Raw genomic sequence first — 144,179 nt, forward strand, 5'->3', positions numbered from 1 at the left:
TGCTTAATCTAAGTGTCGATTACACCGCCTTGCACTCATTTCCCCATTAACAACTGTCACAAATTAATATCTAACGCTGGTATTTAACATTCTTTCCTATGTGTCAACTTGTTGTGGTTGTTTACGACTAACTGTCCGTATTACGTCACAATGCCCCAAAAGTGGCGTGAAGTTTACTGCGTTAAAGCAGAGCGTTCGATATAAAAAGTGACAAGGTTAAAAATAAGACAAAATAAGGCCGCAAGTCGAAAATAAGGACAAATCTTATAAATAAGGAAGGTATGGCAACAGGGGCTCCCGCAGAAAATTTTCCAGGGGGGGGCAATCAGGAGCGTAACCAGAAAATCAAAAAGGGGTGGTCCTGAATTTTCAACTTCGGGAATTTCCCTATTTTCCGTCGGACGTTATTGAATAATGACGTCATAAAACAGTGACAGTATGACGTCATAGAATGGCGATTGCAAGACGTGATAAAAAAACTAATCAGAAACAGCCAAATACGTCCAGCAAAAGCGACCGAGTGCGTCGTCGACGATCCTGTCAGGCGCCAGCTGCGAAATCACGGTGTACATTCGTTAACTTCAGGCAAAAAAACACCCAAGACCGTGAAATATGTGTGATTAATTGTGGTAGAATCACACATAATTCGACTATCAGCAGCGCAGGTTTCAAGTTCCATGAACGGAACGAGCGCTAAATCACAAGCACGTCTTTCACCACCTGCAATACTAAACGAAGATCGTTTTTTTTTTCGGGTGTTATTATGTCACGATTAGCGCAACATCTGCGCCAAGCTGTGTGCCAAGTCAGCTAAATTACAAGCTGCGGTTGAGGTGAAATAAGTTGTGTACATTGCACACTTAGCAGGTGGTCTTAGAGTATGCTTAAAGAGCATAATTTTGCTTTAACCATCATTGCTTAGAAATGGAGACTTTGAAACGCGCACGACAGTCACCATTATAACTCATTTTAAGAATCTGCTTCAGTTAAACAATGTCGATGTTACACGAACATCGGATATTAGCTCAGAGACCGAACAGCGAGGAACGTACTGCGTATAACTCGTTTTTAGCGAGAAAAAAAGAAAAAAGGTTTGACTTAGCGTAGTCAGTTGTCGAATACACACTTGCTAATCAGTCAACCTAAACAAATAACGAAAGAGAAAAACTTCCAGCGTTTACGGTCGACCAAACAAAAGACGAAAAACGGCGTTTTGCGCTCGATTTTGGTTTCGTATTAGATTAAGACGCGTGACCTAATTACTTAAAAAAAAAGCTTTTAGCAGTTTGTTAAACCATGACAAAAACGATCAAAAAACGATAATATCACTTACAAAAGGGGATAAGAACTCCCGCCCACCTGGATACTCCACAGGGGGCGATGGATAATTAATGTATAATATTTCTTTATAAGTAATACATATCACACTTATAAATAATACTAATAATCGCATTTTAAAATTCCAGGGGGGGGGCAAGTGCCCCCCCTTGACCCCCCGTGCGGGCGCCCATGTATGGCAACCCTTCTTATAATTATAATGGTGTATCAGTGGCCCAACATCTGCCACGATTCAATTGAAGATAAATCTTTAACTTAATACAGATGAGCCTGTCATTTCAATTCCACAATTTCCTATAGTAAAAGCCAAAAGGTTGTAACGCCAGCAGCATCTTGTGACTACATTGAAGTGTTAAATTAGTACATTAACTATTGTACCGGGAGAATTAATCCAAAAATGTTAACAGAAGTTACCTATAAGTAAATATAGATACAAATGAACAAAAAGTTTTGAAATTATTGTGTTTACATATTTAGATAGATACAAACGTTGTTTTTTAAAACCTTTTTCTATTGGACTAATCATAAATTAAATTCATGCGGTTCAGCTTGAAAATTGTTTCGTTATAAGTTTACCATTTAAAGGCAGCTAACGATTTCACAAAAAAAAGCGTCAGACGTTTCTGCAGCAAATCCGAATCCATCGTCTCCTTTCTTGTGATTTTGTCTAATTCTCTCGCATGCACAGTTAAATGGTGTCTGCGAGATTCTCGGTCGATAATTCCTCGCTAAAACGAACTCGTTAACTTAGCGAGCGAGGAACTGCTCATAATGCAGTCCCAGGTTTCTTGATAGCGCGGTGAGACGCCATCTCCGGGCTTTTATAGTCCTCCTACAATTATCCTGCTCGTCAGGGATAGTGCGTTATCAAAATGAAAACCTAAGGTTAGGTAAAAAAACACCTAATTTTTGCTATAAATTTTTCTAGGCGTTGAGGTCTAATTCTGCTGGGTTTAGTTTTTATCAGATTTAGACCTCCTCAATCTATTATGTAATGTACGATATAGTTCTACTTTGGTCTTAATGCGCACTGTGTTTCATTTCGAAAATACTTCTATTCTAATTTCGGTTTTATGTCTGGAGTACGTTATTCGTTTTTATGTGTTTCGGCTGGAATACACAATCTTTATTTATTATTTTGACTGCACGTACAGGTTAATGGAGAGCAAACACTTGTGGAAAACATTGCTGATAATGCAGGAGTCCGACAATCGTTTCAAGTAATGTATATATCCTTTGAAACGAAGTATAATTATTGTAGGCTTATTGTGATTTAAGGTTTTTTGAAGAATTCTGTCATGGTAATCCTGTACAGGGGCGTTTCAGGATTTTTGTTTTTCGGGGCCATGGAAAATTTTAGGGATGGCGTCTCAAAGTTACGTCATAAAACAATAAATCTTTAAATCACTTGTTTTCTCGAGCGAACTCGTGCGCAAGTGCACCTAAAACAAGTCTAATCGCGCTAAGCGCAATTGCGTTTGTTAGGTTTAAATTAGCAAAATGTTTACATATTAAGACGCATTTTTTTTTTTTTTTTTTTGCTTTATGTCCGAAAGGTAGCTTTGACCTTGAAGCAAGGCCCCAGCTCTTCTGACATTTTAATGCTTGTCATAATACTTTGCTGTAATGCTTTTAAATTATTTTAGGCCTATCGGACATTAATCGGAGACGCGGCATTATCCAAGCCACTGCCTGGAATAAATTTAACCAATGATCAATTGTTTTTTATTGGCTTTGCAAATGTAAGTAGCGGATGTTTTTCGTCTTGTTTTACAATGGAAAAATGTTTACTTTCTATTCAAGATGAGATGCGGAAAACCTACATCACAAATTGCGATAAACTCAATTAATAAAGAAACGCACAGTCCAGGAAAGTTCAGGTAAGTGTTTCTTTAACAATAAAAAGACAAAAGTTGTCACGGGCTACAAAAATACACCTAAATTATTTCTATAGAAAATATTAGTTAACATGATTTAAAATGCTAAAAATCCCACTATTTAAGCCATATATTGACATGTGGAAAATATACAAAAGAAAAGTGCACTTGTCGCCAGCGATGTTAATTGTTGGTAAATATTTCATCATATTGCCAGGTGATATACCCGCTCTTGACTTTTACAAAAGCATGTAATTAGGTGACAGCGATTCTTTAGTGTAGGTTAGTTGTGGTGGAATAGGGTAGGTGTAAAGAGTGTTTTCGCTCAAATGTAATACTTCATGCAATATTGCCTTATTTTTTTTCTGGAGAAAAATACAATCTTTTACATATTTCTGCACTTAAGTCACGGTTTTTAAATGACTTGACTTGACTTAAGTCATTGGACAAAATTAATTGACCTGACTTGAGTCTTTTAGGTAAATTACTTGATCTGGCTTAGATCTTTTGGATAAATGCTTTTGGTTGCAATTAAGTGTTCTCGTTAGACATTTTTATTATAAAATTTGGGAATTGATTTTAAGTTTTCCACATAAAACAAATTGCTTGCAATATGTTGCGTTTTGTGTTATTTTTTGGTTGAGTTACTGCGCATATTTAGACTAGTTCACCAATTTCAAAAGTTTAACGTTTAAGTTTTATGACAAAGAGTTGACTTGCAATTGACTTGCTTTAATTAAAACTTGACCGGGACTTGACTTGGACTGGGACTTGACTTGTTATTTATTCAAAATAACTTGACTTGCACTATAAGTTTTTCACAACTTACTTGACTGGGACTTTACAAAATGACTTGTTCACAACACAGGATGGGAACCGAACTTTAAGTTGCAGAAGTAACCTACACGTATGACAATCATGAAAGCATCAATTTTGACCTGTACAATGGAAAACCTCAGATTAACTTGTTTGCAATTGTAGCAACTTATACCCTTTTATTTGTTTGGTAAAATAGGATCAAATCAACTTACGTTCTGCAAAACGGCAACAGAATAGGCGTATCACTTATTTGGTTTGTATTCTGTTACGCGTAATAAATGGGAAAATTGGCCGCGCGGTTGTCTTTGAAACTAAAAAAATATCGTTGAATCCCCACGCCCCCCCCCCCCCCCAAAAAAAAAAAAATAATGATAATAATTTAAAAAAACAAAAGTAAAGGGTCATACCAGGCTTAACAATTTTCTTTTTGTAATTTGGATTCTTGTATTTTTCACCATATTTCTACCTAGTATAGTTTAACTATATGTGTTCTCAAGTTCAGACTTTATTAACAGTCTCCATAGTTGGACTTATAGTCTTAACCTCTTGTTACACCACTATATCCACTATAGAAACTGTCATATTTCAGAGACACCTAAAAAAGTATCGTTTGGAACTCTGTAAATAGTTTGTTACCACATTCTACGAATTTACATTTAAAATGAACCTTAGAAATTCCACAGGTGGTTCTTGGGTTTTTTGTGGATTGGTGAAGGAATTTTAGAAAGTTGATGTCAATGTTTTAATTGCTAAAAAACGGTGCTTTCGTTATTCGTACCATTGACCATCTAAGGCGCACGAAAACAAAAAAGTACTGCCAATTAGCCCAAAAATATCGTTTCTAGTTTTTTAAAGGGATTTTAATAAATGACATAATTGAGCGGCAACAAAAAGTTTAAATAAAAACTCCGGTGGGAAGCGATACATACAATAAACCACACAACCGTAGGTTAATGTCGAAGGGCTGTATAAATATTTATTGAACTTTGCCCAATCTTCACAGTTTTCTTTCGCTTTTCAACAGAGTGAATGGACCGTTGTCAAACTTTGATGAATTTACAACGGCGTTTTTATGCTCAAAAGTTGCACCAATGAACAGAGGAAACCAAAGTTGCCACGTATGGTAGAAAGAAATGTGTGTTTAAATTTGATTTCGTAAATAAACAATAAAACAGAAAGGTTGTCATTTTTGTAATCGGTACACAAATCAGTGAAGTAGGGCAAAGGCAAAATATGTGACGAATTTTGACCTTTTTTGTCGTATTAAGCATAAAAACTTATACCGGTAACTTACATCCTGGAAGGTTTCGGATGGCTATCTGCTTTATAAAGCTTTAGTCTACATTCTTCGAACACGACTTCTATTAGGTACACTATCGAGTCTGGAATTATGACCACTGGGCTCATCAAAATCGGTTAATCTTTCTCGCAAGTGTTTTTCCGCATTTTCACTATCCTTTGAGTTGTGAAGTTTTAAGATTGTCAAACGAGTTCTTTACAAACTGATAGGAATATAGACTAGGAAGGGTATCGGGCCCAGCGATGTAAACTTGTTGTTATCAATATCGGTTATGATTTAACCATCGCTATTGTTATCTGGGAATCCCTATTGGAATCAACTGCAGGCTTTAGTTTATATAGTTTCGTAAATAGCAAACACTTGGAATTTTTTAACTGTGAAATCTGCCATAAAAAAATTAAAAAGAACATATATTCCTACCAGATGCGTTACTATTATATCGTTCAGTTGGCAGGCTTTCATTAGGTGGTTGCTAGTTGGTCAGTTCAGGTGGCAGGGAATTGTTTTTAAACCTTATTTTGCGGCCACCCAAATTCTAAGCGTTAAGTATAACAGCTATAAGGTTTGGCGACCTATTTTTCTTATCTGAACTTTTTGTAAGTGAACACAATAAAAGACAAATAACATACATAAATTAGAACTAAACAATATGAGTCCTGCTGTCTACATATTTTTACCGCAGCTTTTCCTCTGGTAAAAAATACGCCAAACAAGTAAGTTTACGTTAAATTTTCATTTTAAAATAATAACATTAAATAAAAGATAAGATACGAGCAGAACTTAAGCAATTCCTCTGGTAAAAAATACGCCATAAAACTACTTTTAAACATCTAGTGAAGATGCAGCCGAGTGCATGTCGAAACGATTGCAAAAAAATTAAAAGTAAGTCGATTTTTTTAAAAGTTAGTTACCAAGTTTTTTGTGCCATTTTTGTTGTTATTAATACAACAGTAGGTCTAAATGCAAAAAGCGCCTACATATTAAAATTACATTTAATTTACATTTGTTTGGTGCAATTTATTTTTTTGCTTCTCTCGGCATAAAGGCTTATCACACGGGTCCGCAGATCCTATTGGCACAACCCAAAATTACTTGTACCGATGAGGTCTCGCGACCCAAATACTTCAAGTTGTTTTTAATAAAATAGCTTTGCTAAAAAAAAACTGTAACTTATTGCGTTTCTATTTATTAAGACAAATATATACGTTATGCATTTTGTTATTTTAAAACAGAAAGGGTTCTGTAACACAACTGAAAAAAGGGCCTTGAGTTTTTCTACTTGCGATGTCTCAATCGGATGAAAAATATGATTTAGCAACCAAGATGTGTTCCTAGGGTTGCAGCTGGAGTTCCCCTGTAACTCCCCACCATAACCCATTAATCCCCGTCCGCTACCTAGCTTAGTACAATAATTACTGACAGGGTGTGTAGTGATTTTTGGGCGCAACTCACTAAAAATGACCGACGTCCAGTGTTCCCTCTAAGGTGCGCAATTGCGCAGCAAAGTCAGACAAATTGCGCAGTAAAATTTGCTTTTGCGCACTTACATCATTTTTAAATTAAAACTAATACATCTTTAATTGTTTGCCACAACAGTTTGAGCATTTCGCATTTGGCCATTTTTTCTTTTTTTGTAGCTAAAAGCAAATACGAATCAAATCCGCATTAACAATTGTGACGTAATAAAATACTTTGTCCGGTTTTCATCCTCCATGGTGTGTATGTTTTTGTTATCTCGCGTAGAATTAAATGTCTACTCAGGAAAATCAAGCTTAATGAAAAAAATGAGTTTAGAACAACACAGCAGTGGAGTGTTTGACGATAATTCCGGATCATGAAACCGAAATGCATTTTTATGAACGTAAATTTTTAACACAATTCCAGTTTTTACACGATTTCTGTGCAGATACAGCTATGGGGTCAATAATGGCCCTCACAAATTGACAAAATCATCTTGATAAATACAAATGAATAGTTCGTGTTTCTTGATTGTACGCTAAAGGCATCACGCATCCTATTTCCATGCCAACGCAGCCTTCAAATATTCTTGCGCAGTACAAAAGTATGGTTGCGCACTACAAAAAATATTTGCGCAGTAGGAAATTTTCTTAGAGGGAACACTGCCGACGTCTCGCAATCGTTTTACGAAAATCAACATATAAGCTTAAAATTATAAGGCGCGGATCTAAGGATTTGGGCAATACACATTTTAAGACGCAGGTCGCCAACTTTACCAAGTCGCGGGCCAAACCAAACTTAGCAAGTTCTCGGTGGGCCGTATTAAATTTCCACTTACAATTTTGTTATAAAAACGTGTGGCCTTTAGGCACTGTAATAAAATAACTCTTAATCAGGGACGGACCTAAATGTTTGATCCAGTTAAAATGAGTCAAGTTATACTACAAAAGAAAGTAACGCGCACAGCGCGAAAAAAATGCGTTTGTTTGGTTTAAATTGGCAAACTATTTAATTTACAAGAAAAGACGTGACGCATTTGGCACACAAAAATAAAATATGAACATATTTCTTATACTTTTTTTGTTAATGTTTATCATATACGAATACATCAGTGATTAATTTAGAGAAAAATGAATTTCATACAGTTTCATGCTACGAAAAATGTCCCACTTATAGTTGTCATGCGCACGTCACCTTTGGTCTAAGAAGACTCCATAAAAACGAAGATATAATTCAAAGTCAAATTTATAGTTTTATAGTCTGGTCTTAAGGAACGTAGGAAGGAGGTTGTTTTCACATTATACACCAATATTTAAATTAGGCCTCAATAGGCTCGCTAAAAGTTATCTACATACCCTTTAGGGGTCCACGGATCCCAGTTACAGTACACTGCTCAAAATATATTTTTTGTGTAAGATAAGCGCGTCCCTTGGGCCGCTTAAAATTTGGGTTCGGCAACTTGATAAACAAAGAGGACGAATTTGAACTTATTACTTGTTCCTAAAACATATACTGGTGTAGTGATTGAACATTTAAAACACGTCCCGTTGAACTAAAACGAAACCAAATTTCAGGATTATTAGACAAACGCCAATTGTTATAAACAATGAGAATTTAAATAGATAAAAATCGCTCTTTTGGTGTAAAGGGGGTTTACACTGTAAACCAGTGATTCTCAAACTTTTTTTCTCGCGTACCATTTTGAGCTTTTGTACAGTGTTCATGTACCACCTAAGTTTTACATCTGACTGGAATATCTCAAACTATAACTATTTTAGCATAAGGTAAGAAAATGAGCATGTAGCTGTATTAAAGTTCAACAAATGTCATTCAAGGGAGGACATAAAAGCCATAAATTATACAAAACACAGCAAATAGTTTTAATGCGATGGATGTAGTTGTTTTTCTTCCACCAGCTGCTAACAATTAACGTTTTATTATCTTGAACAAGATAATTTTGTTTTTATCTTGCGGGCCAATGTTTTTAAATAGCGATTCTTAGGCTTATTGCTGGCAAATCATACTTAGCGTATGGTATACTCTAACTTACACCCACGTTTCGCTACGGTAGGTATGAAATAATTTCAACACCAAAATTTTGCAAATTTGCCACATAATTTATAGATCAATGGGACGTCTGAGGTCGATGTTCTATTTTTGGTTCTATTGTTATGCATCGCAAAGCATCATTCACAAATTTTGTTGTCATTTAAAGTAAGAAAGAAACAAAAATTAAAGTGAAATTGCTAGATTAAAGCAAAGCTGACTATCTGCCCCTCACAGAGAAACTAAAAATGCCGTTGAACAAAGTAGCATTTTTGGTAAAATCCGAATTAGTTTGTTGAAGCAATTCACACACCAATTGAGATTAACCGCATTTTGCATCAATTCAGGGGTTGGCAACCTACGGTCCGCGGGTCAAATCCGGCCCGCCAATAAATACCATCCGGCCCGCCACATCCTTTACGAAATGGGTAGGAGACGTCATTCCTTATATTTTGTGTCTATTTCAGGTTAAATGCGAAAAAATTTAAGCCTAAAGGTGCAATGCTTAGCCTGGATTGGATTTGTCAACGATGGAAGTTTCCCCGATATCTGAATTCATATTTGTCGCTTAAATTTTATTACGGCCCGCATATACCTTTTTAGGTTGGTTTTGGTCCGCGACTAGGAAATAGTTGCCCAACCCTGCTCTAATTCATTGAAGAATAATTTAGTTGTCCAAATCTGTTTGGAAGCTATCGATGAACATATGTGGAAAGACCACTTCCTATGTTACGTTTTATCGCGATTTTATGTTCTGTAGCCTACGTACCGAACGATATTCGAGTTTAAAAATAGAAATAATTTCAAAACATAACAGTATAGATGGTCTTCGCTGTTGATAATTTACCCAGGCCTATTATAATAGGCAGTGTTTTTGCGCCATTTTATACACAAAATAAAATAAGTATGGGTTTCAACCAGGGAGTCGAACCGTTTCACTTTTCCGGTTCGGTTCGGGTTTACTAATTTTTTCGGAATACGGTTTCGGTTTCGAGCAAATTGAAAGTTTCGGTTCAGCTCCGGTTCGACCATTGTTATTTTATAACCGGTTCATAAAGTTCCGGTTCGGATACAATATAAGTTGCGTTAAATCCAAAAATGTGGGTTAATAAATGTATAGAGAATAATCTTTAAATTGTAAGTGATTCAAGCGAAGTTACGTGACGTATTAAAAATCAGAAACCCATTATTGAAATATCTAAAAAAATCAATGTTTTATTAATCAATATTTATATTTTTTTCATAAAATTTCGAACATTGCGTAAATTAATTCTGTAAAATACAAGTTGTGACGTCATGCTGGAGGTGAACCGCTTTTGTTTACAGGTTAGGGTTCGATTAAGGTTCATGTTCTTTCAATTTTTTTGGTTCAGTTCCGGTTTGGGTCCTTAAGATCTTACAAAAAACGGTCCAGGTTCGGTTTGAAAAAAATTGACCCAAAACCGGTTCATAAAGTTCCGGTTCGGTTACGGTTCGACTCCCTGGTTTCAACAGCCCTGTTGACTTGCAGCGAACGTCATTCATTTTATTATCCTTTGTGGACGAAACAATGTTCTTATCCTGTAACACGATATAGCCCTATCTTCGTAGCGAAATCTAACGGGTGCATTTACGAACTATATTCCAAATATAAATTTCTTCTGTTTTTTACTTTAAACTTTCATGTTCAGACTCCTTAAACAGAGTTCTTTCCAACTGGATTTAGTCTTAACTTCTAGCGACACCGCTACAATCGGTACGTTTTAATATCGTTGGTAGTCTTCGGAAAATAGCAATGCATTTTTCACCAAATTCTACTGTTTGGCATTAAAGAAAGCCTTGGGATCCAAAGGTGATGCTCACGTTCGTTGGGCATTGTTGGAGCATTTTTAGATAACCATTTACCGCCTAAGGGGTCGAAACAAAACATTGTCCGTAATGGTTCATGCCGAGAGTAGGCGTCTCCTAGAATCGGACATTATCGAGCAGGTTCGAGGATTTCCGAATCCAATAGTTTCAGCATAAATCATTACATTGCCAATATATTCAAAAAAATTCGTGTCTTGTTTTTACTTTGCCAAAGGAATTTTTTGAATTCTGATAAATTAGCCTATATCAAAGAAGCGGAAACTAAAAGTTTAAAAACTTCGGTGGTAAGGGATACATACAATAAACCACGCAAACGTAGATTCGTGTCAAAGAACTGTATTAATATTTATCGAACTTGAGTTCACTACTTTGTTGCAGTGAGCATGATCCTAATCTTGACAGTTTTCTTTCGCTTTTTAACAGGATGATTGGGCTATTGTAAAACTTTGATGACTTTTTAACAACGTTTTTATGCTCCAAAGTTGCACCACTGAAAAATAAAGTTGCCGCGTTTGGTAGGTAACAATGTGTTTTTAGATTTTATTTCGTAAATAAACAATAAAACAGACAGTTTGACATTCTTGTAAACGATGCATAAAAAAATGGGGTGGCGGCGAAAATATAACTTGTAATTCTTTATCTCAAATATTACACGAATATTGGCCTTGTCGCCTTAATCTTACAAACTAAAATACATATAATCAAGTTTGGATGGCTCTGCTTTCTAAAGCTTTAGTCGACATTCTTCGAACACGACCCCTACTAGATACACTGTCGTGTCTGGAATGTCGGCCACTGGACTCGTCAGAGTCGGTTTCACTTTTCCCAGAGTGTATTTCCGCATAACAGATTTTTCGCTTTCTTTTGCGACGTGAAAGTTTTAAAATTGACGAGCGAGTTCTTCGCAAATTATTAGGGATACCGACTGGGGAGGATACCGGCAATGTAAACTTGTTGTCGTCATTATCGGTTATCACTTCACAATCGCTATTGTTATCTGGAGAATCCCTCTTCGAATTAAATGTAGGCCTTCGCTTGAAGTTGCGTAAATTGGAACCACTTTCTTGGTTATTAACTTTTTGATTAGCTTGAAATTCTTTAATAGTGATATCTGCAAAATAAGAATTTCGACAAATTCATATTCATACCAGATGCTTTAAGGTTATTTTTAATCTATTCGGCGATGGACCATTTAGTCAGCAGACTCTCATTATGCCAGGGGTTGTGAAGGTACGGGGCGGCCCCTCCTTTGCGGCGTGAACCTTCGCAAATACGCGGAAGTCCCACTAAAATATATTTTTAAAATTAATTTAATATTAAGTCTTCTCAACCTCCTTTTTGTGACTGACACTACTTTGTGTCAATCTCCTAATTCTAATTCACCTCAGTGATCACGGTGCGCTAGGCAATGTTATTGTTCGTTTTAAGGAAATATTTTCAGCCGAAACGCACCCTTCACATTATTATAATTAAATGGGATTGCCGGTATAGCTAGTTAATATGCGAGACTCCATTATGTGTCAAACGAGTTGCGTCTTTTTTAATTAAAGCCTACTCAAATCAAATTAATGATTTTTGCGCGCATGGCGTCATTGGACCTGACTTGCACATTTAAGCGGGATTCATTTGGGAACGGCTATTTTTTTAAGATCTGACTTTAGGTTATGACTCAACATTGTGACATTATCTCTCAATCATTTAACAGCAAGGCCTAGCAGCGGCCAACTCGACATATTGGACTTTAATATATTTTCACCTAATAGTTTTATTTTGCATAATTATTGGTCTGCAACTACTCTTAACACAATCGGCATTTGAGACTCATAACACAACAAATTTAATGTGTTTTAGAATGATGATTTTCATACTTACATTGCCAAATAACGTTTTGCTAAGAATACTAGAGATATCAAAAGAATTATAATTCCACAGTTCAACATTTTTTAGCGCCACTTTTCAGTAAGCCAGCGTTTCTTAACCAGGGGTGCTCGGTAGGGATGTTCAAAGTAGAATACCAAGGTATTCTAGAATAATAGGTTTCGAATCTAGAATAACGAATCCAGAATATCGAATCCTAGTATAATTTTATTAAATTATTTAACCTCGAATTTGTTTGGGGAAGGGATTTTGTGCTAACATGTGTACATTATAATAAAAAAAATCTCCCATATGTTTAACATTCTTAACAACTGTCATTTGAAGCAGTTGTGTAAACTGTAATATGTCCACTGTCCAGGTTGTTGCCAAAACTTATATTTTTGCCAATAGTGAGTACAATGCAACAACGAACACAGAACTCTTTAGCAATTCGGCCCTGTTTTTAAAGCATTGTTGGGTTTTTGTGCTTCTTTTTTTGACTAAAATGATCTGTTATGCAGTCAAATAATGTACTGCAAAGAATAAGTTACTATTGACATAACGAATACTTGACAATTACGCTGTGCATTACTGTATAACGTCGCTGAATATTGGCCTAAAGTTGACCTTAAGTAACCCTATAGCGCATTTGGTTACATCCAGCACCTCTTACAACGTAATGTTACGTTTGCAACTTAACGCATTTAGAGAAATTGGGAACTCCCCACCTGAAATTGCACGTTAGTCGCTCGCCCAATAATGCTTGATTGACACCTAATTATTAGACGAACGTTATCGCGAGACGTGGTAATTGGTCGCCCGAAACAACGCTGACGCTACACTAACTGGTTACATTTAGCAATCACTATAAATTGGTCGCCCTTACCACACGCGTTTGTACAATTAGGCGCGACGGTCGGCGGTAAAACGTTAAATTATATCGGTTCCAATTACCCGAAATATTGAATCTCATCTGGATTCGAATCCAAGGATTCGATATTCTACTTTGAACATCCCTAGTGCTCGGACACCCAAGGGGCGCGATAACTGTTCCACGGGGGTGCGGGGATACTGAATCAAACACAGAAAATGTATTGCTGTAATTTCTTTGTTTAGTTAAATGTAAATCTAACTCACATTTTGGTTTTGTGTTACTGTGTTAGTTACTGTATAAAAGTAAAAATAAAATTACAATGGTTTTGTTATTTAAGCAATTCTAGAAGGGGGTGCGAGAATTGGTTGGTGATTTAGAAGGGTGTAGCAAGGAAAAAGGTTAAGAACCACTGCACTGAAACGGTGTGTATATTGATATGAAAACACCTGTGGAATGCAGACTGTAAGCACGTGGGCTTTGTGGCTAAAAACAAATTATTCCGGGAAAGGGACACGAGTTTAAAAAAACGCAGCTGATGTGGCCTTCATATCACTGATGATGGTATGAGCATTTGCCGAAACGTTTAGCAATAAAGCATGTCGCTTTTTACGTCTATTTGGGCCGTTATTTTCACCATTAAACTTATGAACAGATCCGTATATAGTGTTCCGAATGAAATGGGTTCCGCTATTTATCGTTTAGTCTAGAGATTCTACAGATAAAAATGGGTCAATGAAGTACAAGTTTATTACTACATGGCCTTATAGGGAAAAAATACCACATACCATTCACAATACGAATGGGTAACTACAAATAATAGATGCTATTCACAAGCTGTTAGTGGCCCGCAGAAAGTTTATCCAATTAACAACCCAAATAATAAATTAACCAACAGCTTAAAACATAAAAGACACCGAACTTTACATCAGGTGGTGTTACGTGTTTATCAACACTTAAACACCCAAATTAATTAATTGCCATAATCCAAATCTTAGAGGTCATTAAGTTATCTTACGAATTTTTAAATAGGGCTTTAGATTACGCGTTTCAGCTTTCGTTTGCCAAATATGTTCTTCAGTTACATAATATCATATTTGATGTTGCAAAGTTTTCCGTATTGTTGTGTGTAAAATTCCTGTGTTTTCCTGCTTCAGTTCGCCTCGTTTCAAACTTGACATGTAACCTTTAATCTCGTAATCTATAACTGTCAGTCTTGCAGGCGGTGTTCTCACGTTCTGCAACACAAGCCACTTGTTTTGCTGGCGTCTGACTCCCGCTGCAAATTGGCCTTAGAATGGCCGCTGTAATGCCTAAGCCATGTTTTAGAGTGCCGGTCAGTCTTATTGGCCAAATATGACGTAACTTTCGTGTTCTTTTTTTTTCTACGTATTGGCTATATACATGTCGTTTCTTAGCGGCTTTAAGCTTTTCTCTCGAGAAGTCTTTTGCGAAGTTTTAGCCGACAGTCGCTGCAATAGGCGGTGGCTGTCTGTCTCACATTAACTTGAAAATAACGTTCACTAATGCTATTTGATAACGTTTTAATTCGTTGTAACAATATACTTTTGATTGGAATTTTAGTTGTGGTTATGACAGGTAGCATATCTGACCAGAAACCTTTGCAAACAACAATAAATCGCGCGGTTGCGACCCGCCGGGCAACTGTATGGGGTCAGGGGCCAGGCCCCAGTGCGCAGGTCGCTGCGGGGGCGTAACAGGTGGGTAATACTAATTACCGAATAATAAATGGTCGGAACGCTAATTAATTTAAGTGTTACCCCGTTAAAACAATTATTAAACCAACGCACAATATTTGAGTTAGGCTGGGGGTTAGCGTTTGGGTGAAGGTGGGTCAAGTGTTGTTATATTTAATAATAATACTGTGAGCGTTCCGACCATTCCGACCATTCATCATTCCGTAAATTAGTGTTACCCCATCAGGTCAGTTTTGTGAAACAAAAATTTGGCCTATTTGCCCTATTAAAATCTTACTATGTAAATATAAGTAACACACACCGGTGAACGAGGTAATTTCATGTGGCGGCATTTGCTTTTGGAATGATTTCACTTTATGTTAATCTTTTACGGGGTTTTTAGATTTGCGGTGATGTTAATTTCTTTGCAATAGTGTCGTATTGCAGTGTTGTTGTGTATAGCTAAAGTGACTGTAAAAATATAACATTTGGTAATAGACCAATTCACAATTCTCATTTCAAATAAAATAGTTAAATAAATATTTGCACGAAGAGGATTAATCTGTGATGAAATTTTTGCCACGCCAAAAAATGCGGAGTTTCTGTTGTGAGGACTAGAATCTAGAATACAGTGAGTTTGTCCCAGCCCTCAACTATATTATTTGCTAACTTTTACTTTGCAACTATTTCTTTTTTACTTCTATCTGTTATCATTATATTTTGTCCGTTTCAAAGGAATCCATACAGCCAAACAGCGCTATGCATACCGAGTCATATTGCACTGTGTGACTCATAAACTCTACAAAGCGCAATTTCTGTTAAATCGTCTACATCTGCGAGTAATACGCGAATCTCTTTTAGGCGTCTAATGCGTCACGCGTCCATTAGATTCAATTGTTTTGCTAATTTAACCCAAATAAAAGCACTTTTTTCATATAAAGGCACTTTTAGCTGCGAATTTGAGCACGAGTTCCCTCGAAAACTCTATATATGCACGTTTCAATGGTTATTTTATTATATTACGTCTCGGTATGCGGCATTTGCTTGTTGCCGCCCTTGTACCATTTTGAGTCGTGCGGGCCTGCTGTAATTTTTTTCGCGGAAAATGAAATGTCTTATAACTCTACTATTTTAGCTAATTGTGGTAGTTAAATGAAAAAAAATAGTGTTTTATAATAAATTTAAACTTACCATTTGGGGATCCATTAGATGGTGACTTCGTGGTTATGGTTGAAGAAAAATCAGGATCATATTCGTAGGTGTATTTCGAACTGCTTTTCATTAATGTCTTTATTTGTTCTTCGTCAACACAACCATCTCTTTTTTGTTTATCTAACAATTCATTGTCATCACTAGTTTCGTCGATTATTGCTGCATTACGTTTGCGTTTCCTACTGATTCTTGGTTGTCCTTCAAACTCTTCGTCAGAAGTTATATATGAACGACTTTTTATACGGGAAGAAAATTGGTTAGGGTTTGCAATAGAAGTACAGGGTTTATCGCCTTCCACGTGATTTCCAGCTGGTGTAATAATAACTCTTCTTCTTGTTCTTCTGACAACATTTCTATTAATTTTGTAAATATATTTTGTGTTGGTTTATGAAAGTATAACAGGTACATGGTAGAAAAACGCCAAAAAAGTTACGTTAATTAATTAAACAATATGAAATATTAATTTACCTTGAATCAGATCGTAGATCACGCATCTTACTTGTGATCTGTAAAGTGTTTTGCCAGTTTTCAACTATTGGTTTCATTCGGTCACACACTAAGGCCTGTAGTCTGACAGTCATGCTGTATATCTGTAAGCACATGGTAAAATCAATACTCATATTACTAATAAAAAGTTCTACATTTCTTTTAACTGTAAGTCGCCCAATTTGGAACTTTTAAATAAATTATATAAATCACAATTAAAACTTTTTAAACTAATTGGTTTTCAGAGTCTAAAATCTGCAGAAACTCTTTTCCTTTACGCAAATATTTTTGTCAGAATGCAAATATTCCCAAGTTTTTGAAACACAAATAACAATTCTTTAAAAGCAATCAATAAATTAACAAAAAATACATTGCTCTAAGCAGTGTTTTTTTAAGGTGTTTTGGGGGACCGTTCTCCAGCGGTTTCCCAAATTTTGGACTTGCAACTTTTTGGTATTTAAATGAAACACTTGCGGTCTCTTACTACTTAGCGGTCACCCAAACCAAACCTTAAAAAAAAACCTGGCTCTATGCATCAGGGTTTTGTAACTTGTAAGCAGCCATTGGCAAGCAAAAAACAACCAATTGAAATTGTTCCTTAAGTGTAACTTTTAACGAGTTCTATTTTCATACTAGACAAAATACCCAGCGTTGCTTACGTAAATTGAGTATTGACACGTTTATTTCCAACTCGTTAAGGACTAGTGGCAATGTAAATCTACTTGAGTTTTGCGTATAGTTGAACAAAATGTAAGAATTCATGGTGCTATTTAAAAAAACAAAAAATCAGGTTGTACTATGTCCGTGTAAATTTGCTAGCCACAAGCAATAGCTAATAGTTATAAAAAAACGAACATAGTAAATATCCTGTAATCGAGAAGTAATGCTACGGATAGCGTAACATCATCATCGTTATGCCAAAACGATGACTACGTGGTGCTACATGTTCGGTGAGAATAACATGTAATGTGTGTTTTTTTGCGTTTTGCGATGTTTGAAGACTTGTTGGCTATTCTTAAACAGCACAGGCGCAGGTCGTCCCTTGACTGATGCCGCTGATTCTCAAACGGGTCAACTAAGTGCTTCCCCGCAATAAGACTATCACGTTATCAGGATACGGCCTATGTCATAGCGAAATTGAATCGACTGGCGTGGTAGAAATTATTGCAATCCTCTGTGTCAGTCAATCATTTAATTCAATTCTTCGTCTTCGTGAGCAAAATGTATAAACAACGTCTTAGCGTAAGAGCGTAAAACTTTTTCAATTATCTCTATAATCTGTTTGTAGCTCAAACTTGTATAACGGACTTTTTGACGCGTTTTTTTTAAGTCCAACAAATGAGACGTTACGAAGTAAATACTTTTCAGGCTTACATTTTACACATTGTTTTTTACAATACAAAAGTAAAATATAATCTAAATGCAATGTTGTGTGTTGTGTAAAAACAAAAAGCCGTGAAATTAATCGATCGGTACTCGCTTCGGCCCGTGTGGAATCATAATGTCTAAGGTAAGCGATTCGCCAACTAAAAGCAAATAGAAGCAATTTTTTTCAGTTGCATAGTACCACACAGGTCGGTTCAAGAACACCACGTTTCTTAAATTACTTGAACTACGACGTTGCGCAGTGGTTCTATGTAGTGGGCCTTGCTCAAAAACAGTACTTCGGGCCGCGACGAAAAAAGTTTGCCGACCACTGATATAGCCGATGATCACGAGATAGCAGATCTATTCAATAAACATTTCTCCTCTACTTCTATGCTCACCAAGATTGTATTATTGCTTCTTTTACCAACTTTTCTTAGCAATACATATATATATAAATTAACCAAACTACCCCGATGTTTTTAACGCGTTACGTCACTTAGACCATAATAAATCATCTGATTTATTCATTCCAACAGATTACCTTAAAAGCTTTGTGCGAAGTACTTATTTACCCGTTAATTTTAGTCCATTGTAAGCATCAGTGATCACAGTATATTAAAAACGACTCTATCATCGTACAATCACGTTTAAAGGTTCAATATCGCCCGAAGCCCAGTATTATATTAACTCCTTCCCTTACCTGGCATAAACATATCTTATAAACTTGTCATAAAGGCACGTACTCGACTAGACATTGTGCATAAGATCTTCAAAACTGTTATGCGGCACATTACTCCTTGTTTTCTACAAAGCTCACACTCTCACAATTCTTCAATATGCCGATCTCATTTATGACAATTGTACTAAGCTAGTTGTAGGATGCATCCTACGAGAACCACATCCCACAGTGAAATTTTATTTGATGTTGGTCTTCCTTCATGTTGAGACTCTGTCATAATTCTTTGATCATATCTAACACATTGATTAGAATTTGTTTTTGCGGACTAATTTTATTCACCCAAATTTGTAAATTTGTACAAACTTTAATTGTGTTGCCATATCAGTTATTTTTTTGTCGCATTCTTCTCTGTTGAATTATGTTCTGTTAGGGCAGAGTTTCCCAACGTGGGCGTTGGCGAGTTACAAGGGGACGGTATGTGTCTTTTTTCTCATTTGGGGGACGCTGAACGCACATAGGGGGGCGTTACATAAAAGTACTTTTCGCAAATATTTTATACATAAAAATAGTAACAAACAGAACTGTAGGTAACATTTAAGCTTAATAGTTGAACGCTAACTCTCACCCTAACCCAAATATTGTTAGCAATATAAACCCCCGGACAAAATGTGGTAGGATGGCAACTTTCGAAAAAGTGGTAACTTCTGGCGTAACAATTGGCTTTCTCATGTAAAGTTGTTGGTTGTTGTTGCGTTTCACCATTTTATACGCGGCAAAATGTTTGTATATTTAAAGCCGGGCTCGCCAACCGACGGTTCGCGGGCCGGATTCGCCGCCTCTTTGACAACTAGACACAAGTCCATTTCAAATACTTTTTGACTATTAAACTATACGTACGTGAGAAAAAGTTTCGCGCTTCGCGCGATTCATTTCTCTGCGTCCGGTTTGATGCTGTATTTTGACCTACATTAGCGCTTCGGTAACATTGTGCTGTGGAAGTGCGTCGCGGGCAAACGGAAAACGAATTAAAAATATATTGGACATATATTATTTAACATTTTTTTGGCAATGTAATAAAAACTAGCAAAAAATTTAAAGCTTCGCTTGACAGGTGCGCCTGGACTCAAAAAGGTTAACAAACACTGAACTAGATAAACTAAGTTATCTTGTTTTCTCACAGTAGTTTTATAACACTTTTCATTAGTAGAATGGATGAAAAACGTTTTTTTTTATCGCGCTTCGCGCCAACACTTTGTTACTGCCTCCTTAAATGTAATTAAACACGTTTTTAAGTGGAAATCCAAGGCCTTCCTGATTCACAGTTGTTCTAACATTTGAATAACACAAATCTTAGTTAGCATTTTGTGCGGCCCGCAGAGACCTTTCTAAGTTTGGCTGGTGCCCGCGACTAGAAAAGGTTGCCGACCCCTGATTTAAAGTTGTGGTTCAGAAAGTTGAATTTCTCCTGGTAATGACATAACCTTGTGAAATAATGTAGGTATATTAGGAATTAATCTTTTAACGACAAAACTGGATTTTATTATGAAACTATATGTTCAATCGTCAGATTTATTAATTGCAGTAGTGCAAAGTACTTTGCACAAGTGTGTGTTAAACCTTAACGCAATTATTGCTGTATGTAAATTATATGAACTGTTACCTACATGCCTTAGTTTTTTAATAGGCACCTACGTCATTAATTTAGTTCAATTTATACGGATGCTCATGTAAATTCCTATAGTGAATGTATGTTAAACAACCTAAAATATAACTGACAGCTCATCGAAACGAAAGTGCAGACAAAATTACGTAAGACAACGATTAATATAATACTTTACTGTAAAGCAAGATGAGGGGGGCGAAATGAAATATAATGGAGCCCAAGGGGGCACTAGTGCAAAAAAGGTTGGGAAACACTGTGTTAGGACATTTTGATTTAAATTTCTCTGGATCTCTCATTTTATTTAACGCTGTGCATTACTTTTTGTCAGATTGTAGTACCTTTCCCTGTACACTAGTGAGTTATTCTTAACGTCTTGTTGCTAAAAACTGGTACGCTACTCGCTGTAAATCGCGTCACTAGAAAAGGCATTCTTCAGTGGTAAGAGTGCCACCTGACTTCCGTTTAAATCAATAATAAAAAAAGTATTGTGGTAAAAACTGAAAAAAAATTTTATTCATTTTGTTCAGTGGTTTCCAACCTGGGAAGTGTAAACCCTACGGTAGTGCAAAAGATTTGTCTAGGCGGTTGCCATTTACTAATTATTAAACTAAAGAAAAAAAACTTAATAAGTATAATAATAAAGTAAAAATTTTATCAGTAGAAGGAGCAAGAATAACCACCAGTTCAACAGTTGTGCTAATGACATTGACTTTAGTGAACAAGTTATTTTTATTCTCAGGACCGAATCATTATTTCAGGCTAATGGCCTTGCCAAATACAAACGGCAACAGGTGCCGTTCCGACCACCGACAACCGTTTAGGGACGCTCAATAAAACTCTTTTTTTTATTTATGCTTACTTGAATACTGTGAACAATTTACAGAAAATCGAAATGATATAAAAACATATATAAGTGAAACAGCTCTAAAATATCAGCTTGGTTTAGACTTTTAAAGTAAATGAATTCTTGTTGTTTTGTTCAAGTTACATTACAAGTTTACGAGAAGTAAACTTTCCTTTACGAGTAGTCATAAGCAAAAATACAATTTTATTTTGGGGGAATTTATCAAGTAATGCAAACATTATATTGGTTTATGTTATACACCAAAATTGGTGACACATTGTTGTTTTTTTTGTAAAATGATAGGAAGTGGCGATAACTTTAGTTTAATCACTAACAAATAAAGTTATGTCAACTCAAAATGTTAATTCATCTACTTGCCTTTGATTTTTTGTTGGTATTATACGTTTTGGAGTTTCTGAACAGCAGTGTAAGATCTTCGTTCATTTGAGTTGGATTTTCATAGCTGCCAAAAGCAAGTTTCTCGCGAATTCTTTTCAAGTCCATTGGCATGTCAACGTAATCACAATAATCCTGTAATATTTGATAACATCGTAAAAAAACAAACAGATATAAAAGCTTTGGGTTAGAGAGGTTTGAAAAGGTTTTTAGATTTGTTTTAAACTAGGTATTTATTCGCTTGCTTGATAACATTTGCCACGTTGCAAGGCGAGATGTTTTGTTTTTACAGTATTTTATCTGATAAAAATAGTTGTTGTGACAAAAACGAAAAAACAAAACATGTATAAACACAATGATATTAAAAATCTACCCAACATCAAAAGCGTTTTTGACACTATGGGGCAAACTTTAAGCTTCATAAAATAGCCGATATTCTAGGGTTTTTATATGGGAAAAACGGGGACAAAATATTTTTAAAATCTCAAATAGTTTAAAAAAATAAAGTTATATTATATCCACGTTGCAATTGTTTTACCAAGTTTCCTATGAAAAAGACTGTAAACAAAGATAGAGTTTTATAAAACTTTTATGCATATGTTTATCACCTGATGGATAACCGTTTCCAATTGATTATATTATTACTTCTTTTTACCTATTTTTTATATATTAAAAAGTTTGGTGGCCTAAACATTTTTTAAATTACCTATGTAAATAACTCTAGCATGCTACAACAGCTTAGGATAATAAACATGCTTTTTAACATCTGAGCAAACAATAACTTGATAATTTAAATAAGCCTACTTACAGGATAAACATCTTCATCAACACTTTCCCGAAATGGCGCTGCATCTTCAGTATCCCATACTAATGACAACAATTCACTGCATTGCCTTTTCCATATGTTAATATCAGGAATATCTTGTTGTGGGATGACACTTGATGGCTCATTTGTTTTTCGTTTACTTCTTTTACGATTCTGCCTTTGTGACTTGCTTGAGCTCTAAACCATTTTTTAAATTTAATAACATGCCAAACTATAGTGAGAAAAACAATACTAGTTGAAGTATTTATTAGAGTGAAAAATTGGCTACACCCTAGGGCTGACGAGATTTTTAACATCTAACAAGGCCTGTTTTCTAATTTTTTAAATGGTTTGGCAAGCAATGGCAAAAAATTATGAAAATATATGGTTATTATTCTGATATGGTCTTAGGCTGAAATCTTTGCAGTAAATCATCAAAACCCTGTTAAAGGTAATCAAAGATTCATTTTTCTCGGCAGCATCATCGACAAACATTTTTCAATATACGTAAAACTTTTATACTATTATTTTGTATCTACTTAATAGTTGAAAAATTAAACCTAGGTTTTCAGAAACTATGATGACAGTTTATATGTATAACAGCTAATTAAGATGGTCATGTAAAAATACGTTAAGCACCACTGGTGCATTGATAATGCAGCTGGTGCGTTGATATACTTCATTTAGCCATTAATAAATCCTAAAAGGCATTATATGTAAGAAGGTTATAAAAAACGCCAAGCTATAACCAACTGTTGCCCCTGATTTTCAGTGACGTGGTCTGCCAAAAATTTAATTCACACAGTATTTTTTGCCGAACATATGAGTAATATTTCTAGCTGCTGGAAATAATATTTTAGACAAATCCAACTGCCCACTACATTACCCTCAGGATATCATATTGTTTGGATTTGTATTCTCCTTTTAGTTAATAAATATAATTTTTCAATTGTTTCCAGCTTTAAAAGATAACCCTTAAAAAAAGATTTTTCTTTATTGATATTTTTTTAGAATTTATTTTGCTTTTTTGTTTGGTATACTTTGGATGCAAAAACTAAAAACTATGAAACTACAATTTTTTTTTTCGGAATAATTAATTAAATTCGGGTAATCAAATCTGATGTAATAGATAATGTCAATACATCTATATTATAAAATCTGTAACAAGCCAAACTTTGTGCGGTAAAACGCATTTAGGTATTTTCTCAGAGGTTCGTTTTCCATAAAAAGTTTAGCTTATCAAAGTTTTTTCCGTAGTTTGGATCTAAAAAATAAGATTGACAAAAATATTAAAACTAGTTCTTGATTTTGTATTGCTAATTTGGTGCAAAGCAACATGTGTTAATGTCGCATAACTATACCTCACATTATTTCACTTTTGGCCTTCATAACTAGATTTATAAATTATAACTAAGCAAACCTTTAACTAAATTGGTTAAAAATGATAGCATCCCATGGTCTAAAATATCCTGTATAAATACTTGGAGCCAAAATAAAACTTAGAATATAGTTTGCTTTACTGTACTTTGTTGGACTGTACCTAGACTTAGAAACACCCCTGGACTTTAATACAGTTTGGGTTATATTTTTATAGTAAAGTCTTATGCCAATTGTGCTTGAGAATTTTATTACCTCACAATACACTCTTAATTTATTACCCTCACAATACACACATATATATTTCAGTTTGGTGTTATTCATAGAATAGACAGATTATTAGCTGAGCAGAACAACTAATGCCAGGACACACATGCGTAAAAATAAATCTTTATTAAGGTTATGATTCATAAAATTAAACATTATATTGATGGCCCTTTTTGATCAAATTGTAAGGTAAATCTTTCGCAAAATCTCATTTTAAAGCCAATTAATTGATATATTTTATCATTTTTACTTTCAAAAGTTATTACTTTAAACATGTCAAGCCATTTATGGCTTCTGTCCTCTGTTTATATGTGTTATGGTTATTTTAAACAATAGGTTAACCATACCCTAACATTGGTTATTATAAACCCACTGTATTTAATGGCACTCAATACCAACAGGCAGTGTAAAATACTGTCAAGTGTCTGTATGAAGTTACTAATATGAGTAAAGTTACGTTTTAAATTAGCCAAGGTAAATATATCTGAATTTGGGGAACAAATTAAATGTAAACAAGGCAATGTTATTTGTTTTTGAGTTTTTGAGGAAGCACTTTATTCCCTTCTTATTTGATCATTGATGGCAGGCCTGCACAAGTCAAAATGATATAAGGGACTCAACAAGCCAAAAAATGCAATCTGGAGTTTGACCATTTTTTGGGATAGCATTTTAAAGCTGAAGCATATTACATATATTAATGCTACATAACAGAAGGAACTAGACGGGGGTGCGGTTGTTGTATATTTTGTCAGGGGGTATATTTTCAGGGCTTGGTGTTTTTTTTTTAATTTTTTTTTACTTTCTGTTATTGGATATTTTGTATATTATATTGTATATTTTATATTATATATTTTATATTTTTTTCCGTAACTGGTTTCTGCAAGCAAAAACAGATATGGGCCAAAAACTTCCCCACTTAACTTCTGGCTTTGATGCGAAAGGGGTTCAAATATGGCGTTGTAGTATTTGGGAAATGATCGAAACATATATTTGATAAATAGAATTTACGTAGATAATGCGTACAAGCATGTTAATACACTTTGGCCAGCTAACATGTTTAAACGGCAAATATTATCATTCTCTCAAAATGGTTTAAAGTCCATGGTTTCCTATACTTTTTCCAACTTTTATACATTTGCCAACTTTTCGCTAGGTTGGAGTAGATAGCTACTAAGAGCTAAAACGATGATGTCACAATATTTTAGGTTTTTTGCCCCCAAAGCAAAGGCCCCTGGGTGTGCAGCCTCATAAACCTTGACATCGCACCTTCATACCTCTACGCCATGTCTCAAAATTTGAAAGTTCTACGATGTATACTTTTTATATAATGCTTCGGACAAATATCGGTCTGAAACATACCAAGCAAACCATAAAAACCAAAAAAGAAAAGAATAGCGGCAAAAACAAGTTATGTCCCGAAAATAAATTTTCGGCCCAATTAATAAGAGCAAAAACAAGATATGTCCCCAAAATAAATTTTCGGCCCATATAAATAAGAGGAAAAACAAGATATGTCCCGAAAATAAATTTTCGGCCCATATAATAACGGCGAAAACAAGATGTGCCCCGAAAATAAATTTTCGGCCCATATAATAAGAGCAAAAACAAGATATGTCCCGAAAATAAATTTTCGGCCCATATAATATGTAATGTTCATTCATATAAATTGGTTAAAATCTGGTGTATTTTTATGGTAAAATATTGACATTTTTGCACAAGTTTTAGAGCGACATATTAAAAACGTCAGGCAAATTTCGACGAAAGGCCTAGTCAAACGCAAGTAGTGAGACATCTCTCTTGCCTAAACCACACTTTCTGAAATGTGTAGAAATTTTGAAGCAATTTTATCAAAATGCGCTTCAAAACTACCTACTTTTTACAGTATTATGGCAGTATCTTGGTGATTCAGTCTACTTTTATGGTAAATGCACAGCTATGTTTTAGGTAAGTATGGTTGCGACGTTATTTGTAGAATAGACAGATTTTAAGGTGAGCAGAAAAACGTAAAAGATATATTTTGTTAATTGTGAGGTCTAAATATAAGCTAAACTGTTTAAAAAACTAGTTAGGAATATAATAAAAGAAAAAACAAGCAAAAAAATCATATTAGATATTAAAGCAATATCTTTAGTTATCATGGTTTCATAACTTTTGTTATCATGGTTAGATACCTTTTTTGTAATATTTTGAAAAAAACTGTAGTTGACAGAAAGTCGCTTCATCAATTGTGGCATGTCTTCACAATTCCTTTCTCTTATAAAAGTCAAAAGTATCTCCTCTAAGTACTACAAAACAAACAAAGGTTTGTACATTTTGCTATATTCATGCCTTACTTACACTAAAACTTAGTTGGGTATTTGAAACAAGAACAAACAAAAATAACAAAGAAATAATGCACATGTTAAATACGTGAAAATTCAGTCCAGTAACAAACACTATATGTTGACATGTTATTCTGCACAATTATAGTGTTTCACTAATTTGTAATAAAAATTGTAAGATTGTTTAGACTTTCTTCTAAAAATGTTAATATAGCATGTTTAATTAATTAACTAAATAAATCTATTTACCAAATATAGACCAGTAAAAAGTCTCAACAATTGCGACTTCAATTACCTGTGCAGTCTTCACAATTTCAGATTCTTCTCTGTTAAATGCAAGTGCATTAAGGGTTAATTGTTTAACATCCCATTCCAATGATGATAAATGGCGATAAAAGCGATTTTGGAGTCTTAGGTTTATTATTGTTAAGTCAACAGGATATGCAACAGCAAGAACATAAGTTGGGTAAACTTTCAAATCAACCGGTCCAGAAAATGGAAAAAACATATCTATAAGACAGTTCAGTTAATAAATTATACTGATGTACAATTTTACATTTAAATGTCACCTACCACATTTTAATATGAAGTCAAAACCATTTTGAATTCTACTTATTTCCTGGTCAACAACATGATAGGTGTTAGGTAGATTTTCAACTAAGCTTAAATCCCTGCCCCACCATTCCTTGGGTAGCTGACGACTGCGAAACAATTCATGCATTTCAAGATCATCAATAGGAAGACCTTCAAACATAATTGTGCAAAATTATAAAAAAAGTAAAAGTGAGTCACAATCCCACTAATAAAACTGCCAATATATGAAACTTTTTTTAAAAACAGCTCCACATTATTAAACCCACCCAAGGTGTCTTGTGAGTGATTTATCTTATCTAAGGAGACAAAGAGCTTAGTAAACACCAAGACCACTTTAACAGATGTTAAGCATGTTAACATCCTTTGTATTGAACTTTTTTCTTGTTGAAATGTAATATTGCGTAAGTCACTTTCTGGGATTGTAATGCATGACTACCTAAAAATGATTAATTACAGTTTGTAAAAACATTTGATTTAGTTGAACTTCTGTTTAGAATTCCAATAAATCGCTAGATTCTATTGTTTGATATCAAAAGCTATTATTTGATATATATAAAGTTAATCTAAAGTACCCCACAGCGCTTTTTGTATTATGCTGCAAGTTTGTGACAGCAACGCGGAAATATATAGGCCAGCACCCCTTTCACATGATTATATTGTCAATGTAATGTTAAGCTACGAAAAGCCGCAGACATCAAAATTCTTAAATATACTAAAAACCTTTATTACAAAATCTCTACATATAGAAATTTTACAAAAAATTACAAAATCTATACATATACTGCTTTTTGCTAGCTCCTCGGCAATAACATGTGATTCCTGTTTTCGCATAATAATGATTAGGAGTAGTGTATTGTTAGGAAATTATAAAGCAATATAAATGTATTACTCCAGAAGTAGGCATTTAGAAAAACAAAGCTTTTTAAATTACTTTTAGCAGTATGTTTACACCAAATTAAGCAGATTTAGATTAGAATCCTAAGAAATATATTTTCTACTGTGAGCACCGCTATATAATTATAACATACTTGTTTATTTTTGTCTTGTTGCATCAATGGGGAGAATATATAATGTATAGGTTTGTCTAAAGTGGGTAACAGTGTATAAGTATCCTGTTAATATAGAATCCAGCCATAAGGCTAAAATAAGAACAACAAAACCCCACATTTAAGTACATCACATAATTTTAAGTCTAACCCAATTTCTAACCCCTACCACCCACACTAACCCCAAATAGGGGTACAATGGGTACTGACACAAGGGTTAAGACCTAAATGGTCAAAATCAGGCCTATACAACTTTTTACCTAACCCCAAACCTCACCCTCAAGTACATCACTAACTTCCCTAATAATTTTAACCCTAACCCAATTTCTAATCCCTACTATCCCCACACTAACCCCAAACAGTGGTACAATGGGTACTGGCGTAAAGGTTACTGTGGCCAATGGCCAATCAAGTTTGGATTTAGTGGGCGACTGGAGATTATAATTTATGAAGAAACAACATTAATTTTTAGCTTACTTGTGCCCTTTTTTAAAGTGCATAAACTTTGTGCAAAAAATGCACTTATTGGGAACACTGGTTTCTGTCATTTAATAATATGTCATTCTCAGAACATACAATAGCAGGGAAAAACTAGCCACTATTATTATTTCTATTAAACAAGGAAATTTTGACTGAATATATGATTTGGCCAATGGTTAAAATAAGAATAATGGTAGTGTCATAAGAACGTTGGCCAACTACAGAAACTTTATACATGTACAGATTGTTGTATTTAGTGGTACATGCTTTACTTCTTCTACTGTTTAATTTATAAAACATTTTTATGTCAAACTGCTATTAGTGTTACCTCCCAAACAAATCTGCAAACCAGTATTCTAAGTAGCTATATAGTTAGCAAAGATATTCTCACCCCACACATCTGGCTGTCCATCATTGTTTTCAAAATCCAGATGCTTTTCTTCAGATTCAGGTATTACTTCCAAATCCCAAGGAGACATAGACTCCTTTTCCTAAAAAAAGTTTAAAGATGTGTGCTTTCTTTTTTTCTGATTTATTTGAATACTTGGTTGATTAAAAAAAATTTTTTAACTGTTAAACTTCACCAGTTTTAACTGTTTTTAAATAATATAACAAAATAAAAAAGTTTAATTACCTGAGAGTCCCAAGTTACATTAAAGCATTGAAAATAATCATCATCTTGTTTTGGTAAAAGTTCTGAAATTGTTCCATACCACCATGCATCATCAATGACAGAGCGGAACCTTTGTCCAACATCCCAATGTTCTTTTATGCTATGTTCATACTAAAATAAAATCATTAATAAATATACACAAAATAAAATTGAACCATTGTTTTTCAAGATAATTAAAATTCAAACAAATATGTCAAATTGAGCATTACTCATTTCACAACATGCTGAAAACTGTTATGGAATTGGCTTTAATGCAATTACTTATTAAAACCAATAAAGTAGATAGCCGTCATTGGTAAAGCATAATTTATATGTTTAACTGGCTTGGGAAATTTGATTTTGTTTTAAACCTCAGCTAAACAAAATTCTTTGCTCCTAAAATTAAAATTAAACCTGGACCAAACCCCAAAAAGACTGGACCTTTTTTGTACAACACTAAACCAAAATACTTTTGTATTGTTTATATGTCATACCATAAACCAGTGGTTCTCGACTTTTCAGGAGTCTTGGCCCCCTTCCATTGACACTAAATACTCTGTGACCCCCCTTGGCTAACAAACTAGATAAATGCAACACATGGCGTTACAGGAAAGGTGAAAACCAAAAAAATTGGTTATATTTAAAAGCAAGCAAGTGCTATAAATTTATAATGTAAAGCCGAAGCACCAACTCTAGAGACCTTTATCTGAACTTGCAACTTGTTTTCTGTACAGTGCAACAATACATGGTTAAACAATTAAGTTACAACCTGAAAGGTCTTCTCACAACTATTTTAGAATTATGTTTTCAACACACATTTATTTTATAATAATGTTGCTAAAGTTTTTAACCAGTTTAGACAAATTATTACCAAATACGTAGACCCAAAAAACAAGTCAAGATTGCCAACAGGGAATTTAGATTTGTCATTTAAGAAGAATACTGAATACCCATTAAACTTTGTTCAGAAAACATTTAAGTAGATGTGCTAAAAACAGGCTTTTCTGGGTGACAAATTAGAAAACAATTGTTTTGCCATAAGTTAATTATTAGGTAAGGGTTATTGCAAGACGTTAAGTAATTGGTCGCCCAGAAAACGCTGATGCCTCACTACATTTAAACCAAGAACAAAAATGTGTCGCTACAGCGACAAGGCGGTGTATTTTAAACTAGGCGCAACCATTCTGAAGTGAAATGAGAACATTATATCGGTGAAAATGAGAACATTATATATTCCAATTACCCAGGCACATATGAAGTACTCAATTTCGATTATAGAAAAGTTGTGTGTTTGCAGTTTTACTTTCATTTGGCAAGCATTTCTATATTGACCTAAAAAGGCAATCACAGTCGTCGTTCCAGTTAAACGGCCAGAGCCAAGTATAAAATTTGCATAGGTATTTTAAGGAGGACTTCTAATTGTGATAATGCGAAACAAAAATCTTATCTTTTTGTTTTGTACCAACTGAGTAAATCAAACTGAGGTCTACATTACTATTTAATTTTATGTAGGTCTGTTTAGCTATATCAGGGGCGGGCAACATACGGCCCGCGGGCCAGGTCCAGCCGCCCGCAGATAGTTTCCGGTCTCACATGATAATGCGGCCCGCGGCAACAGTCTGCCGCGACCCCCCACTACTTGTTTACTAGTCAAATATTAGTAGTGGCTGTTAGTTGGTTTTTAGTTATTTGTTTTGGGTAAAATTAAAGACGAACAACATCAACGTCGAAATAAAACGCAGCTCGGAATAAGATCAAAATAAGACTAATACCTAATAGTCGTAGCCTAATACCGTCTAAATCGGAACAAGTTATAAACCCGTCGGAATAAGACCTAAATGGCCTACCTAACCCTAAACCACATCCCTAAGTACATCACTATAACTTTTCTAATAATGCCAACCCTCAATAACCCCAAACAGGGCCAGAAAATCAGAGGCCAAGATAGCGGCGCCATAACGGCGTCCTTCACCGCCCGAATTTCGACACCAAAACGGTCGATGCCATATACCCATGGCCCCGATCGTCCCATATCCTCTTCCTACAGTTTCAAGCTTTATTTCGGCCATTTAGGCCTTGTTCGGAATAATTTAGGACTTATTCCGACAGATTTATGTCTTATTCAGACCATTAAGTTTTTATTCTGCCATGGGTATTACTGCGTATTTGGTTTTATTATGTCGTTGGTGTTAATACTATGGTATTATTGAGTTTTCTGCTTTAGGTATTGTTGCTTTGTTCCCAAATTAGATAGAATTTACAATCAACATTTTTTCCCTTGGATTGGATGTACTTTTCCACTCAAGTCGGTATAAGAAAGCAATATGTTTGCTGTGCAATAAAAGTGTTGCCGTGTTTAAAGAGTACAACATTAGCCGCCATTATGCGACAAAACATGTAGGCTAAGGCAGTACAATTAATATATTGATTAGGAATCCGGCCCGCCAAGTACTTCATTTACCATATCAGGCCCGCCGACTTTAGAAGTTGCCCGCCCCTGAGCTATATGGTGGTTGATAAATATTAATATTTTCTCATTTTGAAACGGCTGCATGTATCGCCTAAATTTTCAGCATAAAAAACGGGCAAAATCATAATGGATTTTGTAAGTCTCTAATGCTTGTTCTGTTTTCTATATAAACCAAACTTCTAAAATTTAATTATTATTAAGTAAAATAATCTAAACATTTGTTATAAAAATAAATAAATTTAGATCAAATTTCCAAAAATTACACTTTTCCCAATTGTCTGTTCAAAATTTTTTACTTTGTTTTGGAAATGTGCACATTGTGTCAAAACTTTCACATCAATTTATAAAAGTCCCAATAAACAAATTACATAGTGCGAGCATTTAAAAAAATTGGACTATTTTTTTTAGAGAATCAAGAAAACCTGATAACATGATAGCTTTTGTAAGGTTTTAAAATATGCATACAAATATATACCTTCTTGCGTAACACCAAAAAATCAATAACATCAGGCATGTCATGAAATCTCAAAATAAAAGTTTGTTCTTCATATGAAATGTCACAGTCTTTGAAACGCTTCAATGTCAACATGCATAGTGTCGGTGGACCAACCTCAAACTCCATGCCAATTATAAGACATGTCTCAACAGAACTTTAATAGAAAAAACAAAATCAATAACAAAATTTGAAACCAGAATTTGTTTTGTTACCTCAAGTTTAATTTGTTGTAACAGATATCTGATAAGTCACCAAAATCCCAAATTTTCTTTTCTTGAATAACTTTAATGTATAATTCGTGGCCCTTGAAAAAAGAATAATAATGTTTAGTAAAATGAAGTTGGTACAAGTTTAATCATACTGTTTATGAGTTGGAACTACACACACAAATATTTATATTTACAGCCTCTCAAGCAAAAAAGGAAGACTTTTACAAGGCCTGGGATGTTATGTATGATGCCATTTGCATTATCTTTCAATTCAAATATTATCCCAAACTATAATATATTTTAGGGTTTGCAATAAACAAACAAGCTTTCCTCTCTCAAAATTTGTTTACTCTTGCAAAATTCTTGTTTTCCGGTGATGTTTAGGTAACAAAGAAATTTAGTGCTGTCTGCTATTTACTTACAGGCATTCCCTGGCGATAAATTCTAAAAGTGTTATTTTGTTGGTCACCTGTCAATATTGCAAAATGGTTAGACTGAGCAGCATGCCAATATCACGCACTGGACAGACCATTTTGCGAAATGTTTAATCAGAATCCCACCATACTAGTAATGTGCTTAAAATTAACTAATGTTTTTATCGGAAATCCTTCTGCTTACAAGTCAACAAGTTGACTAAATTAACGACACTTTAAATATTGATCAATCCTTGAAACCTGCATGCAAGCAAATTTTACTCATTTTAACAATGAAAAGGATGAAAACAGAAGGTCTTTATAAGTCATCCTTATTTCCTGAGCATTTGTTATATCATTTCACAACACAAAGTCTCTCCTAAAAAGTGTTATTAAAGAAATCAAATGCTCAGCAAAATGAATTATTCCTACTCCATGGGACCGCTTTGAAACGAACAAAGCTTTCGTTTTTTGTTGTTGAAGCTAGACAGTATTGTTACAGATGAATAAAATAAGACCGTCACTAGGTCCGAATACAACAACCAACTTTTACTTAAGGACACTCGTAGGGGAAGTTGTTAATCAGTACTTTGTGGATTATGTCTGCTATCGCTATCACCAAGTTACAAATATTTGTTTTGCACTTGAGTTTAGCTAACATTTGTTGCAACTCCGAAGTTTCAACGCAAAATTTATTTTAATATATAGCAATTTTTGTTGATGACGCATTTATGATGTCATTCTTGGACTATTTGATTTTTAATAGACTTTTGTTAACCGCAGTATATTCTTTAATATGAGACTATCAAGTGTCTATTAACAATTTGAATTTGTACTCCATAACAAATATGGATGATGTCATTATGATGTCTTAGAATATTTTCTGAGAACTTTTTGGGGGTGTTCCTGGCACCTTTCTTGCCATGAATCACCAACAAACCAGTTAAAATTTGTTTCACCTTGTTGTCTGGCCTTTAATGTCAAAACTTTAACATAAACTACAAATACTCAAATTTCCATTATTCAAAACATTTAAAACACAACAACCAAAAAGTGCAGTTTCGACAAAAAATAACCCTTGCTAAAATGCAACAATCGAGCTGAAAATCACAATTGTTGTTTCACCTTTTTCAAATAGACAACTTCATCGCCAAATTGAGGTAAGTAGGGAGATGGTTTGGGAATTACTTGTGTTATCCAACTGGGGGGCAAGTATTCCTCCGGAGGCATCACTCCAGGTATAACTGAGAAGGGGCATCTCATCTGATTAAATAAATAATTATAATTAATACTTACCCAAATAGAATTGACCAAACATGGGAAATACTAAATGTTTGTGGTATATTAGAAAAGTAGAATGGACAACAAATTAAACTGAGAGTTATTTGCTAGAATTTTACATATTAGTAATAATAATATTTTACATTTTACCAAGGTAACTAAGATTTTTTGCAGTTTATTTATTAGACATTTTTTGAAGTTTTTTGAACATGAGCTTCAATATTTCGGTTTAGGGTGTAATGCTTCAGTACATAAATTACAAGATTACTATTGTTCATCTACAAAAATAAGTAATAGCTATTAAAAAATAAAAACCTGGGCTCCATAACTCGCTCTCATTGCCATCTTTGATACAGATCCATTTGAAATATTATTTATAGTTGCTTTTTTTTCTGAAATGACATTATTGGATATTAACTAGGGAATATATCATGCATGCCAGAATGAGATGTCATCACCAACTAAATGTGTATTTTTGTTAACAACTGTAACAAAAGTTTTATTGTTTTCAAAAAGTACAAAGTTAATATTGTTGTAATATCCTGACTATATCATGGTCCATTGTTCGAGAACTACTAATGTTGTGTGATGCAATTCAAGAAAAACTGATAAAATATGTTATATTGCAGGATTTACAACCCTGCAACTAATTCAGCAGAAATACCCAGGTGTAGTTTTGGCAATAAATTTAAACATATTTAAAATATTTTAACCATTACTTAAATCCTCCTTTATTTATTGCCTAAGCATGGCAAGGTTAATAGGCGAACACAGCATTAAACTTTACAAACAGGAAAAAAAGATAAATTTGGCCAAAATGCTTGTCACCAGAAGGCTGGCAAGATTTCTGTTCTGTTAGCTTGTGCCATCCACAAACCCTATTTATCTTACCACTATAAACTTGTCGCTATCTGAGAAACAATTATCTATCCAGATAGTTCTGGCTGGCGCCTTGCTGTCTGCCAATTATCACCTGCGCATGCGAAACGTTTTGTTTTACATAGCAAATTGCTTTTTGGTAAATTTTTAACAGACTTTAGGTCAGCCTTTGCGGTCTGTGGTTAACAATAGAATTCTCAGTTTCGTTACGTGCAAATCCTAAGTAGATTTGTTTAACCTTAAAACATATTCCATAATTTGGTTATAGTTGATAATACTGGTACTCAATGTCTAGCACAATATATTCTAGATTGCTATAAGTCTTGGTGATTGTTCAAAGATGTTTTATCAGATTAGGAATACAACTCACATGCGACTTGGTAAAATACCAATTTTTGTTGATGACGACTATAGATTTAGTTAGTTGTTAAACTATAGATTAAGTAACTATAGTCGCAACACCATCCTCTGACTCCCATTCCCCTATTGTCTTGTCAGGCTTTTATAACCTATCATTTTCTGAGTGCTGTATGCATAATTTTGCACGATTTTAGCTGTTTTCAAATGGCATTCTATAGTGCTGGCATCCATCACATGGAGACAGACCTGATTGGACACATTTTGCACAAATCATAAACTATCTTATAGTTAGAGACATCTATAGTGCAATGTATCCACTTGATGTGCTTTTGTGTTAATGTTCAATAACGGGTTACTCACGAAAAGAAAGTCAAACAGTGTTCCTCATGTGTGAAGCCCTTACGACTGAACAGAAAAATAATGAATTTAAATTTAATATTTTGTGTTTTCTATTTTGCTTTTATTTCTAAGACCATCATTTTTCCTTTAAGAAAGTTGACCTGTTCAAAATAGGGGAGCCGAAAAACATTAAAATCAAGTATAAGTACACAAGTAATACCTTCCTCCAAAATTGATGAAGTGCTTTCAGAGACATCAGAGTCATAATGATATGAACATATAGAATTAGAGGATACACTTTGTTTCAGGTTGTTTCTCCTTAGATTTTTCATTGGGGAATTAAAAGAATCATCATTCCCTAAAAAAACAAGCTTTTATAAAATATTCTTTTTTAAACTACAGCAGTTTTGTCTCATTACGGCCAACTGTCATTACAACAATCAGTGAAAAAATAGTGTTAAAAATGCCAATGCAACTTTTTTTCTGATTAATTATTGGGGGGTGGGGGGAACTTTCTGAACTGTAATGTCCATAATTTACCACACTACTAGAGGAACATTAGTAACATTATATTTTCTGGGCCAATCGGAACAGAACCGATATTCCATATTATGGATGTACTGGAAAATTCAAACAAAATATGGCCTACATTGTGCCACAGCCAGAGCATGTCCAGTGCCAGGGACAACACCACACTCTTCAATAAACGCTCCCTCTGCAAAAGGTTTATGTTTTTAGCAAGTTTGTGTGATCACAAAGCTAATCTTGGTTGCTGCCACAAGACTGGTAAAAAAATGTTGCTTTTAAAGCTGCCAATTTGTGTGACATTTAACCCAAAAGTTTTGTATTTCTCAACAACTTCATCTTATAATGTTGACTCATATTGGATTCTCTAAAACAATGATTTGCTGTCAAATTTTATATGGATTTTATATGTAAAATCTCATAGTACATTGACAAAAAGATTCTGTAGCATGATTTAGCTAAACATGTTTTGTTGAGCTGAATAATTGAAATAATGTAAAAGTGGTTCAACCGTTTTAACAAAATCAACTGCTAATTACACAAAAGTAAATTCTAATCCATGTATATTATGTTCTCTTTTATGAAGCAATATTTTGTGCCCACACTTACAATGAAAAATACATATTTTTCCGAAAAAATGATTTAAACACTTTGGTTTTGCATGTTACAGTTATATAATAAATCTTGTAAAATACAAATAAAATTCTTGGTTAATTTGTACAATTGTATATTTTTTAAAACTATCACATAAATTCATGACGGATGTTTTTATGACCAATAACACTAATTAAATACTTAGTCCGCACCACAAGCAGTGCTATTGTTTCCACTCTCAGGACTTTTGTAGTTTTCATTTGAACTCAAACTTTTGTGTGAAGCTTCATCATCACTTTCATTTGTAACCGTAGAATCAAAATCTTTGGATAAAGCAAATCAGTTAGAATGTGGTAAATTTAAACCAAATAATAACAAGTTAATGATAACAAGTTACCGCTATCCCTTAGTATATTTAGTCTTGTTCCATAGTTATGTCGCAGTTTAACGAATCTGTTGGTCCTCAAAACACTTCTGGAATTGGTTAGATTACAATTTAATTCACCATCAGTGCTTTCATCGTCTTCACCTGACGATGGCTGCTAGTAAGCAAACAATATTAGAAAAATTAGTTGACATCACACCATAATCTAAATTTGACGAGTAGTTATTTAACATAAACAATTACTTGTTTTTTTTAGTTTAACCTTTTACTATTCAGAAATGTGTTTTAATTATTTAATAGTGTCTTAATAAAGATCACTTTATACATTTAGGAAGGACTTTTAGAGAAAACTGATTTTGATAATTTGTTTGTATATGACCGTAAGAACTAATTTTAAACATATTTGGTAATCTGCTAGGAGGCACAAATTCAGTCAAAACATTCAATAAAATAACTAGTTTTGAGGCCATGTAAATAAATTGCAGCTTACTGTGATTAACACAATTTTTTATCGGCCTTAGAGAGGTCAGATTAAAGAATCACAATACAACGAATAAAATAAATCCATGATTAATTTAATATATATTATTTTAAGTTGAAGGTAAAAATAATTTTAACATACCAAACTTTCTTGCTTCATCAGAATTTCTTGTTTTGCAACATACTTAGAATGTTTTGTCTTTTGTGGAATGATTAACTTTTTCAAAGACACAGTTTTAGCTGTTTGTGTGTTTGCAAGTTGTTGATTGTTACGGTAAACCTGCAATTCATATTCTCCTTGTGTTTGATAATACTTGTTGTTTTGTCTAAAATAACATAATTTTAGCACATAATTATTACACTCATAGCTTATAAAAATACTAGGAACCATACTTGGCACTTGACTTTGGAACAACCGGTACAAGAACCCGATGACCCAATGCCATAAGATCAGCTGCAGAAGCCATTTGACTGCGGGGTGCATTACTATGCATTTGTCGCACCCCTGCTACTTCACCTTCTCTTCGTAAACCAATCAGGGGATTTCTAATTTGGGATAACGGAGGGGATGTGTGCACCGTGACAGTAGCTTCTAAAATAAAAAATAAAACAATAAAAAAGTACTAATATTGGAAAAATATTTTTTAACATGGGTTCTCAATCGGTGGGCCACACAAGCATTTAGAGGTAGATCACAGAGCTATTTGGAAAATTGCAAAGTTGGTAAAAAAAGTTTTATTCGTTAAATTCTTTAGTTCTTTTACAGTACATTTGTGTGCTTTGATTAAAGCTGAAACAAAAAAGGTACTACAATATCTCTTGCTAGAAGGCCAAGTCGCTGTGATGTCATAAAAAGCTCTGTTTTTATTTGAAATTTCTTATTATGTGGCTCATTTTGAAAGCATACAGCTGCAGGGTTATTTCTGCTTATAATCATAATTTCAACAAGAAAATTGTAAAAAAGCAAGTAAAAGAGGAAGAAATGATGATTATATTCAGTATGGTTTTGCACAATTTTCCCTGTGCATTAGTTTACTGCATGATACACCTCAAAGCTCTGGCAAGTCGAACTTTTCCTTCAGATCTACAATCAGCATTAACTATTGCTATCAAAATGGTAAACTAAAAATTTTGTGAATAAAGAGTTAAACACAAGGCCATTTTCAAAGTCAGCCTACTACACACCACTTTTATACCATACAGATGTGCGCTGGCTCAAGTGTGAGGAGAATTAGCAGAGTTCTTTGGCAGGCAAAGACAAGATTTTTGAACTTAGATCAGTCATCCTTCTTTTGTAGATCGCTTGCCTTATAGAGGCGTTCATAAAATTAAATGCACTGAATTTATCTGTGCATGGGAGATAAACTACTATCATGAAATACTGTATGACTCGCCTGAAGCTTTTGGGAGAGTTAAAGTTGTAAAAAATTCAATTGATGAAGGATGCTTTTGTCATGTTCAAAAGACTCTCATCAGTAAACAGAGCAAATGAATCAATAAGTATCTTAGCATAGGTCATAAAACATATGTGCAAATTAGAAGAACTAACTCACTACTTTCCAGAGCGAATAGTAATGAATAAAATCTAATAATAGGGAGAAATCCGATCAATTACAATTTCTCTACTCTGCCTGTGCATATCCAAGAAGAATTGATTAAAAAGTTAAGGACTGCATTTGACGGCTCTGAGTTAACATCATTCTAGTATAATGCTAGTTCTTCATATCTTTAAGTCTCAAAATTAGTGATGAGCAAGATACTTTTGTTTCGAAGTTTGGGTCAACTTACCTATGTGAAGCCATTTTATCTGGTGTTGTTGCAATAAAAATGTCGCAGACTAGATCGGGACACAATCCCCAAAGTAGCTGCTAAGGATAGGAATGACTTTACTTTCTCGAGACGTTTATTGGACAGAACGACAATCCGTATAAGTCCTATCCGTTAGGGAAAACCAAGTCGGTTGGAAGCCTACCCGAACGGCGATTTCCACGGCCAAATGCATTAGTTCAGCACAAAAGGTCTACAATAGTTTAATTTGTGACAAAAAAAAATTTAGAAAGACCATGAATGTGGAAAATGTCTTGATATGTGCATTGTCATGCATTGAACATTGAATATCTCTACTTGCAAAGAAAACATATTTCAAGCTTTGCATTAGTAGTTGTGTTCTGTGAGTTATTATAAAATGTTCTTTTTCTTTTCACACTTTGAAGTTAGTCTTGGTTTCTTCCACATTTCAGTTAATTATACCCAATTTAAGCAGAACTTTAAGAAGTGAGCCACAGAATATTTTTAAACAAAAGTGGGCGACAACCATAATAAAGGTTACTAAACCCTGATAAAAAAGGATAACCCAAAAAGCATTTTCAACTATGAATAACAAAAAAATGTATCCCAAACTATAAAAGAATATTCTTAAATTAATGATTTCTGTTGGAAGTCATTATAAATGAAAGTATACTTCTTAATGTTTTTATGCAGTTTGGCAGAAAGCTGGCGACTTGGCGACGTGCTATACAGAACGTCTTCATCCGGATACTGACGTTGCATGTAAAACAGATTCCTTATAAATCAACAAATAACAATTCATGCGATTAAAAAACTCGCACCAACGATCATTGGTGTAAGAGCGCGCGATAGCTTATCGGTATTAGAACGTCAGTTTTTACGTTCATTGTGCTGGCGCGTGAATGGATATTCCACAACTCAAGAAAACCCATAGCAGACCTGTGAACCCCCAATCCCACAGGCTGTACTTCAGCATAGTCCATAATGTATTTATTTACAAAAAAAAATCTGAAAAATCTAAAATCAATATTTGAATACACAAAATACATTAAATGAATGATCTCCACTATCGCCAATAAAGGCTCGGTGAAATCCTTTTGATTTATTACATATGCTAGTGGAAAAGTTATTACAAATGTTGCTGTGGCAAAATATTTATAGTGCCTTTTCTGAATGTAGTGCTGCATCAGCATAATTTTCGGCATGCCAATTACTTGCAGATAACCCTTTTAAAAAGCAGAAATAGTCTAATTAATAGCTGAATTTTTTTTTTTTAGAGTAGTAACGATATAAATTGTGCTTCAATTAAACATTTTTTATAATTTAGTAACTTACCATGTGCTTCAAGACTAGAATAGTGTGACGAAGAATGGGCATTTTCTGGAGCAAAGAAATGGGCATTTTCTTCATCAGTTGGATGTCCTTCCATGTCAATCACTTCTGACAATCCTAAAAAACAAATGTTAAACAAGAAGCATTAAACTCTGTCTTATATCTAAAATAAAAATGTGATTTGATATATGATGCACTACCTATACCAGTGGTCGGCAACCCCTGGTACGCGTGTCACTGAGATGATTTTTTCGGGCATGCCTAATTAATTCATGTCATGTTATACCACTTTTAGAAAGCGCAACCATTACATCACTACTATATCATTAACTTTATTATTACATGACTAACCCTAGCGCTAACTAAATGGTTGCACACATTTCCAGTTCGTGTCAGGTCGTAACTGTTGTATTAACATTATTTTTTCTGGGCGGTAAATGTGATGGTTACAGTGGTTAAAGCAGGGCATTCAGCATGTGAGTTTTTGTGCGACAAAGAAACAAAACTAAAAACGAAACTGATAGTTAACACTTCTAGGTATTGGCTGAAAAGCGTTGAAGTATATTCAAAAATAGCGAGCACAGTATTGTGTTCGTGACAGTTTTTTTTCAGTGGGTTAGAGTATTTTTATGGAACTAGGTTTAATGGTGCCCCCAAGATACATAAATTAGATGATCACAGCAGGGCTGCAAATTCGGACTCGGGCCTCGAGTAAGACTAGGTAAAACTACCGTCCGACGTGTGCGCATGCGCAGTACCAATTTTCGTACGTGATAAGGCAGCAAACTATAAATTTGTAAAGGTGGAATGGCCAATGGTGGCATATTTTCAATAACCCCTACGAGTGGATTGCCATCCTTACTTTAAAATATTTGGTTTTGAAATACAGGCTGTAGTAGAGTCTGAGGCGGACTTGGGACATGATGAAATTGCACATTTGGCCGGGTGTCGGACTCTGGTTGTTTTTATCCCACTCCAGAGCCCTGCTTGCCAGTGCAAAACCAAACATAAAAAATGTTTGGCACACTAGTTGTTCATATTTGAAAATATTCATAAACTACGATACTCCATACGAAAGGTTGCCGACCCCTGACCTATACCATATAACTGAAATAGGCAAAAAACCCTCACCATTTTCAGCAACAGCGACAATCGGGACTAACAGATTACTTGCTAAATTTTCTCTACCAGGTACCAATCGCTGAAAATGAGCTGGGTGAGGATTGCCATCCACATCCACTAAAAAAGGTGGTGGCATTCTATGTGGCGCCTGTTGTGTTTGTTCATCCAAAATTGCTCCAAATGAATCATGAATTAGAGGTCGATAGTCGGTATGAAAAAATTGTTCATCGGGTACCTAAAATTAATACATCTCATGTCACAAAGGAAAAATTCATCGCTAGCACATTAAATGGAGTGGTTCTTTTATTCGCCAAAAATAATTAATCTGAGGGTTGAGATAAGTTTTACACAGAAAAAACACACACACAGTTTAATAGGGTGCAAAAAGCAAACACCATAAACCAATAATTACTGTGCATAAACTAATAAAATATAGGGACGCTAGCAAAACACAAGAGTGAGCAACATGTGCATTCTGCAGGGGAGTAGACTCTTCAACCAACCATGAAATGCAGGGTAAAAAGGAACTCACCACCAAAAAAATAATAAGATGAAACACATAAGTTTAAAACTATGTATATAACAATAGCGATTTTGCATAAAATCAATCTTTCCTGATTTTTCTTTCCTTATTTTCTTTCATTTGTTTAGATTAGTGGTTCTTAACCTTTTACCGCCCCCTTTGGTAATTGCCCTGCGATTTGGCCTTTTTCGATTACATATCAGTGAGACAACATGGAAATACGAAAGTTTAGTCTTAATCGCGTTTATTTGGTTTGAATTGGGTAAATTTGAATTTGAAAAGTAAACTTTAATATAAGAGGCCTGATGCATTGGCCAAATTGCTTCTGCTTGACATATTGGTTTACATCGAGCTGGTTTTATAAGGCTGCATAGAAACCACTTAAAAATGTTGTCCGAAGCAAAAATTAAACATTGTGTTATTGTGTTTTAAAAGGTGTGATGATACACAATATAATGACCATACTGCAAATAACAATAAAAATTTGCGCAAAAACTTCCCCGGTGCTAACCAATTGTGATATACGAATCGCGCACACCGCGCAAAATGTTGTGTTAAACTTAAACACAGATTGTTGAGGGTGGCATGGTCTCCTGTGCAGAACTTAGATCTCTATCAACCATATCATACTATTCTGACTAAATATATCCCATAACGGTCATAATAAACTTATTATTGATTTCCCCACACAAAAACTTGATTTAATGCAATTGGTAATGCTGTAAATTCCTTCGTTTGAAACAGAACTCGTTTTAACTTGTAGCAAATGTCCAAAAATAAAAAGTATCAAACTGAACATAATAAGTAGCAAATTTTCAAGAACCGGGAAACTATTACAACATTATAGCTCAAAAGCTCACAAATCACAAAAAATTCAGTTACTTATCCACACATGTGTCATTTTGATGCATTTAGACAGCATTAAAGCAGAATTAACAAAACAAAAAACGCAACATAGAACCAATGAAATTGTAAAAAGGTAAATAATGGAGTAGTGGGGCTTGCACACCCTGCTTGACACCCTCCAGTTAAGAACCACTGGTTTGGATATATCAATGAAAAATACTTCTACTTTTTAAAAAAAGGAACTGAGTCGCAATATTTTTGTGGTGCCTGTATGTATAGCATTATTTCTGAAAGGACTAGGAAAGCATTTTACATCACCATGCTTTCCTTCTCGCCTTTATGCTTTGTGGCCCCCTTTAAAAGGCTCTTACCCCTTGTGGCTCCCTGCTTAATAAATACCTAGCATTGAATTTACGTGTTGTTACTTCTCCACGTTAATAACAAAAATACAGCCATTCATCAATAAATGCATTTAGTTTCTCAAAAATTTAATTAATAAGTTATTTTAATTCAAGTTAACTAATTCGTCATTCATTGCGAACTCTCTGCACCTGGCATTACACATTAGGTCTCGCTCAAGGGCATTTGGTCTATAATTTAATTATTATCGGCAAGTAATTGGCCGCCCGAAAAAACGCTGACGCCACACTACATGGCTACATATAACGCAGCACAGTTGTTTCGCCACAGCGACAGGCCTTTATCCAAACGTACGTAGGATTAGGCGTAACTTTCCGTGATGAACAAATAAAAAGGATCCAATATTCTAGTTTTGAACATTCCTATTCTGACGCGTCAAAGAACGTTTCTGAAAAATGAGTTACAAAACGTTACAAGAAAGTTCTACAGTCATAATAACTGGCAATTGATGAAAGTGGTAACATTTTGGTTTTGCAATACCTAGCTAGCTGGAGAGTTGTGCCCGTGGCTAGTGGCGTAGCCTAAAATGTTTTGTGTGGTCAAATATTTTGAACTTGAACTAGTGAATGCATTTGGTTTGGTACACCGCCTATTGATGCAGAAAAAGACAATTCACGCTGAGTAGGTAATAAGTTGAGGCTAAAGCTGATACCTCACAACGATAAATTGACTTCATATAAAACATAAACAAATAACTATTTACAACGAATTAGTAATGACACTACGATTAAAAGTCTATTCGTCGCTTCCCGCCAGTGAGGCATCACTTGATCGCTTTTGCTATTGTATCAACTGCCGTAGAAGACAAATAAATATGATAGCTCAAACCGTTTTGAGCAGTAACTAACTGAGTTTTAGCGCAATACTCAAAAAACATTCAAATAGCAAAAACAAAATGACTAAAAAAATTAAAGCTACATTACTAAGTACAGCAAATATAATAACTGCATCATCTGTGACCTAACAGTGTATGACAATTGAAGGTGTGGCATGCCTGTTATTGTTGTAGAACTGCTCATAAATGTTACCAAAAAATTAATTATTAGGAGAATATTTATCATTTTCGGGGGGAAGATATGGCCCCTGTCACCCCTTGGCTACGCTTATGCCCGTGGCCCCCCAATTACCGCTCCGTGGCCCCACCAAGGGGAGCGAGGGCCACGGTTGAGAAACGGCTCTAAATGATACTAAATTATTTCTTTGCAAGGCAGGCATAAAACAACTAAACATAAGGCAAAGAACCTACTTTTCCGAAATGTATTTTAACAAAAAAATTCAGAAAAGTTATTCGCCTAGTTGACTACGTCAACATGTTAGTTTTATGCCAGATGTAATATACTATAGGTGATTTGCTAAAATAATACTGGGGGTCAATGGCCCTCAGATTGCGAATCACTGCACTAAACCTTTATCACTTTATTGCATGATTAAGCACACAGTCGTCTAGCACATATTACAAATAAAGAACATACTACTATGACAAAAAAAACAATGTTTTGTTTCTGTGATGATATGCAAAAGTAAAGAGTTGTAATGTTATTCAAGTCATCAATTCGCTAAAACTGCCCTGAAACTTTAGTTTTATTTTTAAATGCAGAACTAACCTTTTTGTACTTTTCAACATTATCATAACCCAAGATGATTAAATGTCCGTGTGAGTCTGTACAAACCACATGGCAACCAGTTGGAGAAAACTTTGCATCAAATATGGCACCATGTCCTTGTCCAACCAACTAAACAATGATGGTAAATAAACTTATACAAAATCTAAATGTTCTAATAAAACTTAAAAACATAAACTAATCTAGATTAGTTTTTGTGACCAGATGTTTTACAGTTGACAGATTAAATAAAATTACACGTCACCTAATTCAGTGGTTCTCAAACTTTTTAAAAAAAATTATGAAACAGTCCCCCAGCATTTTTTTGTAATTGCTCACGGTCTCTTAAAAATATACCTAATAAACTCAAAACAACACGTTGTTTTTAATGGTATCAATGGGACGGGTGCACTTGCTTCTTTACTTTATGCTCGGCTATGTTAACCTCTAACGAATCACTTTATTTTAGTGAAGCAATCACGAACAGTTTTAAAACCGTGACCGACTGACCATACAGGTACCACCCACAGTGTCAGCGCAGCAAACTGTAAAAACGTAATTCTCATTAGCAAAACGCAACATTATGACGTCATAATGGACAATTCAACTTAAAACGGGCAATAACGTGAATGAACAACTAATTATAATAATCAGCTTGGTTTGGAAACATAAGTTGCCTGAAGATTTGATTGCAAGAAAAATTCTTCTTCAGGAGCGTCGTGTTGTAGTTTTGTTAGGTGCTTCACGGTCCCAGTAAATTGTCTCGCGGACCCCAGTTTGAGAACCACTGACCTATTAAATAGTCTATAAAAACATTAAAATTGCTCCGAAAAATAAACTACACACGAAAAATGTTGCAAACAACCATACGTTCATCTTACACTATTATAAAATTTTGTAATTGGGTTTCCAGACAGTAAATCCCATAAAATAATATGTCCATCATGACCAGCACTTAGCAAAATTCTTCCATCTGTTGGATGTGCTTCTAGGCAAAAAGCTTCTTCTGTGTGACCCTAAAGATAAGACAAAATTTGATTATGCACAAAGAGTTTAAAATGCTATAAAATACCTGGCATCGCCCACGTTTAACCACGTCCGCTGATTGTGTCTAAAATAATTTAATTAAGTTTGTTCCGACATAAAGAGCAACAGTTACCAAGAAATTCATTGCCATCCGAAGAAATTTATTGCCAGCCTTGCTAGTTGATAAATCCTAAAAGCTTGAAGGTTTGCTTCTGCTTAATGCCACTATAGCGGGACTATTGCCCAAATGTCAGATCATACTGCAAAAATTCCAGGCCTAATATCAGTCCACTCATGCACAACTATGCCAACATGGCAATGTAATAAATCCCCATGTGTAAACCCCCACTATACCAGAGAGTCAAATTTTATAAATAGGGGGACAGGGGGTGTTGAATGGATATGTAAGATTGTGATGCATTTCTATTTAACCAGATATTCTAGGTAATTAGCATGATTTTCCTGGTCTGAAATTTCTTTAAATGAGTCCCGAGCTATAATTTGGTTGTTTTATGTGTATTTTAGTATTGGCATTGTGTTATCAACACTAACATATTTTAATTTAATATACTCTTATTTGCCAATTTATTTGTGATTGTAAATGGTAGTTTTAATACGGCAGGTTACCACAACACAATCAAGAACTTGCGCTACAACCTTAGCAGTATAATGAAGATCGATTAGTAGGTTTTAAATAAATAGAAACATTGCTGTCCATCATTTCATTAACAAAACAGCTAAATCAATAGAAACTAGACGGGGCTGCAGTTGTTGTATATTTTGTCAGGGAGTATATTTTTAGGGCTTAGTGTTTATTTTCAATTTTTACTTTATTTTAATTTTTTTTTTTTTTAATTTTTTTTTTTTTTTAATTTTTTTTTTTAATATTTTATATTGTGTACATTATATTATATATTTTGTTTTTCATTTTCCTTAACTTGTTTCTGCAAGCAAAAACAGATATGGGCCGAAAACTTCCCCACTTAACTTATGCCTTTGATGCGAAAGGGGTTCAAATATGGCGTAGTATTTGGGGAATGATCGAAACATATATTTAATAAATAAAATTTACGTAGATAATGCGTATGGCCATTTTATTACATTTTGACCAGCTTACGTGTTTGAAAATCAAATATTATCATTCTCTTAAATACTAAAAATAGTTTAACGCCTATGGTTTGCTATACTTTTGCTTTTACTCGGTAAATTTTTACCATGGCTTGGTCCGAGCAATCACTGTTAAAACAGGCTTTAAATCTGTAGTTTCAAACAATATGAAAAGCACTATTATGTGCTCAATACGCAAACTATTAAATCGAAAGTTTTGCTAGATGTTTAGGCCTGATGTTGGTATGCTGGTTGGAGCAAGATGCACAACAGGTGCTAACAGAGAGGCGTAGACTGCCTCAAGATTTCACATTGAAATTTGCGGCGGTAAATACACCCTATTGACACTTGATTATTAGGCGAAGCTTATCGCGAAGTTATTGGTCTCCCGAAAAAAGCTAACGCCGCATTGAAAGCAAGCATTATAAATGAGTCGCCAATATTCTGCTTTGAACATCTCTACTCGCAATGCTTTCCTCCGTTAATTGTACGGTGGGTGAAACTTTATTCACGGCCTTACCTCTTTGTGTATTACCGCGACAATACAATGAAATACGATTTGGAGAATATTGGAAAATTCGGATTTGGAGAATATTTGCTATTTGCACCTGTATAGTATGCTACTCCAATCCAACATATCAACACACAATTTTAAGTTGTGTAGGCCTGGTGTTGATATGTTGGATTAGAGTTGCCACCAGATTTCGCATTTAAATTTGCGGCGGTAAAATAAGTTGTTTCTTAACAGCATTAAGTAATTTTACTAAAGAGAAGCCTCGTTTTAAAATGCAAGTCGCACAAGCCCAGTTTAGGACGTGCCACTTCGCACAATGAAAGTCTCACGCGCGGGACAATAAAGCGCACCAGGCGGTCAGTCGCTTCGTCACTTCACAAGCTGGACAAAGCAAGCGAATATGAACGAATTCTGTATGAAAGCTTTTCTGCTGCTAGATGGCAGTCGTTAGCTACAAAGTGCTAAAACGCAATATTTCAGGTTTTTACCCCCCAAGCAAAGGCCCCTGGGGGTGCAGCCTCATAAACTTTTACAAAGCACCTACATACCACTCTATGCCATGTCTGAAAACTTGAAGGTTCTACGATGTCTATTTTTCTATAAAGCTTCGGACAAAAATCGGTCTGAAACATACCATAGGAAACCAAAAAAGAATAACGGCAAAAACAAGCTATGTCCCGAAAATAAATTTTCGGCCCATATAATAAACTAGATTATATAGATGCAAAAACGTGTAAACACTGTGCATACTTTGGAATATTAACTGCTTTTTTGTCTGATACTGTAATCTGACTTTTTTTCAAACAGATACTTACATGCAAAATGCTGACTAATCTCCCACTGTCATATCTCCATACCTTGATAGAAAAATCAGTAAGCGACGTAACAACATAAACATCAAAACAGTCCCAGGCAACCATAACCACTTTGATTTTCACAGAGCTATCATCCTGAGAAACCGAACTATTATCCTTCAAATCAAATAAGATAATTAAAATTATAACTAAATTTGTGAATGGCAAACAAAAAAACTACATTTTTTGAAATATCAATAGATATTGAGCTCCATGCATTGTTACAAAAAGTCCACACTCTTGCAGTCCCATCACATGAGCCACTCGCAAACTTCAATCCTTGATGAGAAAATCGTATACTGTCAACTTTGTCCTAAAATACCATTATAATAGTTTAAATGATGGTAAAATGGAGAAAAACTCTCTAGATCAGCGGTTCCCAAACTGGGGTCTGTAAAGCAGTTCCCGAGGGTCCGCAAAGGGATTAAGTCTATATGTTTTTCATTATTGGGCTTCGAAAGTTTTTAAACATTAGTTAGGGCTGCGAAATATTAAAATAATTGCAAAGGGTCCACCAGGCAATTTTTTAAAAAAAGTACCAGGCAAATTTTTTAGAAAAGTTACTCAATTAAAGTTGTTAACCCCAAAAAATATTTTTCAAATCTTTTTTTTTTTAAAAAGCAAACAATTACCGTATTAAGTTTTGTATAATGTAATTTCTATAAAAATATAAGATTACAAAAAAGTTGTTGAATAGTTGCCAACAACATTACTTGAAAAAGTTTTTATTGGTCTTGAGGTTTATAAACCTACTTACATTACTCTTAATTGGTAGTTATACATACATTGTGAAAATTCAACTCTGTGAGTTTCCAAGGATCATCACGCCCAGGTTCAATAAAATAGATATGGATAATTGAATCTGATCCACCAACCACCGCAAACCTTCCACCACTACTCCAAGATGCACAAAGCATAGAAACACCAGGGCGACTTCTTTCCAGAAACTTAACAGGCTGTTTACAAAACTCCTAAATATTTTTATACAGAGTTTTGATATTTAAACTAAACAAATAATTAATCAATCACATGAAAAGACAATGCTTACTTTAGTATTAATGTTCCATTGCCAAAAACAAACATTACCATCCCGGCCAGTTGAAATAAGATATCCTGAATCACCATGAATCACTGGGCTGAACTGTACACAAAAAATGAATGAAAGTAGTATTGTTAAAGCAGAGGCAAATTGCACAAATTCAAGGTATCTTTAAACAACACCTTTATATCGGCTGGTTAGGGTACCACATAAAGTACTTTTATACGGCTAGATTTACTAAAATTGATTCTCAGCCAGATTTTTCCAAAATTTAAACAAAAAATTGCCAAAGCAATACGAAAACATGACCCATATTCACTAAAATTGACTTTATCAATGCTACTGACTCATTTCTTCTTTATTCACTTTAAGCTTGCAAAAAGTTCAGTTAAGATAATTGGGTCGCCAAAGCTTCACTGCTATACTTATACTTAGTATTTGGGTTGCCGCAAAAAAGGTTTAGAAACTTCGTTCTGCGTACGGTATAAACTATTCTATTTATGCTGATGTGTCGAATACACAACTTCTGATCAGCCAACCTGAACGATCAGAGAAAGGCATAAGAGCAAAAATATCCTGCATCACGGTCAACCAAGGTGCTTTTGATTTTGGTTTCACATTGGCTTAAGATGTGTGGCCCAATTACATTAAAACATTGGGGCTTGTGAGTTGAACCCTGAAAACCCTGACAACTGAACAAAAAATGACGATAGCACTTACAAAAGGGGAAGGGGTCTGAGCCACAACACTCCCCAGCCCCCTTCAATAAAAACAAGAAAAAAAACATTCTTGAAAATGTTTAAGACTTTACCTCTAATGAAGTAAGAGTTGCTGAATGCCCATGTAGTAGAGCCACTGGTGCGGCAGTTTTCAGATCCCAAACTCTTATAACCTTCAAACAGAAAACAAAACATTGTGTAAAAGCACAGGTAGCAGATGTTGTACATACATCTTATAAGAGTTGCCGGGTGGTAGTTTGTCAGTGGGCATGTTTTCAAGGGGTTAGGGTGTTTTGTGAAACTATGCAAAACAAATTTAACATATTTAGAGTGTCACCTTGCTATGGGTGAATTTCCAAATTTTCAACCTATTTTAGTTGCATGCATAATTGAGTTACAGGATTTTAAAGTCAGGGCTAATGACTTAATGAGAGTAAATTTGGCTGACTTCGCACTAGAGACACAGACAGTGGCGTATCCAGGAGGGGGGGGGTGGGTCCGGTAATTAGCTGTTTCTGATTAAATTTTTTATTATCAATGACGTCATTACAATTGCTATTTTATGACGCCATACCCACATCATTTACATCAGACGGAAAAACGGGGAATTCCCTAATTTGAAAATTTGGGACCCCCTTTTTGGATTTCTGGATACGCCCCTGGACAGGGGTCAACCCTGACTATATTTTTCTGGCTCAGGAGTTAAACTCTTAAGTCAAACTGTTGTTTTAAACCATTTTGACTTCAGAGCCCTCAAATGTTACTCATTTTTCTGAAACATGAATGAAGGATACAAATTGTTCCCAGCCTACATGGGGGGGGGGGGGGCAAATTGTTTAAAGCCTACAGCCAGTCATCAAAAAAAAATATCGACACTTTCCTATACCTTCAGCCTCTTCCGAAATGCAATAGGCTTTTCAGATACATCAACCAACATTGTGTTCTGCCCTACTACGAAAATATATCAGAAAGACAGACTACAAACAAAGGCTAATTTTGATCAACAAAAAGCTTTTTATAAAAAAATTTGATCGACACGACCTTGATTAAGACGTAAGTTGATCGACACGACCTTGATTAAGACGTTTCAATACAAACTGGTATTATCTTCAGTTAACGTGACCGAAAAGTAAATCAAAACAACACAAAGGTGGGATGTTTCTTAAACTTCCTTGTAAAGTTCCACAAATCTTTCTAAAACTTTGTCACGCGATAACCATCTACCTTCAGAAAATTATAACAAATGTTTGTATTCAGCTGAGTATTAAAATGTTCGCACATTTCTTTTAACATTCAAGAGCTTTAAGACTTTATGAAGATGACAACAAGAATTACATCCTCCATGACATTTCCCAATTTGGTTAAAAGCTTGTGGAAGCTAAATTTTCACGATGGACGCAATGCATTATAAATACATTAGGAATTATTAATTTTACACATGCCGTTCAGCCTCTTTGGGACTCGAGCGTGGCTGGAGCCCTATTACTTCAAACACCTAAGCAGTTATTACAGTCTCTTCTTTGACAAATGAGTCAACCAAAGCAAAAATGTTCTGCCTCATGTAGTTGTTTCTACGGTGTGCAAAATAAAATATCGAACTGTTTCATTAGAAAATGCAGGGCCGAAACCAGAAATGCAAAAACTGAGGTCCTCAATTTTCAATTTAGGGAATTTTCTCATTTCCATCTTACGTCAACAATAATGACGTTATAAAATAGTTATGGGTATGGCGTCATAAAATAGTGAGTGTAATGATGATGAATGATGATGACCAATAGGCAAAAAATATCCAGAAACAGCAAAATAATGTCCAGCAAAGGCGAACACGTGCGTCGTCGACACTCCAGCCAGGTGCAAACTGCAAACCGCATATTGTGCAATTGTTAACTTCTGCAAAAAACTAAACAAAGGCCATGAAATATGTGTGATTGATTTTGGTAGAATAATTTTTCGACTATCAGCAGTGCAGTTAAGTACCATCTACTGGGCTACGGTATTACAATAACACCTTTTGTCACCTGTAATACTGAAGGAAGATCGTTTTTCCCGGGTGTTATTATGCCATAATTTTTTTTTTTTTTTTTCGCAACATCTATGCTGACTGCATGCCAAGTCAGCTAAATTATGCTGCGTGAAAGGAAAAAGATGCTGCGTTTAAGGAAAATTAAGTTGCGTCAATTGCACACTAAATACAGTGTCTTACCAATGCTTATAGACAATAATTTAGCAATACCTATTAATATATTAAAAAGGCGACTTTAAAAAACAGTTACAGTTAAAACACCTTTTAAGAGAATCTGCTTGAAAAAATGCCGTTGTTATGCAACAACGGATATAAGTGCACACAGCAAACAGCGAGGAACATTAGCTGCGCCTAACTTAACATTTTTAGGAAGAAAAAAGGAAGACTGGACTTAGCGTTGTCAATTGTAGAATACACACTTGCTAATCAGCCATCCCAAACGAAAGAGACGAAAAACTGTGTTTTACGTTTGATTTTGGTTTGCATTAGCTTAAGACGCCTGACCAAATTACGTTAAAACATTGCCGCTTCAGGCAGTTAAACACTGACAAAACGAACAAAAAAACAATGATATCACTTAAAAAAAAAGAGGTCTGAACGACCTCAACCTTCCTCCTGAATACGCCACTGAGACAACGCAACAATATCTAACTATTTGCAACGTCATTACCGCACATGATGAGTACCAGTCAATGGTAGCTAGCTTTATTAAATTCTCTCTTATTGACTGAGGCTTTTGGAATGTGCAATGCACCAAGCAACTAAGCAAGACGTTGCTTGTTTCGAAGTACACTTAAAATAGCCACTTCCTATATATCAACTCTTGACCTTTTTTTAAATTTTGTTGTTTTCTCTTAAAAAATCTCAATTTCATCAAAAATTTAGTGTACTAAAATAGCTTAAATATCGCAAAATTAAAAAAATAGTGGCCCAAAAAATGTAAATTAGATTTCTTCAAGATGGAAAAAAAAAATAACGAAGCATAATAAAAACAATCTAACATGTAAACTACAGCAGTGGGCAAACCAAACCAAATCAGGCGGTGCACACTTAGATTTATTAAAATCCGTAACAAAAACTTACTTTAATGCAAAAGGTGTTCAAACCAAATCCCTCCAAGAATAATTTTAATAAAAGTATAAAATGTATATTTCAAATAAAGGTACATACAGATTCCATAAACTTTTGACTTATATCTATTTAACTAATACTAGTTTTATGCCAACTCCAGCCATAAGACCGAAATTAGAACAGCATCAATATCAGAATAAAACACAGTTCGGAATAAGACCAAAATATGAAAAATACATAATAGTCTAAAATGGTCAGAATCAGGCCTACACAACTTTTAACCAAACACTGAACCTCACCCCTATGCCTACGTACATCACTAACTAACCTAATAATTTCAAACCTAACCCGTTTTCTAACCCCACCCATTACCCACCAATATTCCCAAACAGCCACCAAAAACCAGGTGTCAAAACAGCTCAAACTAGGGATCCAACTGTTGACAGCAAAACGGTTGATGCCATACAGACGGCCCCCGATCATCCCATAGTCTCTACCTACAGTTTCAGGTGTGATTTAGGCATTATTTCGATGAATCTATGACAGGGTGGTCCAAAGTTGACAGAATGAAGGGCCGCAAAAAAAATTGAGAAAGCCTTGCGGGCAGCAGTCGGGGAAACTCCAAAGTAATCAATAAACTGCAAGTTTTACTCTATACTAAATAAGCGAGTTTACCAAAAATTAGCCAAGAGCGGTGTTTTTTTACATTAGGGAAATATAGATAAAGCACAAACAAAATAACCAAACAATTTATTATTTCTTGCTTTTGATTACTGCTTCAATGTCAGCATTGATTTCAGTTGTCGACAATCATAAGCAGGCATCCAGCATTTCATCAGCAATTCTGTTTCATACATCACTTTTTATCCGCTTCATAATTGAGAAAGTGCTTTCGCAAATGTAGGTACTACCAAACATGGAACACATCTTCAGTAAAAGTTCTCTTAAGCGTGGAAACTGCTCGTAGCTTACAAGTTTCTAAAAGGTGTCGCAACGCTACTTTTTTCTTGACAAAAGAAAAGGATTAGATTGCAGTTCACATAATTCTTGTTGGACATAAGACGGTTGAGACTCAGTATCTACTTCCAGTGGATTATTGAAAAGTTCTGCTTTCAGTGAATCAAAGTCAGCGAATCTGCTGCTAAACTCGTCAATATTGTCACATATTTTCTCGGAAAATGTGACGAAATCAATATTTTTTCTTCACCAAGTAATTCACAGCATGAAGGAAAATGAGTAGCATCATTTCTTTGCAAAGAAGTCTTGAATAATAGAAGTTTCTTGCGAAAACCTTCAACGCATCCCACCATTTGAGATATGTTTTGTTTCTTACCTTGCAACTTCATGTTTAAGATGTTCAAGTGATTAGTAATATCAGTCAAGAATGCCAGTGAACCTATAAACTTATCATCATTCAATTGAATCACATATTCAGGAAACCCTCCTATTTCATTCTGGATAAAAGTCAAAATTTATTTTCTCAAAGAAAAAAAGCATTTCAATGTTTTGCCTGCACTTAACCATCGGATGTGGGAGAATAGTGCTTCTTGGTGAAGGATGCAATGAAATGTTAGGCAGTCCACACCATGAATTTTAAGAATGCCAACCAGGCCATTTCTCCTTCCTGTCATTGCCCTGGCACCATCTGTTGCAACACATGAACATTTCTCAAAACCTCTATATGCATCAACGACAGAGGCGTGGTTGTTTAAATGTCCAAGCCTTTTATAGTCCCATGAAGTGGAACTGTCTTGAGCAGTTCTTCGCAAACAACAAAGTTTTTATGACTAGTGCGGATGAAAATTAGGAGTTGACTAATGTGTCACTGATTTCAGTACTTTCATCTAAGGCCAGAAAGAAGATCTTGCACTGCTGAACAACTTCTTTCAATTGTGAAGTAACATTGTCGCTTAAATCAACCACTCTTCTCGCAACGGTTTGATGGGATAAAGACACATTTTCAATTATTTTGGCAATTTTTTATCTCCAAATGCAAGAGCCATCTTAATTGCACATTCTTTTATGATCTCCCCGTGACGAAAAGCCTTACCATGCTTAGCGAGCGTTAATGCAACTTCATAATATGATGCTTTCATGTTTGCGGGTGAATCATTTTTGGCAAAATTGGAAATCATATTTTTTATTTGAAGAAGTTAACCTTCAGTTCTTTTAAAATTGCTTCCCGAGAAGTCCCGTGGTATTTTCCGTATTTTTCCTGATGTTTGGTGTTGTAATGTCATTTCAAATTTAACTCTTTCGGAACAGATAATACTTGAAAGTACACCAAACACTGTGGTTTACCATTATTGTCGCCAAATAAATATGTTGCCTCCCAGTTAGAATTAAACACTCTGTTTTCCTCTGTCACCTTTCTTTTAAGACTCATTTTATTAGGAATTGTTGTACTTGGCTAATTTTATAACTTTCAGCGTAAGTAGGCCTATTACTATCGTCAAACAACAACAAATCCTGCGTAAGTTGCGATTGCTGTCACACGTGATTGTAGCTAACTGTGTTCAAGTACACTACCTTACCCAACTTCTAATGAAAACTAATTTTATAGCACTGTTACGTCATACATACCAAAAACAGCTGTTTACAGTACTGCATTATCATGATGTAACGAATCGTATCTCTAGAAAACATGGCGATCGTTCGGCAATTAATGAACGAAACTAAAATTTTTTTATGTAAACTAAAATTATTCTTCGGGCCGCACGAAATGTGTCCGCGGGCCGCATGCAGCCCGCATGCCAGGGTTTGGACCACCCTGATCTATGACATAGTCTGACAGGTTTAGGTCTTATTCAAAGGATTTAAATCTTATTCTCTACTAGATATTACTGTGTATTTGTCTGTATTGTGTCGTTGGTTTTAATTACTATGGTTTTATAGATTTTTCTGCTTTAGGTATTATTCCTTTCTAGGTCTTATTATGTGTTACCTTTTATACATTTGGCAAAAATGCCCAAGCATTGGCAATTTTAAAGCCATATAGCTAAAATTATAAGTACATACAAATAAAGGTTAATATTTGATTCCATATTTAAAAATGACTCACCCTATTACAACTTGCAGCAGCAAGTAAAGTGTTGTCAAACGAAATATCCATATCACATATTTCAGCTTGGTGACCTCGAAAAGTAAAAAGTAGTCTTCCACTCCAAACACACCAACATTTGATTAAACAGTCATCAGAACCCTATTTTAAATTATAACATTACCAATATATTAAATTGTCTTTAAATGTTTCATTATATGTTTAAGCACAGTAAATAAAAATAAAAAATGTAAGTTTATTTTGAGTAATTTGAGCTGCTGTTATTTTCATCTTTAACTGTGAAAATTGCACCTAATTGTACATACCAAGTGGCAAGTTTTGATAGGCCTTTGTGGCAACACATTTATAGTGCTTGCTTCAATTTTTTAGAAGACTATTTGCTTTGGGATAAACTTTGCCTAATTATTAAGTGTCAATGAAGTGTCAATGAAGTGTTATTGAGGGAGAGACTTACAATGCCAAGCATTAGGCATTGCAGTTTACAATTTTGTTTTTTGATTTGAAAGCAAAAAAGCACAAAATTTAACTGCAGTAGGGATGTTTAAAGTAGAAACAAAAAATAGGGCAAGCAATTCAGATAACATATTGGATGTGAAATATGGTCTTGAACAAGAGTGAGGCGTGTATTGTGTAGGCCAGAGTGGCTAACCTTTCAACAAAATTTAAATCTAAAACCTAAAATTTTGGAATCCACTGGGATTCTACGTTAAACATCAATACCCAATAAGATATTAGTATCATTGGTGTGATCTAATGCGAAGTCAAAACAGCCAATGATCCTGTAAGAAAAAAAAACATTATATCCTGGTAAAATGAAACACTTGTCAAAGGTTGTGTGTAGCTCATTGCACTTCTGATTGATTATACCAATTTAAGGCGACACCACTACCTAATTAAACTTTTCCCAATTTAAATCTCCTTCTTACTTTTATCTTTCAGTTTTTAGAGGCACCTATGAAATATAGAAATTTTTGAAAATATACTGTAGCCTTCTCTTTTTGCTTTTTGGTGTACATACTGTCATGCAATCAACTTTTCAAAAAAGACTGTGCATGACCTGGGATGTTCAAAGTAGAATATAGAATTCTTGGATTTAAATTCAAATGAGATTTATATCCAAATTTGAGCGACTAACATATAATGCCAGGTACAGAGTTCGTAAATTTCCCAAATGTGTCAAATTGCGAAAGAAATATTCCCTCCTAAAATGTGCTGAACTGCTGGCCTTAGACAAAATGTGCAACAGGGTGACAAAGAAAAAGTAGAAATTTGGCATATTTTACAAAATAATTCTGCCAGCACGACAGTAGAGAAACTAAAATTAACCACAGCTACAGAAGTTGTCGCAAGTAAGGTCATAGTGTGAAAGCTAATCTGTTTAGGGTACAGACAGTCTGATAACCACAGAAAAACAGTTTTCAAGCAAAAATGTTGGCTATTATATTGCTGAGATTTAATAGTTCGCTACTTGTATTAGCATCCCAATAACATTTATTTAATAATGTCTAGCAGTAAATCATAAGCATGCGCTTAAATGCGGCACAGTTGCACACACTAACGTTCTTTTTTTTTTTTTTTTTTTTTTCGTGGAGGTATTTGACACACTTTGGTTGTCTGTCAATGTTTTTACACAAAACAAAAAGGTTTTGAAAGATAAAAAGTTACTTCATATTAATAGTACGCAAGGGTAAAAAAATGTGGAATGACCTGAAGTGTTCTGAGACATGTGACCATGTTAAGGCAAACAAAGGTATTAAATATGTTCATCATATGAATTTCTCAACAAATGTGGACATTTTCTCAAAATGAACTGTTTTGGTGTTTAATTCCTCCTCCCCTGCTAATACGATTTGGTTAAAATTTTGCACAAGTTATATTTTTGGTATGTGTCATTGATTATATAGAGCAATTTCTTAAAATTTTTATTTGTTTTTTTAATTGTGCCCCTTTAGTGCAGGGTTTCTTAAACTTTTTTACCGCCAACCTCTAAATAATTCTTTTTGCTTTGTGTGGATCACGAAGGACAAATTTTCAAAAAAATTATGCTATACATTGACGTCACAATTAAATACACCTCAGAAATATGCTGATATTTTCATAAATTTGGATCATAACAAAATTCAGAAATATGCTGATGTTTTAGGTAAGACGCAGTCAAATACATTCAGTGCTAAAATGTTTTATTTTTAATTAAACTCTTTACTGTAAATAATTGATTATATACTTATATAATAATATTTCAATTTGGCCTACATGGAACCCCTACAAATTTTAGTTCACAGACCCCTAAGGGGTTTGTGGACCCAGTTTAAGAACCCCTGCTATAGTGTTTATGCCTGTAGCTTAAATTGGATATCACATTCATAAAGGAAATTTGTTGCTCTTTTCAGCTATATAATATAAGTAGGGAGAATATTTTTTGACTTGTCAAAAAAAAGTCAAAATTTACACGTTAGGTCAAAATTCGTCAAATTTTTTCAAGTCAAATCCAATAAAAATGCACATAAATCGTTTACAAAATTAAAAAAAAACTATAGTCAGCCTTTTGAAATTGGTTGTTTCGTTCTTTTGAAATTTTATCGTTCAATTTTATAAAAAAAAATTTAGTTTTAATTTATGTTCAAAGTCATTTTAACCGTATTATATCGTTATTAGAGCAATATACGGTATAAAAAACGCGTGTTTAACGACGCCTAAGGTATTTAAATCAATGTATTTCTACCAGGTCAAAATTTTGTCAAAATAAATTATTTTTAGGTCAAAATTTGTCAAAATTTTAATTTTTCAGGTCAAAATTTCCTATTATTTGTAAAAGTCACTTTCTTGGTTTACTTAAATTCTCAAATCAATATTTTACGTATATGTACTTCGATACACTGTTGCTTGTTTGTATATTTACCTAATATGTTTTCCATAGTTGTCATAGGTAATAGATACCGCCTTTGTTTTTTCAAAGGGGTGCTCAAAATTTCTACTAAATAAGACCTAAATTAGTCAATAATATGGTAATTTTATAAACATATTTACCTTTTGGTATTAAACACTCCGAATCCTTTAAACATGATAAAAAACCTTAAGCATGATAAAACATGATAAAAAAATAAAAAACAACGCTTTTTAATATGATATAACCACCTGATCCGTTAGAAATTAGTGCATTTCTGAGCAAAAAGGTCTATGACAATTGGGGCATCCAAAGCCAAAAACTCTGATTTTAGACCTTGAGGTCGTGGCAACGCACTAGTTTGGACCTTTAGGTAAACTCTCGGCAAAGATAAATTACAAATATAGATAACAAAAAATGTGAGATAGAATTAATAACACTTGACCCACCTGAACTCAAACGCATTTAATAATTATTTAAACGCTGGGAAAAAAGCCTAAGCTCGGTGGGCATAAGATAGTTTCTCGTCCATTGTATGTAGGATTGTTACGTCACAAATTAAGGTATTGGGATGTGAAGCGCGTATGTAATTATTAAATTAATGCACTTTTTTGGGGTTAGGGTGCTGGTTACCGTTTGGGTTTGGGTGGGTCAAGTATCATTAAACTTAATCTTCTAAATGCACATTTGTTAAGACAAATTAGTGCATTGTTCAAGGCCTAAAAGTCGGGACTAATTGTAATCCTTTGGATGCACTAATTGTCGTAGACCTTTTTGCTTAGAACAGCATTAATTTCTCGGGTGATATAACTGTAAACTGGCCTAATAAATTAACAATTGTTTTCTGGCACTTACTTTTCTGCGGTATATAAAAAATATCGGATGTGATGTTTTAATGATATTTTGGTTCCCAAAAACAATAATGATTAAACAATTACATGAAATATATAATGTTTTTATTTTTGTTGTTTTTGTAGCATAATAGCGCTGCCAAATAAACTTTACAACTCGCCATACTTTTTTACATTGGCCTATATGACTTTCCCTTGCCCAAAAGCTTTCTATGTGGCCCAGTATTCATTAAGTTCATTCCTGATATCGTTTGAAAAACGCTGTTTATTTTTTATTATGCCAAAATTTTTTCAAATAAACTAGTACCACCAATGGTACATTCCGCTTTAAAAACAAACTATATTACAACAGGGCAGCGTTAAAGGTAGCATGTTATGCAATTCATGGGAAATAATTTTAATAAATAGTTTACTTTGGCATAATTTTTGCAGATTGATGGGTCTTAAATCGTAGCCATTAACGCAAATGTACAATATTTTACTGGTAGATTAATCATTGTTTTAGGGACGCTGAGCAACCCAAGTTTCATCTAGGACTGCTCTGAGAACCCCAAGCAACTTAAACTTGGCGTCCATGGCTGGTACATTTATTCTTCGAAATGTAAAGCTAGATGAGATAATTTATTAGGTTGTAACTCACGGTAAAAATTTTTGATCCTGTACGATCAAACAGAACACAGTAGACAGAAGACAAGTGACCAATACATCGTAAAAGTAGTTGTAAATTCCCATATAAACTGAGAGGGAGATTTAATGCATCAGATACTTTATGCCCAAGCTCCCGACTTTGTATTGGTCGAACTGAAAAATTAGAATGAATTAAATTAATAGAAATATTTTTATATGTAAAGCAAGAGTTATGACATCAGAGTAGGAATGTTCAAAGTACAATAAATATCACATCATTCATATTTGTATCCAAACTTTTACAAAACACATTCTGCCATTCATATTGGGTAATTGGAACGTTCAAAATTTATTGGTTTTACTGTAAGGTTGCACCTAATGGTACATGCATTTGAAAAGTTTGGATAAGGCCTGTCACTATTGTGAAACATTTATAGTAATTGCTTTAAACGTAGCCATTTAGACTGGCGTCATCATTTTTTCATATATTACCAAATTGTTTGTCAACTAATTACTGTTTCGTCACCAAAGATTATATATATTAAGAATAATTTATCTGAAAAATAAAAGTGAAATAATTTATAAAACATACTAGGACTTGACATTCTGGAATCTTAACTTATTATTTTAGAACATTAATTTATTGCCATGCCTCACAGGTGCCAAATTTTTTCTGCATAATACAAAAATCAGCATAAGGTGCCCTAATGTTTCAATATAAAAGAGCCTGAATGAGCTCCGAGGAAGACTTTTTATCTTTCAAGATCTGCCGCAGACCCAGTTGCAACATTGCTTTTAGTCATCCCTTTTAATATTGGTTAGATATAACATTTGTGTTTCCATAAGAACATCTAAATTGCGAAATTAATTTGTACTCAAAAAAACACACAATGAATTAAGTTCTCTTGATCCTTAATCTGTCAAGGGAGTAATTTTCAATCTGTTTCGCAGGTTAAGCTGTTTCGCGTTGAGTTAGTGGAACAGGTTTGCAAGGTTGGTGGCATTAAAAAATTGTTATTGTTTGGATTGAACTAGACAATACTAGTAAGTATAATTTAAAATATTGCAAAGCTTAAAAATACATTTTGCACAGAATAGATTAGGAAACAGTGGAACGTAATTGGGTGAAGTCAGCAACACCTGATAAAAATAAACCATCTTAAAGTCCATAATAAGTAATTAAAGGTGAACTGTAAAAAGACAAACTACACTGTAGCTATCTGTGATACTGGACAACATTGCAAACAGCTGGAGATATTTAGCAGACATGAGAGATTTGGATTCTATAGACAGAATTTGACAACACTTTACAGTTTTTGCTTTTTAGAGCATGTCATATATGGCTCTCTATCAAGGGTTTCCTTGAATTTCTTCAAGTTTTAATTATTTATACAAATTTATCCAACTTATATATTAATGTTGTAGTGTATATTTAAATATTAACCACAATAGTTTCAATCAAACTTAAACACATGTTTGTCAAGATGTTCTTGCATAACTCAGCACATTACATTCCAGGCAGATTTTGTTACAATTTAATTTGACGAAATTGTGTAGAAAGTTAATTGTGGCTACTCGGTGATAATATATTGCTTTGTCTGCCAGTTATCAAGAATATGTTCAAAAAAAAGCTTTGTGAAACCATTATTAACAGACATGAAATTTGATTGTCAAGCAATAAACAATGAATTTGTTGTCAGATCATCAAAAAAAGCAGGTGACTAGTACTTTAGTTAAAGTGGTAGCAAAACACATCACTATTTTAGTAATTAATTTTTAAAATAAAATATAATATGTTATTACTACACTGTCGCCCCAAAGATAGATTATGAATAGCATAAGTTAAAAAATATAGTAATTTATTTATTTACATTTAGTAACCTTTAGATTTGGTTGGTTAATATATTTTAGTTCTATTATATTTGTTTGATGCTGTCTTTTGACCTATATCAGCGCTTCTTTAGCGTTGTGCCGTAGAAGGCTGCTAAGTGCGTGGCGGACAAACAGAAAACGTATTCAAAATATTGGACATATATTTTTTAACATACTTTTTGTATGTGTATCCATTTTTTCAGGAAGGTAATAATTAGCAAGAAATACCAGTAGACCCAAAAATTATTCTACCATTTTAATGACAGGTTGGTGCCCGCGACTAGAAAATGTTGCCGAGTCTTGGTGCAGATAGTTAAATTTTCCTGGTAATGACATAACCTTGTGAAATAATGTATGTATATTAGACATTAATCTTTTATGTTAAGCTAACGACAAAAATGGATTTCATTATGAAACAATATGTTGAATCGTCTGATATTTTAATTGCAGTAGCAAAAATTGTTTACTTGACTAAAAAAAATAAAAAACTGCAAACATTTCACCTAGTTGATTAACTCACGTCGGATTGTCATGTGATTTCAATTGCGAATTAAACACTATGATTAGTGGTTATAGCCAAATGTGACGTTTAAATCAAATTTTAAGGTCGTTAAACTGTTACACTTTGCTGTCTGTAGAATAAACAATGTTTGAATAAATCGCCGATTGTATGGAGTGGGGGAAAACTGGGACCTATGATCAGGCCGGACCGATGAGTCACCCCCAAAAAATTTAATATTTTAACACTTTAGCGCCACCAACTTAGTTAGCTCTTTCAAGCATGTTATAATGGCTTCCTAACAACGAAATCAGCAGGATTGATCGTATGTTGTAAAATTTAGGTAGAAAAATACATTTCGTCAGGTTGAAACTAAATTTTTTGTTTTTTACTATTTTTGTTTTATGTGTTTGTCAGATTAGCCAGTATTTTTCAAACTTAAAAGTTTTTATAAACCTTTTTTTTGTTAAGATAGTCAACATTAGTGGTGAGGGACCGATGAGACAATAAAAACAGGGACCCTTGAGCCATTGGTCTCTTGGTAACTGCGGCAAATTTAATACATATTAGTAATATTTACAGTTGAAATAACATAACACAAAATGTCTATTAAAAAAATATTGCAGAAATACTATGTGGCACCCTTTTTAGCGATTAAGCTTGCTGTCAAAGATGCTAATGATAAATTTTCATCAATAAGATTGTAAGCAGAAGCTCACTCTGTTGATCAAAGTGCCCTGTCAATATATGTTGAAGACACAAGCCTATAAAGGGATAACATCAAGTTGCTTTTAAAATGTCACAATACAGGTAAGAAAATGTAAAAAAAATACCACAATAAGAACTTATAAAGTTTATTATTAAAATAGAATTTTTGTTCTACTTGGCTTTTGGAACACATTTAGCTGTTTAGTTTGCTCATTGGTTTAATCATTGAGTTTTTATTTATTTATTTTTTTTGAGCTGCTGATTATTAAAATAGAATTTTTGTTCTACTTGGCTTTTGGAACAAATTTAGCTGATAGTTTGCTCATTGGTTTAATCATTGAGTTTTTATTTATTTTTTATTTTTGAGCTGCTGATAGTCTTGGTTTTGTCAAATAACTTTATTACATAAATTTTACAGTCATTGACAAACATTGACATGCGATCTTTGCACCATAAGATGTTTCCAAATGTCGAATTCAAGATCCTGAATTTTAGTTTGCTGTTTCAAGCTTAAAAATGCCCTCTCTTTAGATGAAAAAGATGTGTTTAAAGGCTTTATTTATCTACTACTATGCCTGTTAGAATCACAAGTCTGATACACAAAAGATTGCAGAAAAACATAAAGTTAAAGTTTAATAGCAGTTTCTTCAACTGCAAAAATTAATAGTTATGTTGCTGTGTATAAGTATAAAGATAATAAAAGTGTGCATTATTATGTAGGTCATTTGTTAATGACAAAGATGGTGATTTTAAAGTATATTTTTAGGTAAGGACAATAAAAGCGGACTTGTTATAAAAGATATTCTGTGCAACTTTCTGAGTACCAATGCTGCTTCCAAATGAAAACTTGTATTATTATTTGAAATGTTGTTTTTCGTCTATTAAATATACCATTTTAAAGCAATGTGCTGTTTGACTTTGTTTTTTAAGTAAAATTAACGTTTAAATAACGTGTCTCAAGGGTCCCTTCATCATGGTTCAACGGACCTGACTATGAGGGTCTCTTGAGCCATTTTAAAGACCTCGACGTTTCAGTTTCTTAATTAAGGGATTTGAACGTAAACCATTTAAAACTTCAACATAGTGAACCTAAAGCTCTAAAGCACCATTTGTCCAATTATTAGCCATACCAGATTAGAAACGCAAAAGTTATCAGGTAGGGATGTTCAAAGTAGAATACCAAGGTATTCTAGAATAATAGGTTTCGAATCTAGAATAATGAATCCAGAATAGCGAATCCCAGCATATTTTTATTAAATTATTTAACCTTGATTTTGTTATGGGAATGGATTAATCTTTTTCTACCCTACAGGGCCCACATTCACAGCAATAAATCGCCCAAACAATTTACTAACATGTGTACATTATAGTAAAAAATGTTTTACATTCTTAACAACTGTCATTTGAAGCAGTTGTGTAAACTGTAATACATGTCCACTGTCCAGGTTTGTCCAATAGTGAGTACAATGCAACACTGCACACAGAACTCTTTAGCAATTCGGTACAGTTTTTAAAAGCATTGTTGGGTGGTAGTGCTTCTTTTTTGACTAATTGATCTGTTATGCAGTCAAATAATGTACTGCAAAGAATACAAAGTTAATATTGACATAACAAATACTTGACAATTTACGCTGTGCATAACTGCATAACCTCGCTGAATATTGGCCTAAAGTTGACCTTAAGTAACCCTATAGCGCATTTTCTCGATGGCCAGCACGTGTTACTTTTGCAACTTAACGCATTTAAGAAAATTGCGAACTCCGCTCCTGAGATTACATGTTAGTCGCTCGCCCAATAACGCTTGATTGACACTTAATTATTAGCCGAACGTTATCGCCAGACGCGAAGTAATTGGTCGCCCGAAAAAACGCTGACACAGCACTACCAGGTTTACATTTAAAGCAAGCACTGTAAATTGGTCGCCGCAGCGATATGCCAACTTACCGCACGCGTTTGTACAATTAGGCGCAACAATCGGCGGTAAAACATTAAATTATATCGGTTCCAATTACCCAAAATAAACGGCAGAATTGGATTTGAATCCCATCTGAATTCGAATCCAAGGATTCAATATTCTACTTTGAGCATCCCTAGTTACAGGCGAAAGTTCAAAAAGTGGCTCACAGGTCCCGGTTTTCCCCTGCATCTTCATAATTTCCATTTTTAGAGAGATATTCTTATTATACAAAAAATAAATGTACTGCTACTACAAAAAATGAAACAAAGAGTGCCTTAGAGTTCAAGATTTGCATGGATTTAACTTAGCCATTTTGGCGAGCTTTAAGTAGGTCCTGTGTATCCATCCACTTTGGCTCGCTTTTTGACACGCTCATGTAGGGCGGATTTTAAAAACAAATTTTATTAGTGCTAATGTTTTAAGGAAGACAAACCAACTTTTTTTGGTAAATCCGTGGATGTCAGACAAAACTTATGAATTTAAACTCCTTGCATTTTGACTACCTCAAAAATTGAAGTTGACAGACCTGTCGTCAAGAAATCAGCAAGGATTACTGCCCGCATATCAGTTAGACCAATGTTTCCCAAACTTTTTTATACTAGTGCCCCCTTAGGCTCCATATTATTTCATGTTGCCTCCCTAAATTATTGACGTAGGTGCATAGCAAAAAATAAAGGCATAGAAATTACATACAATAATAATTTCGTAAAATTACACCTGGGGATTATCACATAAGATTAAAATACCCCGATACGGTAAAAGTACCCTTAAAAACGTAAGTAACAAACCTCCGGGAACGCCGCGGCACACCTGGCATGGTTACGCGGCACACCGGTTGCGGAGCACTGGTATAGAATACTACCACAGCGTTGAAACAATTAAAGCACTGCACAAAATTTGGCTTAAGGTTTTCGGGATCAAGTATTAATATTTAATAATATTGCTCAATCTACCTTTAAACCAAAATGTTCGCTATGGTAGGATTCTAAACCAGTGCCGGATTACTTCCTAATATACATACATTGTTTAAGGTTATGTTATTACCAGGAAAAGTTCAACTTTTTGCACCAAGACTTAAAATACATGCAGTATATTTTAAGTCTTGGTGCAAAAGCATGTTACATGCAGTATAACAACTATTAGAGTGCTGTTTGTTACTATTTTTAGGTAACTTATTTATAAAATTTTGCGGAAAGTACTTTTATGTAACGCACCCTTATGTGCATTCAGCGCCCCCTAAATGAGACAAATTGTAACTCGCAACGCTCACAATGGGGTGGTACTGCCCACGTTGGGAAACACCGAGTTAGACACTCAAACAAAGCAAGGTTAAACATCTGGAAAGAAATCGGCTTGGATGTCACAAAAAGGGGTTATACCGATATTTTAACAAACCAGTAAATTGAAAAACCTGTGTCCAGTCGAACTTGTGTGTATGTATTGTGTTATTTGTTTAATTAGCAAAAAATTTGAATTAGAAAACATGATGTAATAGTGCACAAAAAAGAGTGGCATTTACCTATGTGACGGAGGAAAAATATTCAATTTGATGGGTCATTAAACACACAGTTAAGACATAAAATCAGATTGTGTGATACCCTATATAGTTTATTTGATAAATTGGCAAAAAGTGTTGTTTGGGAAACTAATGCAAAAACTAAAAAAAATATAGCCAATAAGGTCATAAATTAAAAAAGTATTATGTAATACAGTGAACAGCCATGCAACACAGTGAAAGACTAGTAAACCTTTTTACAAAAAGGTGACCACTGTAAAGAGCTTTTCTGTACCATCGAAGCATCCTACGTACACTTGCAGATTTTTTTATGCTGCAAATATGGCAAACTAAATGACAGCACATAGCCTAAAATGTTAGAACAAAAAGTAAACGACTGTAACTGAGCTTACACAGCATCTACAAAATTGTTTGATAGCCCCAAAGACGGCAGGTCATTGCCGCCTTCCTGGTTAAAAACTACATTAAACAGTGCTGTTTTTTAGATAATGTTTTGCCAATAAGATTGTTTTTAAACTAAAATTTTGTTGCATTTAAATTGTAAAATTTTCTTGAAAGAAAAGGACTATTTTGCCATAAAATATATGGCATTCCAGTGCACTTTTAAATTTTAAAGACAAAAATACTTTTAGTAAAAACAAACTAAAAAAATAGTAAATACATAAAATGGCATACTTCTGTTGTAAGATATCAGGTTGAAAGGAGGACAGAGGCTACGGCAATTAATGGATGCCGAAAATTGCTTTGATCTCCATATGGAGTCCTTAACAGATTTCACAGTGCGAAGCAAGTTGTATCTTCTCCCAGTATTTAAAAAACGATTGCAAGGAAATGGGGATGGTGAGACATGTTTCTCCAATAACGGACCAAGTGCCAAACATATGTCTTGCAGATGTGTTGTTGGAACATTAAAATGCTGAAATAAAAAAATACTTACAAATTAAACAGTATTATAAATTATTACATGTTGTCAGTTTTGCCATGTGAGCAAGCAAATTATACAACTGCTTTTGTTAATGGAGAATTATCAAAATTTGACAAAATTATTTCAATTTAAAACAGATCAAAAATGCACATAAATCGTTTATAAAATTAAAAAAAAACATAGCCGGCTTTTTAAAACTGCCAGTCAAGTTTTGAGAAACAAAAATAGTTTTGAGAAACAAAAATAGTTTTGTGTTATATTAAGTTATATTAACTGTATTACATCTTCATAAGAGCAATATACGGTATACACAAACTTGCAGAATTAACCACCCAGGCCTAGTTTATCGCATTAGGTTCAAATAACTAATGTGTTCAACCAGTAGTCAGAAAAACATCTAAAACATGTGGTTGACAACGCCAAGACACTACTGCGGCACTTCAAACAACAGTATGTTGTTTAAATCAGTGTATTTCTAAAAGTTCAAAATTTTGTCAAAAAAATATTTATTTAGGTAAAAGTTTGTCAAAATTTCCTATTTTTAGGAAAAAAAATATTCGCCCTACTTAACACTAATCATATTACCGAAGCGGCGTTCTTAACAAACAACTATATATTAACTGCTTTCGAGTTTTGCTGCACTATGAGCTGTATTCATTAAAAGCACATAAAAGGGTGTATCTTTATTGAATCCGAAACTATTGGCAGCAGGTTTCCGCTTGTCTCAGGTTTTTAAACTGAGTTTTATTTGCTCACTGAAATCGCCATTATACTGAGTTTCTTTATAGTGTAATATTTCCAGACGTTGTGCCGCTAAAAAAACTGAAAATTTTCACACAATCCCAGTGTTTTTACTATCAAGCACAAAAAACTTTTGGCAAAAAAATATAAATATAATAATAATATGGATAAATATAAATGTTAATAATTAGCAATATTAACCTTAAAGTTGTTAGCTAACAAGTCAACATTCTGAAGATTCCAACAAGAGAACACACTTTATAAAGAGCCATCATTCAAGTTAAACATTATTCGAAATACGTACGTCATACAGTCTGCCTTCTGTGTAGGTGCACAATTGATACTTTTCTAAAGCAATTTGTGTGCATACCTGAATTGGAATATTGCGCAGTTAAACTTAGAAAAAAGGTAAATTGTGGTGGTATTTCAAACCTAAGGTGCAAAATAACAAGATTGTACATCTCCAAATATGGTGGTGCACACCCAAGATCTCAGCGTTAAGCGCCATCAAATGCAGACTGTTAGGTGTTTAATTTTTTTTTAAATCGTAAATGCTGACGTTAAAAATCCCTAGCAATTAAAGTACATATTTATTATGTGGCCTGAAAAAAAATTTTTTTTTCGGACACATGTTGTTTTTGTCTGAATTATTTTTTATTTATTATGTGGCCCGAAAAAAAAAATTTTTTTTTGGACACATGTTGTTTTTGTCCGAATTATTATGTGGCCCGAAAAACAAAATTTTTTTTTGGCCACATGTTGTTTTTATCCGAATTATTTTTTTTTTTCAGTCAATTTTTTATGGCTCACTTTTGACAAGGAAACAAACATAGTTGGAACATGAAATTTTCACAACTGTTAAATACCCTCGCAAAGTTGTTTCTAATATAAAAAAAAATTGCCTAGGTTCTAAGGGGTGGTTTTTAGGGGGGTAAAACTGTCATTTTTTGTTAATTTTGGTTTTCGGCACTTTTCAGAGATGAAAAAATGTAAAAAAAATCTGATATATTTATGGATGATGGATACATGACATATACAATGCTAAGTAACAAAATTTTAAACAATAGCCCTGAACTGTTTATCCGGGGGGTCAAAATGCACAACACTTTAGGAAATTTCAATGATATATTTACACTAGAAGGAAATGACATAAAAATCTGAAAATTTCACAAATGTTAGAGAACCATTTAAAGCTGATGTTAAAATAAACATTTTACCTCTTGAAAATAGGGGAGTATTTTAGGGGGGCAAAATTAAAATTCGGCCATTTTTGTGTTAGAGGTATCTTAAACACTAAAGAAAACATTGTTAAATAGTTTTCAATTATAAAGACAAATTATAGGTTGCTTCACAGCAAAATTTTGACCTTCAACTCAAAATAATTAACCCATGGGGGAAAATAATTAACCAAAAATATAGAAATTAAAGTGATTTTTTTATGGAAAAAAAATTGCAAAAAAAGTGGTGTACACTGCCTGGCAGATTTTTTATTTAAACTTGCGGCGGTAAAATATGTTGTTTGTAAGAGCAATAAGTTAATTCACTAAGACGAGACACTTTGCACAATAGATGTTGCATGCGCTGGACAAAAAAAGCACAGCAGGGAGCCAGCCGCTTCGCGGCCAGAATAAGGCAAGCGATATGAACAAATTCTGTATTGAAGGTTTTCTGCCGCTAGATTAGAGTAGATAGCTGTAAAGAACTAAATCGAACACATCACACTATTGATTTTTGTCCCCAATTAGAGGCGTATAGGGGTGCAAGAAAAAATTGTCAAATATTTTTCAATTATAAAGACAAGTTATAGGTTTGCTTCGCAGCCAAATTTATATTAAGACCACTGGCAATCAATCTTGTAAAAGTGCACCATGTCCAACCTATAACACGCAACTTCGGGCCACATCCGCTTTTGCCTGCTAAAGCACCGAAACTGGAAGCACAACATTGGGAGTATATGGACACTGACAAATAAGACCCGTTGAAAGAATATAGAATAACCAAGGAATAACACCCTGGTAAAGTATAGTGGAACTGCGCTATACCCCCCCCTGGTATAATATAGCAGAACCGCGCTATAACCACCTAGCAAAATATACAAAAACCGCACACCCTGTCTAGTTTTTTTTTTTTTTTTTTTTTCAGTTAATTTTTTATGGCTCACTTTTGACAAGGAAAAAAACATAGTTGGAACATGAAATTTTCACAACTGTTAAATACCCTCCCAAAGTTGTTTCTAATATAAAAAAAAATTGCCTAGGTTCTAAGGGGTGGTTTTTAGGGGGGTAAAACTGTCATTTTTTGTTAATTTTGGTTTTCGGCACTTTTCAGAGATGAAAAAATGTTAAAAGATCTGATATATTTATGGATGATGGATACATGACATATACAATGCTAAGTAACAAAATTTTAAACAATAGCCCTGAACTGTTTATCCAGGGGGTCAAAATGCACAACACTTTAGGAAATTTCAATGATATATTTACACTAGAAGGAAATGACATAAAAATCTGAAAATTTCACAAATGTTAGAGAACCATTTAAAGCTGATGTTAAAATAAACATTTTACCTCTTGAAAATAGGGGAGTATTTTAGGGGGACAAAATTAAAATTCGGCCGTTTTTGTGTTTAGAGGTGTCTAAAAAACTAAAGAAAACATTGTTAAATAGTTTTCAATTATAAAGACAAATTATAGGTTGCTTCACAGCAAAATTTTGACCTTCAACTCAAAATAATTAACCCACGGGGGAAAATAATTAACCAAAAATATAGAAATTAAAGTGATTTTTTGATGGAAAAAAAATTGCAAACAAAGTGGTGTACACTGCCTGGCAGATTTTTCATTTAAACTTGCGGCGGTAAAATATGTTGTTTTGTAAGAGCAATAAGTTAATTTATTAAGAGAAGCCTCTTTCTAAAAGACAAGTCACATGCGCTTAGTTTCACTAAGACGAGACACTTTGCACAATGGATGTTGCACGCGCTGGACAAAAAAAGCACAACAGGGAGCCAGCCGCTTCGCGGCCAGAATAAGGCAAGCGATATGAACAAATTCTGTATTAAAGGTTTTCTGCCGCTAGATTGGAGTAGATAGCTGTAAAGAACTAAGACCCGTTTAAAGAATATAGAATAACTAAGGAATAACTCCCTGGTAAAGTATAGTGGAACTGCGCTATACCCCCCCCTGGTATAATATAGAAGAACCGCGCTATAACCCCCTAGCAAAATATACAAAAACCGCACACCCTGTCTAGTTATTATTATTTTTCATCAAAAATGTTGGCGTTAGATAGCTGTAGCAAACACAAAAATCATGTAAAAAAAATATTGGCGACACGACTTCTGGAGATATTACACTACAAAAATTCAGCTCACTACATCCACACCGGGGACAGTTTATTAAGTTATAAAATTGAGTCAGCTAATACTGTGGCCAAAGTTCACCTGTTAAAATAAACATACCTAAACATCTTCCCCGCGCAAGAAGTTTCCAATTTGAACACAGTGTAACCACAGGCTGCTTTACTGCTATATTATGTAATTGGTGACATTTAAAAAACGGTGCCAAAGAACAAACCGAACCTACAGGTACCCTTTTTTGCCTTAAATCACTCTGACGTTACCGTGGCTTTTCTACATTGTGTTTAAACAATCGTAAACAGTTTACTTGCTGGGATTCGCAAGGCATAGGTTCATTTAAAAGTTAAAAAAACAATCCACATATTCTCCGAAAAGGGAAACCACCGCATTACTTACCTGCGTAAAAAATATAACTTTCAAAATTGACCGCTGATTATGAGTCTCTAATGAGTATGGGTATAACAACTCAAATAACTTATTAATTAGGAAAGTTGTTTTGTACGTACCGAAAACAATATCGGTAAAATATTAAACATTCTATGCGACGATACGCATGATTGATTTTTGCTAGATACAAGTCACGCGTCACTTTATTTCCATTGGTTGCACAAATAACGAGAAAAACGCGACAAGCATTAACAAAGGAAGCCTTGGGAAACAGGGTTGCCGTACCGCGAGGAACTGATCCCTAAGAAGATTGAAACTTTTCATAACCCTTTCCTAGCGTGTGGAAATTATTATATGAACTTTGTTCAGTTTTCATACAAAACATTTGGACACGTACGACAGACCATGTGATTAACTAGTTAAGTGTAACAAGATAATTTACCAATTCATTGTATGTACGAGTATGTCTTCCTCCTTTCCAGTCTCTTCTCCTTGGGATAATCTGATACACAAATCATAAACGACTAAATTGTAAATAAAATAAATATCGGCAAATGCAAACCGAGAATACCCAATTTCGCCTAATCATGATTTTCGATTTTCTGTTACTTTTTGCTCACCTGCTTGGATGTTAACTCTTCCCTAAGATCCTAAAAAACAATATTTATAGATTTAAAAAATAAATTCCTTAACAAATTATATAGGATTTTCTAACCTTCGGTTTTCCTTACCTTCGCGATATTTTGAAGTGGACCATTAGATAAAAAACGCTCAATCAGGCAATACAAATCTAAAAAAGATAAAAGATGAGATCTTCCTCCTCTTAAGAAATTGCGATATCGCGCACTGTAATTGTCATAAATAACATTAAAATTGCAAACTGACATACCAGACATATCAATCTGACTTCGTGATTGCATTATTGGCGTATAATAAAACACGTTTTCCCATCAACTCAACCAATATTCCACACGAATTTATATAAAAAAAGAAGGAAGACACTGAATCATATCTGCAGTGTAAGATAGACAGCGCTACCTTTCCATAAACTGACAGTCTTCCAGCGATGCGCTCAATGTTGGACATGACTTTTTTTTTCATTACGAAAACAACCCAATTTTAAGAAAATCCATTAAATTGGCGAATTTGAAAATATTTAAACTTTGTAACAGGGAACCTTAGCAGAAATTCAAAAATATTGGACAAATATTTCTGTAAATATTAATATTCATCCGCGTAATGCGGAAGGTTGTTAAAAGGGTAAACCCCGGAATGTAAACCTATAGCTTTAAACATTGCGTATAAAATATGTAAACCAATTTACGGAAATGGAAATAAAAAAACTAACAGTTTTATTTTATTTAGTCGAAGCACAAATTATTTCCTAAACCGTTTTATTAAGTTAATTTACGATGTTATAAAATGTAGCCAGATTTTTCATTTTACTACCTACTTTTAAGTTCGAGCTTGCTTGTGTATCACACATTGATGTGGACCTACTGTGTGCGAAAACAACTAGCACATAGATAGTTTAATCATTGGTATACTAATAGAAGTGTGTGTAAGTGAATAATAATAGTGATATCCAATTTAGCGGTTAGCAATCTTTTTAGAACGCGAGAAGAAAATCAAATTTAATAGTTTAATAAATAGTCACGTAGGATAAACTAACGTGTGGTGAGTTTTGCCACGCCAGAGTAACCGTAGTAGTCTGTTGTGGGCAGACTTGTACACATATAAACTTCTAGTTTTTTAGTTCAAGGAATTCTAGCAAAATAGGACTAATTCTAATCTAATTTGTAAAGCCTTTTTCCTAATCTTATTCGAATTTTACCTAAAATGCTACATTGTCCAACGGAAACAAAAATAGATTGCGATTTAAACCAAATTAATTGAGAATATATGGGTTTCTAAGTTATATTCTGGTTTTCAAGAATTTAGTAATACTAATCTAATTTGAGAAAACTAAAAAGATCTAATTTAAATTCTAACCTAATTCGGAAAAATGAAATGTTTTAAATATAAATCCAATCTAATTTAAAAAAAGGTAAAATAAATCAAGTTGACCAAGTCTGGTTGTGGGTGCTACAACACAGTTTGAAGAAACTGATTTTGAAAAACCATGACAATTTTTGCATTTTTTTCGTATTTTCGTCGCCCTGTTACATCTGCATAGGTTGTTACCAGTGGTGGAATTTATAATGCCAAATTTAGCAGTCTCTTACTGTTCACTTGTGGAGTCCAGATCGCGCACGTTCGGAGGTAAAATTATTGACGTATCGTAAGAAGGTATAAGTACCTATTCTCGTTTGTTCATTTGCAATAAATGTTATTTGACTGTGGTTCTCACACACAATTTGGTTCACCTTTTCGACGTGATATTCAACACGCAAAACCTTCTGGCTTGCTAACAAAATAAAAAATTACCATGCATTAACCTTTTGTTTTAATTAAAATATTTTAAACCTACGCTTTTGTACCTATTTTAGTTTTATTAATCCGTGTGTTATTCTTTTAAATCGTTAAGTCGGAGAATAATTTATCTACTTTATTTTCAAAGATTTCTTTCCTAAACTTGTTTTTCCATTCAGGCTACTAAAGACAAGTTTACAGAAAGAAATGATGTTTCTATGCCATCGGTGAATTTTATTCAACCTGCAGTTGCTCTTTGAGCTCGGCCCCAGATGGACAACAATCATCCGCCGACAACCTTTGAAGACGCCTCTACGTCGTTTTGCAGCACGGCAAAGCCTATTATTGTTCCGCTTCAAACTTTCCAGCCTGTAGCAGTTACGACCAGCAGCGAAATTTCAACTGAAGTGACGCCTTGTCAACAAATCGGTTTTATTCAATCTGCTACAAAGACAACTCAAACAACTATGACGTCATGCAACCCTACGTCAAACTTTGCTAAAAGGTACTCCTAACCTAAAGGTACTCCTAACCTATCTTTTTCATCTTTGCTTTTCAATAATCTTATCTGACAGGATTTCTTGCATATATTATGTTGCTGAGTATTGCGATGATTGGAATCATCCGCCGGACTTAACTGCTTGCAAGGAAACCTTTTGCATCTGTTGCAAAAATAGCCGCACCTTCTTACGACGTTTACACCTGATGATAACTTATAGTAAGCTTTCATTTCTTTACTTCACCGTATCTACGACTGCTGACTATCCTATCCTTTTCCTCTTATTCTCAGCCTTTTGCTAGTTTTATGTTAGACGTTTGGTTAACGTTTTTGGGTAATTTTTCAGCGCCTAACTAGTATAGTTACCGTGTTGCCTATGGCAGCTATAGTTTATTCGTAATTTTTTGCGCGCTATGCATTGTCAGCTATTAATACGCCTTATTTATAATTTTACGAAACACGTCTCTTTTTCTCACTAAGTTGGATTATGTTAGTAGTAGACCTATGTTTTACGCTACTTTGATTATATCGTTTAGCCCAGGGTTTCTCAACCGTGGCCCACGGACCCTTGAGGGGCTACCAAGCGGTCATTGGGAGGCCACGGGCTTAACTCTGTAGCTATAGGTATTGCAAAACCAAAGTGTCGCGATGATCGAAATTTGCAAGTTAACTTAAATTTGTCATTTTTATTACGTAAAACTTTATCTTTTTTTGTAAAACTTTCTTGTAACGTTTCGTAATAATTTTTTCTGACAAGTTCTTTGACACGTCAGTAGGCATGTTTAAAGTATAATATTGGATTCGTTTTATCACGAAAAGTTACGCTTAATCGAACTTTGCTGCTTTGTAGCCAAGTAGTGCGGGGGCTAAATCATAAAGTGTGCGACGTGCGTCAAATACTGTTGGGCGAGCAACTAACGTGTAGCCTAGTAGTCGGAAAACTGTGGGTCATATTTATTGGGCCGCGAGTTACTTTTAAATAGTTTAGTGGTATCATGTAGTTTTGGGCCGCGTGATAGCCGAACATTCATTGCGTTGTATTTAAAAAAATCGTATGGCTAGGAATTTTTATATTGCCTCAGCGTAGTTCAGGCCTGTCAAACTATATTTTTTTGTGAACTTTATCTATATAAACGCATATTTTTGTCGTCTAATATCTCCATTTTAAAGTATCATTATGGCTTGCCGATGATTTCGGTATTAAGGCACCATGTAATACACACCCTAACGCTGTTTGAACCTAGACTCCCTACAAAATTCAATTTCTACCAAAATATATTTAGTTGTAGTTTTTATTCAACTTTGTAATGTGGGTATTGTATCATGAGTAACATATATTCAAATTTTAAAACAGGATTAACATAATGTACTCCTTTTACATGTTTCGAGCGAACTTTGTACGAGATTGCGAGTGCTGCCATTCAGCTGTGGAGATGATTTTTTTGCGTTTTGCGCGATAAACTTGGCTTGGTTGCAAAATACCACACAGGCTAGCTCGAAAAAAACATGTTTCTTAAATTAGGCCCTACCATACGGCGTTACTTGCGAAGTCAAATGTAAGGATTTTTATGCACTTTTATAAGTTTTATACTTAAATATATTCAGCCAAAAAGCGATATTTTGTGACTTCTTATGTCTTGTGACTTATAACTGTACAGTTCAATTTTTGTTTAATTATACTATATATGATTTCGAGCAATATTCGAATCCTGTCATGTGCCATATGCGTCACATATCCACTGTTTTCGTGATGGTTTTACGTAGTGGGCATAAAACGCAAGTTTGGTGCAGGGTTACTCGACGTCAATTTTTGGCCAATACTCAGCGAGGTTATGCATAACGTATTTCTCAAGTAATAGTAACGCATTAATAAAACGAAAATCCAGCAATCATCTCGACGAATGTATAACGTTCGCTTGGCTTAATACAAACAAGCCGAATATAAAAAAATACCTTGGAATGTTCAAGCTTTGTGATGACTAACTATGTTAATTTAAATAAAATGACTAATTTGTTATTTTTTAGAAAATTACTGATTTTGTTAAAATTTTAGAAATTTTTAGAAACTAAGTGCATTTATTCGTTGAATATTAGACATATTTTATTATTAACGTGTGGAAGTAAAACAAGTAAAAACAGTTAAACACTACGCTAGGTATTTCTATAAGTAGTGGGCCACGAGGGTTGAGAGCCTTTTAAAGGGGCCACGAACCATAAAAGGTTGAGAACCACTGGCATAGCCTAAAGGTTTTGTGCGTCTCATCGCACTCTCATAAGTGAAGGTTTTGGCAACTTAAACTGATAACACTATTGTAGTGTAGATTTTGTATTAAAAGTGACACCTCTCCAACAGGACCGGAAGTTCGAGAGTTGCACACTCCCATATAAGTAGGGCTTCCATATTTTCAGCACCTAAAAAGAGAACATTTTTTGCCGGCAAGTAAAACAAAAGTAGAATTGTTACGTTTGAGTTTAATGATGTTTTATGCTGATTTTCGGCATGTTTGGTTGTTTGGGTATTCTCGGATTAATTTTCGATAGGAAATTTGGTGTTGCTGGCCGACTCGAGCGCAAATATTGATCTTTTTGTTGCAAGCGCAATGGTTTTGCTTTTGGCGGCTACGAAGAGAGTTATAAGTGACGATTTAAAATCCTACGTTTTAAAGTAAATAATAACACACCTTTGCTTTATTAATCGGTCTTTTTACATGTGAGGTTCGGTTGCAATTTTTCTGGCTCAATGTTTGCAATAACAATTAAGAAGGTATAGGGCTGGTAGGGTAATTTGTTGGAAAACCTTTTTAAAGCCAGCAATTTAGCATGTTTCATGGCTACAGTATTTTTATGAAATAAATACAACGTCTCGCCTAAAAGTCTTGTGGAAAGTATAAGGAACTAATTCTAAATGCAAAAACAGAGGACATTTGGGCATTTTTGAGCGTCCTCGGAGGACCATTGACTTTTCTTGAGGAAAGAGGACAAATCCTCCTGAAAGAGGACATGTGGTAGGCCTACATATAAGGCCCCTATTTTTTTAATTAACTAACCACAAAAAATGTTTCTGTTATTAACAATGTTTCAGTAAAACGCCAATAATTTAATGATTGTTTAGCGACGGTAAGACGTTTATTTCTTTTTTTGTGAACAGTTTTTGTCTGGAGCTTTATACAAAATGTGGACATCAAAGAATTGAAAAAATTTAGACATGGCGTAAAGTGGTATTAATAGGTGCGCATAAGAGGTTTATAAGTCTTCACCCCTCGGTTTCCACGAGGCCGTATCCTTAAGCAGACTTGGACAACTAGATTTATTTTAGCTTTTTAAAATTAGATTAGAATTAAAATTAGAGAATTTCAGTTTTTCTAAATTAGATTAGAATTAGATCATTTTGAGTTTTCTCAAATTAGAATTAGAATTACCGAATTCTTAAAAAAACGAATTTGAACCAGAATTTAAACTAAAATTACATTTTATTGTTCACAATCAATTACATTTAAATCGAAAAGTATTTTATTAGGAATGTGCATGTCAATTATGTGTGTGCTAATTTTTAAGCATTTTAGCATAGCATTTGGTTTTTAGTCCGTGAAAATTACGTTTCAACCAGGGCTTTGGAGCCGGAGCCTCGGAGCCGTGCATTTTTAACGGAGCCGGAGCTGGAGCCGGAGCTCTACGTGAAATTCAAACGGAGCTGGGGCCAGCTGTTTAAAAAATAGCTCCGGCTCCGATGTATTTCATGAGATGCTATGCTACTGTTAATGGCTGAATCCACATAATTTAACAGCTACCCTTCACAAAATCAAAAAAGGTGGCCTCTTTTTGCGCCAACTTTTCTAACTAATCATTGTAATGTTTTTTTGTTTTTTTGTTGTGGTTCTCCAAAGACTAACACCTATTAGACTGTAATTCTGTAAGAAACAATTTTCAAGTGTTTTGTGAATAATATTATATATATTATAGTTATACCTCGTTTATTTATACCCCGAAGTTCTTAAGTTTAATTATTGTGGGCTTCTCAGTAGACCAGTATATGCAAAACGTTCGCTCTGGCGTCCAAAATGGCATAAATCAAGTTAGATTCGAAGTCAGTAATAAACCTTGTTCGTACGTCAACTTGACGTTTTAATCAGGTTGCTTTGTGGTCCGCCAAAACGTAAAAAATACCATTTTAAATAGTTTGAAATGACGTCAAAAGTGACTGAAAAGACGTTTTGACGTCAGTAAACAACGTTTTTTGTACGTCATTTATGACGTTTTAAAAATTACGTTACAATTTGTCTAAAATAAGTTAATTTTGATGTCAAAAATCAACGTTATATCTACTTCACGTATGACGTTCTAAACTTGTTGCATTATAGTTTTACGCAACGTTAAAATACAGCGTTAGTTTAACGTGTAAACGACGCCTAAACTGGTCTAAAAATGTTAGTATTGACGTCAGTAATAGACGTTCTTTGCATGTCACGTATAACGTTGTAAATTTTGTTCATTGTGGTTCGTCACAACGTTTAAAAATAACGTTCATAATACGTTCAGTGACGTCCATAATGATGTAACACATGTTAGGTTCGATGTCTGGAATCAACGTCGTTTTAACGTTACAAATTACGTTGAAATTTTGTCGCATTGCGCTTTGTTCTAACGTTAAATTAGACCTTAGTGCCACGTTTTGCATTGCTTTTGATAACAACGCCACGACATGTTTTCTTAACGTTCGTTTGAACACATTCCCACAACGTTTACGTCAAAAAAATGCTGTGTGTTAGCTGGGACATTCTGTTGATAAACAGCAATCAAAGATAAATTTTGAGGCACAGGTTCTAAGATGTAAACTAAGTAAAAAATAAAACCACGGTTGACAGTGCTTGTTTTTGCACATCTATCTAACTAAATTTAAAACTTTGTCTGCCGGTCGGTCGACTACCACACATTGCGCACAAGTTTAAGGAGACAGACAGAGCAACGTCGCCCATACTGCATGCTCTCTCTTAAGCAAGATGCCGGGCGAGTAGGTAAAATAGAAAGAAACTCGTGTGCTCCCAGACAGAAAATAAATGTTTCTTTCTATGAGAGAAAGTCTTCTTATAGCCTTTAAGTATATCAAATAGTAGCCTAGTAATGTTTTTTCAACTGATTTAGCATGAAGAAGTATGAATACTTTGAATAGTGTTGTAACTTTGTGCGACGTACCCTACTCTATGCTATTTATGTTATTTATTACTGTATGTTTATTTGTGCCTTTGTTGTGTTGCGGGTTATGTTTACTTAAAACACTGTTAATAAAAGCCTATAGCAATCCCTAGGTAACCACAAATAGTATGATTAAATCTTTGGCCGCCAAACTTTTTTCGTGGTTGCCCAAAGTACTCTTTTCGGAGCTCTTTAAGGCCCACTACGTAAAACCACCACGAAAACAGTTGGGGGCATTAGAATGACGTCCCAAAGTTAGAAATAGGCCCTACTTGTTTTACTCAAACGCACTCGTGCGCAAATATTAAGGTAAAGCTTAGTTCAATTGAGTGTAACAAAAAACAAAAATATAAAAAACATACTTAGGTTGATTCGTTTTACATTGGCAAAACTTCAATTAAAGGAATATGTGACGCATAAGTCACATAAAAGAATTCAAATAGTGCTCAAAATAACGGCATTTATTGTAACATTTAACAGAAATTGGACTGTACCAGTTATGAGTCACAGGATGCAATAAATTATAGAACACGCGCTTTTGGGCTTAATAGATTAAAGTATATAATTTGAGTATACATAAAAATCCCTACATTTGACGTCAGTAACGCCGTAGTTCAAGTAATTTAAGAAACGTGTATGTTGTTCTCGAACCAACCAGTGTGGTATTATGTAACTAAAGCAAGTTTATCTCGCAAAACGCTAAAAAATTGCGTCTATTTGTTTTCAGTTGGGCGAATCTCTTACCATAGACGTGTACTTAAATGCATAAAAGATTAACACTATATCAAATACAAAGCTGAATGGCGGCACCCGCAATCACGTAAAACGTTTGCACGAAAAGCGTAAAAGGAATCCATTACGTTAGTCTTGTTTTAAAATGTGGATAAATGTTACTCATGCTACGCGCCATATTAAGTTGAACAGAAAATTATTTTCAACTACTTTTATTTTGGTATAAATTCCATTTTGCAGGGAGTCTAACTAAGTTCATACAGTTTAGGCTGTTGACACCAAGAAAAGGTGAAATATTATACGACTCCTTGATGCCGAAAACACTGCCTGAGACAATGTTAAAATACTTAGCCACACCAACTTTTAAATACAGTGTAATGAATGTACGGCTATCACGCGGCACACAACCACATGATAACACTAAGCTATTCAAAAGTGACTCACGGCCCACCAAAAATAGCTCTGCAGCCTACATTTGGGCCGCGGCCCACAGTTTGTCGACCACTGATTTAAAGAGTCATGATCGTTTATTAAATATTGCAAGTTACTGATGAAATTCATAAAAAAATGGCAAATCAAGCATTTCCTTTTTTGAGTAATTATGCAATGCTATGCTTCCACTACCTGCAATATAGGCCTATCTGTATTTGTTTTGTTGTTTAAAATGTGTATTACCAACATATTAAACCAATAAAGAGGTCTGCTTGTTTTGTCGCTTGGTTTCAAAAGTGTGCTTTCTCTATATGCTGAAACACGTATATGCAAATTTTCTCTATATGCTGAAACACGTATATGCAAGTACATTAGGGGTATTGTTAGGTTTTATTTTGTCGCCCGACAGCACATTTTAAAGAGTGTACTACTACTACAGGAATAACCGATAAACAACCAAGAGTAGTACAGTTAGAAAGTGATAAAGGCATCTGCAGAATGTAAAAAACAAACATATTTTTACCCATATCAGCCGATTTAAACTTTCATTTTGGTAAATTACACTTTTTTACAGATTTTGAGAAGTCGGCAACAGGGTGTCATCTAGTTGTTGACAGGGTGTCACTGATTCAGTGACAGCGTGTCACCGAATCAGTCACAGGGCGTCACTAAATCGATGACAGGGTGTCACTAAGCAGTGACAGGGTGTCACTGAATCAGTGACAGGGTGTTACCGAATCGGTGAAAAATTGATAGTGTTTCAGTGACAGGGTGTTACCGAATCGGTGAAAAGTTGATAGTGTTTGTTAATGTTTTGAAGTCCGGGCGTACCTGGCGAGCGAAGCGAGCGCGATTTTTTGGGGTATAACGGCATTTCTTTTAAATTTTCTGCTAGTTTTTATTACATTGGCGACAATAAAAAATGTTAAAAAATATATGTCTAATATTTTTGAATACGTTTTTCGTTTGTCCGCGACACACTTGGCAGCCTTCCACGTCCCAACGGTAAAGAAGCGCTGATCTAGTCCAAAGACAGCATCCAAAACGTAAACAAACTGGACGTAGAAAGATTATTCGCGCAGCGCGAAAAATTTTCGCCCGTACTAAGTTAAAATAGTCAAAAAGTATTTAAAATGGACTCGTGTCTAGTTGTCAAAGAGTCGGCGGATAGAGGGCCGTAGATTGGCGACCCCTGCTTTAAATATACAAACATTTTGCCGCGTATAAAACGGTGAAACGCAACAACAACCAACAGCTTTACATAAGAAAGCCAATTATTACGTAACAATGGTCGGGAAACTACTACAAGTTCGCAGTAAGGAAGTTGCCATTTAAGGTTAAAAGTTACCTACGTCCTACAGTGCTGTTTGTTACTATTTGTATGTGAACATTTTATAAAATTTTGATATAAGTACTTTCATGTAACGCCCCCTTATGTGCGTTCAGCGCCCCCCAAATCATGAAAAGACTCAAAACGCCCCCTTGGAACTCGCCAACGCCCACAGGGGGGCGGTACCGCCCACGTTGGGAACCTCTGGTTTATTAGATGGGGACGCCCTGTCCCATCTTGCGCAGCCTATATCGCTATATAAAAAAGATATATAGGCCTACTGACTTTTATAGGTACAAGATAAATTAAAAAAATACTTGTTTAATTAGGCCTGTTAAATTACCTATATAATAGTAAAAAGTGAATTTTACACAACTTCAACCAATGCGAAATAATATAGGCCTAGATAAAAAAAGTTTGTTGTGCTAAAATAACGACTACTATGGGGTGCTTTAAAGCAGTGTTTATTAATCAGGTCAATGGTTCACCCAAGGGTGAATAAAATTTTTGCAGGGGTGAACCAACCAAAAGGGATAATAAGGGTGAAACGTCAGAGATGGATGATAGCTTGCGAGTATATAAAGCGGATATTCCGGGTGTTCTTTTGTGAGATAGATAGTTTTAACATATCATGAGACAAGGATGAATGAAATCTGGAGTTAGATGCTAGGGATGTACAAAACTAAAAAAGCACTGCTTTAAAAAATAATTGAGAATTGGCGCTACCTATTGGCAAGTCTACGTAATCCCCAATTCCCAACTCAGGCAACGTCCCATCTAGGGCAATCTTCCCCTACAATAAAAATAGTAAAATAAATGTGGAATCATCATATAAGCGCTTCTAGCTCTATGTCCCTGTCGCGCGGTAGCGGTATCTCGTAAACAGAACTTGTTGTTAACTGTCCCCTTCGCATTAGTAAATTCGTGGTAATAAGGCTTGAAGTATTCGGCCCATATCTGTTTTGCTTGCAGAAACAAGTCAAGGAAAGGTTTTGATTTGTCTATAAAAGGAGCTTTTTAGACCATTGTCATTTCGGCGAAATAATTTTTCATGCTTTTTTTAACATTTTTTACGCCGTTTACCACAATTTCGCTTTTTTTGCCTACCTATAAAACTGACCAAAATTAAATATTTTCGCGTTTTTTGTCATCAATATAGTCAGATTGTCAATTCATTCAGATATTTTCAGCGAAATAGGTTTTCCGTAGCCCATTTGTGCTTAAAAACAAAAAAAGGAGAGTTTGGGTGGTACATTTGGTCGAATTTTTTGAAAACTATCCGCACATTAAAATTTCTTAAAAATTTACATACAACTACTAGAAAGTATTCTTAACAAGATAAGCATAGTCTCCCACTCTGGTCATTCAGATATTTTCAGCGAAATAGGTTTTCCGTAGCCCATTTGTGCTTAAAAACAAAAAAATTAAAGTTTGGGGGGTACATATGGTCGAATTTTTAAAAACTATCCGCACATTAAAATTTCTTAAAAATTTACACACGACGACTAGAAAGTATTCTTAACAAGATAAGCATAGTCTCCCACTCTGGTCATTCAGATATTTCAGTGAAATAGGTTTTCCGTAGCCCATTTGTGCTTAAAAACAAAAAAAATTAAAGTTTGGGGGTACATTTGGTCGAATTTTTAAAAACTAACCGCACATTAAAATTTCCTAAAAATTTACATACAACTACTAGAAAGTATCCTTAACAAGATAAGCATAGTCTCCCACTCTGGTCATTCAGATATTTTCAGCGAAATAGGTTTTCCGTAGCCCATTTGTGCTTGAAAACAAAAAAAAATTGAAGTTTGGGGGGTACATTTGGTCGAATTTTTAAAAACTATCCGCACATTAAAATTTCCTAAAAAATTACATACAACTACTAGAAAGTATTTTTAACAAGATAAGCATAGTCTCCCACTCTGGTCATTCAGATATTTTCAGCGAAATAGGTTTTCCTAAAAGTTTTCTCGTCTCGAACGTCGAAATAGGTTTTCTTGTCTCGAACGTCGCACAAACCCTTCAAAGAATCCGTTTCCAAGACAGCTTATGCAAGCTCGCCATCTATTTTCGCCGTTGAAGCAACAGCCGCTTTATTTTCACCGCAACCTGCATTATTCCCTACGTCACCGACGTAACGAAGCAACCCGACGAACTTCCCTGGAACCTACGCAGCTTCACACATCTTCTGGAGGGGGGTCCTGTAGCGAACCTATCGATGTCTATCCACGTTCACCAAAGCGTGCAGATCGCATTTTTTTCTATTTCGCTATTGTTCATTTATAAACGTGTGTTTGTGCTGTGCCATCTCTTTACCTTAACTTAACCATGTCGCAGCTACGCAATAAAGCACCAACCGCTTTAGGGGTATATTGAGCTTGATTTTAAAACTATCCGCGCATTAAAATTGCCTAAACATTTCAATGCAACTACTAGAAAGTATTCTTAACAAGATAAGCATAGTCGCACACTCTTATTATTCAGATATTTCCAGCGAAATAGGTTTTCCGAATGTCATACGTAAACCTGTCTTTGGCGCCTTCCGCCAGTTGCCTTTTTTCTACTTTCCCTGCGTAACGTGCGTGAGATTTATCCGTTTTCCTTCTCTCTTGAGCGATATTGCTTTTCAACGTTTCATTTGCATATAATATCACATTGTTGTTTTACTAATTGGTTGTAGATACGATCGGTTGGTATGTTTCTTCTTGTTTGTGTAAGTAATGTGAACGAACAAAATTATTCTAAAGTGCCAATAAAACCGGACTGGGTAAACAGTAGTGTGGGTTGATTTAAGTAATTTTGTTAGGAATCATTTACAACCTAGTCATAGCGATAATATAGTTCCTAATTGATAGACATCAAGCCAAAACACTTACAAATATTTGTGCTCGATTCCCGTAATTCATGTACTGCTAGGCCTATCATATTATATGTCCTCTTTTGGGACAATTTGTCCTCTTTTTTCAAGAAAAGTTAATGGTCCTCCGAGGACGCTCAAAAATGCCCAAATGTGGTCTTTTTTCGCATTTCGAGGTATTTGCTTGCATTTTCAACAAGACTTTTAGGCAAGATGTGGAATTTATTTTTGAAAATTTACTGTAGCCATTAAACATGCTGAATTGCCGGTTTAAAGGTTTTCCAACCATTTGCCAAAGAAAGTCGGAATGTTGCTTAAACCGTCTAGCTAACCCTTCTGATGTATAATTTTTTATGAAACGGAAAACACAGCGTTTTTTTTAAACTGAGATCACTACAATTTACGAAGCTCGCCAACGCATTTTGCTAAGATAAATTACTCGAACGTTCACGTAGCGGAACTTGGAACTTATGCCGGACAGAGCCATGGCGAGTGAGGTTTTCAGTCTTACGTCCCACATGATATAGTAAATACAAATGTTATTTATTCCAACGGACCGCTACATCCTGGACCTACAACATACGGAACATGTATGTACATTGTATTCTATATCTGTTGCCCAAGACATGTGTTTTTCTCATCCCTTAATAGATTTTGGTAGTGATCATAAAATGATATCGGATGTTGAGGATAATGTTGCTTTTGAATTAGCTAATGAGAAAAATTATGGTCATAATAATTTGATTCTAGACAAAACTGATGTTCAATGTAATAGTCATGGTAATAATATGGACATTAACTTATCTTTTGACAAAACTGATGTTGCAAGTAATATTAATGTTGACTCAAATGTTGGTAAAATTTTATTTAATGATAACATAAGTTCAGACTTGTTGGATGAAAATTTCGATAAAGATATATTACATTGTCTATGCCAAAAACCTTATAAAGAGGGTGACCTCCTGGTCGAATGCTCAACCTGTGAGAACTGGTTCCATCCACCATGTGTTTTTAAACACTCTTCACCAGGTAGTTATCCCGAGTCAAGGTGGCAATATTTAGATTTGTTGTGTGAGGGAAAGGTGTATAAAGATGCAACTTTAGGAAGAGTATATTACCATCCACCCATTTCTGTTTATTGTACCGGTAATGATTTGAATAATTTTACTTTGCTTGATGTAAGCTATAACGAAGGGACAAAATTTGCCACAACCGAAAATTGTGACCATGAAAACGATGCAAAAAATATAACTGATGATTTAAACACCTTTAATTGCACTTCTAGGTTGTCTGCTGAACTTGATGCTGCCTCTCTTTCAAACTCTTACAGTTCAAATGATTTTTGTGATTTACCAACCTTGATAAGTAAGGACGTATTGTGTGACTTGGCTGAAATTCCTAAAGCCACTTTTGACTCATGTAAACTTACTAAAACTTTAAATGAAACAAAATAATTTGATTTGACACTGGAAGAGTGGAGGAGGATGGTTGATAATCGGTCTGAACACAAATTTGGAGGGGAATGCTATAAGGATATTATTTTAACTAAGTTAAGAAGTGTTTACTGTGAGTGTGTACCCAACATTTCTAGTCACTATTTGGTAGGGAGGGATGACGTGACACACATAACCAGCTCAGATAAATCTTATAAAGAACTTTAACGAACTTTAAAATTGTCGTATTTTTAACAGTTTAACCAGCATTGATTTAAAACAAAACACAGAGTGGGAGACTATGCTTATCTTGTTAAGAATACTTTCTAGTAGTTGTATGTAAATTTTTAAAAAAATTTTAATGTGCGGATAGTTTTTAAAAATTCGACCAAATGTACCCCCCAAACTTTAATTTATTTTTTTTGTTTTTAAGCACAAATGGGCTACGGAAAACCTATTTCGCTGAAAATATCTGAATACCCAAAGTGGGAGACTATGCTTATCTTGTTAAGAATACTTTCTAGTAGTTGTATGTAAATTTTTAGGAAATTTTAAGGTGCGGATAGTTTTTAAAAATTCGACCAAATGTACCCCCCAAACTTTAATTTATTTTTTTTTGTTTTTAAGCACAAATGGGCTACGGAAAACCTATTTCGCTGAAAATATCTGAATGACCAGAGTGGGAGACTATGCTTATCTTGTTAAGAATACTTTCTAGTAGTTGTATGTAACTTTTTAGGAAATTTTAATGTGCGGATAGTTTTTAAAAATTCGACCAAATGTACCCCCCAAACTTTAATTTTTTTTGTTTTTAAGCACAAATGGGCTACGGAAAATCTATTTCGCTGAAAATATCTGAATGACCAGAGTGGGAGACTATGCTTATCTTGTTAAGGATACTTTTTAGTAGTTGTATGTAAATTTTTAGGAAATTTTAATGTGCGGATAGTTTTTAAAAATTTGACCAAATGTACCCCCCAAACTTCAAATTTTTTTGTTTTTAAGCACAAATGGGCTACGGAAAACCTATTTCGCTGAAAATATTTGAATGACCAGAGTGGGAGACTATGCTTATCTTGTTAAGAATACTTTCTAGTAGTTGTATGTATATTTTTAGGAAATTTTAATGTGCGGATAGTTTTTAAAAATTCGACCAAATGTACCCCCCAAACTTCAATTTTTTTTTTGTTTTTAAGCACAAATGGGCTACGGAAAACCTATTTCGCTGAAAATCTCTGAATGACCAGAGTGGGAGACTATGCTTATCTTGTTAAGAATACTTTCTAGTAGTTGTATGTAATTTTTTAGGAAATTTTAATGTGCGGATAGTGTTTAAAAATTTGACCAAATGTACCCCCCAAACTTTAATTTTTTTTGTTTTTAAGCACAAATGGGCTACGGAAAACCTATTTCGCTGAAAATATCTGAATGACCAGAGTGGGAGACTATGCTTATCTTGTTAAGAATACTTTCTAGTAGTTGTATGTAAATTTTTAGGAAATTTTAATGTGCGGATAGTTTTTAAAAATTCGACCAAATGTACCCCCCAAACTTCAAATTTTTTTGTTTTTAAGCACAAATGGGCTACGGAAAACCTATTTCGCTGAAAATATTTGAATGACCAGAGTGGGAGACTATGCTTATATTGTTAAGAATACTTTCTAGTAGTTGTATGTATATTTTTAGGAAATTTTAATGTGCGGATAGTTTTTAAAAATTCGACCAAATGTACCCCCCAAACTTCAATTTTTTTTTGTTTTTAAGCACAAATGGGCTACGGAAAACCTATTTCGCTGAAAATCTCTGAATGACCAGAGTGAGAGACTATGCTTATCTTGTTAAGAATACTTTCTAGTAGTTGTATGTAATTTTTTAGGAAATTTTAATGTGCGGATAGTGTTTAAAAATTTGACCAAATGTACCCCCCAAACTTTAATTTTTTTTGTTTTTAAGCACAAATGGGCTACGGAAAACCTATTTCGCTGAAAATCTCTGAATGACCAGAGTGGGAGACTATGCTTATCTTGTTAAGAATACTTTCTAGTAGTTGTATGTAAATTTTTAGGAAATTTTAATGTGCGGATAGTTTTTAAAAATTCGACCAAATGTACCCCCCAAACTTCAATTTTTTTTTTGTTTTTAAGCACAAATGGGCTACGGAAAACCTATTTCGCTGAAAATATCTGAATGACCAGAGTGGGAGACTATGCTTATCTTGTTAAGAATACTTTCTAGTAGTTGTATGTAAATTTTTAGGAAATTTTAATGTGCGGATAGTATTTGAAAATTCGACCATATGTACCCCCAAACTTTAATTTTTTTTGTTTTTAAGCACAAATGGGCTACGGAAAGCCTATTTCGCTGAAAATATCTGAATGACCAGAGTGGGAGACTATGCTTATCTTGTTAAGGATACTTTCTAGTAGTTGTACGTAAATTTTTAGAAAATTTAATGCGCAGATAGTTTTCAAAAATCCAGCTCAATGTACCCCCCAAAATCTGTGTTTTTTTCCAAAAAATCTTTTCGAGTTTTCTTTATATTAGCAAAATTAATGGATTACGGCAATGCTGTTTCGGTGGAAATATCTGATGACCAGAGTAGGAGACTAATGCTTGGTAGGTAAACTTTATTGTTGTTGCATTGTATTTTTTAGAACTTTTGGATGTGTGCAAATTCTTTAAAATTTATTCTAAAACAAAGATTTTAGCAGATATATTTTAAAAATGTGTTGTTGTTGTGACAATCTAAATGTATTGATGATAATTAAGGCAAATCATCATTTATAAATCAGTTTTGTATGAGTTCAGCAAAAGATAATGAGTTTATGGTAAGCGGTTCGTAAAAGTGTGAAAAAAAGCGTAAAAAATTATTTCGCCGAAATGACAATGGTCTTTTTAGGGGGCGGGGTTGGTAAGACTAAAGCAAATGATTTTTGCATAGTCTTTGCAAAAAAACAAGAAAATGTATCCCTTGGCTAACTACCTTCTTTGCACCTGTAAAATCATAGGTGAAGGCAGGACATTTTCAGCCCATATCTGTTTTTGCTTGCAGAAACAAGTCAAGGGAAAGTACAACCTAATATACAGTATATATACCTAAAACATTCAGGCTGTCCTCGAACAATAACGCATAGACCAAAGGTTCTCAACATTTTATTCTTCGTGACCGCCTTCGAAAAGGCTCTTCACCTTTGATTTTGTCTTTTTTTGTCAAAAAAATTGTTCTTTTTAGCGAATTAGTTTTTCCAAATGTCGCCCCATATTAATAGACATGTATTTTTTATTATAAGATCAATCTCGAGTGTCTATCGGAATTTGAGGTTTGTGGTCCATAACAACTATAGATGACGTAATAGTGTCGTTTTAAACACGATATTTTTTCGTCTATTTTGTATTTAAACATTTTCCTCGTGAGTTCTAACGTTTGCTATATACTTCAATAGCCTGTGATGGGACATTTTTGTTTCCAATCATTGTAGCTTTATACTATAACAATGAATTAAAAAAAAATTTGGTCGAACTGTTAGTTCCTTCATACCTGCCTGTTCAACACTTTCAAGTTGTCCTCTAGCATTTTAACTTTTTTGGTAAATAGTGATTTAAAAACCAAAGTTTCATGAGACGGGATAGCATGAGCCGTGAGATAGGACACATGCAAACTATATCATATTTCTTAATATTCTTGATATACTTATTTTACAACGCTTAATGTATAGTTGTATACCATAAGAAATACAAAAGCTTTCAATTTACCTGCGACAAAACATAAATTTCAAAATTAGTCATTTAAAAAACAGACATTTTCATTTTTTTACATTTATTAAAACAGCGAATATTAGAAGTTTAAAATTGACAATCATAAGCTTATGCACACAAATCACATATAAAGAGTGGTCCTTCTGGGTCAGAACATTTTCTTATGTGCCCATTCTCTGCATTGGCTGCATTGTATCCAGTCTTCTGTGGAGATTTTTACCACAAACAACGCAGGACCAATCTTTTTTGGGTGATCTTCCTTTTCCATTTTGTGGTCTGTTTTTTTGGAATAAATTTTGTTTAGCTTGGCATTGTTTGTTTTTTTGTACTGCAGTATAATTTTTTGTTTCCAATTCCTTTTTCCTTTAAAGTCTTGTTATACGGTGATCCTGTTAGTAAAGTAGATGACTGCGCCCTTCCACTTTTTTTCTGGTTAGTGGCAATTGGTGGAGGTCTGACATCAGAAACCGAGATGGATTCTAAACCCTCAATATTAGCGTTTTTATCTTGCAAAGAAGTGGAAGCTTCTTGAGAAATGTCGGGTTCAACAGTTATTGATTCAATTGCAGTTGACGAACCAGGAACATCTGGTTAAATGCTTTGAAAATCCTCCACAGAAATGTCTGTTGTTGCAGAAGCCGTAAATGCATGTTCTTCGAATATATCTTTATCATTAATCGGCCGGATTCCCGTTTCTAAATGCATTTACAGCTAGTGATACAGTTGCAGCTTATCCAAACTATTGACAAACAGCTTCAGCGATTTGAAACTGTGTAAATGCTCTTCCTGGATGCTCACGCAACCAACGTTCAATTGATTGGTCGTAGTACACGCGACAAGGTTTAAAGAAGGATACATCAAGTGGTTGTAATTTACAAGTGGTATGTGGAGGTAAGCTGACCATCACTATGCCTTTATCAGAAGCGTAATCCAACACTTCGAGACTCTTAGTATGCGAAGAATGGCCATCTAATACCAGTAAAATTGGTTTATCCTTTGACACGTTAGTAATACTGACAAAGAAATCCATGATTTTTTTAAACATCTCAGAATCCATCCATATTTTTTGTTGGCAGCAAGCATAACTGAACCAGCTGGTCCGCGAACCATCAACTCGACTTTCATGTTCTTGCCGGTAAAAATGAAAAAAGGAGGAATGTGCTGGCCAACAGCGCTCATCGCGCACATCAATGTTACCGTTTTTTCTCGCTTCGCACAGCTTAAAGAACCAATCTGATGTTTTCCTTTTCGAGCTAAAGTTTTGGAACAGGACCTTTGCACTGTTTGTACTTCAGTTTCATTGCAATTAAAGATTCTTGAGGCGTCCTTGTTACGGTCTCCAATTAAGGATCTCTTTTATAGTTAAAAAAATTTGCCACATCCCACAGCTGGTTTGTTAAACGCTCTGGTGCAAGCAAAATATGTGGCATCGGGAGAACGAGGAGAAACAGAGGAATGTCTCTTTAAAAAGCTGTACAGCCATTTTTCCCTGCCATACGTGTTTCTTTGTTAAAGTTCTGGGGTAGATTATTTCTCTCTGCCAATTACTAAGCAAGGGTTCTTAGTTGATGTAGAGTAATGCCGAAAAAAACGGATTCCATATCTAAAATGTAATGTACAAGTTCCTTTTCCATGTCCAGCAAAAACGCAGCGGTTAATCCTCACAGATATTTTTAAGTACCAGTTGCGAATCTTTTTTTTTTTCGGCGCTCTAATGCGCTTTTAGAAACTCCATATGTGATTGCTGCTTTTGCGAATACTCGTACTATTTTTGACAGCGCTAAAAGAGCCCGATGCATGGAGTTATCATTTCTTGTTGCTTTTCTTTTGTATCCAGTTTCTTGTGGCATGGTCCTTTAAACAGTAACACATAAATCATCAAATTCGTTATAAGTTATTTAGGAAAAGTGTAGTTAACTGTAGGCCTATTTCTTTCGCATAAAACTTAAATTAGGCATTTTCTAAAAACACACTCTAATAACTGTGAAATATTACTTAATTTTCCTCTTTTTTGCCTCACAGCTTACTAATATAGTTTATAAAAAAAAAAATTAGTCCTAAGATACCCTGCCCCATATTAGGCAGCAGCTACCAACACATGAAGAAGACATGCTCTAGGTCTAATGGTGCTATATAACTTTAAATCTGATAAATTACCTATGAAATGCTATAAAAGGAAATTTGGTACAACAAATACAAAATAAGATAAAATAAAAAAATTAGAAAAAACACACCTGATTTGTTTAGATTCAGTTTCCGTAAAAATGCAGACAGCCTACCAAAAAGTTGTTGTTTCAAAGAGATGGCTTCAGTCACGTGCTTCAAATAATAGGCTTAGTTTGGCGTTACCTAGCGGAACATAGAAACAATAGCCAAGTCCCGACTCAGGCAACGTCCCATCTGAGGCAACCTTCCCTCTACTTGTTTAAACATTTTCTCCTTATCTTTAAGTGACTTTGAAGGGCGGTGTCAGGTTGACTCGTCTATAATTGGATACCGTAGGCTAGTAGCATGCAGCGTGCTTTGCTTGGTTTCCGACAAAACTTGCTGGCACCAATTATTGTTATCGGCCTTGTCGTCAATCCGTTCGGCTGATGATGGAGTTGGGAAATGGTTTGGGCCTCAAAGCGTGAACATGACTCGCCAATTTCCTTTCCAGGCCCTGCAATGCTACTAGTTTAGGTGCTATTGTAGCGTTTATTACTTTGTTGTACGTTATCGGAATTATACGATTTACCTCAAAAAGACCCCTTTTTGTATTTTTATGGCTAATAAACGTATAGCATTTTGTTAATTAACATTTTCTCTCTAAATATACTTTACGAAAATCTAATCCAAACAAGCCAGTGTTAGACTTAAAAATCTCGCACATGACATGCTTGAAAGTTGTATACTTAACAAATTCTTTATCACTGATGCAAGATCCAAGAAAAGACTACAAATGGAAAATTGATAAAAACATTTTGTATCGTTCAAATTTCTCCCTTTACCCTAGTAGGTTGATTATTTTTTGAGTTGTCAAAACAAGCAAAAATTTTGTCAAAATTTACACGTTAGGTCAAAATTTGTCAAAATCGAATGAAAATGCATATCAACTGTTTACAAAATTAAAAAAAATTTATTCAGATTTTTAAATTGACGTTCAGTTAAAACTTTATTCAGCAAATTAGTTTTGAATAGCATTCAACAAAATTTTAACCGTAGGACAGGGGTCGGCAACCTTTTTCTAGTCGCGGGCCAAAACCAACCCCAGAAAGGTTTCTGCGGGCCGCACAAAATGTTAACTCAGAATTGTGTTATTTAAATGTTAGAACAACGGTGAATCAGGCGGGCCTCGGATTATTTTTTTGCGCTTAAAAACGTGTTTAATTACATTCCGGAACGCACTAAACTATTAGCGCAAAGTGTGAAAAAATAGCGTTTGTTTGGTTTAAAAGAAGAGTCCACACGTCGTCATCCATACTACTAATGGAAAGTGTAATAAAACTATTATGAGGAAAAGCGTTAAACTAGTTCGGTATTTGTTAACCTTTTTTAGTGGGAGCACATCTGGACTTACGTAGTGCCTAGTTTGTTAAAAAGGCGGCTGGCCGGATGAATTACATTGGCGGGCCGGAAATAGGACGATTTGTCAAGTATACCTTCGGATATGTTTTCGCGCGACCGCAGTGTTGCCATATTCTTTGAACGAATTTAAACCCGATTGCAGTTGCTAATCAGGTTTTTTGAAAATATTTGTTTTATGACGTCACGCTCTGTGGCGTCGTCGCTAACATTTTCACGAATCATCTTCATACAAAATACATTGATCTGCCGCGGGCCACTGCCAATTAACACAATACAAAAAATATTTGCAAAGTCGAAATTTTTTTAAGAGGGAACACTGGTCTCGACCCATTAGATTTACGATTGGTTTTAAGCAAGGTTTCAACACATATTGAGAACATTCGGAACAAGTCAAAGACATGGGACCTATTATTTAAATTCGAACTTGTAACTTCTAATGGGTTACTTTTCGTTCGCTTACAAAAATTGTATTAAGAGAATTAAAATCACCGAAGCTACGCTGTTATACTTAACGCATTTGGGTCGACGCAAAAAAAGGTTAAAAAACACTGAATTAATTGCAGAACGTGTCAGAAAAATGTGTTTACGACACTTCAAATATAGTGACGCTTTAGTTTCGCAATATCACGACATTGCTACAGACTGACGGTCGTGCCCCCCACTATGGGAGCCAAGGGCCACGGTTGAAACCCTGGCAGCTTGCTAGATTTCTAATGGTATTACCTGCAACAAAAAGTGGTATTTTTCGTGCATGAAACATGTCACAACGTGGTCACATTCCTGCAGTAATGCCTTCCAATCGGTTCTCAGATTTAGCCTGTGTACTTCGATCATTGCCATTTAAGATTTAGCCTATATGTACGCTACATTGCCGCGGTTATTTGTAAATAGGCTATTTAGTATGTTTTATAAATTTCAGCTTGATAGAAGGCGTGTTTATCTTTGTCAGGTGTTTTGAAATATTATTTTGCATACTTTAAATTTACAATATTTGCCCTCTCCCCTCCAAATATGGTTATGTACAGGTGTGCACTCGAAGGGTTACGTTGGTGGAAAAACCGCTATTTCACCTTATCAATTTACTGTGTGCGGCCTAGCGATTCCGGACTTGGCTTACTACTGCGCACGCGCCGGACCAGGAACTTGAGTCACAACCCCAGCAAAATAAACCTCGAGTTAGACTTCCGACTACGCAAGCCCTAGTTTTGTTTATGCGAAATAATGTTATGTTAGTGTTATTTATGCGCCGTAGCGTAGCATCCACGAAACGCTTAATCGTGTTTTACGATTTAGACCAGTTTAACTGGCAAATTATTTTTGGCTTCTAAATAAGATATGGCGGTAAAACAATTAAAAATAATTTACAAAACTGGTTTATACCTAACTCTGACAGCGTTTCTGGTATGCACTTACCGTGAAAAATCGTTAAATTCGAAAAAACATAAAATATGCTAGAGCATTTTGTACAGGTTACGGCTTCTATACTTTTGAGACAAGGAAAAAAATAAAGCCCACCTAAATAGAACCATGGTCTTTAAAAAACACAACAACCATTTTGATTTCCATGAAATGCATGTTAAAAAAATATAAAATAGTCATAGTTATACATCGAGCAGATTGCGATTTAAAAAATTAACTCGAGTTCGTCGTTACCGGATACATTGGTCTCGTTGTAGTTTTACTTTGTGCTAAACATTTTCGCTACATTCAAGTTTTAGAATTTTTAGGACAAAAATTAAAATTGTAAGCTCTATCCAACAAACCTTTTTATACCACAGAGTTTATATTCGATTCCATTGGGATAATTAGTTTTATTCGTAAGAAACGCATCCTTTATATAGAAAAACATTCAGTATACCCTTAATAGGCCTGAAGAAAAGTTGTAGGCCTAAAGGCTTGTAATATCCATCTTTCATTGTTCGATTAAGTCAATAAATTCATTTTTTTTTTATTGACGCAAGGGCTCTATTTCTCAATTTTCGTTCGTCATTACTGCTGCTTTGGCTGCTGTCGTCCTCACTGTCAGTGCTATAGCTGGAGGTAAAGGATTCCTTTCTATGTTTTTTATCAAGTAATGTTGGAGCAAATGGGGATCGTCCACGCCGAACGTGTTTTGTTGTTCGGTATGGAGAGGAAGCCTTTTTTTCTCCAGAATTCACTTTATGCTTTTTGCTCCCATTTTTTTTACTTTCGCTAACGAGTTCTTCAGATCCGTCTGACGTAGAGCTTGAAGTTTCGACAGTTTTTCTCCGCTTAGGTGAAACCGCAATCGACTTATCTGTAATACAATTAAACATGGAATAGATCAATAAAATTGATATTTATAGAAGCTGGGTCAAATTTCGAGCGCACATTTACAGTTAAATAGTATTTAGTCCCCAACAGATAATGTTTCTAGGAACATTATTTTATTGTTTTTATTTTTACCAATGACTTAAACCTAAACGTTTTTTTTTCCTTTTTGATAGTCAAAAGGGCAAACTTTTACCTGGATTAGCAAACAGTTGTAGTCAATAAACAAAACATTGTTTAAAGTAATACTTACGCTTGCTTCTAACAGAAGACTTGCTTTTTTGAGGTAACGATTGTTTTCCTTCAGACAGATAATCTGACGATGGCGATCTTTTTCTAGTTGCTTTCCTTTCTTTATGTTCATTCTGAAATATGAATTACCAAATATTAAACTAAACTTCAGTAACTGCGCGAATATAAATTAGAATATAATTGATATTTTATTGCTAAGACTGCCGGGTAATATTTACAAAATTCAGATTTACAATTACCAAAAACCTAGGATGTTGCATAATAAATCAACTGTATATAGTTATTATTTTATCTTAAGTTTTTTGGCGCTTGGTATCTTTCTAAAGAAAACTATGATGTAATGACATCATTTATTCGTCATCACTTGGCTACATTTACGGGATACATTCATTAGATTTGCAGCATGACGTTTGCCATCGTGATAATATTACTGTTATTATATAGGACGTACGTCCTTTTTAAGAGGTTTTATCCTATTTTTTATCGAAAAATGAATCGTTCTAAAAAAATAAAAGTCATTAAAAAAACAACTGGTCATTGACTAAATAGCGACTTGTCACTGAATTTAAAACCCTGCAACAACCTTTTTTGTGTAGCGTACAGTGCCGGGCTACCTTGATGTCTTGAACAAGACTTTTTTTAAACACGTGGAATGCAACTAACCTTTAGATAAATAAAAATAGAATTTTTTAAGTCTAACTACAACGCTACTATCAAAGTTCAGTTCTACAAAATCTAGAAAGCAGGTGTGAAAACCTAACGTTAAAAGCCCTGGTTATTGCTCTTGCATTAATGATTTAATTATAATTTTGTTTATTACCTTGCTCTTCTTCAATGTTTGTATTTCAATTTCATCATCCGACGTCGCTGAGCTGGCAGTTTCCTATAATTATTAAATATTTTTATTCATTTAAGCCCAGCGTTTCTCAACCTTTCTCTGCGCAACCCAAATACTAGTGATCTTTGACAACCAATTCTCATTAATGACCCTTTTGCATGAAACACAACATAACCAAAGTAGAAAAACAATAATGGGCCATATCTTTGTATCGGCGACTGAACCAAATCGAATGGAGACGCAATGAAGCACAGTTCTAGCCATTTAAAACGGTTCTAGCCATTCAAAACATGATTTTTTGCTAAGTTTGTATAACAACATAACCTAAGTCGTAAAATGCAGAACATATATCTTCACACCAATCAATCACAAACAAGAAATGTCTGAATAAAATGTTACCGAGAAAACATTCGTTAGATCTTGATTAAATAGTTTTACAATTATAATTTTTGAGAGTTTTAGAGAAGCAACCTTTGACGAAGTTTAACACTAGGTTTTTTTGCAGCTTTTGCAATAACATTGTCTTTCTTCTTCAAAAACCTTTCATGCATAAAATTGTAAATACACTAAACTATAAATATACCTTATAAACACTATGCAAATATTAAGTTTGTTAAGACTACATAGTACATAATAAAATTACCTTTTTTTTATCAACTTTTACTTTCGTGATTGATATATGCCTTTCACAATCTTTTTTTTTCTTTAATTTGCGCTTTTTGCTCTTGTGAGACTTTTTCTAAAAATAAAGTATGATATCGAAACGATATACCAATAAAATAACACATATGGTAATTATTTTGCTACCTACGTGGTGTAATTTACATACACTTTTTTGAGTGACACATATGAGTAGAAAGAAATAGTTTTTGACGGTCAAAATAACTTGCCTGCTTTCTACAGTGCATCGTTGGTTAAATAAAAAAAAAACAGGATAAAGATAGTATCTAAAAACTAGATTTGGAGTCCTTTGGTTAACAACCTGATTTAAATTGACACCACAATAACTCAGCATATGTCGCGCTTTGTATCAGCATTGCTCTTTACTACACGCAAATTATATCTTTCAATACATGGAAAATATATACATGTTGCGCTTGGTCTGTTTAACCAACACGCTGTTATGGTAATGCAGATTTCTCTTAAATGTGGTATGCCTAATAGTAATGTCTAAGTAGAATACAATGTAATTATACACATGTTAAAATCCATATTTACTGTTTTTTTACATGTGCATGAGGAACGCTGCGCACCGGCTGTCATAACCTGAATCTCTGAAATTATACCTGGCTGAGAGCAGAAAGAGGCCAAACCTATATAAAGCCAAACCTTGCTTTATGTTGTCTTAAAAGACGTCTAAATAATTGTATCAGACTGCACCCCTCATAGTAAATTTATTTTTTGTGTTCTATTTAGAATATTAGAGTTTTGTTAACAATGCTTTGTTAACAAGTCATCTGTTTAGAAGTTTTGTTTTGTTAACAAGTGGTCTGTTTAGAAGAACGGGTAGAAAAACAGAGTGTCAAACAGTTAAATATAAAACATCTGAACTACATCGGTGGTTTCGGAGCAAATTCGGAACCATTAGGCTGTCAACTATAAATTGTTAAAGTGAAATAGTAAATGATGGAATACTTAACTTGTGGTTGTATGGGTTAAATGAAACCCCTATGAAATAATGTACATCCACCCTATTTTAGTTATGTGATGGGTGGAATGTAAAAAGTTATTGAATTTAATCAGAGATTGATTCCAATTTATACTGTGGCCGCACTATGCAACACGTCAGTCTCAAGACATCTCGGCTGATTTAAGACCCATCAACTAGTAATCCTACACCCTTAAATTGCCCTTTTTTAACCAAAAGTAGTAAGTTTTAATTATCTGTATACTAACATAATAATGATGAAATATGCAAAACACATATTAAAAAACCTGGCAATTAACTTAATGCTAGCTTTTTTTACATCTGGTTATCGCAAATTCATCCAGTATTAAGTTTCCAAACAAAAATAACTTTTTCACATACTGTACTTTTACCACGGCTGTCAAAAATTGCTATTTCAAATATTGTAAATATAATTAGTGTAGTTTCTATACATTTAGTTAAAGCAACCTTAATGTAGCTTGATTGTTATACAACTATTAAACCTAACTAGGACTATTTTCAACTTCTTGTGTACTTTTGTTTGTTTTACAGCGACCAGGACAAAGTAAAAAAACTATTAACATTTCAATTAATGTGCATATGTTTAGTGCGCTGTCTTAAAACACCGAAACCCCCCTTGTGCAAAAACAGTTTTGGAAGCCCTGCTATAATATTTCAACTTTGCAATGCATACTCAGCCGGTAATAGATATGTCTGCAACTTAAATTACAGCCTGCTTATAATTGTGATGTCACAAATTAAATAATTACATTGGGGTGCTTTCACAAGATACTTCATTAAATGACCTTAACACATCATAAGAAGGTTCGGCTGCAAGATTTGCTAGTTTAATATTTCATTCATATTCAAGTGGTTTTGAAAATAAGGATACTACCAGCAAAAGTTTTGTGAAATAAGAAAAAGTTTAAATTTGATAATTAGTAAAGTTTTTTTTAAATCATCAATCAGAGGTATATAAGGAAGCAACACAGGTTAGGGTTCAGAGAGATAGTTCAGATCTTGAAAAGCTGAAGACATCACTGGCTGGTTATGTACCTTTTTCTCAGGATCAAACCCTGAGGAATATTGTGAATGGTGTTGTGGCCAAGGATGACGTTAATGTACATGAATTCGAATCAGTAGGAAGGAACATTATGGATAAAATGATTGGACAGTCTGTTTTCTCAATATATTTTAGGCGGAAGGATAAAGCCAAGACATTTGGAAACATCTCATCAGTGAAGTTGACACCTGAAAAAACGATTGACCCAAGTTTGGTTTTTCATGAAATTCATAAATCCATAGAAGACACTCCACCAAAAACTCAACACTACTTCATAGATGGAGGTTCACTACTTCAGTGGCTACCATGGAAGAGGGGAGAAACCTCTGGCTCCAATGCAATATCATAATGCTAAATTCACGACTCGGCGTTATCAAAGGGCAACTTTGGTTTTTGACGGGTACCAAGGAGGACCGACAATCAAGGACAACACAAACCAGAGGCAAGAAAGCTGTCATCAGGATACAGAAGAGACAGTGTTTGATGGAAAGAAGGATGAGTCTCTCTCAATGGACATTAACAAACAAAAAATGATCGACCTGATCAGTGAAACATTTCGGGGTAAAGGCTGCAAAGTAATCAAAGCCCCAGGGGATGCTGATGTTCCGATTGTGAAGGCTGCTCTTCTTAGTGCAGTGTCGCACGCTACAACCGTGATTGAAGAAGACACACATCTGTTTGTCCAGCTTTTTCCTTATCGGCAACAAGCAAAAAAGATCAATATTTCTGAACTTTGCACAGAAATCACTCTGACAAAGTGTATCATAAGGTGGTGGGTGTGAAATTATGTTCCCAGTTACTTTTTCTACATGCATACACTGGATGTGACATAACATCAAGAGCCTTTAGTGTGAGTAAGAAAGAACTTTAAGTGATGTGTGATTCTTATACTGCCAGTGTTCACTATTGTTTTTGTTTCATATGTCTTTCCAATAAACTAATGAGTTAATTTTATTTTAAATTGTTTTAATGAATTATTTATCACCTAAAACCAGGGATAGCCTCCAAAATTTTGCTCTAGCATGAACATTAAGTGAATTTTTGTCATTATACTGTTTTGGCGGCCATCTTGAAAAAGACAATTTTCCGGTGCTCTGATCCTCCAAGATTTTTAATATATTATTCTTGATGATAAATACAACAAAAGACCGTTGAAAACCCTTTTGTAGGAATTTTTGGGGTCAAGCCATATATTGACCTGACTATATAGACATAAAAGTAAAAAGAAGCAAAAATGTATATTAGACACAACCTAAAGAAACATGGTCTCCTATTGCAGTGCTTGTCAACCTTTTTCAGAGTGATACACCCTTTTTACGTTTACTCAAAACTTATACACCCCAGTCCACACAATACACCGAATATGTAGTAATCCTAATCAGAAAGGATAAGCAGGGCTGCAAGTATAGGAAATTTGTAGCATAGCTTTATATAAATACAAAATTTCATCAGTCATTAAATGCAAGCGTTGCTGTTGAATTTTTTCAGTCAATTGTGCGAACCGAGGCAGTAGCCTTGTTTCATGTGCTCCTTTCATAAGCGTATCAACATCCTTGATAGAATTAGAGCAGAAAATCTTTGCTCGCAAAGGTATGTCGTGCGCATGCGAGGATGGAAATCGCCTTTTCACTGAGATTTCGGTACCTATTTAGAAATGCTCATAAGCGATACCCAAAATTCAGAATAGTTTTTAAAATGTTTAAACTCTGGCTTTTGAACCAAATATGATCTTAGTTCAATAAGTTCACTGGTTAAGTAACCCAAGTAACTCTTCCGAATGCGGCCCGCGGAACTAAAATATGTGGCCCGCGGTGTGCTTTGGTTTTTGATGCGCACCACAAATCATGCAATTGCAGGCTTTTGAAATTTTAAGTCAGGGCATTGTTGCAACCATATTTTGCTATAACTAGTGTGTCACAAACTTTAATTCAGGTATTCTCAAGTTACTATATGCATTTGTTGCTGGTGAACTTTACATGTGTACAGTAGTGGTCAAACTTTTTTTGACGCTGCCCAAAGTACTCTTTTCACAGATATTAATGGCCAAAACACTCCCACGTCATAATGTGAAACATAATATAAAAGAACAATGTACGCCTGAAGGGCGAAAAATTTTGGCCAAAAATATAGTTTGGCATGCTTTTGACACGAGGGCCTTTCCAAGCTGAGCCAATTTAAAAATTCTATGCCACACCAACTTTTTAAAATAAAGTGCAATGATTGTACGGCTATCACGCGACCCACAACTACACGCTAACACCAAGCTATTCAAAAATAACTCGCGGCCCACAAAAAATGCCTCTGCGGCCAACATTTGGGCCGCGGCCCACAGTTTGCCGACCACTGGTGTACGGTACAGCAAAAACTGCAGATGCTTACTACAAAGTCACGTCAAAACAACAGGTTACTACAGGTCAAACTGGTCGCACGATAATATAATATGAATATTACCTCACAATGGTCAGTGAGAGGCGGAAAAGTAACGCAACTGCTATCAGATAGCTAGTCATCGGCGTATTGTCATTCTTTATCTGGTAGGACTCCAGCCATAGGACCGATATAAGAACAACACCAATGTCAGACTAAACCACAACTCTAAATAAAGCCAAAATAGGACTAATACCTAATGGTACTAGTACCGTCTAAATCGGAATAAGTCCTAAATCGGTCGGAATAACACCTAAAAGGTCATAATCAGGCCTAAGCAAAACTTAACCAAACCCCACCCCGAAGTACATCACTAACTCCCCTAATAATTTCAACACTAAACCATTTTTTAACCCAATCATTAACCCCAAACAGGGCCAAAAATCCTGTGCCAAAACAGCGGTGCCGGTCAGACTATTTAGGCCTTATTCCGATGAATTTAGGACTAATTCTGATGAATTTAGGACTAATTCTGATGAATTTAGGACTAATTCTTATGAATTTAGGACTAATTCTTATGAATTTAGGACTTATTCCGCTGAATTTAGGCCTTTGTCTGATAAATTTAGGCCTTATTCCGACAGATTTAGGTCTTATTCAGACGATTTTGGCTGTATTATGTTGTTGGTCTTAATACTATGGTATTATAGTTTTTTTGCTTTAGGTATTGTTGCTTTTTAGTTCTTATTGTGTTTCCATCTGGTACACCCCTGTACACCCCATAAAAGTGGTACACCCTTAAAAAATTATGGTACACCCTGGGGTGTAGGATACACCCGGTTGAAAAGCACTGACCTATTATACTAAGGATTAAACAAATTATCGACTAAAGTCAAGAGTATGAAAAATGTCTTACTTCCTTATTAGACTTTCGTTTAACTGTTCCAGGTTTGTGGCTTGTTTTGATTGAATTAACTTTTACCTTGTCTTCTGAAAATTCTTTATCTGATGCAGATTCATTAGAGCTCATTGTAGTAACCCTATATTTAACAGAACAATAAAAAAATTATGAAAAGTAACAAATAATCTCATTTGTTGAATAAGTTACCAAACAAAGTTAAGTTGCAGAAATAAATTAAAAAATGTATTAATCACAGAATTGAAAAGTAGAATCGTCTAAATTATATTAGTAGTCAGTGGTTTAGTGCAGTGGACTTTTTTGTTGCGGCCCATAATGTACTTTAAGGAGCTTTCAAGGCCCACTACGTGAAACCACCAAGCCAACAGGAACAGGTCCACAATTTTTTTTGGGAGGGAATGGGACAAGGAAACCTGCTTGGTAAGTCTAACACGGTATTTTCCAAACTGCAGGTCGCACCGGGGATGTCTGGGGATCCTCATTTAGTATTTGAAAACATAAAAATTGACAAGAAAAGTCAGTATAAACTAAAAGCTTGCTTTCCATCAAAGAATCAAGTGTAGGTTCAGTCAAATAGGGTTGTCAAAAAAATAAATCAATGCAACAAATAGAGTGTCAAAATGTAACTTTAAATAGATAGTACATACTTTTGATAAAAATCAGGATAATTTTGCCCAATTTAAAAACAATCTGTCAAGAAATGTGTACATTTGTCTATTTAATGTGTCTAATTGACTTTATCTATCATGTATTATAGTTTGGAAGAGTTTTAAAAAATGTTGGGGTGCCAAAAATAAAAAGGTTTGGAACCGCTAGTATAACTTGTGTTGGATTGAGCATCGTTGTGTTGTACATGCACAGGGTTGTAAACAAATTGAATGTGGCTTGACTTTCCACACCTTATGCCAACTTATCAAATAGGCGTTTGACTTCAAATTTCAGCCACTTGTTATCCCCATGCCCAAATTTCATAGGCCAACCCAAGAATCTCAAAAATACTGAGTAAATCCTAATCTTTGTACCAAAACAGCAATTAAGATGGACCTATTTTGTGCGCTGTGGTATTTTTTAAAGCCCTAATATATTTTTTCATGTTGTTGTATTTGGTCTATAATTGTGATTTGCCTTCAACTTAGTTTTATGGCATTCAGCACTGTGGTAGGGTTGGATTATCCGGATAACGGTTAACCGCAGTTTTTTTTTCTATCTGATATCCAGATATAATTTCCGGTTAACCAGCTAAAAGAGTATCGTTGCTAATGCGTTTTACACTTTTTAGTAAGTTTGAACATTCTTTGTTACGTAGAGGATGACTCCCGCTGAGCGCAATTAAACCTTTGTTAACACTTCTATTGTCTTATACTTTTGTACAATACTCGTAAAATGCACAAGTGAAATTTACTATCATGTCACAAAGAAAGCATAATGAATGATTCTTTTAATAGAAGACTGCATTCTCATGGCAATGTAAAGTCTGTGAAGTGTCAGTTAAAAAGCTTTCACTACAACCTAGTTTGAAGTGACTAAATTTAAAAGATGGAATTTAAACGTTTCAAAAGTGATAATCCAGTCTGGGGCTATTTTCTACGATCAAGAAATGGTGAGAGGGCAAAATGTGAAACCTGTGAAAACACGATTTCTTGTAAAGGTGGATCTACACGAGCAATGAGAAACCACCTTGGTTTAAAACATAAGATTGTTCTTGAGACAAAGAAAGCAAAACAGCAAGTTTCTTTGGAAAACACAAACAAATGGTCCGCAGGTACTAGCACGATTGAAAACTATTTTAAGCCAACCAAAGAGTCGCTGGAGAGGGTTGTTGCAGAGCTAACAGCTGTGGACAGAATTTCTTTCAACACCATAGCTACTAGTAAGCAACTGAGACGAGCTTTTTAGCAAGAGGATACAAGCTACCACAAACGGTGCAAAATGTCAGAAGTATTATGATGAAACAACCGGTGTAGAACTTCAACGGTTTGTTGGGGAAGTGATAAGGAAGGTAAGAACAGTGGTGAAAATGTTTCGCAAAAGTCCTCTTAAGAACGAAATTCTGCAAAAGCATATCCAAGCACAATTGAATACAGAGCTGAAGTTATTGAATACAGATAGAAGTTAATTCTAGATTCAAAGACCAGATGGAACAGTCTTTTAGAGATGATTAAAACATTTGTAAGAGCAGAAAAATGTATCAGAATGGCTCTTGTTGAGATTGGAACTTCTATCACCATTACGGATGCAGAAATTAAAATTCTCCATGATTTGATTGATGTCCTTGAACCAGTTAAACATGCTGTAGATGGACTTTGCAGACGCTACACTTCTAACCGGTGAGCGGATTCACGAATTTGTGCTTAAAACTCTTTCTAATTCTGACTCTGCGTACTCGGCATCTCTTAAGTCTCATCTTGAGGTAAGAATCAAGGAAAGAAGAAATGCATTTGTTCATCTAGTTGAATATTTGCATGATCCCAATTTTCTGATGGAGAACAAGCTTGATACATTTGGCGAATACGGAAACAAAAACAAGATGTATGCTCTTGCAGCAACCCTAATGCAAAAATTGATTGCAGTAGCAAAGCCTGGCCCTGGAGAAGACAGCCAGTTGATATCACTCACTTCTACTTCGTTATATAGAGGATCATCACGTGAATCTCTCAAGGAGGAATTAGAGCAAGCTATCATGTCGGCATCAATTCCAGTATCAGCTACTCGTCCTTCCAGTACTCCAAACCTAAACAGAAGAATGGTTCAAAAGGAATGTGAAGTCTTTGAAGCTTCTGGGAAACGACCTGCCAACCTTCAGACTCTCTATGAAGCGCTGCTTACTATTCAGCCCACTTCTGTGGAAGCAGAAAGAGCATTCAGTGCATGTGGACTCTTTGTTACAAAACTTCGGCCCCGTCTACAGGATTCCACAATTGGTGCATTGTGCTTTATAAGGAGGGCGTTGCAGAAGCAATGAACATTAAATTTGCGTAATTTTTCTCGTAATGCTCCTATTGCGCGTGTATGTAGATCTACAATAAAACTGTGTAATGATTTTACAATCCATTTTTCATGCAAACCTTGTGAAATCGATTGTCTCACTTAGCAGTTATTAACCGGTTAACCGGTTAGATAAATTCCAAATATACGGATATATCCATTATCCGAATAGTAAAAATTATTGGTATCCGAACTAACCCTATACTGTGGTGTACAGAATATGTGTTAACATTGGAAGTTATTTCATAAAACATTTCACTACGTGGCTTTTATCACAATTTTTTGGCAAATTCAGATTCAGGGCTTATCGCAGTGGTAAAGGTCGTTTATTTACATTGCACTGGATACCTTACATGTCCAGGATAATACCACTAGTCAATTGATGCTAGGATTCGCTATTCTGGATTCGTTATTCTAGATTCAAAACCTGTTATTCTAGAATACCTTGGGATTCTACTTTAAAAATCGCTAGTTCCAAGCGCCTTTGGGCTAAATAGATTTGCTTAACCCAGACAAAAAACATAAAAAAAATTGACTTTTATGTTAATCTTGAGTTTTTTTTGATTTTCGGAGTTAAATTACACAAACACATATTTAAAGGTTATGGCCCAGGTCAGGGACGGGGAACCACTGTCCGCAGGTCACGAAGTGACCCACTACAGATTTTTAATGACTCACTTGTCTCTTTAGCAATACCGAAATGTTATCAATTATTTTCATGAAAGGATAAATGCAAAAAACAATTTTTCGTTAGATAGCAGTGTACTCTTTAAATCAGGGCCACCCATCTGTTGGTCGTGCAAAAGTGTTTTAGGGGTGACCAGTATGGTAGAACGCTGGCGACTTGGTGACTATGTTGGCCGAAGAATAACCCAGAAAACCGAAGAAATTGATGCAAAAAAAAATTTATTTTTTTGATTTTTAATTTTTTTCATTGTACTTAATTTCGATCACAGAATTGTTGTGTGTTTGCAGTATAGTTGCCATTTCTGTTAAATGGACAGGTATGACAGTTGCATAGGCATAGATGTACCAGGCCATGCTTCTTCAATCCATCTAACGCTTAAACTATTTTTTGCTGTTTTAATTGCGTAAAGAAAATTATTTGGCGCTTGCGCAAACTTTAACTTTTTTGCTATGATTGGGTCTCTGTTTTAAGCATAGCGGTTCAGCCCATGGCCACTATGCAAATATGCATACTATGGCATGTTGCACTTGAATGTGTGACCCTAAGCTCGGCAAACAATTTATATTAAATTTGATTATAACTATCATTATTTTTAACAATATACATTAAAAATCTCCTAATTTAACAAGAATTTTTTTTTGTGCGCTTTGTAAACTTTTGAGCTGCAAGTTTCCACATAAATTTGTCTGAAAACAGCTTATCTAGGTGACACTCTTAGCGGAAGAAAAGCATTGGCCCCAGGTTGTAGTTTAGCATGCTCTTTTGTATTTGTTTATGTCACAAAAAAGTTTGCGGCTTTGGCTCATGTTTTTGGTAACTAATTCACTTATTAGTAGCCTTGTTTATCGTCTAAACATGACAAGGTTGACAGTTCTTTAGGCAAACACACAATATGTAAGTTTAGAAGCACGACCAAAAAGCCGAAGAATTTAGGCCAAAAATGCTTGTCACCAGAAGGTTGGCAAGTTTTTGCCAGCCTTGGGGGTGGCGATTAGGCCTACATTAACTGCACTTCAACAAATGCATGCAGAAAAGCAGAAGAATTTTGTTTATCGCTGTAAAACGTAAAGGGTGGCGATCCTGGGAAGTTAGGGAGTTTGCAGACAAAAACTTAAAAAAACCCTGGTTAAACCAATAAACATGTTGAAAAGTTTTCTGTTGAACTCCTGTAGTCCCACATAAAAAATGCTGCAGCATTTGTTAACTATTTGGCTTCTTAATATTTGTGGGAATCCGAATCACAGTAGTCGCCAAGTCACCATCTTTGTGCCATAATGTGGCAGTTTAGAATGTTGTTAGTGGGTTAGGAACATTTGGGAGGGGGGAGAGGAAAAATGTTGTGGTGTAAAGTTTTTTACACCTTACAATATAGGGTGCTCCCAAATTATGTTTAAGTTGATATAGAGAAATCAAAAAAAGGTGTTTAACAATATTCAAATGACCATACCTAAACAGCTTTCTTGCTTTGTATTATTAACAAAACTAGTCCATTTTAGAATTGTGAAACAACAGAATAACTGAAGCTGTCTTATATAATATTTTTGCTTGACCTATGTTCTTGCTTTTGTGAAAGAGAGACTTCAGTTGTTTGAACATTTTGAGAAGATGATTGACGAGGTGCCCGAGCCCACGGATCAGTTGGAGCCGCTACTTGGTCAGATGTTTTGTACCTTACGTCACCAGAATCTAAATGCATTTGTAGGAATTATCTATAAAAATACAATTCAAATTAGGCTTGTTAAAATGAGCTCAGTGTTTTAATACTGTTATTTTTGTATGAGACATGGGTTATGCTTTTAACTTGCCACTTAATAATGATTTATGGTAATTTGTCCAAACCAAGGTAGCTAGTGACCACATTAAAAGTCTTAATTTCTTGCACGGCTATCAGTAAGGGTGTCGGATAAAATATGATCCGAGCAGATACCCCATTCCATATATATTTTACCAATACTCATTTGATACTAGGATGGTATACAAGTTGATCAGATTCTAGTTTCTTATTTATGTAATTTGAAAAAAATATGTTTACTTGATTTCAAGGTGACAAAACGTGAGAACACATAGTATAACGTTGAACGTGTAGAAGTGCGTTGCTGCAGAGATTAGAACAACCCACACACACGGTACTTTACGACTTTTTTAAATGGTGTGAGAAAAATGGGCTGAAGTTTAACTTATTTCCATTTTACAATGGAGCGTTAAAAGATGCTTAAAAATACGCTACACAAAGAAAAAATTGAAAGGCCTCTTTAAGCCCATATTTTTTCTTAAAACTATACAAAACATTTCACGGAAATTCTTTGCATTTAGATATTTAAAGTAAGCAAGAAATAACATGTTTTTGGAGGGCACGGCCTCATGATATTGGGTTCGGCCCTCATAATGACGTCATTTTATTATTTTTATTATATTTTATAATAAATGTTTTTATTAGAAATATCTCTGTTAAATTTACTTAACAAAATTTACAAAATGTATTTTTAATGAATCTTGGATAACATTGCTTTAAGACCCGATTTTAAATTTTTTTAAAATAGGACGAAAAGTTAGTATTTGCATATGGCCAAAAAATTTAAACATGTGCACAAGTTGTTAATGACTGCATGTTTCTGTATGGCCACCAGTTGTGCACCCCTCTTTCAAACTAAAGAATTGTGCCTTTCTGTAAAATAATCAGATCTAACCTAAGCTAAATTGTTTATTGGCTATGCAAGGGAGAAAAATCTCTGATATTTAGAAACAGGAACTTTTTGTTTGGCTATGAAAACAACATAAACCAGTGGTTGTCAAGCTTTTTTATTCCGCACACACCCAAAACTTTGTTAGGCTTTACCAGAAGTATAAACGGTTCTGGTGTGTCTTAATTTACAACATGAAATACCATGCGTTTTCCAGTTTAAATCGATTTTCTAACTGATAAATGACTAATGTAGTTGTACCAGCTAAATTAATTACACCTGCAAAAATAGTCTTAATATAGTCTTAACTTCGCCAAAGCGATGACTGCAATTTAATTTTTAAGTTCATGAAAAAGCTTCATCCAACGCCTGACTAATCCGTAACCAGTTTGAAAATTTAACACTGCTGCAATAAATCAGTCTTTAGCGAATTCTCAATTTACTTGGTTAAGCATACAGCAAAAATCATTGAAACCTAAGAGTCTTAACCTTAAATGTTAAACTATGTTGTGCTCCAATCATGTTCGTCAAATATAAATTTTAATGCCTGTTATATGTTTTTTTATTTATCTGTAGCCTACTATAAAAAGCAAAGCACTGGTCGTCCCTCTACATTTTGCAGCTGATTGTTTCTTAAATGGGGGGTTCTATCGGAGATGTAAATCAGTTACAACTGCAATTAGCGCAATAGTTAGCGAAATTTATCAATTTTTGGTGGTTACACAAAATGAAACAGTTCATTGTCTTGTTGGCTCTTTACCACTATTGCATATTACATTGTAACATGCCTGTGTAAATTTGCTAGCCTCATAAAAGTTTGTTTGCCTCTAGATGCACCGTGACTATGAAAAATGAATGCAGCAATTCACTGCAGGATTTCATGGTTTGTCAGAGCGTAGGACTTAATAATTCTAAAATAAATTTTTAAACACCATAACAGTTTTAATTATTTCTAAACGTTGCATTCTGTGGTGTTACACTTTTAGAAAATAGAAACTTAATGACTTATGTTTTTTTTGCATTTCACAGTAATTGGAGAACATGTAGTCTACATTGTAAATAGAAACTGTTAATTTTGCACAGTCTTTACCAAACTAACATGTATCTCCCTTAACGGTATGACACTGATTGTGCATAAACTGGTTCAACTAAATCAGGGGTGGGCAATCTTTTAACAAAAGGGCCAGTTAGGGAATGTATACTTACAGGAGGGCCGCAAATCAAATTAACACTATTCTTATTTTCAGAAAAACACAAGTACAAGCGGATTTGAAATATCATAGCAGACACACATGTGCTTGTGAATTCGGAAATAACTTTTCCTACAATTCCAATGACGTCTTTCTCTTACGGACCGGCTCAGTAAAATTTAATTAACAGCCCTAATTCAAAACCAGCTGTTAAACATAACATCTCAGTCAATATGCGTGGCAAAAGTCTGTTACACCTTGAACGTACCAGACAAGTGTAATTTATGCATAACAATTCTTTATCATAACAACGTGACACAAGTAAATTTTTGTGAATGAAGATTGTTTTGTAATAGATGCTTCCCATTCGAGTTCAACTACATTAGTGTAGCGGTGTAGCCTATGGGTTACATTGCACTTCAAACAGGAAACTAGAAGAGCAAAAGGTCCAACATGGTGCAAACTTAAATAGCCTTATTTAGGAAAAAATAGCTGGAAGAAGGTGAAGGGCCGCACAAAAAATGGAAAAGGGACGCACGTTGCCCACCCCTGAACTAAATGCTTGGCAACAATGACATCTAACCGACTGGTGTGATATATAAATGAGGGTTTAACTAAATGCTTACCCACTTTAAGAGTAACAGTTATAAGTAGGGCGATTATTATTTGACCTATAAAATACGAAATTTTGACCTATTAGAAATACATTGATTTAAACAACATATTGTTGTTTGAAGTAACGAATAAGTGTCTTGGGATCGTTAACCACACGTTTTAGCTGTTTGACTGCCTACTGGTCGAACACAAATCAGTTATTTTTTTGAGTTTATGCAAAACTCACGAAAATGCTTAGTTGATATTTTGTCATTTCAAAAAGACAAACAAAACGCTGGTTATTTAAAAAAAATATTGTGTAAACAGTTGAAATACAAAGTAAAAAGATCTAGTTTTTGAAATAGGAAATAAGATAATTGCAAATCACAAGCGAAAAGATAACCAACTATATAAGGCAAAATCAAAGTTCGAGCTTAGCCTAATACGATCAACTAGGTTTGGGTGGTTAAATTTGCAAGCTTGTGTATACTGTATATTGCTCTAATGAAGATATAATACAGTTAAATTGTTGTTAATTATAACTCAAAACTAATTTATTTCCATAAAATTTTAACTGAACGACAGTTTCAAAAAGCTGACTATAGGTTTTTGAATTTTGTAAACGATTTATGTGCATTTTTTAATGATTTTGACTTTAAATAATTTTGACAAATTTTGACCTAATGTGTAGTCAAAAAATAATCTCCCTACTTATACGGATACAACCTGTGTGGAAACTGCAATTTGGATTTGTGCATGTAATTTGGATTGGTGTGGTATAATAGTTTAAAGCAGCATGTTACAGCCAATGGTTTAAAAAGATTGTGACAATTTAACATGCAACCAAAGTGATGTTTTCAAAGATATGAATAAACAATTGACTATAGCACACAACACTGGGCTAGTCGTGTCACACATCTTTTGGGTAACACAAACCTATGACATTTATAGATCAGAAATCACCCTCAGACATAGATTTGAATGATAGCGTATTATTCAAGCAAATACATAATCCCAGTACTAAACTACGTCAAACATTGAGAAAATGCCCTTATAAAATAAAAATTGCTCACTGTTAAATTGCTGCAATAGACACAATATTTTGTGAACTCTGCCTAAATTTTGGGTGGTCGTAAGAAGCCATTAAGCTCTGTTGTCAATCACTATCAAATCATTGTTGGAAAGGTTTGTTGACGATATCCGTGTAAGTTTCCTGAGGTTTTTTCAAAGTATGTTTAGTATATGACCCGCGTAGTAGCAGTATTTGTTTGACTTTTGTAGCAAATGGCGTACAGCGTAAGAAAAATCTGTATTGAGTTTAAAAGTGAAAGTTGCTAAAGCCTTGTAATAGTGAATAACAGGGTTGATTTTAAGCTTTGGCTTTTGTAACGACTACAAGATTTTTAGAGTCAACAGCTATTTTATCCTAAGAACTATCTGCTAATTCCCTAATGTATGCAGTTATCTATTTTGTAACCATTGGGGAACTTCAAAATGTTGTTTTATTTCCTAAACCAGTTGGTTGGCAAACTTTTTGTGTCATGGCCCAAATTAGTCTTTCCTGAAGGCCCACCACGTGAAACCACTAAGAAAACAGGAAAAGATCCATTTTTTAGAATGATGTCAAAAGTTACATCAACAATAAATCCTAAATCACCTGTCGTTTTCAAGCAAACTCGTGCGAAAATATGTAGCTAAAATCCAATCTAAAAATACGTTTGGATACTTATACAATTGCTTCGAATATTGCTTTAAAAAGGCATTTATAGTCTACTTTAATTTAACAGAAATTGGACTGTAGAGTTTGTGAGTCACACAACGCAAATTGCCATAGAATGCATATCGCGTTTGGGCAGAATATCAATTGAAGTAAAACAAAAGTGGAGGCCCTAAAACTTATTTAAAAGTAGCTCGCGGCCCACAAAAAACTGTTCAAAGGCCCACACTTTGCCGACCACTGCCCTAAACCATCTTAAAAAAATACTGATTTCTTATATTTTGTTACATCGCAGAAAATATTATGTTTATTGCAACAGTAATTATTTTACATCGCTGTAACATTGCTTGTATGGCTTGCAAATTTTGTTCATACAAATTTTAAGATGACATGCATTGTTAAACTTTGTAACTATCCTATTTAAGCTGGTTTCAATTTGCCTAGTAGTACTTACAACATGATATTAGAAATATATTAGGCGTTAAACCATTTTAAGAGAATGATTGTATCTGCTTTTTAAACATATTACCTAGCCAAAATTTAATATCATGGCCATACGCATTACTATGTAAATTCAATTTATTAAACATAATTTTTGATCATTCCACAAATACCCTGCAGTATTTCAATTTATTGTCACGGTAATAAATGAAGAGACAAGGCCATGTAATATAGTTTCACCCATCATAGAACGCAGGGCGAGAAGCTTCATTTATATGACGTTCGTGAACTGTGTCGCCAGATTAGACTATAAGCGAAAAACGGAAGTTTTCTTATGAGTTAAGCTTTTAATTGTCAAGTGCCAGTTTGTCACTACCTCTTGGAATGGGATTTTTATTTTGAAGCGGCAAAAATAATAATAAATAAATAACTAAAATATTTCATTTTGCATAGTCTCTACCAAACTAACACATTAACAAAATGAAACCCTGGTAACTACCCCTTTCACATTCAAGACAACAGTTAGGGCTGGAAATTTCCAGCCCATATCTGTTTTTGCTTGCAAACAAGTTAAGGAAACTACAGAACAGGGGTCGGCAACCTACGGTCCGCGGGCCGGATATGGCCCACCAGTGTAATTTATCCGGCCCGACGCCTCTTTGACAAACTAGACACAAGTCCATTTCACATACTTTTTCACTTTTTTTTAAAGTACGAATTGCAAATAATTTTCGCTTTACATGTTCGCTTTGTTTAGTTTTGATGAACTATAGATCAGCGCATCTTTACCATTGCGGAGTGAAAGGCTGACAAGGAAAAAGGTTGCCTAACCCTGCAATAGAACATGTAACGTTTATAATAAACACAAATCAAAGTCAAACTAATAATATTTGAAAGCAACCCTCCATGCTTTTTTTATCTCCCTTGTTTTAGTTGCAAGATTTATTTTTTAGTTTTAGTTTTACCACGGAAATCTACAGTTTGTCTTATCTACTTCGTTGCCTGAATTTGGTTGAGACAGGATAAACCAAAGAATAATGTCCTGTATAGAATGTAACTCTTTTTAAGCACAAATATTTAGCAATACATCAGGTTGCATTATGAAACACTGGTATTAACTTTGGATATTAAGAAATTGAAATCAATATTTTAAAGGTATAAACAAGTTATTTTGCCTACCTGATGAACTAGATGAGCTATATCGCCTTGTTTTCTTGATTTGTTTGGGTAACTTTTTTTTATGACTTGAACCTAGAAAATCACATATTATTAATAACGAGGAAATCATAAAATTATAAAAAAATGCTTACTTCGTGCTGATTTTCTGGAACTTTTGTGACGCTGGTCTCTCCTAAAAAAAAAACAATAAAAAAAAAACAAGTTTAAACATGAGTTACAGCGAAGCATTCGGATGAAATTACCTTGGGCTAGAAGACGATGATTTTGATGATGACCGTGTTCTGTTTTCACGCTTTCTACTATCTGTAAAACAAAACCATTAGGTTATAATTGAATGTAGTTTTATTGAAAAATATCTTGCAATTTGAACGTCTTGAGGTTAGAAGTAAAGAAACACACACTTTTAAACTGCTCATAGAGACAGAAGATATTAAATGCATGAATTCTGAACCATAAGCAAATATAAATGAAAAATTATGGCTATGGACATAAATTTCATTTTAATAACTATATATTTTAATTTAAAACATAATGGGAATTATTTGATGCAATTTTGCAGAAATTACACAGTTACATATGGCTAGAACAGCGGATTGTATAACTTAATACCACTCGAACAGTCCCATCAAACTACAGGACGGGTTGTTTTTTGTCCAGTGTCATAGTGCTTTGATGAAGTTAAAATATGGCAAAAAGTTTATTAAAAAAGAAGATCAATGGATGCAAATTCCAAAAAATATTTTGATGGAACCACTAACAACTATTTCATAAAGTTAGGACTTAATTTTGCGAGGATAAAAAATTTAGGCTTTTGGTAAACAGTGTACAATGCAAAGTTATACTATAACCAAAAAAGCAATGTTGTGAGTTGGGGCCTACATGTATTGACTAGATGACCAGCCTGTTTTTATGTGAATATAACCAGGAAATGCCAGAGGGTGAAATCTTATTTTATTCAAAGTTAATAATGTAAGACAAATCTGTAACTTACAGTGTAAACATGAAAATCGCTTACTGTTACAACCCCTGCAATAGGCCTAATAAATGCCTTGGCCATTGGACAGCTGAATCGATCTACACTTAAAAATATCGCGCTAAGTCCGCTACACAAACTATCAAGCAAAATTGTGTCTCAAGCGAGCACATAACTCAGAATGATTTTATGTCTGTGAGAAAATGTCTGCGTTTTAATTAGGATTATTGCGACGCCTCTCAAGCTCTCCAGCAGATATTGCTCCCTCTCTCCCTTGCAACGAAAACATACATATGTTGGGAAACCAGGCAACACATACTAACAGATTATATTTAAGAGAAGTAGTTTTCAAAAATAATAATTTTTTTCGCATTTGACAACAACTTTTATAGAATTTATAAGTTAGGTGTTACTTATGATATCAATAAATTGACAAGATGCTATGTTGAAAGCAGTGATTAAGTTATGGTGAATCTACACGTGTAGATTAACAGTCTAAAAAAATTGAAGACCTAAAAGATCTTCCTAGACCAGGGGTTCCCAACCTTTTTACGATCTCGTACCACTTGGACATTCTGTTCTACCATGCGTACCACTTCTATTAGAACAGTGGTTTTTAACCTTTTTTCTACCGCGCCCCCTTCGGTAATTGTTCTGTGCCTTGCGCCCTCCTTAGATATTAAACAATAATTCTAAAATAAATTCGGTGTTTTTCAAATACATATCAATCAGACAGCATGAAAATAGAAAAGTGAACGGATCAACTATAGGATTTCTTCATGACAACCTAAAACCCTAGTAAAACATTTATGTCACTTGGCACTATAAAAACAATGTTTAACCGTGTAAATTTCATGGCAAATGCTAAAGGAATGCAAGAAATTGTTATCAACTTTTCTAAATCCAGTAAGAAACACTTCTGTTTTCGTGATGTAATATTTAATACATTATGTGCGAAGTAATATAAAGCATTAAATTGTGTTGTGAAAAGATTTTTTATTTTAATTCCCGATCTATATTTGTGCGTTTTTATTTGCTTTGCTGCAGCGCCACTAAGTTATTTCATGTTCTCACGCTTTTATAAAATTGCGTGCTGTAGACTGGGACCACATTTGAGCTGTAATTTTACAGTTGACTTACACAAAGTGAGTTTAAATTCACAAACTGAGTTTAAATCTCAAGGGCACCATACAAACTTGACCCTTAACCTTTTCCCCTATCCTTTGTAAACCAACATCTACCATTGCCATACAAACAAGCTGTTTGGTGACAAGACATATGGAGGTCCTTCTGCAATATCAAAGGTTTCTTTACATCAACATGCTCCTTAATTCAAAAGATGCTAGGCGTCCTCACAAGTCAACTACGAATCATAGCCAGATTGTCGCTAGAACAGCTATTTCGGACGACTCCATCTTATCAATTGTCATCGCAATCTCCGAGTGCAACTCTGAACGGACTACACCACCAGTGGTTCTCATCCTTTTTTCCTTCATGGCTCATTTTTGTTTTACAAGAATTCTGTGGCCCAGTAAATTTTTATGAAAGGGTATAAAATAGGTTTAGTTTGCACAAACAGCAGCAGGGCATATTTCAAGACAGAGTTTTTATTTAACCGTGCATTAGTGAGATTTTTGCTGCTGAACTTTATCGATAATTTCATAAATTTTTGGAGGGGTTGAAGACAGTGCACAACAAATAACACTGGTCAACAGCAAATTTTAAACGGAGATGTGATCAATTGATCCTTAATGTGTTTTCGGCACTGATTCTGAAAATGCCCTTATTTTTTTTCTAGCACATCAGGTTTTTAAAATATTCGCATTTTAATTTTTTAATGTATTGCTGTATTACTAACATAGGCAAATTACGCACCATGACATAATCCAACTATAATGTGACTCACACACCATTTTATCTGTTTTTTGCTGATATCTCCAAAAAAAAGACATATAGAAAAGGATTTTTATCAACGATTTTTTTAATTAAGTAGGTAATTTCCAGATGTAAAAACAGGATCCGAGCTAAGTATGTTGTTTAAATAAATTCTCGTAGCACTACAGCAGAAAAAGTCAAAATAAATAAATGTTTGGAAATGCCAGATTTTAATCAGAAATGTTGTTACATATACCTTTTTAAATTTGAGTGACCAACGACAAGCAATGAATCACGCAGATATCATTAAGTTGGACAATTGTACTTAAGCTGTTAGATTAAGCAAGGAAACCTAAACTACATAATTCCCCAATGCGTGTTTCACTTTTTTCTCATGAAAGACATGAATTCTCCCTGATAAAGTTGAAGATTGAATGGAGTTTTTAAGAACAAAACGAAAGCCAGACAGATCTAAACAGCCTTACTGTAGATGCATGTTTTTTTTAAAGAAAAGTCAAAACTGCTTGTATTAGGATTAAAATAAAACCACTTGCTTGAGATTGATGTAGCATTAATACATAACGGAAATAAAACTCAGACAGCCTACAGTAGGTGGTCCTTTTGCTACAACAGTTGTCCTACCAACTGTATTACTAAGAGACTGACTATAAGCCTATAAGAACCGTAAGTGGCTGATATCACAAACGTTGCGCCTCTTAGAAAATTTTCCTGCTTGAGGATTAGAAAAATGTAGCTCTATGTTTAGCATTTCTCTACAAAAAGTTTTCACTAGTAAGCTAAGCAAAACGAAAGGAATCTTAATGGAACAATATATTAATAAAATATCAAAGGATGCACATTGTGAAAATGTGGTAATATGCGCCTCGGTGGCATTGACTGTGTGCTAAGTTTTTAGAATATGCAAATTGCATTATTTTCCGTTCGGTGTTAATGATCAGCTTAGCTTAGCATATAGATGGCTTATGTATGTCCTCCGAAGTGCATTTTCCGCGCATCTAGTTGATTTTTTTTCCAGAAAACCTAGTTTCAGTTAGTGACAAAAAAATCGACATTTTAGGAAATAAAACCCCATCACAAAGGATTTTAAAAGAGGTAAATACTTGAAAATTCCATCATAGAAGTTCTATGGTGATGACTTGAGTTATGTGTATAAAAAAGTTTTATGTCAGACATTTTAAAAGGCCATTTATCACAGCTGTGCGTTGTTTTCAATGCGTTTTTCTGAAATTTAAATATGACAATCTTTTTTAAATGTGATATGCTAGAGAAAAACTAAAGGTATATTCGAAATCAGCGCAAAAAATACATCCAAGATGAAATACTCGCAATTATGTTTAGAAAAAAAAAGTTAAAATTTGTTGACCAGTTTAATTTGTATCCCAGAAGAAGCTATTTTGGAAATTTATCTATTTATACTTGCAATGTTAATACTATGTGAAGTAATTCCTGTAGTGACACTGTCACGAACAAAATAATGTGCCCGTTTATTTGGATATACTTTGACGTTTTTCAGCCATGGCCCACTGGTTGAGAACCCCTGGACTACACAAACACTGTGTTGAACTTCACAGCACAAGATTAAGTGATGCCATCTCTTTGCTTCAACCGATTTCAGTGAATCAACCGATTTCAGTGTCTAGTGAATTTTATTGAAGAATCCCGTTGATTTACTGAAGAAATTTCAAGCTAAATGAGACGGCCTGCTGACTATGAAGATCATCAGCAAGGACTAAATCTCGGGAGCCTTCATTCAAACATACAGACGACACATTTCTAAACCTCCTTGCATCGAAGGAACCCAAAAACTTCCACTAACACACTAATATCCCCAGTAATGCGACTGACAGCACTAATAGCGATGCGGAGGCCAGAATTTTATGTGTGCTAAATATTCTTAAGAGCCAAATGCTAGGCTTACCGAATCAAGCACAGAGTTTTTTCGCCATGTATCCAATTATAACGATGTATCACATTTTATCAATAAATATCTGAATATAATTTGTGTCGAAAAGGGTTCGATTGAGTTGTAAATAAATTGTTGTCTTTATATGCCATATATAAAATTTGCTTGTCACTAGGGATGTTCAAAGTAGAATCCCAAGGTATTCTAGAATAATAGGTTTAGAATCTAGAATAACGAATCCAGAATAGCGAATCCTAGCACATTTTTATTAAATTATTTAACCTCGATTTTGTTTGGGGAAGGGATTAATCTTAATCTGCCCTACAGGGCCCACAATCACAGCCATAAATGGTCCAAACAATTTTCTAACATTTGTACATTATAATAAAAAAAATCTCCCATATGTTTAACATTCTTAACAATTGTCATTTGAAGCAGTTCTGTAAACTGTAATATGTCACTGTCCAGGTTGTTGCCGAAACAGTACAATGCAAAACACTGCACACAGTGTCTTAATTAATTCGGTCCTGTTTTTTCAAGCATTGTTGGGTCTTAGGGCTTATTTTTTTACTAACATGATCTGTTATGCAGTCAAATAATGTACTGCAAAGAATACAAAGTTACTATTGACTTAACGAATTCTTGACAATTACACTGCCCTTAACTGCATAACCTCGCTGAATATTGGCCTAAAGTTGACCTTAAGTTACCCTATAGCGCATTTTGTGGACGGCCAGCGCGTTTTACAACGTTATGTTACTTTTGCAACTTAACGCATTTAGGGAAATTGCGAACTCCACACCAGACATTACATGTTAGTCGCTCGCCCAATAACGCTTGATTGACACTTAATTATTAGAGGAACGTTATCGCGAGACGCGGTAATTGGCCGCCGGAAAAAATGCTGACACTGCACTACCAGGTTACATTTAAAGCAAGCACTGTAAAAACCACACGCGTTTGTACAATTAGGCGCAACAATCCATGGTAAAACATTAAATTATATCGGTTCCAATTACCCAAAATAAACAACAGAATTGGATTCAATATTCTACTTTGAACATCCCTACTTGTCACCTTTGCATATATATATCTATGTCTGGCTTGTTTATTGGTTGGAGTAAAGCAAGAGTATTTTTTGGCAATATTAGAAGTAATTTAAATAATTCTATGTAACTCACCATATTTTGAAGCTTGATGCCAAGGAGAGTTGGACCTTTCTCTAAAAAAGTTTGCAAAGTTTTTAAATGTTTTCTAGTTGTTATGCATTGCTTAAAGTGTAAGTGTGCAACATACACACCACAAGCCACACCATGGTCCATCGCCCTCAGTTTACTACATTTGAATAATTTTAATCTGGGGTTTTCAAATTTTGTGACGCTCTTCGTAAACGTTTTTCATTAGTTTTTATTTATTTGTCTATAAAATAATCACAAAATTTAACTGCAGATAAAAAATAGTGCAAGCTATTAGGATAATCAGTTTAAACATACATTCAAGGAATAATTACACCTGAACGTATTTTATTACTGCAGATAAGTTTCGAATGAAATCACTGTGCGACATCTTTAAGATTAAAACAATGCTCTAGCTTGAAAAACCTACTTTAAATAAATGTTAAATTGTATGACAGTAGTTTTTGTTTGACGTTATGTTATGTTGTATTTTAATTAAATTAAATCAATTTTTATGTGTAGGTAACAGTTAAACCGAAGTTGGTAATTAAAAAAGCTTTAGTAATTTGTTTACGTACAACAATAGGGGTCAGTTTACTTAGAGTTGTGTTTTGTTTCTTTTCAATAACACACAACTGCTATGCGACACAGTTACTATCCGTTTTTTATATGTTTTTTTGAAAAATTAGAAGCAAATGTTTCTCAACTGATATATGTCAAAGGGTAGTTGTTATAAAAATGTGTAAAATAAGCCTTGGTACAACAATGACAGATTTCTTTTTACTAAAACACTTTCTGTATTTAGAGGTATGGCATGTTTTGTTAGGTCACATTTGTGTCCATTAAATTAAAGCATTACTGAAAAGAATTATTTATTTGAGTGGTTCTGAATACACTCCCTTGGGCCGAAAAAGATAATAATGGTTTGGCAGCCCTGGGCAAAACATTGGCGATAGCACATACTTTAAATCAGGTTCGATTCACATGTTGTTTTACTTGGCCTTTTTCTTTTAGCTGAACTAAAATTCCACAGCATCTGTTTGTTCAGTGCTCTTACAACTTAATTAAAACAATTTTAAAATTTGCCTAAAATTTCCCATTATATTGAGTAACAGGATACTCTTTTTATGCTCAATACGGCTTGTTACCTCCTCAATCAGATAACCAAAAATGTGCGAAACCATACAATATAAACAGAAAACACTTTTTCGCGAATAATTGCTGTCACTGTAAGCCAGCGGCCCTTTGCCATTTTTTGTGCGGCCCTTCACCTTCTTCCAGATATTTTTCCCTAAATAAGCTAATTTGAGTGTGCACCAATGATGGAACTTTTGCTCTTCTAGTTTCCTGTTTGAAGTGCAATGTTTCCTGTATAAACTTTAAAGTGCGATGTAACCCATAGGCTACACCGCTACACTAATGCAGTTGAACTCGAATGGGAAGCATCTATTACAAAACAATCTTTATACATAAAGTTTTACATGTGTCACATTGATGATAAATAATTGTTTTGCAACAATTACACTTGTCTGGTACGACTTTTGTCGTGCATAATGACTGAGATATTATGTTAACAGCTGGTTTTAAATTAGGGCTGCTAATTAAATTTGGAATTGTAGCCAGTTATTTCCGAATTCACAAGTAGACAGCACTGACAAAACTGCCGTAGTTGCAGCCTAGTAGCTCATTATAGTCAGTACAATGTAATCTTGTTTGTTTTTAGGCTTGTTTTTTATGCTAATTTGCGTATTTCGTTTTGTGCTAATTTCCTTTAGACTTTTTTTTGTGAAACAACCTGGCACCACTGCAGCTCCTCCAGTCTGTGTGAATTTGCCTTGACCCAAGTAGGCTACTGACCAGTCAATTGCTACATACGGTTATTATGGCTACCAAAAGAAAAAGAACTATTGCAAAAGAGTGCAGAAAATTTAATGATGAATGGATTGGTAAATACTTATTCATTTCAGTAAATAGCCAAGCAATATGCTTAATCTGCCGGAATTCAATAGCTCAAATCAAGGAGTACAACATTAAAAGACATTTTGAAAGAAATCACAATGAAAAGTATGGAAAGTACACCATAGAGGAGAAAAGACAGCTTTCAGACAAGTTAATCAGGAATCTGCAAGCACAACAGCAAGTATTAACCAGAATATCTGAGACTGATTTTGCTAATACTGCTTTGAGCTTCAAGATAGCAAGGATTCTCAGCAAACACCAAAAGCCATTTTCAGATGGTGAGATACTAAGTGTCCACAAATTGTGAGAAGTGTGACAGAAGTATCTCTGTCATGTCGCACTGTAGTCAGACGAGTTGAGGACATGTCTTCAGATATAGAATATCAAATAAAGGTAAAAATGAAAGACTTAGAATACTATTCACTCGCATTGGACGAGAGCACAGATATCAGAGACACAGCTCAACTAGCTGTCTTTATTCGAACTGTGGACAAGGATTTCAATGTGCTTGAAGAACTGGTTGATTTATACACGATTAAAGGCACAACTAGAGGAATTGATATATTTAAAGGCCTCCAACCATCCTTACAAAAAATTGGGATTAATGACTTCGGTAAATGTATTTCAGTTGCCACAGATGGTACACCATCAATGGTTGGCTGTCACAATGGCTTAATTGTTAAAGTTCGGGAGCTAAAACCAGATATTATTGCAGTGCATTGCATTATACACCAGGAAAACTTGAGTGCTAAGGTAATAGAAATGGAACATGTTACCTCAGTAGTAATAAAAACAGTAAACTACATCCGTTCCCGAGGATTAAATCACCGAGAATTTCAGGAGTTTTTGGCTCACCTTGAGAGCGAGCATGGGGATGTTATATACTTCACAGAAGTCCGTTGGCTTAGCAGAGCCTCAACGTTGCTCCGCTTCTGGCTATTAAAAGATGAGATCAATATGTTTATGAACTTGAAAGGAAAGGAAGTGCCACAGCTATCTGATTCTGGTTGGCTAATAGATTTTGCATTTCTAAATGATATTTCAGGAGCATTGGCTAAATTAAATGTCCAGCTGCAAGGGAAAAACAAGTTGGTGCATGAATTGTTCAAAAACCTTCGAACATCTGAGAGAGATCTTCAACTCTATGAACAAAGCTTGCTTGAACACAAAATTGACCATTTTCCCACTTTAAAAAGTGTCTTTGATGGCAGTAATGAGAGCCTGGATGGTTATGCTCGAAGAGTGGCAGTAATGCGTTAGTATGCATGTTTTCAAGTACGTATTCCTGTGAGCAATCGTTTTCGAAGATGAAACTCGTGAAAAACAAGCTGAGAAGTAATCTTACTGACCATCACCTGCTTGATAATTTGCGTCTATGCACATCTAGCATGGAACCAAACATTAACAAGTTGGTTCAAAATATCCAGCATCAGCCTTCTCACTAACTTATTTGAACATCCACATGTGTGTCTGCTATGATATTTCATATTCGCTTGTACTTGTGTTTTTCTAGTAAAAGCTGAAAATATGAATTAGTGTTTATTTGATGTGTGGCCCTCTTGTAAGCATTAAATTTCCTAACTGGCCTTTGTGTTAAAAAGGTTGCCCGCCCCTGCTTTAAGCCTTATAGGGTATTTTATAACTAGGACAATTATTTTATGACCTAAAAAAGTAAAATTATGACAAATTTTGACCTAAAAATCTATTTTTTTTTACAAATTTTGACATATCAGAAATCCATTGGTTTAAACAACATATTGTTGTTCGAAGTACTGCATTAGTGTCTTGACGTCGTCAACCACACGGTTTTGATGTTTTACTGACTAACAGTGAAACACAATTGAGTTGTTTTTTTGGTTTTATGCAAAACTCTTGGGAATGCATAGTTACATTTTTTGTCATTTCAAAAACACAAACAACTATAAAAATACCAAAGAAAGGCAACATGCTGGTTATTTTAGAAAAATGTTGTGTAAACAGTTGAAATATAAGGTAAAATATATGTTCAATACATTTGCCTAAATCAGAGATACACACTTATCTAAAGCAAAAACGAAGTTCAAGGTGAACCTAATGCAATAAACTAGGCCTGGGTGGTTAATTCTGCCAGCTCGTGTATATCATATATTGCTCTTATAAAGATATAAAACAGGTAGAATGTCGTTAAATATAATTAAAAACTATTTTTTTTATGATAAACTATTAACTGAACAACAATTTCAAAATTCTGATTTAAATTTTTTTAATTTTGTAATCAATTTATGTTCATTTTTAATCGATTTTGACAAAATTTGACGTTATGTGCAAATTTTTACAACATTTAGATAGACTCTTTTTGACAAGTCAAAAATTAATCGCACTAATAATGACTATTCCTCCCCCAAACAAAAGAAAATAATAAATAAAAAAATACTAGGATTTAATATTCTGTCGAAACATAATATTTTAGAATCCCATTAGATTCCAATTTGAACATCCCTATTTGTGACACCCTGTTTACCATAAATTTCCCTAAATATTAATTTATGATCGAGCTTTGATAACAGAAACAACCTTTTTTAATGCTGTTTATTTTAACTGACTGTCCCAAATCACCTATTTCTGTTGTTAATTAAGTTTTTACACATTTAGTAATGAAACTTGGCTACCTACTACCTAAACTATATATCTAGTTGTCAGCTGTTACATAGGCGTAAAAACATCCAATTGAGTAGCTTTTTATCTCCATGCATGCTTTTGGTTGTTTGTTCTCCCTAGGACTATTAAGCAGTTAACCACAGCAACTATCTGAGGTGGCATACAAGGCCTACAACACTGAGCAAAAAAAACAATGTTTTGTGCATACATCACATTGTAGTGACTTCAGTAAATTATTCGAACATATCAGAAGAGGCTGGAGTCAGGAGATTTTACTGGTTTACATTTTTTCTTCCTGGTCAATTTGAAAAAAGGTTAGAAAATGCTAGTCTAACTGATATGAAATTGATAATACTGAATTGGCATAATACTTATTTCACATCTGATGGGGTGCAAGTCTCGAGGAAATTACACAAGTAGGTTGCAATAGAAAAAAGCACTGATTTAGATGCAATAATTAATTATTATAAAAAATATAAGCATTCTAAATATATGTTTCAAACAAGATACTTTGCAGCCAAAATATAGGTTTTTTAATAAAACTTAATTTAGTTATTGTTTTAATTGAAAGGCTTCATACACTATGCCAGGGATGGCGACCACTGTCCCGCAGGTCGCGAAGTGACCCACCACAGATTTTTAATGACACATTTGTCTGTAATCATTTTCATGAAAGAACAAATATAAAAAAACAGTTCTTCATTAAATAACACTATACTGTTTTAATTAGGACTGGCAAATCTGTGGGTTGTGCAAAAGTGTCTAAGGCAGTTGTTCTCAACCTGGTCGCAAGGGGTTGTCTGGGGGGGTCGTCGTGTAGCATTTTAAAAAGAAAATAGTAAAAGAATCAGGCAATATGAACTAAAAGTTTAGCAGTATAGAAGGAAAAAAAAGCAACCGCCAGTCTAACATTTGTCTTTGTGTGGATTTTGCTGCAGTGAACCTGTCGCGTTTATGACGTCACCATTACAATTTTCAATTAATGAATCAGGCCTTGCTTCAGTCAAACAATGTCTAATAAAGATAAATGGACGCTCAACCAGGGTTGCCAGTTGGCCTAAAATTCGGACCAAAACGATAAATGTCCTAATTTTACCTGTTGTGTCCGACGGTTTGTAATCATTAGGACAGTAAGCTTTCTGTCCTAATTTGGCCATATTTATTTGAAACATTGTGGGATGAAGTAAAACCACGGGCTCACGAGGCCTCCAAAAAAAATAGTTCGTGCTTTGCGCGATTTTGATGCGTATTTTTACAATAATCCTGAGCAGCACAAAAGCGTCAGGTGTAGTATAGGGCGCTTCAGTTCCAAATAAAATTTAGCTTACAATAATAACTTACAATAATATGTGTTAGGTTTACAATAGGTTACAGGCAAAGTATTTCTACTTTTCAGCGGTATCATAACTTTTTACATAGCGTTTTCCAAACACCCACAGAATTCCGGTAATAAAGATTTGGTGCTGCAGTTTTGGAAGAAGGAAATATAATTTACGGAAAGCTTTATTATCCCTATTCCAATTTTGCTAGTTTTAAAATTAGTTTTATATACTTAAGTTTATTTATTATGCACTATAATTGGGGGTCGCGCAATTTATCGAAAACTTAAAAGGGGTTGCGAGAACAAAAAGGTTGAGAACCACTGGTCTAAGGGGTGATGAGTAGGCCTACATTAACTGCACTTACCAAATCGGTGCAGAAAAGCAGAAAACCAAAACCATTGCTGTAATTTTATCGCTGTAAAACGTATCGGGTGGTGATCCTTTAAGCCTTTAAGGGAAACTATCAGTTCGCCGACTACATGTTCTAAAAACCCTGGTTAAACCAATAAACCATGCTGAAAAGCTTTATGCTGAACTTCTGTAATCCCATAAAAAATGCTGCATTTGTTAATTATTTAGCTTCTTAATATTTGTTGGAATCCGTATTTGGAAATTATCCAAAAACCTTGAATTACCAACCCAGACAATAACCCTTATAACGACGCAGCAAAGTTAAACTGAAAAGTTTTTTTTGGTTAACAAATAACATACATTGAATGGTACAAATCAGTTAAGAAACACATCACTTTTAATAACAAAGATTAGGTCTAATAGTCACCTATATTATGTATAATCGCAAAAAACTAATATTTTCAAATTAAAAGATAAAACAATGGTCTACAAGCTTCAAATTAAGGCAAGGCCCAGAAAACATATAAACAGGTTTGCTTTTAAATGTAATTTAATTGTAAAAATACAAGCAATTGTGTAGTAATTATCACCATCTACGCTTACATAGGTAATGTTCTGACAGACAAGTTAACCAGACAATGACAAATTTAATTTTAGAGTTTTAATTTCCGAGTGCCATGAATGTCCACTGGTATGCCATTTTAGGGTTAGTCCCTTCTAAGGGTCTTAAATAAGGTGTTGTGGAGCACCAACCTAAACTTAATAGCTTGCTCTACATTAGGTTAGTTTTCTGCCAGCAAAGCACATGATAGAGTAAAAATACTGAAAAGAGTAGTGCTTTTTTAGGCTTTTGTTTGTTTTAATATATCACAAAAATAGTTCTTTAAAACACTTTTCTATAAATCAGGGGTCCGCAAGTATGGGGTCGCGACCCAAATTTGGGTTGTGGGACCATTAAGTTTGGTCGCGAAAGCCTTAATATAATTTAAAAGCGGCCTATATTTGGTAAGTTTTTTTAATTGTTTTCATGAAGAGCCGTCTTACTTTGAGCGCGACTAGACTTGTCAAGGGAAATATATACACCAAGACCCGTAAAATATTGTGAGACCTTTGTTCAATCCAGGCTATGGGAAAAAGCGCTCGCAATCCAACACTGTTATAGCCATTACCACACCAAACTGATCTGCTGAGCCGGAATCTAGGTTTACTTCCTATGTTTGTTTTTTTTAAAACTCTTTTTAGCCCGTTTTCTGTAACCAAAGCGTTGTGGGCACGTTGTTCTCTTAAAATTAAAATTTTCAAAACTTCAATAAGATAAATAATTTTATTTTGGTAGCCTAAACACGGTATGTAATGAGCATTAATGTCTCTACTCATATTAAAATGTTTGCCAACATAAAGTTCTTAACCAGGTTACAGGGATGCAGTTTTTACTGAACTTTAACGATATAAACAAGCTATTATAAAACGCTTTATGCGAATCTTTATGTTTGCGGAAATATATTTTTCGTCTGGTCAAGGGTCGTCCATCTTTTTAAATGAAAAGTTTTGGTAACTGAAAGCAGATGCAGGCTGGTTGCGCTTGTGGCATTGAGTTAGCCTGGACAAAGCAGGGTGTTTAACAACCTTGTGTTAACATGTCGCATTTCGGTTTACAAATACGTCACGTCTCCTTATTATTAAACAGTTTGCCAATTTAAACCAAACAATCAAAACATATCGCTGAATAAGAGTTATTATATTAAAGTGTTTTTTTAGCAAAGCTATTTTGTTAAAATCATCTGGAAGAATTTGGGTCGTGAGACCTCGGTGCTAGTAATTAGGGGTCGCGCCAAAAAGTAATTGCGGATCCCTGCTATAAATAACCATGCAGTGTGACATTTTTACAGGTATCATGTTTGTTAATTTTGTTCGCGAATGGAAATTGGTTAGAAATAAATTCTTAAAGACATATATTGTTACGCCTCTTTGCCAAGCTGAGAGCTGTTTTACAATGCAGAAATCAGTTGTCTTTAAAAAGTTTTGTTGTCATTTTTACCATATGTGCGATTTCGTCCAAATTACTAATTAGCATTATTTTGAATGACACAATTTAGCAAAATACCTGCCTTGCAATAAACTTCAAAGTTATTAATAGCAACGTTTAGAGTTACATCATAAAAACTGTTGTTCATTTAAAAGAAACAGATTGAACTATTCATGGGCTTTCCCCAGAATGTAAGACACATTTTTGTTTGCATTTTTAGGCATAAAAATATACAATACTAAAAATTATGTATTACTCGACACATAAACTCATCTTTTTAGCAGGCATTTAGTGAATTATTGGCACAGCCCTGAAAAACATACAGTATGACATTTTCTTATAAAAGTAATTTGGCCTGCATTAACGATTTCTCTCATTTCTCTTAAACTTTAGCCATTAACAAACAGTGTTGCACATCTCTGGGATAAAATAAGCTTATTGAATTTTATTTGGAAAGTGGTGAAGGTATCAGAACGGCATTTAAGAGGTAGCATGAAGTAATATAAATAATTATATAAGCTATCTAACTACCTCTGGTGCTGCATTAATTTGTGGCGTTGTCTACGGTCAGATGATCTTGATCTGGAATGCCTTCTTCTTGATTTTCTTGACTTTGACCCAGACCTTCTGCTTCGTGAGGTATTCGATCTGTGTCTAGGTGAATACGACCTACTTTTTGGCCTAATTTCAAATCTTGAATTGTTGTGAGATCTTGAACCCGATTGATTTTGAGCTTTCAATTTACTTCCATGATCAGAGGTTGAATGTGTTAAAATGCCTTCTTTATTAGATGTTGTTGCAGAATGATTTAGATTTTCTTCGGATTTATCACATATGGATGTAGTTTTAAATGCTGCCAAACTGCACAAAAATGGAATGCTATAAAATTGCAACCAGGTCATTTTTTAGTGTTTTCCAACATATGAGTTGGAACCCAAAGTTGGGCACTTAAAAATCAACCAAAATTTAAGAATCTATTCAAAATTATATACAAGTTTAAAACAAAAGTTAAAAATGAATAATAATAATAAAATTGTAAGCTTCATGCTTGACATAATATAGCATTATTATAGTTGCAAAAAATGTTACAATTTGTCAACAAAAAAAATACTCAAGAAACAAGCTTCCAAGAGGTTTTGAGGTTTGTTAAACTATGTATCGTGACGCACTGGGGCGTAATTTATGTTAGAAGGGCGTTTAAAAACACAATTTTGGTATTAAAATGCTAGCAAATATTATTCTTTCCTAAACAATGCATTTAAAGTTATTGTTGCGAAAAAATCTGCTAATGATTTTCAAAAATGGTATAAAACTGAAAGAAAATCCAGTAGCTTAGTGCGTTGTTATTCCATTGTAATTTCCAAAGTCATGGCAAGAAAAATGTTTGAGAACCACTGGCTTTCAACTGTTCAACTTAAATTGTTTTTTATCTCAACACACGCTTTTGCTTTTTTAAGACAAGGACTACCTATGAATTTTTTAAATACTTATAAAATATGAATTATTGTATTAACATGGCAATTAACATATACAGGTGCTGAGATGTTTTATTGAGGGTTTTTAGTGTTTTTTTTGCTTATTGAATAAGGTCTGTAATAGCAATTCGTCTGCAAATCAGTTTCATCCCATTTGGTAATACGGGATCAAAAAATATATAATCACATTGAAGGGATTTTATAAAAATTTTACTATATGACTTGTACTATATCATAAGGAATCTTGAAAACAGGGAGGCATGGGGCAATGTCCTCCAAAATATATCATTTGCCTCTTTTAACTGAGTTAATGTAAAAAAAATTCTGTGCCTTACACAAATATTAGATGCTGGTTTGTTTAACCGATTTGAATCCAACAGCAGCAAAAGTAACATGGCAATCTCTAAAACCTTTTTCCAACTAAACAAATGCAATTTTTAGGCATTTAGCGAGAATCTACTACAGCTGTTTATCTTATCACAAACAACACCTCTTCAAGCTTACCAAGATTAAAGCGCTATATGTTTTTTCTCTTTGATTCAAACTTAAACAATGCTTTTATGCTGTCATAGAACTGTTGCTGTAAATTTGTTTACCAAAATAATCTCAAATTTGATCAAAATATCAAGCCTCCTCTAAATAAAAAAGTGTTGAAATCTAACCATAATTAACTAAAAAAATGTCATGCATTGTGCAGACACCTTCCTGCCTTCAAGGTATATAGCAGTTTGGCAGAAAGCTAGCGACTTGGCGACTATGTCGGAATTAGCCAGAAAACCGAAGAAATTGGTGCAAAAAAAAAAGTAAAAACAAAATTTTTTTGAAAATATATTTATTTTTTTTAAATTTATTTTTTTGAAAAGTTTTTCTTTTCCAAAATCTATTTTACAAAATACTTTGTGGTTGTTTCCACACATAATTAATTACATCTATTTTTAAAAAGCGGAAATATTTTATAATATTACAAACTACAATTGACAGAAATTAATTTTGTTGTGCCATTTTGAAAAAAGTTACGGTAGTGTGAAGCATGTTGTTTAGTGAGACAAAAAACAGTGTTTAGCATATAGATTGTTTTTTATTTTAAAAAGTACACAATTTTGATCACACAATTGTTATGTGTTGGCAGTTTTATTTTGATTTGGCAAGTACCGGTACATCCATTTTGAGTTGAATTCCCCATTCCTGTTAAATGTACAGGTGTAACGTCGCATCGGCATACTAGGTAAGGATGTATTAAAAGGCTATGCTTCTCAACCTAAGGCATAAAGTATAGTATATTTGGTTGTTTTAATTACGCAAACAAAAAAATTGTTGCGCTTCGCGTGAACTTTAGCGTGGCTTTCCTAGTTTTATGTGTCTCTGTTTTCAACAAATATATCCCAAAGGTAATGTTGGACATGTGACAATTTTTACTAAATTTCATTATAAATATCATTATTTCGAATCCTAATTATTCAAAGAATATTTTCTTCGTGCTTTCCAATCTCGTTTTAACCTGCATGATTTCGTTCACCTGAAAACAGCTTATCTATGCAACAGTTTTCGAGTAAGAAAAGCAGACATGTGCACCCCCCAGGTTGTACCTTCACATGCCCCTTATGTGTTTGTTAATAACTTAATGCCACAAAAATTTTTGAGCCTTCTGCATAACGTTTCATTCTATAATTTACTTATTAATACTCTTGTTTATCGCCGAAACATGGAAATGTTCATATATTCCTTAGGCGAGCACAACTTTTAAGTTTACGAGCGCGACCAAAAAACGAAGAATTTAGGCAAAACACGCTTGTCACCAGAAGGCTGGCAGGTTTCTGCCAGACTGGTATATAGATCTAATTTAATTTGCAAATTTATGCAAGAGTTTGGCCAATAACTTTAAATTTCTTAAGGTTTCTTGTTTTTGATATTTTCCTAAAATGTTGATCGCATTGAAAAATATTATAAACCACTAATCTATTATACAACAAACAAACCTGGCAACTGTAGCAGTTGTGTTGGTACCACTGACGGCAGCGATAGGTTGAGATTCACAAATTTCTTCACTTTTCATTTTTTTTTTGGATTCCACAGCCAGTTTGTTATGGTTCCATGTAGACAAACTATTAAAAGGTATAAATGTATCAAAGTTTTGCTTTGTTATTACTCCACAAGCTGATACATTACATAAATATTTTATTTATGCATTTTAAAAAAAATACCAAAAAAAATTATTCCAATATTTTTATTACGCTAAGGTTCTGTTTTTCATAAAGAAATCCGAACAAATCTATGGGTTTATAAATATGTTATTCAAAAGTTCTAAAGGTCAGTTCCTAAAAGTTTTTTTAGTTTTGCACTGTTTTATTTTTTGATTTAGGGGATTTTTTTTGATAAATTGCTCGAGCAGTTAATGATGAAAGCAAATAGCACACAAACAAAAACCAAGTTAATAATACTTGTCTAAGTGTGCCATTGGGCTGTTATTTGAAAAGCAATGTAGCGCTAAGTAAGCAGTGTTAGAAAGAGGTAAGTAAATGGCTTTCTGTTTACAAATTGAAAGTTTTTTAGCTGGATTTTCACTGGCAGTGGCAAATTCTTCCCCGCCTAATTATTTTTTTAACCTAAAATGTTTACTGTTGCGTAGTAGCAGCAGTCAACACACTCTTACCAACTTTGTGTGTTTTGTCAGTGGAATTTTTGCTTTATCCCTAAAATCTTTGCAATTACCCAATATTTATAAAGTTCACTGAATGTCTTTGAAGGCCTCCTGCTTGTTTACCATGGCTGTCAAACATGCATCTCTCAAGCTGCATGTGTTCTCTGGACCATTTTGTTCAGCCTCAGAGACTTTAAAAGGGTGGATTTGTTGGTTTAAAAAGTTATCTAGGTTTAAAAGCATAAAGTACACAAAAAAATCTTGCTGTCTTCTGGCAATGTTAAAATCGTTACATTTGCAAGGTTTTTTTCTAAATTGTGGCATTTTTCTGCTTTAAAGCATTAATTTATTTAGTTGAATACTGCTAAAACGTCTGTATGCATATCTACATTGTAAATTAGGCACACTACAGCTACAATACACATAATTGAATATTAAACAGTTTTTGTTTCTTAGTTCTGTTGGTGTGGCCCACAGAGACATTCATATTATCTTACAGTGATCTATGTATAAAAATAGATGAAAGCCAAAATGTCCTGGTAGTCACAGAAAATAATGCTTAATAGTCTCTTTGAAATTTATGTGGACTGCATTTTACAGCAAGATATATCATTGTTTTTAGGGGGTGTAGCACCCCAAGTTTCCACTATGGGGTATGGAGCATCCTAGGTACCTCAAACTCAGCGCTCCTATTTGACATGCTAACAGTATTTTCCTAAAAAAGAAAGCCATACACAACAAGTTCAGTGCTATTTTGAAGCTAGATACACATCATTTACAGCAGGGGTGGCCAACACGTTAATTGAAATTGACCGGGCAATCTCCACAATTTTTTCGCACACATGGAGTAGTTTGTCATTTAAAAAAATAATAACTATATGCAGGAAATTTTTGTTGTGTTTTTTAATGCAAAATAAACTCAACTTTAAATTACTGCTTTATAGTAAGTTGAAATCGTAAATGAATTTACAGTACAAGCAGATTAAAGGGAAAAAAACATGCATTTGGACAGTATTTTTTTTAAGGTGTTTTGGGGGACCGTTTCGGCGGTTTCCCAAATTTTGGACTTGCAACTACATTTTGGACTTGCAACTTTAACTTAAAAATTTTAAGTTTTTGTGAGTTATTTCAGGTGAAAATGTCGCAGCATAAACGCTTATCCTCTGATAAACCTAACAATCGAAGTATAAAGCAGTTCTTTTCTGGTAAACCGAAAACACGTACTGCTGCTCTAACCCCCGAAACTGAATGACCGCAATTCTGCTGAAAATGTTCAAGAGCAGGCGACTCTTCCTGTTGCATCGTCGACGACTGTTCCAGCTGCACCATCAAACAAGATATTTCAATCGTGGATTAAACTGAAAGGATTTGATGATGCTCTACGAATGAACGTGTTCACCCTCCATGCTGACGGAGGCATAATATGTTTGCTTTGCTCTAAGCATCCAATAGCTATCACTGGCCGAGGGACGTTTGCTGATGTTTACACCAGCGTACCTGTCAGACCTCAGCGCCCCTCTCGTCTGGAAATGCATCTAAGCTCGGAGCAACACCAGCAAGCAGTTAAACCGGAACAGAACCAACGTGTCTCGCTACTTCACACAAAGCATCAAGATCGTGTATTAAATAAAACCAAAACAGTGGCTGAGAGAGTATACCTAATTTACTGGGTACTGAAAGAGGAAGTAGCGAATCAAAAAGTTGCTTCCTTGCAAACACTGGTTGACCGCATTGGTCACAATGACCGGCTTCGTGACCTGCAACATACCAGTTCAACAGCAGTGACGGAGTTTATTTTGCATATCTCCGACCATCTGACTGATCGCATCATTCCTAATGTCAAGCAAAGCCTATGCTGGGCTACCATGGTCGACGAGACAACCGATATTGCTACTTTGCAGCAATATATTACATTTGTTCAGTACGTCAGTACGTCAAACAAAATCCGATTACCTACACAGTGCACTGCCATGCGCATCGCTTTGCCTTGGCATGTACGGACACAGTAAAAGAGCTCCAACACATCCAGGATTGCGAACGTGGCTTAGTCCAGACGTGGAAGTACTTTTCAATTTCATCACTCAAGACCGCAAAACTACAAGAAATGCAAACTGTTGATGTTGATTCGTCTGCGCGAAAATTAGTTAAAGCCCGCCGTACTCGCTGGATATCTCATGGTCAGGCTGTTATCGCAATGAATACGCTACGCTCCAATATTTTGCAACCGAGAAGAAAGATTGCACAGCAGTTGGTATTCTTCATTTAATTTGCTCCAAACGCTTTCTTTTCTCCCTTTACTTGCTGAATGCTGCTTTGGTCCATCTCAACAAGTTATCATTGTTGTTTCAAAAAGGTAGTTTTCACTTTTCTCACATGCAGTCGGCACTTTCAATATGCAAAAAAGAGATTAGGAGCATTGCCAATTCAGATCAGGTTTTAAACAGCCTAAAACTTGACCGGGAGAAGATTTCAAAAATTTTACCAAGATCTCAAAATATACTTCTTGAAGATGATTTTAAACTGCTGCGATTCACTACAGAAACATACTGTGAGGCACTGCTCTGTAATCTCGAAGAACGATTCCCTGAGCCTGAGGTACTCTCTGCTTTTCAAATCTTTGATGCTAATGAGATTCCTCTTGATACCCCTTCACTGCTTATCAGAAAGATTTGACATTGTTCCTGCTGAACAAACCTTGACAGTACTAAATGACTATCAAACGTTGAAAGATAGAATGACAATGCCAGAATTTGAGTTCTGCCAAGATCCCGGTGATGTCTGCAGCAAAATTGCTCGAGACAACGTATTCCAGCAAATGTTTCCAGAGCTGTTCGACTTTGCTGCATTGCATTGTCAATTCCTCTAGCAACCACCTGGCCAGAGCAAGGATTGTCGACTCTATGTCGTGTTAAAACCAAGCAACGAAATAGGCTACTAGGTATCACCCTGAATGCTCTAATCAACATTTCGATGAACGGTCCGGAGCAGCTCACTGAAGAGGATGCACAAAAGATAGCTGAGAAGTGCAAAACAAAGGACCGACGAACAGTGACAGTGCGAGCATTGAAGGCGTTGGAATCTGCAAACAACGAAGAAATGGAAGCTGGCGGATGGGAACGGGATTGCGAATCTGTTTTGTTGCATGAGACAGAACCTGAAAATTTGTTCTGTGATTGTGCACTGTCAGTAGCCTAATAAATAATTCGTTTAAGCAAATATGGCTCTTTTTTGGTATTTAAATGAAACACTTGCGGTCTCTTAAAACTACTTGGCGGTCACCCAAACCAAACCTTAAAAAAAATCTGCATTTGGATGTTTGTTCCTGTGACTCTACTCTATTAGCAAACTGGTTGATTGTGAGTCTTTAGAAAGTATTTCAGTCAATCGCAGTCAAACATATGTTTTTCACCCCTGATATACATGACCAATTAAAAAAGCATTTCGTCCTCATTACACATTTAAGAATTAGTCTAAAATATTACCCTGTGTTTTTGTTGGAAATGGAATTTTTTTTAATAGCAATAAATGTCTGTTCTCTATTGGATATCTATTTAAAAAATAAATAATTAACATACTCCATAGTTTTGCTTGTTGAATGTTGAAAAGGTGATTTTGATCTTGATTTTCTGTTCCTGTAGTGGCTATGATCATGTGAATAACTTCTTAAAATAATGTAAGCATCTTATAAAATAACTAGAGGCACCAGTAAAACTAGGAAGTCATGTTTAAAAAAATTTATTTTATATTTATTTTCATCTATAGCAAAATTTTTAAGGTTCAAGAAACCTTTGTTCCTTCTTTCGCTGTTCTGTGTTGTTTTCTTTAGGAGAAAGTTTCTCAGTTAGTTTCATCACAACTGTTTTTTCTGCTTCAATCTATAAGAAAAAACAAGACTTATTTAAATAAATAGGACTATCCTTGTAACTATGTATTCCAATTTTTTGTTTGGTAAAAAAATACTTTTCATCAAGCCCACCATTACAGTAAAAAAGTCCCAGACACTAAATAGTATATATATATAAAATATTTTAATAATAATTTGGACATTGTTTAAGCAAGTATTGCACAAAAATATTTGATGTCTCTCACGACATATTGCGCATTACACAGTTTGAATTTGGATTTTAGTTATTTGACAAATAAAACAAGGTCAATAAGAACCATCATTAGTATTGTTGATAAATAATCTTCAATTCAATCCAAACAGTACAGCAAGATGAAAAGCATTGAGACATTTTTTTGAAAATATTTTTTAGGCCAATGAGGTGAGGCGACTGTTTATCACATTATTCACCATTTTAACACAGAAAGTATTCGATTTGGAGCCTCTGGCCTTTTGTTCGTTTCCGTGAAATGCACACATCTCAAAATGCTCCTTTTAGGCAACAAAATAAATATTTTTCTTACTGCAGTTAGAGACTAACTTGATTGTTTACTGAATGGGTAGGGATTTTTAGCCTAAGTGATGTATTGCTAAATTTGTTAATGCATGACCATCTCACTGGGGAAGGAGTGAAGTGTGAAATCTAATCTTAAAATGGAAACATATGCAAACACTAAAAATAAATATTTGACAGCAATAATAGACATTTATCTAAATTTGCCACTAGCATAAATACAAATCGGAGGGCCATCTGTATTTGATGGTTAAAACTTTGTGCCATCCCTGCAACCCAATCTAAATGACGGATGACGATTTTAACCTATATAAGAATCACATGATACTTTCAACATCCCTATTATACATATATGGAGATATGAAAACTATACACACTATGTTGTGAGAAACTTCAAAATAGAGTAAATGCTTTCACTTGCCTGTAATAAAGAATTATCGGCCCACAAAATCAGGAATTTCAGTGCAATGATATATATTTTTTTCTTATAATAAATAGAAAATCAATTTGGTGAAAGAAATAACTATTACAGTTGCTTATCATACAAGAAATCCTACTTTATTGCATTATTAATTACAAGCTGTATGTTAAATTGGCCTGATCATACGAAGAAACTTCACCTTTTAAACAAAATAAGTTGCAAATAACTATGCTGAAAAGCACTAATAAAAAGATATATGTTCTGCACATTTAATCTGAAACAGAAAACACTGTACATTACCAGATAAAGCAAAAAGGCTTTGCAACAAGTTCAAATCATATTAAATTTTACACAATACATTAATAGGGATTGCCTGGTATTTTTGAGTGTCTACACAGCATTATAGGCTTGGGTTAAAATAAGCTTACCTGTCTCAGCCGAATTTCTTCTTTCTTTTGGTTTAAAAAACTTTCAGGAATTCCTGTCACATTTTCTTGGGCCGATGTTAGCAATGGCCACATTTCACCCAAAAACTGACGAGAGTTCTTTCCATTTAAAAATCCCGTTAGATTAATTTGAAGAACTTTAGGATCAGGAAACTGTAAAGTGATACTATGTAATTAATAACAAGTAAAAAGCAGTTAAAAAATAAAATATACAACTTCCTAACTTCGCATTACATACCAGTTTAACATGTTGTCACTTTTTTATTATTATCGGTTTTATATAGAGATAGAGGATATATCTGTTATCGGCCAAAAATTGGGCTTCTACCGATAGATCGTTATCGGTAATTGTAGGCCGATGCTTTGGCCGATATTTCATTGCAAAAATATAATAACATTTTTCTTGTACAACAAACGACTTACCCACTATTTGATAAAAAATTGGGTTTTAGCATCACAAGTTAATATGCAAAATATTATTTCAATAATTAATAAAAGTATACTCAAACGTTATTATATGGACCGAAAATTTATTTTCGGGACATATCTTGTTTTTGCCGTTGTTTTTTTTTGGTTTCATATGGTTTGCTATGGTTTGCTATGGCATGTTTCAGACCGATGTTTGTCCAGAGCATTATAGAAAAAGTGAACATCGTAGAACTTTCAAATTTTCAGACATGGCGTAGAGTGGTATGAAGGTGCTATGTAGAGGTTTATGAGGCTGCACCCCTAGGCACCTCCAATTGGGGGCCAAAAACAAAAGTGTTACGTCATCGGTTTAGTTCATAACAGCTATCTACTACTATCTAGCGGCAGAAAAACTTCAATACAGAATGCTTTCATTCACTTGCTTTATTCAGCTCGCGACGCGACGAGGTGGCTGCTGGCATTCCTGCTGTGCCTCATTGTCCTACACATGCAACGTTTTTGTTCGAAGTGGCTTGCCTAGTAAAACTAGGCGCATGCGACTTGCCTTTCATAAAGAGGCCTCTCTAAGTGAAAAAACCTATTGCTCTTACAACACAAAATATTTTACCACCGCAAATTTAAATGCGAATCCTTGAGGCAGTGGACACATCTCTGTTAGCACCTGTTGTAATTGTTGTACCATTCAAACATATCAACACCAGGCCTAAACAAATATAATTATACACAGGCCGCAACAACAAAAAGCTTGAGTTTAACACATTCTTAACGACGACGTTACAAAGCTACGTCATAACATGGCGTCATAAATAAATAAATCTTGCGTTTATTGGATTTAAATTGGCAAAACTTTCAATATAAAACGTGGCTTATTAGGCACATAAACGTGTTTGCATATTGCTCAAAACTACAGATTTAAACTCTGTTTTAACAGTGATTGCTCAGACCAAGGCATGGTAAAAATTTACCCAGTAAAAGTTGGAAAAAGTATAGCAAACCATAGCCGTTAAATCATTTAGAGCAGGGGTTCCCAACCTTTTACCAATCCCGTACCACTTGGACGTTTTCTAACGCCACGCGTACCACTTCTTGTATAACAGTGGTTCTCACCTTTTTTCTAATTGTTCTGTGCCTTGCGCCACCCTTAGATATTGAACAACAATCATAAAGGAAATTTGTAGTGTGAAGCGCGAAAGAAATTGCGTTTATTTGGTTTGTATTGGCTAAACCTTAATTTTCGAGACACACAAAAGCTGCTCGTGCTCGAAATATTGGATTTCAACGAGCTAATTTTGACAAACATGTTGTAAAAATTAAAACATTGTGTTAATCGTGTTTTAAAAGAGGTGATGGCACACAATGCAAAGGCTATATACTGCAAATAACATTACAAATTGGCGCAATAAAGTCAGAGTTTTCCCCAATTAGTGATGCGCAAAAAGTTGTTCGTAGTTGCAATTTTTTTGTAGTTTTGTTGTTAAAATTGGCAAAACACAGTTTGTGGAGAGGATGGCATGCTGCACAACTTAGATCTTCTTCAACCATATCATACTGTTCTGAATAAACACAGCCCCAAAGTTAAATCGCTAAATCGCTAAAATTATGATTGTGTTTCTTCAGTTACTTTTCTAAACATGTGTAATTTTGATGTTATGCATAAGACAGCATACAAGCAGATTTAGTAACTAAAGCAACATGGAACTGATAAAAAATTATAAAAAGCTAAATATTGGAATAGAGCTTGCGCCCCCCTAAGATTTGCTTGGCGCCCCCTATTAAGTACCACTGTTGTAGAACAACTACTTTGATCGAATCATATTTGTGCCTATTTTTAGCTTACAACTAGCATTATTCAATGGTATTTTTAAAAAGCTATAAATCAGTAGATGATATCTATCAAGAGCAATCGTTTGACATTATTAACGCCCACTGTTAAACAGCGTTGTACGCTTTACAAAGAAACTGTGCTCCTTGTCGACAATTGCTATGAGCTGTATTTTGAAGATCGTAATGGTACGATACAACAGGAATAATTACGTAACAATGAAGGGAATTTTTTTTGTAAAAAACAGATCAACAAAATATAAAGTTGTGAATCCAGGTTTTTGTGAAAAAAACGGAAGGTACTCGCGTGCCACCTGGAAAACCGTCGTACCACAGGTTGGGAACCCCTGATTTAGAGAGAATGAAAATATTGGCTTTTTAAACATGCTAGCTGACCGAAATGTAATAACATGGCCGTAAGCATTATCTACGTAAATTTTTATTGATAATCTACGCCATATTTGAACCCCTTTCGCTTCAAAGCCATAAGTTATTATATTATTATACACAACTTATAATTGTGTGTTGATATGTTGGATTGGAGTAACATACAGAACAGGTGCAAATAGCAAATATTCTCCAAATACGATTTTTCCAATATTCTCCAAATCGTATTTCATCGTATTGTCGCAGTAATACACAAAGAGGTAAGGCCGTGAATAAAGTTTCACCCACCGTACAATTAACGGAGGGAAGCATTGCGAGTAGAGATGTTTAAAGCAGAATATCGGCGACTCATTTATAATGCTTGCTTTCAATGCGGCGTTAGCTTTTTTTCGGGCGACCAATTACTTCGCGATAAGCTTCGCCTAATAATTAAGTGTCAATAGGGTGTATTTACCGCCGCAAGTTGAAATGCGATATCTTGAGGCAGTCTACGCCTCTCTGTTAGCACCTGTCATGCTCCAACCAGCATACTACCAACATCAGGCCTAAACATCTAGCAAAACTTTCGATTTAATAGTTTGCGTATTGAGAACATAGCACCTGTCATGCTCCAACCAGCATACTACCAACATCAGGCCTAAACATCTAGCAAAACTTTCGATTTAATAGTTTGCGTATTGAGAACATAATAGTGTTTTTCATATTGTTTGAAACCACAGATTTAAAGCCTGTTTTAACAGTGATTGCTCGGAACAAGCCATGGTAAAAAATTACTGAGTAAAAGTTTGCAAAAGTATAGCAAACCATAGATGTTAAACCATTTTTAGTCTTTAATAGAATGATAATATTTGATTTTCAAACACGTAAGCTGGTCAAAATGTAATAAAATGGCCATACGCATTATCTACGTAATATCTATTTATCAAATATATGCTTCGATCATTCCCCAAATTCTACGCCATATTTGAACCCCTTTCGCATCAAAGGCATATTTTAAGTGGGGAAGTTTTCGGCCCATATCTGTTTTTGCTTGCAGAAACAAATTAAGGAAAATGAAAAACAAAATATATAATATAAAGTACACAATACAAAATATTGAAAAAAAAAATTAAAAAAAAAAAAAAAATTAAAATGAAGTAAAAATTGAAAATAAACACTAAGCCCTGAAAATATACCCCCTGACAAAATATACAACAACCAACAACCGCACCCCCGTCTAGTTTGAATTTTGTTTTTAGTTAATTCAGGTTTTTAACATTTCCAAGGTTTATAAAAAAATTGGTAACGTCCGGTATCGGGTATCAGTATTGGCCCAAAAAAGTGATGTTATGTCGTTCTAGCAATAAGCGACCTTTAGGCGCAAAGCAAACACTTGCATCGTCAACACTCCTGCCAGGCGCCAGCTGCGAAACCGCTAGTGTGCAATAGTTAAATTCAGGCGAAAAACTAAGCCATGAACGTGAAATATGTGTGATTGATCAACAGCGCAGTTACCCAAGTTACTTGTACAGGACTAATAGCGCTAAATTACAAGCGCGCCTTTTGCTACCTGCAATACTAAACGAAAATTGTTTTTCTTGGGGGTTATTATACCTTGATTAGTGCAACATCTGCGCCGACTGTGTGCCAAGTCAGCCAAAATACTAGTCAAGTTTAGAGCAAACAAGTTGTGTAAATTGCACACTAAACATGTGGTCTTAGAATATGCTTTTTGGGAATAATTTTGCTGTAACTATCATTACGTCATAAAAATGCCGA

General features: G+C 34.6%; 2 protein-coding genes and 1 long non-coding RNA gene across 6 annotated transcripts in view; 1 reads left to right on the forward strand and 2 right to left on the reverse strand.

Annotated features, from left to right (window-relative positions):
- Positions 1 to 11,093: 11,093 nt before the first annotated feature.
- Positions 11,094 to 73,749, reverse strand: LOC146138124 (bromodomain and WD repeat-containing protein 3-like). Its single transcript, XM_083393354.1, has 33 exons — positions 73,724 to 73,749; positions 73,546 to 73,605; positions 68,368 to 68,608; positions 61,154 to 61,314; positions 56,779 to 56,919; positions 50,716 to 50,796; positions 49,914 to 50,006; positions 49,651 to 49,836; positions 49,047 to 49,178; positions 48,827 to 48,982; positions 46,246 to 46,380; positions 45,368 to 45,496; positions 41,984 to 42,209; positions 40,856 to 40,969; positions 38,126 to 38,324; positions 37,875 to 38,058; positions 37,265 to 37,409; positions 37,080 to 37,190; positions 35,969 to 36,106; positions 34,486 to 34,562; positions 34,015 to 34,152; positions 32,480 to 32,571; positions 32,247 to 32,421; positions 29,284 to 29,433; positions 29,041 to 29,140; positions 27,103 to 27,273; positions 26,825 to 27,039; positions 26,380 to 26,493; positions 22,568 to 22,762; positions 21,742 to 21,894; positions 16,792 to 16,913; positions 16,303 to 16,676; positions 11,094 to 11,797 (listed from the first exon to the last, which is right to left on the reverse strand). The coding sequence occupies exons 5-33, from the start codon at positions 56,827 to 56,829 to the stop codon at positions 11,388 to 11,390; spliced, it is 4,566 nt and encodes a 1,521-aa protein (XP_083249480.1). The 5' UTR covers positions 56,830 to 56,919; positions 61,154 to 61,314; positions 68,368 to 68,608; positions 73,546 to 73,605; positions 73,724 to 73,749; the 3' UTR covers positions 11,094 to 11,387.
- Positions 73,750 to 75,251: 1,502 nt separating this feature from the next.
- LOC146138125 (uncharacterized) lies at positions 75,252 to 77,908 on the forward strand. The gene is made up of 3 exons (XR_014501415.1): positions 75,252 to 75,365; positions 75,695 to 76,020; positions 76,091 to 77,908. It is a non-coding gene; the product is annotated as an uncharacterized LOC146138125 (long non-coding RNA).
- Positions 77,909 to 96,864: 18,956 nt separating this feature from the next.
- The window catches only part of LOC146138126 (uncharacterized), a 54,967-nt gene continuing 7,652 nt past the window's right edge, over positions 96,865 to 144,179 (reverse strand). The window contains exons 5-19 of one of the 4 annotated variants that reach the window (XM_083393565.1): positions 139,767 to 139,937; positions 138,307 to 138,395; positions 138,096 to 138,182; positions 133,859 to 133,984; positions 130,939 to 131,268; positions 122,119 to 122,159; positions 116,408 to 116,468; positions 116,297 to 116,337; positions 116,166 to 116,237; positions 109,914 to 110,049; positions 104,688 to 104,811; positions 99,337 to 99,432; positions 98,676 to 98,738; positions 97,857 to 97,968; positions 96,865 to 97,589 (exon numbers count right to left, since the gene is read on the reverse strand). In XM_083393565.1, coding sequence (XP_083249691.1) covers positions 97,249 to 97,589; positions 97,857 to 97,968; positions 98,676 to 98,738; positions 99,337 to 99,432; positions 104,688 to 104,811; positions 109,914 to 110,049; positions 116,166 to 116,237; positions 116,297 to 116,337; positions 116,408 to 116,468; positions 122,119 to 122,159; positions 130,939 to 131,268; positions 133,859 to 133,984; positions 138,096 to 138,182; positions 138,307 to 138,395; positions 139,767 to 139,937 — 1,890 coding nt within the window. In that variant the 3' untranslated portion in view covers positions 96,865 to 97,248. The remainder of the gene's footprint in view (positions 97,590 to 97,856; positions 97,969 to 98,675; positions 98,739 to 99,336; positions 99,433 to 104,687; positions 104,812 to 109,913; positions 110,050 to 116,165; positions 116,238 to 116,296; positions 116,338 to 116,407; positions 116,469 to 122,118; positions 122,160 to 130,938; positions 131,269 to 133,858; positions 133,985 to 138,095; positions 138,183 to 138,306; positions 138,396 to 139,766; positions 139,938 to 144,179) is intronic. The other 3 variants (XM_083393568.1, XM_083393567.1, XM_083393569.1) reach the window with 3 other exon arrangements.

Source organism: Ascidiella aspersa, chromosome 7 (genome assembly GCF_963924565.1).
Source record: "Ascidiella aspersa chromosome 7, kaAscAspe10.2, whole genome shotgun sequence".
Classification (NCBI taxonomy): domain Eukaryota; kingdom Metazoa; phylum Chordata; class Ascidiacea; order Phlebobranchia; family Ascidiidae; genus Ascidiella; species Ascidiella aspersa.

Excerpts from the sequence above, each read along its gene's own strand:
- LOC146138124 (XM_083393354.1), bottom strand. The coding sequence starts at position 56,829 with ATGGATATTTCGTTTGACAACACTTTACTTGCTGCTGCAAGTTGTAAT. Across the intron at positions 26,494-26,824 it reads AAATTGTGAAGACTGCACAG|TACTTAGAGGAGATACTTTT; the intron begins GTAATTGAAGTC and ends TTTGTTTTGTAG. Across the intron at positions 16,677-16,791 it reads GATCTACGATCTGATTCAAG|AAATGTTGTCAGAAGAACAA; the intron begins GTAAATTAATAT and ends CAAAATTAATAG.